The 144,179-nt window shown below is 42.5% G+C and overlaps 1 protein-coding gene across 3 annotated transcripts; it reads right to left on the bottom strand.

Annotated features, from left to right (window-relative positions):
* Window positions 1-47,589: 47,589 nt before the first annotated feature.
* MYSM1 (Myb like, SWIRM and MPN domains 1) lies at window positions 47,590-82,849 on the bottom strand. Of its 3 annotated transcripts, none has more exons than XM_047084527.1 (20): window positions 82,760-82,849; window positions 78,346-78,421; window positions 76,553-76,623; window positions 74,439-74,516; window positions 74,323-74,346; window positions 73,133-73,211; window positions 69,851-69,949; window positions 67,287-68,059; window positions 63,110-63,240; window positions 61,910-62,013; window positions 60,392-60,469; window positions 58,602-58,687; window positions 54,809-54,863; window positions 54,412-54,462; window positions 53,645-53,719; window positions 52,830-53,018; window positions 51,765-51,897; window positions 49,999-50,104; window positions 49,763-49,820; window positions 47,590-48,753 (listed from the first exon to the last, which is right to left on the bottom strand). In XM_047084527.1, the coding sequence occupies exons 1-20, from the start codon at window positions 82,840-82,842 to the stop codon at window positions 48,586-48,588; spliced, it is 2,517 nt and encodes an 838-aa protein (XP_046940483.1). In that variant the 5' UTR covers window positions 82,843-82,849; the 3' UTR covers window positions 47,590-48,585. The 3 variants fall into 3 exon arrangements, with proteins under 3 accessions (XP_046940483.1, XP_046940484.1, XP_046940485.1); XM_047084528.1 differs by having other exon boundaries at window positions 49,763-49,817; XM_047084529.1 differs by lacking the exon at window positions 60,392-60,469.
* Window positions 82,850-144,179: the final 61,330 nt, after the last annotated feature.

Genomic DNA, 144,179 nt, shown 5'->3' with positions numbered 1-144,179 from the left:
GGGCTGTTGTGTGGTGTGGGGAAGATAGCTCTTGTGGACATGCCAGCCCAGTGCCTGGTACATCGTAAGTGTTCAGTACATGCTCCCCACCCCCCACCCCCGCCCCTTCTCTCCCTCATCCCTGCTCCATCCCAAAGAAATTCATGACTTGCTGAGGACAGAAGTCCTTCAGCAGAAAAATAACCTCCACCTGTTTTTGAGCTCTCTCTGGTGTAGGCTTATGGCGTATCTGATTTAATCCTTACAAATATGCTATGAACTAGGCACTATTGTTAACTCCTCTTTACAGATGATCGAGTCAAGGCAGGGACTTGCTCAAGACCACACAGCTAATCAGCGATGGATTCGGGATCCAAAAATCTGGTCTGTTTGAGTCTGAAGTCCATGCTCTTAAATAGTGAAGGCTGCGTTGGTGTCTGAATTGGCACTCCTATGCCAAGTGCATGCCTGGCAGGCTGCCTGATGGAGCAGGACTGGGCAGGCCGCTTAATGAGGGGACTGACCTGCGGAAGGAATGAGGTCACATTCCAGGAGGCTGAGGCAAGGCAGTCCACACATCGCTTCAAAAGACTCACTCTCTTGGAAAAAAAAAAAAAAAAAACAACTAGCAGGGTTGGATACCTCCACCAAAGAAGAAAACTAGATACACAAAAGGGATATCAGGACTGAGCAAAGGACTCAAACTTCCAGGGCCAGAGCCCTAAAGGGGACCAGTCACTCAGACTCCTGTGAGGCTAGGCCCAAAAGTGGAAGCCATTGGCATCACCATCCAAGGACTCATTCATGTCCTGTCTCCTTTCCATTTCCACTCCTAAACTCCAAAGAATCAACAGGCCTTTCTTCCAGGTTTTTACCCCTCTGTGTATGTGCCTTAAACACTTAGCACATTATTAATTAATTCACTTGTTTTAGAAATGTTTTAGAGCACCTGATTTATTCCAGGCACTGTGCTAGGAGCAGTGGGTATGGTGCATTCACTACCCCCATGCACCTTACCATCCATGAGGAAGCCAGACATTAAACTAAAAGTGAGCATTATGTTAGGTGAAGTACAGGGGGCTACAGGAACTAACTTCCTGCTTTCCTTCCTTTCTTCCACTGCCTTTCTCTTCCTCCTTTCTTTTTTTATTTTTTTTTAATTTTTTTTTCAACGTTTATTTATTTTTGGGACAGAGAGAGACAGAGCATGAACAGGGGAGGGGCAGAGAGAGAGGGAGACAGAATCGGAAACAGGGTCCAGGCTCCGAGCCATCAGCCCAGAGCCTGATGTGGGGCTCGAACTCACGGACCGCGAGATCGTGACCTGGCTGAAGTCGGACGCTTAACCGACTGCGCCACCCAGGCGCCCCTCTCTTCCTCCTTTCTTATCTTCCTTCCATAAATACTTATGACGTGCCTGCTAGATGCCAGGCCTGGTCTTGGTCCTGGGGATAAAGCAACAGATAAGAGAGGTAAGATCCCTGCCCTCTTTCAGCTTACATTGCACTGATAGACTGGGGGATTTGACCCAGGAGAGGAAAAGCTTATGAGCCATACTGAAGAGTTTGAATTTTCTCTGGTTGTTGAAAGAAACCCAATATTGACTTTAGGCAAGGGAATGGTCTGAGCATATTTGTGTTTCAGAAACACCACAGTGGAAAACAACACATAGGATGAGTGGGCCTCTCAAGGATAAGACTGGTGGCAGGAGGTTCAGATCGGAGGCTCCTGGGACATCCTAGAGATATGGCGGAGCCCTAGACCAAGAAGGGCTGATGGGAAGGATAGAGAACCTCACAGCTTACCCAGGACAGGGCCAGCCAGTGACACTGGCACCCTGGTATGACAAAGCAGTACCTTTTCAAACCAATATTTTAAAAATAGACACCTCCATTTAGTGGGCATGAAGGGAGACAAAGTATTATTAAAAGTTACATGCCAGGGCACCTGGGTGGCCCAGTTGGTTAAGTGTCTGACTTCAGCTCAGGTCATGATCTCACAGTTTGTGAGTTTGAGCCTCGCGTCTGGCTGTGCTGACAGCTTAGAGCCTGGAGCCTGCTTCAGATTCTGTGTCTCTGACTCTCTCTGCCCCTCCTCCACTCTCTGCCCCCCCCCCTCAAAAATAAATAAACATTAAAAAAAGTTACATGCCTGTTCCTTTATGTTTTTTACATGTACTGAAGATAACATTTCAGATAATTTGGAATCATCTTTTCCTTCACAGTCTGTCTCTTACAGCTGGGTAGCAGACCAGCCCCTCTGCTAGAGAGACCACATGGAAAGGTCCTGAGACTACATAGTAAGGGAGAAGTGTCCAGTGCAGTCCAGCCCGCAGCTGTCCCCAGGGAGCCAATCATTCAAGTGATGACATCCTAGGACCCTCAGACCAGCCTGGCTTCCAGCTGATACCAATGAGTGACCGCCATCAAAATCACATGAAGCTCAAGTATCTCCCAGCTGAGCCCTGCCTGAAATCATGACCCATAAACTGTGAGATATAATAATTGTATCTGCAAACCACTAAGTTTGGGATCATTTGTTGTCCAGCAAAGGATAAATAGAACATCCCGATTTGTTGACACTTGATAAATATAAAAGTAGGTAAGTCTTGGCACCATTTGAAAGCCTCTTCATATGATCCCTACAAAGGTCACAGTGACTGAACTCCGACATCCATGCCACCCCATCTGATGTGTCTGCAGAAACCATGGCAACATCATTCTCCTTTCCAGGTAGATGTGGGGAGGTCCCCAAGTCATGAGGAGAGCCTCCTGGAAAGGCCAGAAAAGAATATTTCAGGGGCATCTAGCCTTTTTTTCTCCCTCCCGGGATGGCAAAGAAGACACATGTGTCCTGGATGCCATTGGCAGCCACCGTATGAACACAGGGGAGCCAGGCTTAGGAGGAGGCCAGTGCTACATAACACAGAGGGGAGGGATGAAAAGAACAAGACCTCGGACCAAAATGGCATCATCACATCTTTGAATCAACCAACTCCTGAAGCCTCCCCTACTGTTGGACATCTGCTATGTGAACTAATGTGCTTGCCTCTAGCTTAACCCAGTTTGTGCAGGATTTGTTGCTTGCTGCCCAAGACAACCCAATTAATGCCATAGTTCCTTTCTCTGAAATCTGAACATTTGCTCAGTAAGTTTGATTTCTTTAGTTCTAGCTCATCCAGAGATCGATCATCCTATGCTCACTGCTCTATTCAATGTCCCAGAATGGAGAATGGGAGAGAAACAAATTTGATCTGTCATTTAACCCATACCTTTGGCTTACTACATAAAATCCATGAAAGCTATGCCTCTAAACAGTAAAAGAGTGCTACACATGAATATTAAGAACAATAATTATAAGAAGGATAATGAATATCATTGAGGAGTTCCAATATGCCAAGCTTAATTTCAAATGCCATATAGATTACTCCATTCAATTCCGACAACAATTCCACATGGTGAGGATATTTTAATCTCCATTTTACAAAGTAGGATCTGGGACAGGGAAACATTAGGTTAATTTTCCTAGGTTACACAGCAGCAAGTAGTAGATCTGGAATTTAAACTGACAAAGTCTGACTCCATAGCTTCACCTCTTCATGACTATCCTAAACCAAGAAAGTAGTAACAAAGGTAACAGTAGCACTGAAAGAAAAAATTAAATGTTTCATAGATTTATAAGCAAGGCAGGAGGATTCATGGGTGGTGTGGATTGGGGGTGAATGGATCAATACTGATATCAAGTGAGAATGAGGCATAAGCGGGTCCTCAACATCTTACATGACCATGACCACTATCTATCAATGTCTTATAAATAGCTGTACTTCATACTTACATATATATGTATACATATGCATACACACATATTATAAAGTTCTAATTAATACCTCTTTTGTAGGTCACCTTGATCTTGCAAACTTTAGTTTTGTTGTCCATAGTTGTGTGTATCTTGGGGGAAGTGTGACCCTAGACAACAGGTATCAAAACTAAGACCCAAAGCAGTGGTTCTCCCTGGACCAGCCCTAGTTACTCCCCTGGGCTTTGCTGCCTTTGGGCTGTTACTAAACTCACTCTGCTAACAATTTCCATTGTAATCAGTTTTTTGGAACAAGAGGCAGAGGGGCTGGGAACCCCCAAAGTGGCTCTGCATTCATCTGGCACAAGACCTTGGTCCATCCAATGCAACTGGTTCCTCTATTTAGAGGAAAAGAGCTTCGGATAGACTGGATTTTGAGCCAGAGCCTAAGCATTACTGTGTCAAACAGGTAGTGCCATTCAGGCTCTTTCTTCAGAGAAGTAAACGTTTCAGTATTATGGCTAGGCTTCCACAAAGATCCAGGCCCCACAGGCGAACAAGGCGTCAGGTCAAATCCTAGAGAAGTGAATCTGTATTCAAAACATTCCTGTCCCAGAGCTATATGGGAAATGTTCCTTCTCTGAGATTCAGTCTGTTCTGAATACTAGGCTATGGGCAACCTCTGAACAAAGACTATACCTGCATCTTTTAGGCTTCTGAGCATCTCATTCATCTCTAGGCTCCTCAAAGTCAAATACTCTGGGGACTAATGTTTCTTATTGGAGACAGAGACCAGTGAAAGGGAAATGCCATTCTCTTAGAAGCATCTGGTTCTGTTCAAGGCTGCTTATGAACATTACTGAGAGTGTGATGGATTCTTCCAGATGATATCCACATCTGCCATACTTTATACTTATCAGTGTATCTACTTCTGCAAAGCAAATCACAGAGATGGAAACCCCCTCCTGTTCAGAAGAATTTTCCTCCAAATGATGTCTGTATTTGCCTCATGACCCACTGTTCCATAGCTCTTACCCCCATGCTCTCCTTTGTCAATCCAGTCATTAATTCATGCAATACATTCACTCATTTCATACAAGAGGTTGTAGTGTAGCATGCACTGGGCAAACTCCTGAGGACACAGGGGTGAGCAAGACAGATAGTCTCTGCTATCGTGGAGCTTCTCGGAGAAGACAGACAAGCTCTTAGAGTGGGAGGATGGTGAATGTATAATCTGTAATGGAAAAGTACAGAATGGCATGGGTATTTTCAGCAAGGAAGTGACATGGGGCATCTAACCGGGAAGACGATCAATACTGGGCCAGGGGGAGAAGGAGAACAACTTTGTCCCAGGCTGAGGCAGATGTCATCCATGGCATACAATTTCTACTCCACCCTCCTAGCATGTATTGGCTGGAAAGCTAAAGACCACGTTTCCCAGGTTCCTTTGTGGTACAAATTCTGGATATGAATGAGTTCTATCAGTCAGATGCGCTCAAGCAGGGTTTGAAAGATGGAATGACAAGGCGGCCTCGCCTGCCTGCTTCTGTGGCTCTGCTGGCAAGTGCACAGGAGGTCTGGCTCTCCTGAGACACTTCTTGATTGTGGTGGCTTCCTGGTCATGTTAGCTTCTAGACTGTGGCTTTTTCTCATTCGGGTGATTTCCTGATCCTGGCAGAGAGCAGCTGCAGAGGCAGCTTCCTCGTTTGGCTGCCAGTTCCCTGAGGCAGAGGAAGCAGAAGTTCTTCTGGTGGCCAGAGCCACCTATGGTTCTTGAGGTTGTGCTCAGAGTCTCGTTATCCAGGTTTGCCATTGCTTCTAAAACTGATGACCATCGTATTGGTTAAGACTTATATTAAATGCAAATAGAAAAATCTCAGGCAAGTTTTACAGGTAGGAATTATACACACATGCGCACACACACACACACACACACACACACAGAAGTCTAGAGTTGCTAATTCAGTGGCTTAAAAATGTCAGGACAAGGACTACACAATTGTGCAAGGTTGCAAGACGTCTAGTATTGTTCCAGTAACTCCATCTACATTCCAGATGAGAAAAAGAAGAAAGAAATCAAAGAGGAAGTGGCAATACCCATTTCAGGAATATGAACCAACCCCAGAAGTCACCATTAGTCTTTTGCTTACATCTCACTGGCTACACCTGTTACATGGCCACCTGGATCTGAATGAACAAGAGGCTAGGAAATGTATATAAGTTTGAGTTGTGCGCCTGGCTGCCCTAAACAAAACTGCAGTTCTGGGAGGGGACATTGACTTCGAGTTAGGGACCAACGGAGCTTGCCCTGTCCTCCTGTTTCCTCAGCCTGGGATGCCCTTCCCTCCTGTCCACCTCCTGAAGTCTTCCATCTTTTAAGATTCCAATGAAATGTCACCTCATCCAAGTTTTCTCAGATACCTCAGAAGAAATTTTCTTATAACTCTTTGGTCTGGTAAGCAATATCGTTGATGCCTAGTATATGCCAGGTCCTGCTAGAAGCTACAGATTGAGATGAGTCAGATAGAATCACTGTCCTGATGGAACTCAGCTTAGTTTTGGTGTCTAAAAATCAGACTCAGGTTATAGTTTAACAGGCACAGAGTTTCTGTTTGGAGTGGTGAAAAAGTTTTGAAATCAGAGCATGGTGATGGTCGCACAACAGTGTGAACATAATTAAAGCCACTGAATTGCACACATCAAAATGGTTAAAATGGCAAATTTTAGTTTATATATATTTTGATGCATGGGTGCACTCATTGAGCATGTGTGTGTGTGTGTGTGTGTGCGCGCACGCGCGTGCGCACGTGCATACACACACACACACCTGACTCGGAAACCAAAAAGATCAATGCAGTGTGGCAAATGCGAAGACAGAAAGAAAGACAGGATAATGGGGATGCACAAAGAGTCATCAACATTGCCCAGGCAATGGGTCTGTTGGGTGTACCAGGAAGTAGACGCTGAGATGCAGTTTGGACTCTACGGAGGAGTAACCTTGGGAGGGGAATGAGCAGGACCCGGCAGAGGAAGCTTCCAGAGCTATGAAACCATTTGATAAAGTCTCTGCTTGCCACAAGGCATGCACTGGAGGAGGGAGCCCCTTAGAGGAATCCCCCTGTGGATGGGGATGCTCCTTGTGCCATGACCTCTCCCAGATGTCCGGCTGGAGCTACACTGAGAGGAGCTGAGGGCACCAGGAAGAATGGGCAATTGGGGCTTATCATGTCCTTTCAAGGGACAGAAATACAGCCCATCTCTTCGTTCACCACAGGCACTATCTGCTGTGCGATCTTGTGGCATTTATAACTTCTGTGCATCAGTTTTCACATTGGCAAAATCAGTTGTATAATAATAATAGCAGCCTCACCTGCTTGTTGGGACAGTTATATGAGCTAATTAATGAATAGTGCTCAGAACAGGGTCCAGTTCATCATAGGTCTCATTACGTGCTGGCTATTCTTATCAACACTGCCACACTAACGTAGAATGTATATTATGAAATGAATACAAGAAAATAAGTTACAAAGGACATGCTACAATAAATATAAGTAGAAGTTCCGGTATTTTCTGGAGCTGAATTGTCTTCTGCATTGCTTTTTTGGACTCACGACTTGAGCCACAGATGACAGTGACTATGGCTAAGCAAGTGTGAACAGACTCAAAATGCATTTTAAAATGTTAGGAATCGCAGCGGAGTGCTCATGGGGAGGGAGTGAAGAGTCAAGGCCAACCCCTAGGTGCCTGTCTGGCTTGATCAGCTGTGTGGATGGCATTGTCACTAACGTGAGAAAGACTGGATGGGAGGGGCACATGGGGGCCAATCGAGGCTTTTGTTGGAACACACAGATTTCTGTGAGGCAACAGAGAAGCCAAGGAGGGAGCTGGGGATGAGAGCTCAGAGGTGAGATTTGGGCTGGGGATATAATTGAGGAAGTTACTATCCTGAGGATGGTGTTTCGGTCTGTGGGAATGGACAAGACGGCTCAGAGGGAGAAGAAAACCAGTCTCCTCCTTCTCCCTCACCTCCCAAATCCAGTCACACTTTGTTCTACTTCACTTAGTGCCCTGTTTCCTGGCACCTGCCTGGTCGCCAGCTCTCCCCTGGATGATGACACCAGTCTTCTTTTTTTTTAATGCTTATTTTATTTTTTTTTAATTTTTTTTTCAACGTTTATTTATTTTTTGGGACAGAGAGAGACAGAGCATGAACGGGGGAGGGGCAGAGAGAGAGGGAGACATAGAATCGGAAACAGGCTCCAGGCTCCGAGCCATCAGCCCAGAGCCTACGTGGGGCTCGAACTCACAGACCGCGAGATCGTGACCTGGCTGAAGTCGGACGCTTAACCGACTGCGCCACCCAGGCGCCCAATGCTTATTTTATTTTTGAGAGACAGATCCTGAACGGGACAGAGAGAAAAGGAGACAAAGGATCTGAAGCAGGCTGCACACAGTCAGCACAGAGCCAGATGTGGCGCTGGGTCTCACCAACTGCGAGATCATGACCTGAGCCAAAGTTCGACACTTGACCAACTAAGCCACCCAGGCGCCCCTACACCAGCCTTATTGTTCTGTTTTGTTTTTTTGTTTTTGTTTTTCCCCTTACTTTGCCCTCTCTTTCCTATACCACTCTCCCGTTCTACTAATCCATCCTCCAAAACGCCTACGACTCATTTTTCCAACACCCGATTCTGGTCATGTCAAGTCAACACTTGCATTGTGCTTCAGATAAATCCCAGCAGCTCTCCTGGCTGTTGGTGTCTGGCTGACCTCTCTGGTTCATTCCTTCATGATCTCTCATGTGAACCTGCCAGTCCAGTCATGTTGGACTTTTTGTAAGTTCCCTAGTGCTCACTACTATCTTATGCCTTGAAACCTCAATGGCTTTTCCTCACCCTTGGAACAGAATCCAGACTCCTAACCATGACCTGCACGGCTCTGTCTCAACCGGTGCTGGATACCTTTCCGGCTTAACTCCCTGCCTCTCTTCCTTTCCTTTTCTGCTCCAGCCTCTTTGATTTCCTGGCTGTTCCTGAAGTTGTCCAGGAAACTCCGGCCTCGGGGATTTTTGCACTCGCCGTTCCTTCTGCCTCACCTGCTGTGTCTCCAGAGGGTCACACGTTTAAGGCTCTCATTTCAAATACATCTCCGCTCGGGGCGCCTGGGTGGCGCAGTCGGTTAAGCGTCCGACTTCAGCCAGGTCACGATCTCGCGGTCCGTGAGTTCGAGCCCCGCGTCGGGCTCTGGGCTGATGGCTCGGAGCCTGGAGCCTGTTTCTGATTCTGTGTCTCCCTCTCTCTCTGCCCCTCCCCCGTTCATGCTCTGTCTCGCTCTGTCCCAAAAATAAATAAAAAACGTTAAAAAAACAAAAAACAAATACATCTCCGCTTGAATCTTACCTCATCAGAGTCCTCCCCTCTCATTCAACTCAAAATAACCTCTGGCCCCTCTCTCACCTTCCCCACTGCCTCCCTCTGACTCCTTACTGGACAAACTTTATTTGTTCTTCATTGCCATTTGTCACTACCTGATATTCTATTACGTATTTATTCTGTTGTGTTTATAATCGCATTCTTCCCACCAGAATATAAATTCCACCAGGGCAGGGATCTCAACGTATCATTTACTGCTGTATTCCCACTGCTTATATCAATTTTTGAATTTGGTAGGCACCCAGCAAATATTACTGGAAGGAAGGAAGGAAGGTAGGAAGGAAAGAGAAAGGGAAGAAATAAACACAGGAATAAATGCCACCATTTCTGTCTGTCCTTCTCTGCCTGGTCAGTTCCTACTGACCCCCAAAGTTGCAGGTTAGGCACCACCTCCTCCAGCAAGTCTTTCCTGACTGCCCAGGCTGGGGTGAGCACCCTTTGCTTTTCTTCTGTGCTGGCCTCTATTGCAGCACGTCTTAACCTCGTACTGGGATTGTGAGTAGTGCCCCCCATCCCAATCTCTACACTTCTCGAGGGCAGAAAAATCTTGCCCATCTTTCTTTAGTTCCTGATAGAATGTAAGCACTCAGTGAATGTTTGTGGGACGAATAAGTGAAAGGATTATAGCAGGAAATTAAAAAGTCACACACAACTCTGATGTGCAAAACAACATGATTTTCTTCGGCGGTGATTGAATTTATTTTGCTCTCACATCCCCATTCCCACTGAGGGTGGAAAATCGTCCTTAAAGTTGCCAACTGGAAGTAACTCAGTTTATGTGGGATTCAGGCAGTCTCTTCCTGCCAAAGCCAGTCGTGTTGGGTTGCTAGTTCATTTAAACTCAAGCCCCTTATCAATACTGCTTCTTTTCTCATTCAAAAAGCTTTCCTTCTCTCCCAAGATATGGTGTCTGGGTGCAGGTGTGAGTTTATGCATGCCCATGGTGATGGAGTGGCAGGAAAGAGAGGACAGATGAGAGAAGGGGTCCTGGTCCAAGAGCTCCTATAGGTCTCAGGGTACCTATTCCAGAGGGCTGGCAGGTTTAGCTTGGTCCTTTGGAGCACTGGGTAGATGTCTATTGAGGAGTTTATAATATCTGAGGTCTTCTGGGTATCATCCATCCATCCACGGCCCCTCATGCTGACAGCTTCATACCTGCTTTACCCTCTAGTTGTAAGGTCCCTGTTCTCTGTGGCTTCTAGCTCTTGACCCCAATTCTGGGGCTTCCAGGAATGCTCTGTTTCTCTATTACCCCCAAGTTAGTGCGCAGCCTCTGTGATATTGCCCTTAGACACCTTCTTAGCTTGACTGCTTATATAACCATGCTGTGTTGGACACAATGCCATGTTGAACCTGAGACTTGGTTTAGAGCTAGACACTGAGACTCAAGGAGCAAACTATTCTGCACTACTCTCCCCTCACCTCTCTCACAAAAGAGCTATTACTTCAGAGAGCTTAGCGTTCAGGTTGGGCTTTCTTCTCCCTCTGTCCATTGCCCCAAACCCTGATGCCAGAATAGCTTTCCATTACCCATTTCTATCTAGAAAGGTATCCCTATATTATTTCCCCCTCCCCCTCCCCCTCTCCCTTCTTCTTCTTCTTCTTCTTCTTCTTCTTCTTCTTCTTCTTCCTCTATACGCTTCTATTCTTCAGGTGGTTTCCTCTCTTATCTTACCTGGGCAAGAAGCAGCATAGCCTGGCCACCTGGTGGAAGGATGTGGGAGATTTAAGAGAAAGGAAATGACACTAGAGATCATCTATTCAGATGATGGCTGGATGCATGGATGGAAAGATTCATGGATGGATATTAGATGACTTATCTCATATCATAAGGACCTTATAGAGAGAGTCCAGGACTCCAAGCCTGATCTTCTGACCATTCTTTCCTTTGTCTTTTGGATTGAAAATCCAGTTCCCCAACTTCCCAACTTTCCCAAATGCCATTCACCCTAGAAAGCTTTCTCAGAGGGTAATTATGAGCTTTGGGAACTCTGAGCTGTTCAGATGGCCTTGGGAACTCTGAGCTGTTCAGATGTGAGGCTACACTTCCCAAGCTGCACACACAGAGCAGTGATTTGTCCCACAGGTTTCCCAGTGCCCAGTGGTCTACAGAGCTAGTTAGTTAAAAGCCATTTTACAATTATGGGAAATGATAAGGCAGTAGCTTGATCAGATATTCTCTGTGGAATTCTATTTTGTTCCCTACGTTTTTGCCCCAAAGGTCTGTTTTTATGCTTAAGGCAATTCTCTGTCCCCTGAAATTCCGATGCCTGAATCCAAATGCCCACCCATCACTTGGATATCTACCAGGCGTTTCAAAGTTGTCATGTCCCAAATGAACTCCTGACCTCCAACCCCATCCATGCTCTTTTCCTAATCTTCTCCATCTGGCAGCACATTATTTCAAATCTTGGAATCACCCGTGACTATTTTTCTTATGCCTCACATTCACCCCACCAACAAATCTCATCACCTGTATCTCTGCAATACCTCCCAAACCCATCTGAGCCTCTCATCATCTTCAAAGCTACTACCTTTTTCCAAATCGCCATCATCTCTGCCTGGACTATTTCAAACGTTTCTAGCTGATCTCTCTGTTCCCACTATTGTACTCTGCATTAATGAGTATGTGTGTTTATACATATACATATAAATTTGGTGTATGTGTACCTATGTATATGTATGTATATGTATATCCATGTTTGGTACTCCAACTGAGACCCAAACCAACAGTGGCTTGAACAAGACAAGAGTTTGTTGTTGCTCATGTATCAAGCTGGGTGAAAGCAGTCCAGGGCCGTGTGGCAGTCCCACAGTGTCAGGCTCCTTGTGTTTGTAGCCCTACCCTCTGTAAGGTATTTCCTTTGCTTACGTAACCCAACATTGCTCACCACCGTGTCTGCATTCTGCCCAGCTGGGAAGAAGAAAGGGAGAAGGGGAAGGCACACCCTCTTTTTTTTTCTAACTGCGTGGCCCACAGATTGCGCCCACTTCCATTTGTACACGTTGTTCAGAATATAGTCAAACAGCCACACCTAGCTACCTGGGTGACTGTGAACAGAGACTGTTCTGCATAGCCAGGTGTCCAGCTAGAAATCAGGCGCTGTTGCTATAGAAAGAAGGTTGAGTATGAGTGGATCTTGGGATATCTGTCATACACATACCCTTGTGGTCTGCTTTCCCTACAGCAGCCGAAGTGAACATTGTAAAGCAGCCAGCAGGGAATGTCACTCGGTAAATGACATGATGGCAATCGGTAAATATTTGTTTAATGCCCCCACTTAAAAAATCCCAATCAGGCCTGGAATCATAGTCTGGACTAGCTAAAAGGGATCTCAGATAATATTGAGCACAATGGTTTTCAAAATTATTTTAGAGCAAAATACATACATAAATACATACACACACACACATATATATATATATATATATATCTCCTGAGAAAGCTGGTATGTAAAAATGGATAAATGTCAGCAGCCCTGGTTGAAATCAGGGGCAGCCAGGGATCCCCTTCCTTTCTTTCTCTTATCTCTCAGTCCAGACCAGATACAGATCCAGACTGACATCCCCAAAGCGCTGTGCACCATAGTTTGAAAACTGATTCTAGTGGAACATCTTTATTCTCCAGATGGGGAAACTGAGGCTCAGGGAACAACAGGAACTGGCTCTTACTGAGTGTCTCCTTCTCATGTGGTGCCGTGATAAGTGCCTCACTCACAAGAGCCCAGCTGCCTTTCCCAAAGTCGCACCGCAAGTGAATGACAGCTGAGGCTGGAGGCCAGGGCTGCGGCCTTCCGGCCGGAATGATGAGATCCTGCCGCCAGCAGAGACTGGTCACTGTCCCTGCAGCACAGGGCAGTCGTGTAGGCCAGAGGGTATTCCTGAAGATTGATTCTTGCAGTCGCCAAGCGCCGTCATTTCAAACAATATGTACCATGCCCGTGTTTCAGTACCTCCAGACTCCTAGTGAGGTTTTCTCACCCCAAGTGAGCCCTTCAATTTGAACTAATGTAGCTCTGAAAACTTGGGCAAGTCTCTTAGTTTGATAATAGTATCTACTTTGGCTGGTGTAAAGATCAGAATGAGGTGAGGTCGGGACGCCTGGGTGGCTCAGTCGGTTCAGCGGCCGACTTCGGCTCAGGTCATGATCTCAGACTTCGGCTCAGGTCATGATCTCGCGGTCCGTGAGTTCGAGCCCCGCGTCGGGCTCTGTGCTGACAGCTCAGAGCCTGGAGCCTGCTTCAGATTCTGTGTCTCCCTCTCTCTGACCCTCACCTGTTCATGCTCTGTCTCTCCCTGTCTCAAAAATAAATAAACGTTAAAAAAAAAATTAAAAAAAAAAAGAATGAGGTGAGGTCTGCAGACGGCAGTGGTGATGTAAGGGCTGCTTTGGCTGTGTGGGCAGTCCTGCTATGCTGCCTCCTGTCTCCCGAGGGGCTCATCGGCTGCAGCAGAGACAGATGAGAAAGGGAGCCAAGAATCCCAGCTGCTGGCAGAGAGCAGTGCATACTGTGCGTGACAGGGATGTGCCTGCCAGCGATGGGACAGTGAGAACCCCGGGATGAGAAGGAACCTCGGACAAACCTGGGGTGGTGCAGGACAGGACTTCTCAAAAGTATGAATGGACATTGGAGTCACCTGGGGAAACTTGCTGAGAGGCAGATTCTGGCCAGGAGTCTTGGGACCCAGCCTGAGATTCCTTCTTTTTTTAAACAAAGTTCTAGGTGAGACTGAAGCTGCTGGTTGTGGCAACACTTTAACAAAGGTATGGTTAAAAGAGACCCCATTAGTGCAGGACTTGGACCAGCCTGAGCTCCAGGCTCTCCTCCACCATCTACCATCTGTGGATCTCAGGTAGGGCCTCAGGCTTTTTACCTCCTAAATGGGCACAATATTACCAACTTTGCACCCCGACTTCCAATGCCCAGAAGACACCTCTCCTCCCCAAGTGGGACAGGAGACTGGATGTGCTTGGTGTGGAATGGGCCACCTAAGAGTGGGGAAGTGATCACCTCCCCTCTTCTCTGCCTCTTCTCCCCCAGCCCCAGATGCCACCTAGTTCCTCCTACTGCCTGTTTTGTTCTGTTTCGTCTCCCTCAGTTCCCTTTTCTGAGAAATGGAGATTAATACTTGTCTCTCTGGTTTGTTGACAATCGGGATTGTTGGATTTAGTGAGTTATCCAGTCTTCTCGGAAGCAGTTAGACCCCGCCTCCTGCCACCCTGTTGCTCTGCCCCTCCCCCAGTCTAGGGTTTGTCCATTGCTCTCTATCACAAGACCCCAGTGTCATCCCCTAAGACAGGGACCCTCATTCCTTCCTGTCTTAGACATGGGCAAGTACTGGAGAGCAGCCTCACTGGGTCAAAACAAACACCGGGAGAGGAGCCAACCCTCTGGAGGAGTAAGATAAACCAGCAGCCTGCTTCCTGCCTGAGAAGTGAGTGCTCACGTGACTCAGCTCTTCATCCCTGTGCTGGGTTGGGAAGCACACTTGCCTCTCTCTCTCTCCCTACCCCCCACTCCCTCTCTCTCTCTCAGGTCTGTTCATCTCTCTCAGGTCACCTCTCTCTTTCTTCCTCTCCCCCCCACCTCAGGTCTGTCCATCTCTGTCCATCTCTGCAACTTCCAGTTGGCAGGACAGGAAGAGGCTGACAAGTGGCAAGATTTGAACCCAGACCCTGGAGATTTTATTTCTGATTTAGAAATGAACCTTTTGTCTTAGAGGATGCATGATGCTCTGTGATTTGGGGTGACTTGCTGATTTGCTTACATGTTTTACCTGAGGCAGGGATAATACATGAGTCTGGACACAAACCAAGACTTTGGAGGACAGATCATGCTTTGAATCTCAGTCCTGAACTGGTGACCTTGGTCTAAATTATGTCCTCTACAAAATAGAACAAACGCAATACCTACTTCACAGGATTGTTTTGAGGATTAAATGTGTTCATATGCAGATTCTACAGCCTAGCACATCATTAAGCACCTAAACAAATCTCAACCATTATTAATAATACAAGGGAATGCAGGTTCACTCTACCACTTCCTTGGTTTATAATCTCAGATGAGTGACTTAGCTATTATGTACCTTGGCTTCCTCTTCTATAAAATGGGACTGATACCTACCTCGGTCTGCTTTTGTGAGGACTGAACGATCTGACCTGGGCGACAGGATCCAGCGTGGTGTTTGACACAATATAGTTGATCATGGGCAAACTTTCTTGCTGGTGTCTGGTGCTTCCTTCCTGTAAAGAAGCCAAATGAGTACAGTCTCTACATTCTGGGTCTCTCTCCCTTTTTTCACTCTGTTTCTGGGAGGTGGGTGATTTCTCTCCGAGTATATTTGGGAGAATAGCTGGGCATGCTCAGCTCAGCTCTGCCGGTCTTCTTCTTGGGAGCAAGTCTGCCCACAGAGAGCACACACTCTGTCGTGATTCTCCTTCTCCACCCTTTACTGCCCCAGTGCCCTTGAACCTGAGTGGGCAACTACCTAAAGCCATGGTTCCCTGGCTGATTCATTTGGCACCCAAGCTAGGTTACATCTTCCAATGGAGCATCTGTCAGTAGTAAAGGTGATATTTAGTCTGTGTCTTTACTTTTGACATATTTCTCAAATTATTCAGAAGTGTTATTTATTGAGCCTCTCTTTAGAAGGGCCCGATTAAATGTTTGTTCTATTGGTCTTTTACTTAGCATTTATTGGGATCTACTATCCCCCAGGAATGGAGCTAGAGATTAGGAAGTAAATGAGACAACACCTGCCCTTCAAAAGCCCACCATTTACTGTAAGGGGGACAGGTGTGTCCACAGAGACAATGCAGTATGTGCTGTGCTATGGGAAAGAACCGGAGATAACTGGGGTGGGGGGTGTGATGTCCTCACCCTGTTCCGTGTCTCTGAGAGGAGTGGAAGATGAGCTCAGGGATAATATTGGCAGGGAGGGACTATGGTATTTTTGGGGCCAGGAAAGAGTGGAGGATTAAGAAAGTCAGAATTCATGGCATCATGAGCATGGGGAGGGAGCAGATGACATGGTCAAATCTCCAAAGACCTTCACAAGGCAGCTTAGGAATGAACGCAGTGACAGCAGGGCACCATGGGTCCCCCATCCAGCCTCCAGAGGAGGAGAGCATTGACCCTGATAGAAGACTGACGTTTAAAATGAATAGGACCTCTCTGGTTTTGTGTATGTTTGAAAATTTCCATTTAAATTTTTAAAAACAAAAGGTATGTTTTTTGGAAAAAAAATTTTATTAAAAAAAACAGAATCGAGTTTTTAAAAGCAGAATTAGACTAGGCTAGTAGTCAAAAGTTGTTGAACATTAAGTAATCTGGCCAAGATAGTATTAAGGGAGCCACTACCAGGTGGGAGAGGGAAGACAACATAGCGTGGCTTGGAACTAACACTTGGGAAAAAATGAAATCATTTCACATTTATACTCAACAATTTGAGACTCCCTATAAACCGGTTACAAATTGAATTTCTACCATAAGAGAAATAAATAAGGGAAGACAAAAAGCCTGGTAAATCGGAATACAAAACAAGATGTAAGAAAGGTGTCCAAATAGCTCAGGATTCAAAGAACAGTAGATTGATTTAAGGCCTCTATTAAAAGAAGCAGTTGACACAGTGGCCATATTTGCTATCGTTTTTTATGTTTATTTATTTAGGGAGAGAGCACATGTGCATGAGCAGAGGAGGGGCAGAGAGAGAAGGAGAAAGAATCCCAAGCAGACTCTGTGGTTAGTGCAGAGCTCAACATGGGGCTCAAACCCAGGAACTGTGAGATCATGACCTGAGCTGAGATCAGGAGTTGTACCCTTAACCTCCTGAGCCACCTAGGCGCCCCTTATATTGGCTTTCCTAAAATTCCTTCTTTTCTTGGCTCCCCTACTCTACCTTCTCCTGGTGTTCCTCCCACATCACTGACTGCTCCTTCTCAACCCCCTTTTCTGGATGCTTCTTCTCCTTCAGTTCTTGAATTATTGTAGTCCCCCGGTGGCCAATCCTCCCATCTCTTCTGTCTCACCTACACCCTCTCCAGCCCCTTGACCTTAAATAACATCACATCACTCCAGTCCACACCTCTCCCTTGAGTCAGACTTATTTACCCGACAGTATACTTGATATGAGCACTTGGTTATCGAATATGCCTACTGAAACCGGGGGAAACAGTACCCTGGAAGTTACCCATGCCTATTCTTCCCAAGACTTCCCCACTTGGCCCCCCCATTTTCTCGATAGCTCAGCCCAAAAGCCATGCAGTCATCCTTCATCTCTCTCTTTTTTCTCTCGAGATCCTGGCCTGTGGATACCCCTAAAACCCATTTTCTATGATCTCTCCCCTTACCCCATTATAGTAACACTGGTTTTCTTTTGTAAGTCCTAGGACACCCCAAGCTTGTTTATACCTGAGGACCTTTGCATGCATTTCCCCCTTCTTCTTAGAACAGTATTTCAACAGCCTGATCTTCACCTAACGTACTCTCTCACTTTTTCAGGTTCCTACAAATACACTCACTCCTCAGAGGGTTCTTGTCTGACTTCCCCCTAAATAAAATACGGCTCTTCCCCCATACTCTATTTCTTCATCCAATTTTATTTCTCTTAATAACAGTTTCCTCTATGCCAAATGATATTTCATATGCATTTGTTAAGTAGTCTTTCAGCCATTTGTCCTGACTCAGTGTAAACTTCATGAAGGCTGAGACTTTTTCTTGTTCACCACCATGTCCTGGTCACTGGAACAATACCTGGCACATAGAAGATAGTAAAGTCAATGTTTTTAGACCAGTGGATGCATGGATGGATGGATGGGTGGGTGGGTGGATGGATGGAAGGATGGATGGATAGATTAATGAATGCAAAGAGATAGATTAGGAGCTGGAGAAATGGTCTAGATGAGAATTAATGAGGGGCTCAATCAGGTCAGTGAAGTGAGGATGAGGAGAGGAGGGGAGGTAGGGGAAATTAAGGCAGCCTAGGAAGAGTCAGCAAATCAAGCTATTTGGCGTGGGTGACTGGGGTTTGTTGGTGCTTCATCCCAAGACAAAATACAGATATTCCCCAGCAGGTGTTTTGTAGGCAGCTGGATTCATTCATTCACTCATTTATGCATTCATCTGGTCCAACCACCTGTTTCACATATGAGGTAACTGAGAGCCAAGGAGATAAGAGAATTTTCCTGGATTCATACAGCAAATTGCTTAAATCTGAGAGTCTGCTTTTTTTTCATTATACATCTGATAGGGGACTCAGTTTTCTGGAGTTTGCCATTGCCCAAAAGAGCTAAGTTTTCAGAGGATTCAACATGTGAATGCCAGTTAAGAAACTGCCCAGAAGTGTCCCAATTCCTGGTTGTGGCCTTTCTTTGTTACTTTCTGAAGACTCAATCTTTGTCATCCCTGTGGAGGTCAGGCCAAGATTTCTTGCCCTGGCTTGGCTGCTGTTCCCTGAGCTCAGTTTCTTCCCAGCAGCAAACGAGCTAGTGAGGCTGTGGGTGTGTTACGATGTGTATCTAAATAATGATGGCCCAGAACTTTGGAAAAGCAAAAGGCTTGGTGAATTATTGTTATTAGTCCTTCTTCAGAAGTCCAAGGAAAGGGATGCTATCTCACTGGAGAAGTGTGGGATGCACCAGGAAGACGGTCAGAGATGATGAGAGAAGCCCTGAGGAAGAAGTCTGTAACAAGTGAAAAGTCTGACCTTTCTTTACTGAGCTGTTTGCAAAGTGATTTAAAATACACTGGGCACTGGAGCCCCACCGCTATACTTTGAAGCATATGTTTTTATTACTTCAATTTTACAGAGCAAGAAACTGAAAATCAGAGAGCTCAAATGACTTCCCCAAATGCCATACCTAATAATTTACAGAGCAGAATTTAAACCCATGTCTTCTGATTTTTCATCTTGTGCCCTTTCTCTGGGTCAGAAGTTTCCAAACAGCAGAGTAAGGCTGTTTAAATAGGGATCTCTTATGGAGTTTATTAAAAGTAGTGATTCCTGGGCTTCACCCCAAAAAAGTTCAGTGTCAATAGATCTTTGAAGTCTTTGAATCAAAAAATTTATCAAATATGTGTCTTAGATCAAGCCACTATAATAAAACACCATGAATGGGTGGCTTAAACAATAGACATTCATTTCTTATAGTTCTGGAGGCTGGAAAATACAAGATCAAGGTGCTGGCAGATTCAGTTCCTGGAGAGGCCTTTCCTCTTTGCATACATATGGAGAGAGAGAGAGAGATCATGTGGAGAGAGGGAGAGAGATCTCTGTTTTCCTCCTCCTAAAATGGCACTAATCCCATCTGAGGATCCCACCCTCATGACTTCATCTAAACCTTCCAAAGGCCCGACCTCTGTAGACCATCACATTGTGGGTTAGGGTTTCAGCATGAATGGGGGGGGGGCACAAATAATCAGCCTATACAGTAAGTACCCTATAAAATTTCCTGCGCAGGCAGGATGTTAAGGAAGCCCCCACTAGCATACATATGCATATATGCTATGTGGGATTTAAGAACTATAGCAAGGGACAAAATTAATTGGTGTGTGTGTGTGTGTGTGTGTGTGTGTGTGTCCATCTGTGCCCTCTCCAGGGAAGTTTTATTGATGCCATTTGTAAACAGCTTTTCCCATCAGCCCCCATGGTTTTGCCTGCCCTTGGTGAGAAGGCAGTTACATTCTGATTCTGGTCCCCCGGACAACAGCACATTTGGTCTGATGCTGCTGCATCACATGTGTGACCTCGCAGGTGGAGGTTCATGAGCAAGTCTGTGCCCAGCCCTGGGGACCAGGGGACGGAGGGTGAGGGGAGCAGGGGAGGGAGGGTGAGGAGAGCCAGGTCTGTATGTAGAAATTAAGCAGAACCTTGGCTGGCTGTGGAGATACGCGGGCACAGTGAGCAAGCTGGGTGTGCACCCCGGCTCCCGTGCCCACTGGTGTGGCTAAAGCTCAGGGCTGGGGATGGTATCATCAGAGATCCAGAGAGAGGAGCCCTTAGGCCAAAGAAGTGTGTGGAGCAGGCCAGGGCAGGAGCCCAGGGGTTATTCCAGACAGGGCCACGTAAATGTACATAGATAGTCCAGGGTCGAGGAAGCGAAGTGCAAGGAGACTTTGGTAAGTGTGTGTCTGTCTTCTTCCCTTTGGGGATCTGCTTGCCTGAGCCCCTGTTTTCCTGAAGCTGAGGGAACACAATTGAGGGTGGTGATTCATAGTGGGGGGAAGTTGGGAAGGAAACTCAACTGAAAGTGGTTTGAGTCTCAGGCCTCCTGTGGGAGAAGCTGTCAAGGGTCAGTCTATCTGTCACAGTCCTTAGGGCTGCTAGAGTGACAGTCCTGTAGGGGCAGAGATGGGTGGGGTGCTTCAGGAGAGAAGGTGGCCTGGAGGCTAGAAGGTGGGGTCAGTCCTCCCAGATACAGGATCAGGAGGCCCTCCTTGCGTAGCAGTAGGGAACAAAATTGGCAGTTTCTACATTTTTAGTCTCTAAGGTGAGATAAACATAAAATAATCATAACAATAAGCAAGATATTTTAAAAGTGATAAACATTAGGAAGAAATAAAAGGAGACGATTAGAAATTTAACTATCTGATTTAGATAAGGTCAACAGGAAAATTTTCTGAAATAAAACGACATTTAAGAAGAGACCCAGAAGAATGAAATGGATTAGCCAGGTAGAGAGGGAGGTAGGGATTGATCAAGGCAGAGAGAAGAGTACGTGTCCCTGGCCAGGCAGAAAGAATCTAATGTGCTATAGAAATGGAAAGAAGGCCAGTGACACTGAAGGCTGATGAGCAAAGGGAATGAGACAGAAGCAATCACCGTGGATGAAGGCCAGTTAATCCAGGACCTTGCAGACTATGGGAAGAGATTTAGAGTTTGAAGTACAATAGGAAGCCAATGGAGGATTTTAGGTAGGAAAACGCCAATAAAATTTGCATTTCCAAATGATTTGGATAAAGAATAAGGAAGAGAAGAAGGGTAAGAGGGGATTAGGGAGGTTTATTAGGTGAAATCCAGATGAGAGACAGTGATGGTTGAGACCAGTGTGGCTAAAGTAGAGGTAGAAGGAAGTGAAAGAAAATGATCAAGAATGGCCCTGAGTTCTTGTCATGAATACCTGGAGTACCTGAGAGGGTTGAGGGCCACTTGTTGAGCTGGGCCATTGCGGAGAAGTTTCTTTAGGGACATAGAAAGATTGAGAGTTTGGTTTCTGACATACTAAGTTTGCAATGTCCATTGAACAGGATGTCAGGTCTTGGCTGGAGATGCTATGCAATTGCCATCACAGAGATGGCATTCATGGCCGTAGAAGTAGATGAGATCACTTGGGAAGAGAGTGCATGGTAAGAACAGCAGAGCCACATAGAATCCTGAGGAATGGACTAACGGAGGAGGCCAACACGTAGCTCCTCCTGAGTGGGGTGATGTTTCTTCTTGATCTGAAGGGGCCAAAGTGAAGAGTGACAGCACATGTAACCATACAGTGAACAGTTTGTCTGTCTCGATTGCCCAAGAGACTTTAAGTCCTTCAAGGGTGAGGAATGGGACACACAGGGTTTTTATTCTGAAAACCCTAACACCTAGCACATGTGGCACCTAAAATGAACCATGCACTCTGCTAAGAGCTTTACATTCATAATACAATTTGATGCTCCAAAATGATCTTAACGTCATCATTTTACAGAAGATGAAGCTTGAATTAAGAGAAGTTGAATCCTTTGACCACATTACCATACCTAATAAATGGCGAGGCCACATTTAGAAGCAGTCTGTCAGACTGAAAAACATAACTTCAAAGTCCAGTGGAAGAGAATTTTTGACAGTATCCTGTGATAAGTGTCTTTTGCTGTGGAGAAAATTTGCACCTGATGGTGTCCGTTTTATCAATCTTCATGTGGTGGTTTATGCATTGTGTCCTATTTAATTAATCTTTTCCTACTCTGATGTCATAAAGATATTCTCTTGTATTGTCCCCCCCTCCAAATTTTAAAGATTTATGTCTTTAGTGCATCTGGAATTTGTTTTTGTAAGTAGAGTAAAGCAAGCAACTAATTTTATTATCTTCTTGTATATATAAATACTAAACTGTCCCAGGACCATTTGTTAAATGTTTTTATTTTTATTTTACTGTATTTTTTATTTTTTTAATGTTTATTTATTTTTCAGGGGGGGGGGAGGGGCAGAGTGAGAGGGAGACACAGGATCCAAAGCAGGCTCCAGGCTCTGAGTTGTCAGCACAGAGCCCGACGTGGGGCTCGAACTCATGAACCGCAAGATCATGACCTGAACTGAAGTCAGATGCTCAACCAACTGACCCACCCAGGGTCCCCTTAAATGTTCTTTTTAAAGGACTCACTTCCTCCAACAAATTACAATGCCACATCTGACACTCATTCATTCAACAACCATGTGTTGGGAGTTTACTATGTAGCAGGTACTGTTCAAGTCCCTGGGGAAAATGTTGAAATGCATAAAGCTAGGGAGATCTGACACAGTTGTGGAAACTGGAAGGATTTCAGTATACCAGAACAGTTATAAGCATTTTGCAAAATATCTACATCCAATTTTTAAATTGTGTAGTGTATAAATAAATAAACACGTATTCCCATTTTTTCAGCTCCACTTAGTCCAATTCCAGGAAGCCTTCTAAGAGCTCCCCACACTGGGTTAAATCCTCTTTCGGGGGCGGGGGGTGTTCTTTTAGTACTGTATGAAGTTTCAGCTATAACACTGATCACATTACGTCACTGCCTGTTTACTTATTTTCCCCAACAAAAATCATCTTGAGAACAGAGCCCCTGTTTTACTGAGTCAGATCCTTGGATGAGGCCTTGCTTCAGGTCTGTATTTGTTAGGTAAATGGATTCATCTCCAGGACTTTGGATATACCTGTTTAAAATACAGGAAGAAAGCCATCTTGCTATTGGCCAATCACAAAATATGGAATTCAGAGGATGTAAAGAGAAAACTTTCACCCTTCTCTGCCAAGTTCCTTTTGTAAAGATGTGCCTCAGAAAAACCAGGGGGAGAGAAAGACATAACATCCAGGCAATAGAGGACTCTCCCCAGAAGAGGAACAAAGAGGACTCCTGATAGCAGCTGTGTGACAGGCCCAGGGAGCAGCCCTTTTGTCTGGAGCCGAGGACAGGAGCTCCTGGGGAGAGGTCTCCATGTCGGAACCAAGACAGGAGGTAATGAGATCAATAAAGTGAAGAAATGGGCAGAAAACATGAATAGACACTTCTCTAAAGAAGACATCCAAATGGCCAACAGGTGCATGAAAAGATGCTCAACGTCGCTCCTCATCAGGGAAATACAAATCAAAACCACACTCAGATATCACCTTATGCCAGTCAGAGTGGCCAAAATGAACAAATCAGGAGACTATAGATGTTGGAGAGGATGTGGAGAAACGGGAACTCTCTTGCACTGTTGGTGGGAATGCAAATTGGTGCAGCCACTCTGGAAAACAGTGTGGGGATTCCTCAAAAAATTAAAAAGTAAAAATGACCCAGCAGTAGCACTGCTAGGAATTTACCCAAGGGATACAGGAGTGCTGATGCATAGGGGCACTTGTACCCCAATGTTTATAGCAGCACTTTCAACAATAACCAAATTATGGAAAGAGCTTAAATGTCCATCAACTGATAAACGGATAAAGAAATTGTGGCTTATATACACAATGGAATACTACTTGGCAATGAGAAAGAATGAAATATGGCCTTTTGTAGCAACATGGATGGAACTGGAGAGTGTGATGCTAAGTGAAATAAGTCATACAGAGGCGCGCCTGGGTGGCTCAGTTGGTTGGGCGTCCGACTTCAGCTCAGGTCACGATCTCGCGGTCCGTGAGTTCGAGCCCCGCGTCGGGCTCTGGGCTGATGGCTCGGAGCCTGGAGCCTGTTTCCGATTCTGTGTCTCCCTCTCTCTCTGCCCCTCCCCCGTTCATGCTCTGTCTCTCTCTGTCCCAAAAATAAATAAACGTTGAAAAAAAATTAAAAAAAAAAAGAAATAAGTCATACAGAGAAAGACAGATACCATATGTTTTCACTCTTTTTTTTTTTAATTTATTTATTTATTTTTTTTCTTTTTTTTTTTTTATGAAGTTTATTGACAAATTGGTTTCCATACAACACCCAGTGCTCATCCCAAAAGGTGCCCTCCTCAATACCCATCACCCACCCGCCCCTCCCTCCCACCCCCCATCAACCCTCAGTTTGTTCTCAGTTTTTAACAGTCTCTTATGCTTTGGCTCTCTCCCACTCTAACGTCCTTTTTTTTTTTTTTTTATGTGGTCCTGAGAACCTTAACAGAAGACCATGGGGAAGGGGAAGGAAAAATAAAAAAGTTAGAGAGGGAGGGAGCCAAACCGTAAGAGGCTCTTAAAAACTGAGAATAAACTGAGGGTTGATGGGGGGTGGGAGGGAGGGGAGCGTGGGTGATGGGCATTGAGGAGGGCACCTGTTGACATGAGCACTGGGTGTTGTATGGAAACCAATATGACAATAACATATTAAAAAAATAATAAAGTGCCCAATGTGAAAATGTTTGAAAACAATAATGTGAGAATGTTTGAAAACAATAATCCACAGGTAGGTAGATGGACATCTGACGAGTGTGAAAAAAAATTAACCAACTGTATTGAACAATCATTATAATGTAAACCCTGATAAAACTATGGGACAGAGTGGGGACGGGAGCATGGTATAAGGAATGCTAAATGTTTGGATCATAATAGAAAGACAATACAGGGGCGCCTGGGTGGCTCAGTCGGTTAAGCGTCCGACTTCGGCTCAGGTCATGATCTCGCGGTCCGTGAGTTCAAGCCCCACATCGGGCTCTGTGCTGACGGCTCAGAGCCTGGATCCTGCTTCGGATTCTGTGTCTCCCTCTCTCTCTGACCCTCCCCTGTTCATGCTCTGTCTCTCTGTCTCACAAATAACCAAACATTAAAAAAAAAATTAAAAAAAATGAAAGACAATACATAATGTCTACATTTGATAAACTAGGAGATAGTGAAATATGCGTATTATTTAGAAACACAGAGGTAACTGTCTGGTGAGAGAGCTGAGTGAGACGAATGAGGCTGCCTTTGGAACATGAAGCCAAATGGTGGTGTACCTTTTTGTTTTATTAAACTATGAGCCTCTATTAGTTTGATGAAATATTTTATTCTGTTATTAAATGTTTTAAGTTTATTTATTTTTGAGAGAGACAGGGACAGCGTGTGAGCAGGTGAGAGGCAGAGAGAGAGGGAGGGAGAGAGAATCCCAAGCAGGCTCTGTGCTGCCAGCGCAGAGCCCAACGTGGGGCTCGAACTCATGAACCTGTGAGATCATGACCTGAGCTGAAACCAAGAGTCGGACGCTTAACCGACCTAGTCACCCAGGTGGCCTAGTTTGATGAAGTATATTATTTTTTTTTAAATTTTTTTTAACGTTTATTTATTTTTGAGACAGAGAGAGACAGAGCATGAACAGGGGACGGGCAGAGAGAGAGGGAGACACAGAATCCGAAACAGGCTCCAGGCTCTGAGCTGTCAGCACAGAGCCCGACGCGGGGCTCGAACTCATGGACCGTGAGATCATGACCTGAGCCGAAGTCGGATGCTTAACCGACTGAGCTACCCAGGCGCCCCTGATGAAGTATTTTAAAACCTAAGTGAAACACTGGTTTACAAGAAGAGTTTTAGGTAAATCAACTTCCCGTGGAGCTACATGAAAGCAGACTGACAGAAGTCTTGCTCATTTGGAGAGCTGGCTTATCCTGGCCTGTTTATTCTGGCCCAGGGAAGTCATTCCTCTGACTCCTTGCTTCTTGTTTAGAAGTGGAGGGAATGTCGAGGGACCGCTTTTGGCTAATGACAGTGGCCCCCGTGAATGAGTGTCTGATTTGCTCGTGTCTAATCTTGACAACAGCTCTTTAAGGTGGGTATTATTATCCCCATTTCACAGATGAAGAAACTGAGATTCAGAGACACGGCCTTGCCCGAGGTCAATAGGCTAGTTACAGGTGGAGTAAGGACTTGAACTCCGGTTTGCTGACTCTAGAACACAAGTAAATCTGGACAGCAAGCTATCTCTAAAGTCCCATCTAGATTTGTCCTCTGCACTGACATGTGCCCTATCACATCTGCCTCAACCCCTTCTACGTCCATCTTCTCACACTGAAGCAAGGCCAATTCCAGCCCTAGTTCTGCTCCAGCATGGCCTGGTCCCCATCACCCCCACTGACTCCTGCCCTCACTGTCAGTGCTTGGATGTATATCCTTCCACTTAGCTTCTAGATAGATGCAAACAGGTATCTTTCAAAATAGATGGTTATCACATGATACATATTGCCATACCCTTTGTTGTTTTTCTTCGATGTCTTCTCTCTCCACATCAGTTCTGGTTGTGCCAGACCATTTATTTTGCACACACGATCTATACTATTCCACAGTACAGATGACCTTAATTCATGTAATCTCCCATTATATTTCTATAGGATCAGTTATCACCGTTCTGTCACTCTGATCCTTATAGCAACGCTTTGGGCAGAGATGTTATTATCCTGACTTATAAAGATGATGAACGCAGTCTTAGGCAGTCAGTTCTTTGGTGTCAGCCACTAGCTTGACAAGAGAGGCTTGACAGTAAATAATCACTGTCCAGAAACAAACCCAAGATTCCAAAAAGTGCCCCTCAGTGGGCATTGCCCCCGACCATAGGGAGACGCTTCACTCCTCCCGGCGGTGGCCAAGGGCCAATGTCTAGCTGGTGCAGGGACACGAAGGTCCCGTCCCCTCTGCCTCAATTTGGACAACCCTGCAGAGTTCCCTCCAGTGCAAGCTCACTGTAGTAGCCACTGAGGGCTGAGATGTAATCACACTATGGTTCAACCTCTCCTCTGCCCAATTTTGCTGTCCTCATTTTCTCACAGGTGTATTTCTTGAGAGCACTTCCCAATCAACCTTATGCAAGCAATCTCAAGCTCAGAGTGTTTCTCCAGGCAACCGAGACTAAGACACTACTGTTTTGGAATTTAGATGCCTCCCTTCTTTAAATAGTTCTCCCTACACACCCTCCTTACCCTTGTTCATAGCATTTACCAAGATCTGGTATATTCTGTATTTAGTCATTATTTGCCTTCCTCTGTCCCCAGAGTGCATGTTCCATGCAAGCAGAGACTTTGTTTTGTTCTCTATTGTATCTCTAGCACCTAGAACAGGACTGGCACTATTTAGCAATAAAGAATTTCTAAATTATCTGCATAAATGATTCCTTTGAGAGTCGTGGAGACAGCATGAAGACGTGGGTGAGATCATGTTCTTTGGTAGCAGATTGCACTTAGTTCAATCCTGTTACCAAGGGTCATTTTGGGCAACATTCGACCCATCTCAGGCTCAGTTTCCTCATCTATAAAATAAGGCAAATAGGACCTACATCACAGTGTTTTTTGGGTAACCAAACAAGATAATGTATACAAAGCCTAACTCAAAGTTAGCTCTGAAACCTGTTAAGTGATGGTTATAATTCTGAATAGACTTCTCAAAAAAAAAAAAAGGTAATTATAAAAATCACAATTCTAAATTATTTTTCTAGACGAGTGGGTTAAAATACTGGGGAAAAATACAATTAGGCAGTCATGATCTCCCCAACCTACTGCAGGAATATTTTCCCTAATTACAATGTAGATTTCATTAGCTGGTTCTGCAACATTCAGTCCAGGACACAAAAAGCCCATTGGACAAATTACCACCTTGTACTCACTGGGCACAGAGCCCTTCATCTGAGCAACTAGGGCTCTCCGGGCATATCATCATCATTTGTGGCAGGTGGCAAGGGTAGGTATAATTTGGGAAATCTGAGAGGTTGGAGAACTGGTTTGAAAGCTCGGTGATACAGAAGTAAGAATATGCAAAGAAGTTTTGGCTCCAAGTCCTTGTTACTTCATCCACTGGCCATGCCATCTTGAACAAGAGACCCATCCAACCATTCATCCATCCACCCTCCTACCCAACACTTACTAAGCACTTATAGCTGTGGCGGCCACACTGCCAGACCCTGGAGATAGGAATGAGCAAGTTCAGCTCTCAGGGAGCGCACCCTCTAGTGGAAAAGAGAGAAAACAACTTCATATCCAGGTAGTAAGCATTGGAGTTAAGTGGAAAGTGCCATGAGGGGGCCTAGTGTTTGTGCTGGGACCAGGGACATCAGGTGAAGTTTGCCGCAGAAATGGATGCAAGTCAGTCAAAATTCCAGGCGGAGAGAATGAGCAGGGATGGAGTCTCGAGAAATGAGGCACATTAGTGAACTCTGAATATTTGAGAAAGACCGGGTTACAGAATGCCAGCGAGGAAATGAGGCGTGATGGATCCAGAAAGAAGGGCAGAGATAAAAACAGAAGGGGATTTGAAATCTGTGCTAATGAGAGTGGGCTACTGCATTGTCTAGAGGAGAACAGGGCCCCCATGCAATCGGTGTTTATAAGGATCAAACTGTCGGCAATGAGATGGGTGGTCCGGAGGGGAGGGGAACGAAAGCCGGGCTTGGGTGGCAGCGAGGCTGGCAAGACAGGAGGTCAAAATAGCATCCAGGCCACACGTGAGCCAGGAGAGGTGATCAGGGCCTGAGCCAACGCCGGAAGGGTAGTTTGGAGAAGAGAGCCTGGAAGGTGAGGCAGTGGGAGGTCCACTCCACAGACCGGGGCACATGGGGAAGGAGGGCAGAGGCTGTCCTGCAAAGTTCTGGTGGGATGGCTAGGAGGGTGGTGGTGCTGGGACTTGGGATGGGCCATTCTGCAGAGTGAACGAAGCCTGGTTTGGGTCAGCAGGGATGGGAGCTTGCAGAGTCCCTTTTAGGACGCATGGTGTCTAGAGTGCTTGTGGGTCATCAGAGATGCTCTATGGTTGTGGGAAACACAGGATGGAGGAGAGAAGAGAAGCTGGAGGGGAAACGTGTCCTCACCTACGAAGAGGATAAACGGTACTTTTCTGGCAGGGTGGCCTCGAGAATTAAGTAGCACCGGGGATGTGAAGGCACGTTGTAACGTGAAAAGCACTTTGCCATGTTATAAGAATGAATGGGCAACTCAGTGTTAGGATCCCCAGGTTTCTATTTACTTTACAGACCATAAGTAGGATCTACAAATACCGAGAACCGACTGTGCTGTGTCCCCCACAAGGTGGACACCAAGTCGCTGTCCTGTTTCTTCTCCTGGGGGGAGAAATTACCATCTGTGGCAACATTTCCTCAGGTTCCCTGAAGGCCTGAGTGAGCCGGGGCACAGGCCATGTCCTGCTTTCTCTGTCTAGTGTTGGTCTTTACCTCCACGGGCCTCCCACCGAGTTGCCCCTGTCTGTTTCCTACCGGTCAAAGTTTACGGGGTTGCACATGGGTAGTAGGGCCCTCTGACATTGGGGGTTGGACCCCCAGGGACTGCCGTCTCCTACATCCCCACCCTCACTCCCTGTTCTGCTTCCCTCTGTGCTCCTGGTAAGCTGAGAACGAGGGGTTCTCAACTCACGCTTGGGGGGTATTCCGGCCCACGCTTTTGTTAGGCCCCGTGTGCATTCTGCTGTTTGGGGGTACTTTCACCTGCACGCTGTCCTCTGGGCATCAGGCTCCTCTTACGCATTGCCTCAGGTGCTTTTGCCCCGCTGCCTTGCAGAGGCATGACCGCCAGGGTGGTCTCCATCCTCCCTCACGTGAAATGTGTGCGGCTACTAAGCTCTTGCACGGTGGGCGCTTACCTGGGACCCCATTTATGCATTTCGCGTGGTGGCCCGTCGTTACCAGCCACACACAGTGCACACCAGCCTCACAGAAATCTTCCTCTCATCCGGTGCGGGCACTGTCTTTTCCTGTCCCTGCACTACTGCTCCCCTGGCACGCTTTGCCAGGAGTACCTCTCCTCCCTTCTCTGACTGACCGTCCAAATCCTGCTCTCCATCTTACAGGGAAAAGTTTACATCTTACATCTTACGTAGAAATGCAGGGTTACATCTTACATCTTGCATCTCCATCTTACATAGGAATGGGGGTTGCTACTGTGAAACCAAAATACCCTGCCAGCTGCACGGAGCCTTGCAAGGTGCACAGCGGGGCTCTGTGTCTGTCGGCCAGGGGGAAGAGCCGTTGCAGCCCAAACCATGCGGTGGGGTACGGTCCTCTTCTTCCCGGGCAGTCAGGAGAAAGCCCTCCAGTTCTGCAAAGGCCTGGTTTCGTTTGGCTGTTTTGTTATTCTGGTTTTTGTTGCTGCTGTTCTCTTTCCTAAGGAAGGGAGGAGAACTCCCTGTGGGTCCAGAGAGCCGGGTCTGCCCACAGCACTCGCATGCCCTCCGCTTGCCCCTGGGCAGAGGAGCCGGGCTGTGTCGGCTCCCTGGGTGAAAAGGTGGTGTTCGAGGGTATCTCTCAGGATGGAGAAGGGACTTGAAAGTGAGCTGGGGCTGCCTCTCCTGGTCTGCTCGGCCCGCTTTGAGGGTGCCACATTTCATGCTCCCCATTCGCCCACGTGCTCAAAGAATGCAGAGCCCATTTCACTGCCTGACCTCAGATGACCGAGGCAGCTTTGTCATCTTAAAATGCATGCTACCTCATTGCCTGCCTTTTAATTTCGAGTTGTTTTCTCTACCTGGAGGTGGCACAGGAAAGGACACAAGGGGATGGGTGCAAATGTTCGAGCACCGCCCCCCCCCCCCCCCCCCCAGTGCGCATGGATAAAAACACTCAGGACGCAGAGCGGTAAAACCGCAAAAGCCTTACGATGATCCAGCTCGCGTCGCGCTTTTGATTGGAACGCGCAGTTATGTTATAGTGTTACCCTCTCGCCTGCCTTTGTGTTTTTGAGGAAACTGCAGGAGCACACCCCTTCTGGAGCAGGCTGCCCTCGCTCACCAGCTGATTCATATTCAGAAGATCTCGCTGCACTTAGGCTAAGGAAGATCTGCTGCTTCTCAGAAACTCTCCTCTCTGGTCCTGACTCCGGGGCTTTCTTTACAGAACAGAGTCCGGCTTCGGTTCTCTCCTCCTTTTGGTAGGAAACAAGAAAATCTGGCCCTGAGTGTAATAGAACTGATTCCCCCCCCCAAAGGAACTGTTGTCTGTTCTTTTTGTTTTCTTTCTTTCGTTCAATTGTTTATTCATTCATCAAACCGGCATTAAATGCCTTCTTAATCTGTGCTAGGTATTATATTAGGCACTGGGGATATACCGTTTAAAAAGGCAGGATCCAAGCCATTGAGAAGCTCACAGTCCAGTGAAGGCAGCAGAAAAGGAGAGAGACCAGGAAAAGCCACTGTGACTGGGGCCGTGACAGAGGGCTCAGCTGGAGGGATCTCACCCAGTCTGGAGTGAAAAATCAAGGCAGGCTTCCAGGTGGAAGGGATGTTTGAATTTAGAAGGTCACACAGAAGTAAGACAAGGTTGGAACCTTGTTCCATGGGAAAGGGGAGACATGTATAGGCCTGCTGGGCGGGGCTACACATGTTGGGATTCACCAAATAGTTCAGTGTGATTAAGGCAAAAAGTGCATGCGTGTGTGTGTGTGTGTGTGTGTGTGTGTGTGTGTGTGTGTCTCGGAAGGGGAGAAAAAGAAGCCAAGATAAGAGAGTCTAGAAAGGGACAGGAGCACATCATAAGGGTCTTCTAAGCATCCATGCTGGACCTGGTGCAGAAAGCTTGGCGAGCCTTTGGAGAACTTTAAGCAGAGGACTTACATGCTAAGATTTGTGCTTCATAAAACAAATAAAACGAAACAAAACACACCCGTCTGGCTGCAGTATAGAGGATGGAGGGAGACCTACTAGAAGCAGAGAGACTACTTTTGAGAATATAAGGTGTTCTTTTAGAATTCACTTTTCCCAGGCTTGGCCATGATGGAGAAGGCAGAGAACCATCTTGAAGCAACACTTCTGTAAGGTCCATTTCTTCCGTCTGGATAACAAGATTAATAATCCCATAGCTTCATCTACGGGGTTGCGTTGGGGTACAGTGTGGTGCAGAATCTATGAGCACAGGATTTCTTGGTTGCCCGGAGAAGGCAAGGATTCCCGTGAGCTGTGGTCCAGGAGCACTGGCAATGGGAAGATTGTGATCTCTCAATCTGGCCTTGACTGGGTCTGCGATGTGGACGAATCACTTCTCACCTCTGGGTATCGGTTCTCCCGGCCAAAAATGAGGAAGTGGTATTACATGGCTCCTTAGGTTCTTTCCAGCTCTGAACCCCCTAACGTGGACAGCTTGGTGAGCTGATTTTAGAATCCTGTGGATCTCAGTCTGAATGCTGCGTCTGTCACTTCTGGCTGAATGACCCTGGATGAGCTACCTCAACACTCTAAGGCTAAGGTTAAAATGGGGATAATAAGACTTCTTGCAGGGTCGTTGTGGGGATTAAATGTGATACTAACATAAAATATTTAGCACTGTGTATATCCAGACATGGAGGGATGCCGTTATTAGAAAATACCTTCACACAGAAAAAAATGGCTAACCCGGAGAGGCCATGAAACAAGGAAACTCAGCCCTAGATCACATATTGTCAAGGAACTAGACAACTGAATGTTTCACAGTGTTTACAAATTCAGCGCTCTGAGATGTTTTCTGACCGCGATGCCGGCAACGTTACAGGTCTGAGATCATCGTGCTCATCCACTGTGACAGAGCGCCCTCTGGTGGTCTCAGAGTTAACATTTTCATTAAGATGATCGAAGAACAAATGTAGCTTTGTGGATTTATAAAGCAAACAGCAAGGGTTTGGGGGTTCGTTAATCTTAGATAAAGTTAATATAGCTAATCTTAGATAAAGCTAGTAAAGTACCATTAATTATATCACTTCTACTGGCAATTCTTTAGTCAACTTTTCCATAAAAGTCATGTTCCAGGCATTTATTAGATCTTGCAGTTCGAAAAGACAAAATTACATTTTAAATTAAAACATAAATTATATTGGACATTTGAATTGCACATAAAATCTTCCAAGTAGTTCTTTATACCATGAAATTGAAAATAATTTGGCATCACTCAAAAGGATGCCAACTCAAAACTGGGGTTTTCTAGGGGTGGCCTTGCTACAAAATTGGCTGGGAGACTTTGGGCAAGGTGCTTTATTTCTGTGGACCTGTTGCCTCGTATTAGAACATAAGACTCTGTACCCGAACATTTCCAGGTCCTTTCCAGCTTGCAGATTCTTTGATTTGCGGGGGATACATTTTCCGTTTTCTTTTAATATTAGGGCTCTGGCTTCAAAGAAACTTGATGTCAACTTTTCTTTACGAATCGGAGGCCTCAGACAGTAGTTTAAGGCCCATCTTAAGATGCGTTTGTAACATTTTGTAAAATCAGCTCTAACTATCTGTAGCAGAAATGGCTGGTCATTAATAAAGATTCATGTTCTCCTTCTGTAGGGTAGGATTTTGTGCAGAAGCCTATTTGGCAGTCCTTATTAAATTTTTTTTTTTTAATTTTAGAGAAAGAGGGAGCGTGAGTGAGAAAGAGGGGCAGAGGGAGAGAGAGAGAGAGAGAGAGAGAGGAAATCTTCAGCAGATGGCGTGGGGCTCGATCCCACAACCCTGGGGTCATGACCTGAGCTGAAATCAAGATCTGGATGTTTAACTGACTGAGGCACCCACGTGCCCCTAGCAGTCCCTCTTTGCATCCAGGTGGGACCGTATGACTAGTTTTTGATAAAGAAATCAGAGTGAAAAAGATGTGTGTCCTCCAAGCCAAGGTAGTTAAATACCAAGTGTGCGTTCCCCCATTCTTTCTCATTCCCCTTGTCCTCAAATAGATGACACTTGAGCCACGTGGAGTCATGAGAAACAGAGCCACCTGGGAAAGTACCCGGGTGCCTGAATTACCTGTTGGAGATGGGCTGCCCCGGAGAGCCACCCAATCAGAACACCTACAATGGACTTTGTGTGAGTGAGAAATAAACTTTTACTATGTTAAGACACTGAAAATTAGGGGTGGTTTGGTATAGCAGCTAGCGTTCATTATCTGAACTTACTCTCCAACTGCATGATGCTGAAATCTAATTGGGAGCATTGTATCAAAGCAAACTGATTTCATCAAAGCAAGTTCTCTCTCTCTCTCTCTCTCTCTCTCTCTCTCTCTGGGGTGGAGGAGGGGTTGGGAGAGGGAGAGAGAATTAGTTTACTCAATGTTTCTTTCCTGATTAGGAAAATGGTTCTATTCTCAAAAAGGTCTTATCAAGATTTCCTTCGAACTTTGTTACACAAAATGCGAAGTAGACGATCTCTGGTTGTACGGGTTGTGGATGGGTATAGACGCTACCATTACCTGCTGAGTCATACCTGTCAGGTGTTTTGGAACAAAACAAAGTTCACCAACTGCTGATCTGGATAAAATTAACTAAGCAGTTAAAGAGTCTTCTGAAACTTTCCAATTTGTCTGCATTTGGAAGTGACCTTGTTAACGGGGGAAGGTGAGAAAGGAATTATACCCAGTAACGGGTATCAGAGTTATTAATCATAAGTCTCGTTTTGATAGTGAGAAAAACAGGGACAAAAACAGGGTTTTTACTCAGCTGTATCTCTCTGCAAACACTGACAATATTTTATTTAAGCTAGCATCCTATGGGAAGATAATTGAGAATCAGTGATGTAGAAACACATCAGCAACAGTAGGAAAAACCATTACGGTACAAATAGGATTGTGGCACGACGCTGGTCCGGAACTATCCGCTGAGCGTGATGATGCTGGTCACAATCCGAAAATTACAGCAAATGTTTAATTAGCAAGCCTCCAGAACAGCTGTAGAGAGGAATGAACTTCCAATGAAATAAATGTCTTGTGGAATTAAAACTCTTAGGGTTTTATTGTACTTTGCCACCTAAATTATATCATTTAGGAGCCTGGAGTTTAAATTGGTTCTGTAAACAAGATGATAAATGTGGCTGTATTACTATGAGGAAAATTAGCTTATAGAAATTGAAGATTTTTCTTCAGATAGTAACAACATTGAAAGGGCACATAGATCTTGATCTAGCAGCTAAGCTTCTAGGAATCTAGTCAGAAATATTAAGTGTGCAAGAAAAATTATTTTTCGTAGAAAACTGGAAACCATCTAAAGTTCATCAATTAAAAACCTGATTGAATAAACTGCGGCAAATCTGTACCATAGAATGCTAGGTACCTCTTGCAAAGAATGAATAGGTATTTATATGCTGGTGGAGGATGGAGTCCTCAGTGCAAGGATAGAAATTGAGGCTATATTATACGATCCTGTTGGTCCTTGTTGTTTTTCAAACTGATAGTGTAACTGAAGCCAAGCGTGCAAGATCATCTGGTTCCGGGGACCCCAAACAGACCAGGCTCGGCCACTCCCTGCTGACAAAACCCAAAGGCAGAGAGAGAGTGATGGCCAAACAAGAAAGGAAGTTATTTCTCTGGGTCCAACACCGGGAAGACAGTGGACCGAAGTCACAGAGATCGTCTCCAAAGTGCTGAAAATACTTCCAGGTTTTTATTAGGAAAATGTGGGACAATGGTGGGTGGGTGGGTGCACACAGGTGGGCAGTAAAGATCAAGCCGGTCACTGTCCCCGGGTAAGTCGTGAGGGCTCTTGCTGGTGTCAGGACGGTATCTATTATTTGAGGTGGTAGGTTGCCTGCCGGGTCTTTTGCCTGAGTTAAGAGATAAGCTGCAAGAAGAACTTCATCAAGTAGAAAGCACAGACTGAGGTCAAAATGGAGAGAGTTGAAGTCCTCTTTTGAATCCCCACTGTCAAAACACTGTTTCATTTCTACGGAAGGGAAACGGACGATGGCCATGCCTTCTGTTAGCTACTTCCCGCTGCCCGGGATGATGTAGGGATTGTGGAACGGAAGACTTTGACCAGTAGGAGAACCTCATTTCTTGCGTCTCTCCTGAAAGAAACACTAGGGCATCTCCAAGCTTTCGTGAATAGCGCAGGCTGTCATTTGACAAATGCAAAGACCAAAACAACAACCGAAAAGAAAAAGAGTAAGAAATATAGCGGGGTATATTTCCATTTGGAAAAAAAATCTAATGTCGCCAACCGCTACAAGGATCTAGGGCTAGGACGTTTGTAGCAGTGATGTGTTTGTTTAAATCTTTCATGGCTCTATTACATTTTTGGAGTAATTTTGAATATATACTTAACATTGTTTTTTTTTTTTTAATTTTTTTTTTAACGTATATTTATTTTTGAGACGAGAGAGACAGAGCATGAACGGGGGAGGGTCAGAGAGAGGGAGACACAGAATCTGAAACAGGCTCCAGGCTCTGAGCTGTCAGCACAGAGCCCGACGCGGGGCTCGAACTCACAGACCGCGAGATCATGACCTGAGCCGAAATCGGACGCTTAACCGACTGAGCCACCCAGGCGCCCCGCAACATTCTGTTTTAACGAGGGCATAGGCCCCTCTTTGGGCTACAATCAAGACATCGAAGACCATTTGGTTTTGAAGGACTTGTTTTCAAATTTGTGCGGCTTCCTCATTTCGGAGGGTGAGTATGTGCTGGGCAGCCGCTGTGTGTGTGGCTAAAGCCTCTACTTGTAATTCTACATCAGTAGAGGGGGCTCCCCGGACAAATAGGGCTGAGGGAGAAGACCGTCAAGAAGGCTTCCTTGCCTGGTGTCTAGCTTTTAACAATATCGCAGTTATGAATCACTGGCAAGTGGGAGGTGACTCATCTCGGGAGATACGTGCCTCCCCAAGTACACCATCCAATCCAGTCATCCATCCACTATTTTCACGAGTCCGCGGGTAACCCCATAAAGTGGGGATATGCTCTGGCTTTTAAGGAGTGAATCTGCCGTCCCAGGCACATAGAATCTGTCAAGGTGACAGGTGAGTTACAAAGTTTTGGGGAGAGTCCATCCCATTGTCCAGCTGTTGAAATAATCCTAAACCCATGGAGGCCATTTATTATGCCCACAGAGTAACAGGCATGGAGACTATCTACACATGGGCTTTTGTGGCAATTTCTCTGAAGAAATTACCCCAAGTTGTCTACCTTAGGCAAACAACAAAGAGAATTAGAACTAGAATCTAATTCCACAAAGGTGTATGTTATTGAAACATAATTTTTCTCTCTAAAATCACCCCCATTTCCCTCAAAGATAGCCAAATTATGACTGATTTGTTTGTAAAAACAAGTCCAGTTTTAACAAATGTGGCCTAATTATTTACTTAAGCTCAGCAAGAATTGTGATTGACCATGTATGTTCTTTTAAAATCTGCTTTGCTGGAACTTTTCATAAGGAATTTCTGATCGGACTTTTTTTTTTTTTTAATTTTTTTTTTAACGTTAATTTATTTTTGAGACAGAGACAGAGTATGAGCAGGGGAGGGTCAGAGAGAGAGGGGGACACAGAATCTGAAACGGGCTCCAGGCTCCGAGCTGTCAGCACAGAGCCCGACGCAGGGCTCGAACCCACGGACCGTGAGATCATGACCTGAGCCGAAGTCGGCCGCCCAACCGACTGAGCCACCCAGGCGCCCCATGATCGGACTTTTAATAGGCTCTCAAGGCCAGAAGCTACGCCAAATACTTGCCATCAGATTTGCCTGCAATGCCTGTAGATTTGCGTGAATTCCTCTCCTCGAAATATGCTGAGGTCCCCCAAATATCCTGCGGTCCCTGCACCTGCTGGGAAGTGACATTTTTATTCACCTGGTAATGCTGCTGGGAACTCTGTAAGCAAGGTATTAGGCTGACATTTCCAGAGGCTCTGTTGGCTCCATAAATTCCACCTTAGTTCCTTAAAGCTGTCAGGTCATGGCTGTCTGTGCATGCCTCTCTCAAATATGCCTTTCCAGTCAAAGCCTTGGTAATATAACCAGTGTTTCCAGTGGTATCCTGTTACAAGATTCTTACTGAACTTATGGAAAGAATTATAACGGCCACGAAAGAAAGAATACTCACTAAGAGTTTCTGAATTCTAGAGGGCTCAGGTAGGGAGAAAAGTTAAGTATTTCATTTTGTTTACAAAGGGATCTTTTATCATATTGATGTAAATCATAGATATCTTAAAATAAAAATTTTCCCTAAAGCTGGACGCTGGGAGAGCAAAACTGGAGAACCAGCAATGTTTCAAACACAAGTCACAAAAACTACAGTCATCTTTCTCAATCTATTCAGTCCCACGTTACTAATTCCTGTTCTGTTTGAATGTGGCTTTCCCGTTGGTTCTGGAAATTCTTACTCAGCTGAGTTTTACCATCTTAAAGATATCAGCAGCCTGTATTTGTCAAAAGCCCTTTTCGTGAATCTCCCTGAAGATGAAACATGTTTTGCAAGAGCCTCAGAACAAGAACTAGAAATGACAAAAGACTTAAAAATGGGCCCGGTGAAAGATGTGATGACCAGTTCACTGTAATGCACTTGACAGGGAAATCCACTTATTTTTGTGACACACAACGTGTCAATAATTAGAGCGCCAAGTGACCTTAGATCTGGACATAGTGAAACCTTAGGGATTTCATATAATTTCTAGAACAGTTATAGCATTCACCCATACAATATAACCCAGCTGGGTTTATCATCATTTAACAATGCTTCCATGTAACTTAACATACAAAATAAAGAAGCCTGATTTGTCAAAAAGACTCCATTTACAATTTGAATCTTGGGAACTTTGTTAAAAACCTCAGAAGGCTTTAAGCACATGCTTAAATAGGATTACAGATCATTACAAAACTCAATATTTAACTAAAGTGGCAATAAGAGATTCTTTTTTTTTTTAACATTTATTTATTTTTGAGACAGAGAGACAGAGCATGAACAGGGGAGGGGCAGAGAGAGAGGGAGACACAGAATGGGAAGCAGGCTCCAGGCTCCGAGCCATCAGCCCAGACAGAGCCTGACGCGGGGCTCGAACTCACGGACTGCAAGATCGTGACCTGAGCTGAAGTTGGATGCTCAATGGACTGAGCCACCCAGGCGCCCCAATAAGAGATTCTAAAGACAAATACAGAACATTACACAGTTGTTAGCAGAACTTTGCTCTTTTAGTACGGAGAAGTTTTAACTTTTTAAAGTAATCAACAACATGATAAAGGCAACATAGAAACTTTGTTTTTTGAGGGGGGCGCCTGGGTGGCTTAGTTGGTTAAGCGTCTGACTCTTGATTTTGGCTCAGGTCATGATGTCACGGTTCATGGGTTTGAGCTCCACATTGGGCTTGCACTAACAGTGTGGACCCTGCTTGGGATTCTCTCTTTCCCTCCCTCTCTCTCTCTCTCTCTCTCCCTCTCTCTCTCTCTCTCTCTCTTTCTGCCCCTTCCCCACTCTTGCATACCCTCACATTCTCTCTCTCTCTCTCTCAAAATAAAATAAAATAAAAACTTAAAAAAAGAGAAAATTTGGTTTTCTGGGCAGGTAAAGAAAAAAACTTTGTTTACAATTTCTTATCAAGAGTAGACCAATAATCTTTTTAACAAAGCGAAAAAGCAAATCCCAATCTTCAGTGTATTTTTAAAAATCCATTCATATCAATCTTAGTCCTGACCATGTATAGAATTCTTTCCCAAAGATTCCCCTTACAGACCTTCTACAATTTCCTTTTTCATTCATATTTTCTCCTAAGCTTTCTCTCTTCAAATAAACCAGTCTCATTTTAGGACAAAATTACTTTCTTTTCCACAAAAATGTATTCCCATTCCTCACGCCTTTCTTATCAAAAACATGTCTTACTTTCCTTGCATACAAAGTTGCTCTATCATTTTCTAGCAGTCTTAATTACATTTATCAAAATTCCCACTCTTAGAAACCTTAGTTTCCAATGAAAACTAAGTAGTAGCCAACTGTGAACTGCCCACTACACCAGAATTCTTTAGATCAGAAGCTTACAAATACATTTCATAATTTCTAGAAACATGTGCTTTTCCATAATAGAATCTTTCAATTAAAGCATAAAGCAGACCCCAGTATCTTTGGCTTCTCTATAATAAGAGGCCAATAGTAGATAAGTCGATATTTAGTAATTAATGTTTCAGTATTTGATGTTATTTGGCAAAGATTTAGATATCCAATGAGTTCAAACCAATTTATTACTTAGCCTAGCAAAACTTCAAAGATTTAGGTTACCAAAGATGTCGAAAGCTATAAACCTTGTCATTCAACCTACTTGCTCTTAACAATTACCCATGAAAGCTTTATGAAACAGACAACATTAACTGTCCTTTTAAGTCCAACTGCAACAGATAACACATGAATTTAACTAATTCAGGTGGAAGTTGATCCTCTGAACTGTATTTGATGTTGCTAACTCCACAAGACATGCCCATCTTAATTAAACCACCAGACTTAAATTAGCTTTAATACCGATAGGTTACACCTGTGTCCAAAGTCAATCAACCTGTTTCCCTACTGTCAATTTCACCTGGGCCTCCTGTGGGGCAATCTGAAATAGACAGTCTGAGGCCCTGGGCCCCTTCACAATGACTTGGGAGGCACTCTAGTTTGAACCTCACAAGGAGGTGGCGACAGCTTGGGGTGCTCTCGCTCCTCAATAGCGAGGGCAGGAAGAGCAGGAGCGATGGCACGGGAGGCACGGAGGACGGTGAAGGAGCTGGCTGCGTGAGAGGCACAGGCAGTGGTGCAGACACAGGAGGAGGTGGATCCAAAGTGTGCACTAACACTCCTTGATCTCTGTCTCCTGTCTCTCCTCCTGCTTTTTCTCTGGTTGCTTTTCAGCCCTTTGCACCATTTATTCAACATACGTTCTGATCACCGTTTTGGGGGAGCAGAAGGCGTATTCCCCCATCTTCCTAGGTCAAAATTCAGAAAGGACACAAAATTCAGAAAAACACAGCTGTGACTGAATGAAGCCCAGAGTGCCTACATTTGCATTCGTTCTTCCCCAAAAGTCAGCTTCACCCACTGAACCAAATGGCTTCCCAGACAAACTAAGAGAGCCAAAAGGAACCCCGTATTTGGAGGCAACCGTATTTGGAGGAAGGAATCCCAGAGAGCTATTCAGTGGCCATCTTTCCTCTGAGCTTAACATATATGGGCCACGCAGAATTAGAATAAAAAAACCATCCTCTTAGGGGTGTCTGGGTGGCTCAGCTGGTTGAGTGTCGGACTCCCGATTTCAGCCCAGGTCATGATCTCACAGTTCCTGAGTTTGAGCCCTTCATCAGGCTCTTCACTGACATTGTAGCACCTGCTTGGGATTCTCTCTCTCCCCCTCTCTGCCCCTCTCCCGTCGTGCATGTGCCCTATCAAAACAAATAAACTTAAAACGAAACAAAAACAAGCATCTTCTTAGTTTTATAACTAATAGTAGACCAGTCAGCTAGTACTCTGCCTGGGGGTGGGGGAGGTGGGGTGGGGGTTGGGAGGGGATAGTTAGCATTCCCTATCTTGAACACACACAATTTCCAACAGAGATCTTCCCAAATGCACACCCTGGATTCCCGTTTACCTCACGATACCTTCACAAATTACAACACCCCCTGCCACAGCTCCAGCTACCTGAACAAATGGGTTATGAAAACCTGAAACAAATGGTTCAAAAGAACCCAACAGCAGGGTAACAAGGAAGGATGGTTTCCAGGGCGCGCACCTATGGGGGCGAACTTACCAGGAGCCAAATTTCTAGCACCTGCTTACTCTGCAACTTGCCGGTTTCTCTGCTTCCCCAAATGCAGTTAAGGCAGTGGACTGATGCAGTTCAGGGCAAGTCCTCAAAACATCATAAGGTGTCAGCAGCTGCACAGGACTTCCTGGTCCTCCCCATCCATCCGGGGCAGACTAACCACGAGTTGCTGACCCTGACCTATCATAGCCACGGGCTCAGTAAAGGAATGGTTGAGCCCAGGTGCACTGCCAGGCCCAAATGCAACCGTCAGGGGTCTCTAGAGTGGGGGCTGGACAAACTGAAAGTACAGCTTCTGGCTAGCTTGCCAAGAATTGCAACTGGGGCATGGGGTGCAAGGGCACCTGGTTCTGGGGGTCCCCAACAGACCAGGCTTGGCCCCTCGCCACTGACAAAATCCAAAGGCAGAGAGACGAATGGTGGTAAAACAAGAAAATGTATTTCAGTGAGGCAACACCAAGAACCCAGTGGACTGAAGTCACAAAGATGGTCTCCAAAGTGCTGAAAATACTTAAGGTTTATATTGGGAAAATGTGGGACAATGGTGGGTGGATACATTCAGGTGGGGAGTAAAGGTCAAGTCCATCATTTTTCTCCTGTTAAGTCACGTAGGGTTTTGCTGCTGTCAGGGGAGTCCCTTTTATCTGAGGGGGTAGTTTCAACTCCCATCAGGGAATGCTTTGCCTGCAGGGTCTTTTGCCTGAGTTAACAGTTAAGCTGGAGAGAACTTCATCAAGGAGAAAGTAAATAAATGGAGAGAACTTCATCAAGGAGAATGTAAATAAACATTAAAAAAAATCTTAAAAATGGAAGTCCTCTTTCAATAGAGTTTGTTCATGCTAGAAAAAAAGACTGGAAAGTTAAAGACCGTTAATGAATGAATTCTGGTTTTAAGATGAGATTTTTCTCACTTTATACCTTCTGTGTCCTTAGTTATCTCCATGTGAATTACCTAACATCTTCACTTACCCTACCTTCTGGCCAAAGACTCACCATTCTCTAAATATTTCCCACTCCTTGTCTCCATACCTTTGCTAAGGTCACTTCTCTCTGGAACATCCTTCCCCAAACATCATTTAACCAAATCCTGCCGGGATGTTTAAAGGTGATTTCTTCCAAGAAATCAATCTCACCACACTCTAGAGAACTATTTCTTATTGCCTAAACACCTATTACCCTTGAAGTCTTTTACAGGCATTTATAATCAATTCCAGTTTGTATCCTCGCTGTTCATGTTGGTTTTATGTGTTTCCCATGTACTAGGTAATAAATAGGCTTCTTATGGGGGAAAAAAAAATCAAAATTTACTCATCTTTGTGTCCCCTACAATGTTCAACATAACAGAAAATCAATGTTTGAATTAATGAGGCATAGTTTGCAATTCAATGTATATGATGTTAAAAATTGAGAAATACCAAATGATTCACCAGGTTTTTTTTTTCAAAATTTTATTTATACAGAATCTTCAGAAGGTTTCCCTTTAATTTTTACCACAAGCTAAAATTTCAAAGCTTAAAATCAGGTATTTTATAATATGTCATTGTTAAGTACAGGGAGAAGAGTTCAACCATTTCGAGGAAAAGCTTTCTTAACTGTATAAACGTTAATATTTACAATATTCTTTAATACAGATTTAGACAATGTGGCATATTTAAATATACAAAATAGTTTAAGTCATTATCTTTCATTACAGAACATTCCAAAATTCAAAGTAATAAAAGAAATCCATAAACACTAACAACATTTGGGGAAAACAACAGCAACAGGTTTATCAATAGAGTAAACTTATACATAATACACAATTTGCACATCAAATCCGCAAATTTAAAGATCTCTGATCAGTCTATTTAAATCATGCTGGAATCTAAATACTATTCTATAGTTCATAGCTGAAACAAATGTTCTGTGATAACCTATGAAACAGGAGTACAAACTATGAAATCACATTTAACATTCTTCTTAAATCCTCAAAGACTACTCTAGGAAACCTCAAAGACAGCACACAAGGCATTTTTCCCTGAAATTAAAGTTCTTATGACTATATTCATAAATATAGTCGAAGGAAGAAAATACAAACAACCCAGATATCCTAGGTTAATTTTACCTTCTCAGATTTAGTTTGGTATAGAGCAAGCATCTGGTATAATCATGGCTTCTCTGGGAAACTTTGACTTTCTCCTCATATTTAGGGAGCTAACATATTTATTCTCTGCCTTGTTCCAGAAGGAATTTAAGGTCGCTTAAAAGACTGAGCAAAGGCCAGAAAGCACAAATTACAGGGTAAATGGAAAAAACAAAACAAAACAGAGAAAATAGAGTTTGGGGGGAAAAGCACATATAAAACCATTTAAGAAAAGGTCAGGAATTAAAGTATATTATTCTCCACAGTGATTTTCTGGAAATATTGCAAAGTAGGGTATTAATCTGTAAGAAAACTAACTGCTGGTAAACTGGGGATATTGATCAAATTTATTAAATTTTGTATTAATCCCAATAGAGATGATGATAAAAATGTGCTTTTTCCTCTGTGCTTGGATAAAGTAAGTTTTCCTAAATGCCATCACGTAGGACTCTGGACTTAAGTATCTGGCTACTGGTAGAGGAGAATGTAGGTTAAAAGAGAAAAAAACAAAACAAAATTTAGTTGCCCTTCCTTAATTTCTACCGAGAAACCCAACAACTGGGGTGGAATGCGTGTTGATGACGTGGGGATAGGCAGCCATAGGTCAGGGGGTCAGGTGTCCATAGGTCTCTGTGTCCACAGGCAAAGCCTCAATCCTGGGGTGGCCTGCCCACATCACTTCCCGCAGGCCCAACAGCGCCCCTTGTCGGGACCCAGAGAGACCAACGGAAGCAGGCAAACTGCACGGCAGGAGGCCTGCTCAGGTGGGCTTGCTGAGCCTGCAGTCTCCCTGCTGCCCACACTGCTGCCGAAGCTCTGACCCGCTTCCAGTCTGCACATCGCAGACCTCACCCCACTCCCGTGGGGCAGCGAAGTTGTGGAGGGAAGGCGGGGGCAGCATGAGCTTCCACAAAACACGAACGGGTCTGTTTAGCTCTGCTCTTCAGGCCCGGTTCCAACAAATGCTAAACGAACCATCTTGTACCTCTGAGCTGAGAGGTAAGAAGTAGAGGGGGTGGGGATGAAGAGAAGGGCTTGAGGGAAATGAAGACATGAAAGGTGGTAGGATACGTGGCAGGAGGTTCAAAACTACAGATTAAGGATCAGAACAAAAATATCTACGTGACAGCTAAAACTAATCACCGCCTATCTTTTTTTTTTTGAAAGGATGATTGTTCCTAATCAACATTCCTAAGTTTTGGTCAGGTGAGTGAAGAATGAAGTGCAAATCTATAGATCTAAAGCCCCACCAGGAACTGCAGTGTTCCTGGCTGGGGTGAAGAAGCTGCCCCAGGGTCGGTGAGACAGGCTTTCCAGGGAGAGGCCAATGACTACCGTCTTCCCAAGGATACTCTTCAGAATACAGGCAGGGCCACCTTACTATCTATTAGGCACCATGCCTCCAGCCCACAATACCTTTAAGGCCCATAAAATGTTTTAATTTCTTTTCAATTCAGAAGGAAAAAAATCAATCCTTTAGATTGAGGACATGTTTATATACAATAGCAGATTCATTTTATACAAATGCAATTAAAATGAATTTATTTTTAATTTTTTCTGGAAGAAGATATCCAAAGGCGGCAAAAGTGTCTAAGTCCTAATGTGGCTTTGAACATAGTTCAAGGATAAAATAATGGAGGAGGAAGGAGAGTCTGATCTTGTCGATCTTATTCCACTGATTTTTCTTTTTTGAAAGCTACTTTGAGATTAGATTTTACAGAGAACTAAGTCTAATACTGGCAAAGTACTACTGTCAATTTCCGCTAGCCAAGCAGGAAAAAGAAAAAAAAAAAGTTCATTATTTTACTGTCATTGGGCAACTGTAAGAATCAAATCAGGATGAAGAGATCTGGATGTTTTCAGGTCCGGTCTCCACTCCTGTAAACATTACCAGAGGGAGGTTTTCCTTTGGGTCTCTACCTCCTGAATTTCCTATATTACACTGCCCTCAACAGACTTCCTCTGTGCTTCTCCAAGGCCCTGGCTCTGACTGCCCTCAGTAGCCCAAGTCGGCAGTGAATGTGGGCACCTGCAGTTGAAAAATGTTTTAAGAATATGATAAGAGCAAAAGGAAACAGGGAGAATGAACAAAGGAGGAGGGAGAGGAAAAAACTACAGGTTTTAATGTTCCAAAATTACATGGTCCAGGAAAAAAAAGGGGGGGAAGAATATATACTAAAATGTTACCTGTGGTTTTCTAGATAACGGGATTTATATATTTTTGTTTTATTCATTTTGTTTTTAAAAAATATTTTATGATAAAACATACTCTATCATCAGAAAAAAACACTCAGTAAATATTATTTAAAAAATTGTGTTCTCCAACTCTAAACTCTGAAGATTACCATCTTTGACTTCCTCACAGTATGGCTTAGGTTGGTAAATATGGTTAACTTGGCATGCAGAGGAACCGGATTTGAGAAAAGAATTGTTAACAATTTCAATTATTTTCCATCACCCGAATTCATCAATTTATACAGAAATATCAATCAAGAGCTAATTAATACCACTTTCTAGGATCTGTTCCCAATGTACAATGGGAAAAATATGTCAAAAGGAAGAGTACAAAGGAAGCAATTACTATGTTTTACAGAATCGCAGACTTTGTGTGCTTGGAAGGATAAACTAAGTCATAAAACTCAGACCCGTGGATTATAGGTGAAGGGCCTGAGGTCCAGACAGATTATGTGATTTTATCACTGTCACAGAGCAAAGCTGATAACAGAATTAGGATAAGTACTCAGGTTTCCTGCTTTTTGGTCTATAGCTCTTATAAACCTCAGTCCCAAAAGTAACTGCCTTATACATTGTTTCATTGTTTATCCTAACTACCTATAGAGGAATACATTTAGACCTGCAGGGCTGTGAGGAAGGTCATTTAGACCTCAGTTACACAAGAATTTAGGCCCAGAGAAGGTCAACTGTAACCATCTCTCCACCCCCCACCTCCAAGTCACAAGGTTGAGCCAAGACCCAGGCCATCTAAAACTGGCTCGCTGCTCTCTCAAATACTGCCATATTCTTCCGTAGCTAATGATTACAACCAAAAGAGATAAAAATACAGAATCACATCCAGGTAAGACGTAATAAAACTATTATTAATAAGGATGCTTGGAGAATGGGTGTAAATCAGTTCTATAGCTAATAGAAATGAACTCAAATCTATTTGAGTAAACAGGCAGCATGATTGCTAATTTTACTTGAAAATGTACTTAAATGTAAATCACAACTTTAAGTTTTGTTGAAGAACAAAGATGATGGAAGATGATGTAAATAAGGGCTTTCAGGTTCTCAGGTTCATGCATCTGAAAATAAATTATAAATGTTTTTAACTCTTTAGAGCAGGGGTTGGACGATAATGGCCAGCAACTCGTTTTCTGTGAGGCTCATGAGGTAATACGAATGGTTTTACATTTTTAAAGGATTGTAAAAAAATACAAAGAAGAATGTCTGATAGAGACAGTATGTGGCCTACAAACCTAAGTTATTGTTTAAATGCCCCTTTACATAAAAAGTTTGCTGACTTAAGGGGCACCTGGGTGGCTTGGTTGGTCGAGCGTCCAACTTCAGCTCGGGTCATGATCTCACGGTTTGTGGGTTCCAGCCCTGCATCAGGCTCTGTGCTGACAACTCAAGAGCCTGGAGCCTGCTTTGGATTGTGTGTCTCCTCTCTCTGCCCCTCCCCAACTTGTGCTCTGTCTCTGTCTTTCAAAAATAAAGAAATGTAAAAAAAAATAAAAAAATTAAAAAAAGAAAATTTGCTAACTTATGTTCTACATTTAGAAAGTATATGAAACTGGGTTAGATATGTAATATACCCTGGAAGGCTTTTTTGTTTTTAAAATTAAATCTCTGATTTAATATTTAAGCAGTATTATAATTTGCCTCTTCTGAGGACAGGTAGTAGAAAAAAATCTAGTTTGAGGGTGAAGATTACTCATCTTCCAATTAAATGAGGTTTTATCACACACACTAACAGAAGTGGACATACAGTTGAAGCTAATTATTTCATGTATCTGAAATCCATACAAAATGTTTCAGATAGCTGAGAAAATGCCATATCCTGTAGTATTACTGCTATAAAATAAAATGGAAACAAATATCTATAATGGGAAAACTGGCAAGCTGATTCTCTCCTTTGGGTCTCTTATGCCTGCCCTGGCCTCCTATAGCATGTTGCTAGATTCATTAGGCCACTAGTTCTCAACCATGTTATTAATTACCTCAGTGACCATCCATCCATGTCTCGTTTGCAACCATAACCAAATCTCACCAAAACACATGGAAAAAATGGAAGTGCTCCTAATGAGACACAGACATGAAGTACCAAAAATGGAAATGACTAGTTGGGGAAGAAATAAATATGACAGATACATGCCATTTATCGACCTGAATACAACAGTACAGCAGACAGCCCTTCAGAGTCTACTGCACTGCTTACTGGCCATGGTCGGACTGGAGCACCGCAGCAGACCCTGGTTCACACAACACTCTGATAATCACTGTAGGAAAACAAGTCCATATCTCTTTGTCACATGATTTACGTGACCAAGTTGGATTCTGTGAACTAGAGGCAAAATATTAAAGGTGTGCCACTATTAGCTAAATTACAATAATTTCAAGGTTATTACTTTGAGAGTAGGATCTATTGTGTCCAGATTAGAATGCCTTACTTTAAAATAATTACATTAACAATTCCTTTGGACCCACAGCACAGTTCTCTTCAGCCACTCCATTCTCTGGCTTGCTTTTGTAATTGGAAAGGAATAAATTTTCTATTTGAGTCAAGAACTCTTCGGCAATGAAGCAATTAGTCATGTTGCTCAGCGTTTTCCTCAGACACTCCAAGAGCTATTGGAGAGAAAAGTTTTATATTTAAAAAGGGTAAGAAGAGGGTTTGCACTACTATCGTTATTGTATCCCTTTCCAAATCTTTTTCTAATAAGCAAAAGAGAAACAGTCTCCTTAAATGTGGTTGAAGACAGTTTTGTGATCAATAATCACGCACCTAGAGTGTAGGAAGTCACTGCTGAGAAATGCTTGGGCTTATTCCTTTATGACTTTATATGAGGAGACACACTTGAGATTTTAAGTGTGATTTTTTTACTTTGGACAAATTTGTGACTTTGCTTCTTTTTTTAGTAGTTACATTTACAAAGCAAAGTAATCCTGTAGAACGAAAATCTATGTACATCCACAGACGCTACATCAGGATGGTAGAGCTGTTTCCTGAGAAACACGCACATCAATCTTCCAACAGAACAAAAAGAAAGTTTTAATTCAAGGGGGTAAAAATATTAAAAAGAAACTCAGTATGTTTTAGTTTTCTCTTCTTAAATTGCTACCAAAAAAAAAAAAAAAAAAAAGACAGATGTTACCAGTCTATGGGTCTTTAACTCTTTATACCCATAGAAGCAAAACAAGAAGTAAAATAAAAATATTCAGGACTCTTTATTTCCTACCAGAAAGTTAAATAAAATGACACTTAAACTTAGTTATTAGATTTATACTACCAATCTTAAAAACGAACAATTATTAAGGCTAAATGGAAACATGAGACTTTTGAATTTAATAAAATGAGAAAAATGTTCTCCATTGTATATAATAATAATCTGCTAGGAAATTTATCAGCCAACACTGACAAATTTATTCTAAACTAGTATTACTTCTATATGCAAGTGTGGGCAACAAAATACGTTACTAATTTTCTCCTAGAAATTAATTTTAGATAGGAAACGGCAATAACAAAAATACACAGAAAATGTATCCACAAAGCATTAGGCATCATGGGAAACCACATCGAGATGAATAGCTTTAGAATCTGTGAACAATAGAACCAATTAAAATCAAGGCAGCTTACTTTCTGCAAACAAGTCAGGTCAGAATCCCGGCGGAAGATTTTATCCATAGGGACACTGCTGTTGGAAGAAATATGAAGACAAACTGATGAAACAAATACCACAAACGAATCTGTTTTCTAATAAACTGTCACTGACGCCATACATCATAATTTTATATTTAACTTGGGTTTTCTCTAAAACATCATTTAATGAGACGCGCTGCAGATGTGCGGCCACCTCAAACCACAGCACATACCTATGGGACAGTCGGTATTTTTCTATTATCCATCTTGCCTTTTCAAACACTAATCCCCACTGAGGTTCTTCTAGCATCTGCTGTACTTCAAATTTGTAAGGTAAACCTAGAAAAGCATAATGAAGCAGACTGTCATCAGCTATCGCTTCAATCCCCAATCTCCTTTTAATTACCAAGAATCCTCACAACCACAACCTGGCAGACCAGCTGAACAGCACTTTAAACATAGTGGGCATTCATTAAATATTTACTGCCTGGCTGAACCTGGCCCATCGAGCATATTAATGCTCAGCAATTAATAACAATAAAGAAGAGTACATGTACCATTTGCATGACAATTCTATGTAAGGAACGGAGAAGCAGGATGATCACATAATTTATATCCAAATCAAGAGACTTTTTGAGTGAAAGGGGGCACAGTTAAAAACGGTGCCAGAACTATGGCTAAACAGACACCGAGGTAGGCAAACAAAGACAATTCCCTCCTAGTGATTTTTATTTTCACATGGGTCATTGAGCTTACAGCAATGCTATAAGGCAGGTGCATTATTCCTACGTTAAAGATAAGGAAACGAAGGCCGAGACACATGGAACGACCTGCTTAGACTGGTGAAGTGGAAGAGCCTGGATTTTAAGCCCCAGCAAGTCTGCCTGGCTTCTGGGCCCACACTCACTTGACCTGCCTACAGGTGCTAACCTAACCAGTCAGGGAATAGGATGAACTCTGGAAGGGCAGCAACTGCACTCCTGTCAAAATGGTCATGCTCAGTTCCAGAGACAGGAGCCCAAGGGGTGGATGCCATGTACATAGCCAGAAAGGCAAAAGACCAAAGGATGAGCCTACTTAGAAATTTTTCACATGGCCTTCAAGATCCCCCTGTAATTATATTTGCAGTGTATTAAAAGAAAAGCTGAGTTGATTTGTTAGCAGAGGGCAACACCGTAAAATTAACTGTAGAACTTATACAATGCTTACTACATGGAAGGCCACTTAAATGCACTAGCTGCCAGTACTGTCCTTTATTTATTTATTTTTGGATGAGGACACAGAGCCACAGAGAGGTTAAATAACCTGTTCATCAGCATACACGTAATTACTAAGTAGAGCCAGGATCTGAACCCAGGCAGTCTGGCTCCAGTTTATGTTATTAACTTTACATTATACTGCCTCTCAACTGCGTTTTTGCCAATATTAAGACTTTTCAGGTAAATAAAATGCGAGCAAATCGAAAGGCATGAAAAAAAATGAAGGAAAACATTATGATTGTCCTTCCTTACAATATTAAGCATACTCTGTCAATATGCTCTAAAATGGTCTTTTTTCCCCATTTTTTCCCAGGTGAATTTTTTTTTTCATTTCTTAGTTCTCCTCTATTTCATTTCTTCCCTCCAAAAACTTAAGAATAAAGCATTTGACTAGTTTTATTGCGATATTCGCTTTATTGTGGTGGTCTGGAACCAAACCTGCAGTATCTCCGTGGTACGCCTGCCTGTAACTAACATGCACGCTGCCTGGCTCTAACTTTTCTGCACAATATAACCCTTGTGCCCAGAGGCCATGGTAACACAGTGGGGACTTGAATCTAGAAGGATATCACTAAAGGAAAGAGGGAGGCCGCACTACATGGTATGTAGACAGCAATTCTCTAGTTGAGGCTGCAAAGCTTTCCATCACATAGTTTCACATAGTTGTAAATTCGTTGCTATGAAAGATTCAAAGAAACGTGGGCAGAAAGAGGATGAAGTTGTTTTTGTTGAAAACTTACGGTAAGAGCCATCTGAGCTAATTTCATCACTTATAACTAGGCAGGTAATCTGGGAATAAGGCAAAGGATTGTTCTGATTATAAGGACTAACAATCATTCCAATGAACTTGGCACCGCCTCTGGAGAAGTAACTCTACAATTCAAAGAAAAGCAAAATTAGTCTTGACTACATAAATTTAAAAATCAGTATTTACCCACAGCAACATCTTAAATAACGAATGGAGAAAAAAGGAGCACCAAAGTGTGTTAAAAACTTCACATCCAAACAGCAACTAAATGAAATATACTATATATCATTCCACACTCTAAATTTTTCAGGTCAAAATGTACTCAACCCAACCAGAAATGATCCTTAAAAATATGACCTGGCTTGAAAATCTGTATTTACCATGAATATGTCTACAAATTATTTTCACTACCCTTCAGCTATAATCTTTATCAATATGGTAATAATAGCTGCCTATAGCAAAAACATACACCTATCAAACATAAAATGTTGGAACAAAAGTTTGTTTTTTCCAGAGATGCAAAATAGACTGCTTCTGGTTATTTCACTTGTACCCAGTCCCTGTACTAGTTGTTCCCATCAATTTTTAGAGGCTCTGGGAGTAATTATCACTGTCACTTAGATGGCTTGTCTGTACTAAATAGCTGATTTTCCAAATGTTTAAATAAACATATATTACCCCTGTAATCAGAAAAAATGCAAAGTTATTTCAAAACTCCAGATGTAAATAATATTAGAAATTCAATACTTTGCTAGAAATGTTAGAAGTATATTTATAGAGGGCGCTTGGGTGGCGCAGTCAGTTAAGCGTCAGACTTCAGCTCAGGTCACGATCTCACAGTCTGTGAGTTCGAGCCCCGCGTCGGGCTCTGTGCTCACAGCTCAGAGCCTGGAGCCTGCCTCGGGTTCTGTATCTCCCTCTCTCTCTGCCCCTCCCCTGCTCATGCTCTGTCTCTCAAAAATGAATAAACGTTAAAAAAAAAAGTATATTTATATAATAGAATAGAAAGCAACGAGAGGAGAGAAAACGTGCATACACGCAAGACCTAGAGGCACACCTGGTATTTGGCTTGAGTGTCAATATCTCGTAAAGAAGGATTTGGATCAAAGGCAGGATGAGAATGATACCATCCAATTACACGATAGCCTCTCACAGCCAAGGTTTCTGAGGCCTGTGTTTGTGACACAGGATCCATCTCACACTGCAGTCCTGTACTCAGACTGTTACATGGTTCTGCTGCACAGACCTATAAAAGATTAATCCTTACATGGTTACACTGAATCCCGTTAATTCTATCACTTTAATGTTTTAGTTCTTTCATACATAGATACAGAGGCTTTTCTTAGGCCACGTCTTTTATCCGACAGTATCACAGGCAGCCTTTAGCCTGCAAATGAATTACACTTCAAAAGTGATTCGATGTAGGAACTCAGAATCCACTTTTCCACTCAGACAAGGCCATAATAATTGTTAGTTTTCCAGGCCAGCCCATATAATACCTGCACATACAAAGTCTTTCAATGAGTCCTATTATTTATGATAATAATTTCAACAAAGTGATGCATGCCAAGTTTCAACTATAAGGTTGCTGCATGGTTCCTGGCCTCTTAAGAGTAGTTGTAGCATTTTACTGGTGAAGGCAACGAGGAGGCGAGGCCTGGCCGTGCTCCCTCTTTCTTGATGGTAAAAGGAAACAGGTACTCAATATATGGAATGTTAATTTACTCCTGGGAATATCCAGCCCACACTGGCATATTCTCATTTATATCACAGGTAATTCTATTTTAATTATATCCACTGAAATCTATAAAAATATTTGGTATGGCAGCAGGACTAAATGATTTTAAAAAATATTTAAGAGCAAGAACTTACTTCAACTATCTTATCAACTTCTGAGTATCTTCCTCCTAATAGACCAATCACTTCTGCCATAGAAACATGAGCATGCTAAAAAGAAATACAAAATAGACTTAGCCCAAACATACAAATCCATCTGACAAAAAATCAGAATAAAGCTCACTTATACATAGGAGAATCATTTGTAAGTATGGTAACCGGACATAGCAGAGGAATCAGACACTAGGCTCACTACACAAAGACTTGGGATTTCAATCTATCTGCGCTGCCAGCTAAGAAGCTTTGAACCAAACACTCAAAGATGTCATTATTTGATTTACAAAATGAAGACACCATTTGCTTTCCTCACTCAGGACCCTAAAGATAAAAAGTAAAAGTCACTCCTGGTAGTCCTACAAAAAACATCCTCTAGAAAAACATCCAAAACCAACACAGCTACTGGAGGTCTCAGTAACTTAGTGCAAACAAGGAACCTCCAAGTGGTAGGAGTTGCGCTTTGCTGCAGTTATCTAGAAGGCAGCAGACAAAGGATGCCAGGAAATTAAAACAGGGTTAATGATGATAAACAGTCTGCAAAAACTCACATTAATTTATTTTCTCTAAAATATGGAAACATGCAATTGTTTGGCTTTTCTCCAAAAGAAAAGACTTATTTTTAGACTCCTTGTAAAAGAGGATAGTTAAGATCCAAAATACACGTCTTCCATACTCTCTCTTAAGCCTGCAATAAAAATACACAAGAATAGAAATCAGAGTAAGTAAACACAATAGATTATCCTTACCAAATCCATTATTAAAAGTGCTTCTGAAGCCACTTTCACCTGAAATGGCTCCTGAAATATAAAAAAAAAAAAAAAAAAATGGGGGAGCATAAAAATAGAGATTTTATTCCTCCTCACTGGAATGTCCACCCTTTTCTTCTTTACCTATCACACCAAGTTCTCATCACCAACCAAGGCTCAGCACAAATCAGAGATTTTTACAAATATTATCATTCAAAATCCTAGCATGGAGAAATTCTCTTTCATTTCCCATCTGCATCACTCATCTGACCCATAATGTACCTTGCCTCGTCCAATCTTTCACATACATATATGCCTTGCACACAAAGGAAACGAAATACTTCCTGTCTGACAGAAGGGCATGGTTTACGGCCATTTAGTGATGCATAAATAGTACCTGCTTTTCTTCACTGAAAGAATGACAAGGTATCAGTTGGAAGGGATCAAATGAGCTGAAAAAGAAAAAAAAATCATTTCTAATATAATCTCAATGACAAGATCAGGAAAATAACATTCACTTAAATTTGAAAATGTGTATCAATAATCTAAATCTAGATTCTCAGAAAAATACTAAGCGAGGGGAATTTCTTAGGACATCCCATATAACTCTGCTGAGTTTCGGACTTGATTTAAAAAATGGGAAATGACAGGGCCTTTGGGAGAAAGTAGTTGTTGCCTTAGTTTCTTTTAACACCCAAAGAGAAGAACGTTGTACCCACACATGTGTCCTAAACTGAAAGGTTTCAAAAAGTTTGAAGAAAATGTAAACAACTCCCTGACATGACATGGTAAAAAAAGTTTCAAGAAGAAAGTTCTCAAAAACACTTGTCAGTACGGTATCAGCACAGGGTAGGGACTCAAATATTTGTTGAATGAATGGCAATGGTTCTACTAAAGAAATTAATGTATATGAAAAGTTCAATGATAAACTTGTATTTTAAAATAAAAAAGTTAGGGGCAGGTGAGTGTCTCAGTAGGTTAAGCATCTGACTTCAGCTCAGGTCACGATCTGGCAGTTCTCTTGAGTTGGAGCCCCCACGTCAGGTTCTGTGCTGACAGCTCAGAGCCTGGAGCCTGCTTCAGATTCTGTGTCTCCCTCCCTCTCTGCACCTCCCTCATTTGCACTGTCTCTCTCTCTCAAAAAGAAACATTAAGGGGCGCCTGGGTGGCGCAGTCGGTCAAGCGTCCGACTTCAGCCAGGTCACGATCTCGCGGTCCGTGAGTTCGAGCCCCGCGTCGGGCTCTGGGCTGATGGCTCAGAGCCTGGAGCCTGTTTCCAGTTCTGTGTCTCCCTCTCTCTCTGCCCCTCCCCCATTCATGCTCTGTCTCTCTCTGTCCCAAAAATAAAATAAAACGTTGAAAAAAAAAAAATTAAAAAAAAAAAGAAACATTAAAAAAAAAAATGAAAAAAAAAATGAGAAAGTTAAAAAAAAAAAGACAAAAAAAAGAGGGGCACGTAAGCAAGGGTAGATAAAAAAGCATGTATTAATCTGAGAGCAATATTAGAAAGGCTTTGAGCAGTAAAGAACTGAAGTCTGAGGAAGATATCAAGAATAAGGTTTCTTTAGGCTATGGTCAGAGAAAGAAAAAAACAAGGAATATATATTCATGTTAACACAACCAGAAAAGAGCAGGACTATTTAGCTCCTATTCTACCAGAGACTGTTAGTGTCAGCAATTCAGACACTTTGTACTCCAAGTGCCTAGAACAGTGCCTGATACATAGTAAGCATTTTTTCAGAAATATAAGATGAATGAAGAGGAAAGATCTTCAAGTAAAAAAGTGCTTCATCAACACGAAAAAAAAGAACACAAAGACAGCATATGCATCCCAGAGCAATGAAGAACCATGATGTGAAACCCACTGACCTTTTTGGAGGAACTGTTCAGAAAGGAAAAATTATTGGAGGGCTACAAATAGGCAATTTTGGGCTTTATTTTCTTAAACAAAAAAAGCAGACTTTGGGAGCAGAGGAATTAAATGTGAATACTGAGAAAATTCTGGAAAAGATTATTCAACAGCTGATTTTGAGCCTTTAGCAAGTGAAGAGAGACTACTAAGGGTAATAAGGGATTCATGAAAATATATGTCATGATAAGTAAATCTAAATTTCATTTTTTTTTTTTTTTTAAATTTTTTTTTTTTTTCAACGTTTATTTATTTTTTTGGGACAGAGAGAGACAGAGCATGAACGGGGGAGGGGCAGAGAGAGAGGGAGACACAGAATCGGAAACAGGCTCCAGGCTCTGAGCCATCAGCCCAGAGCCTGACGCGGGGCTCGAACTCACGGACCGCAAGATCGTGACCTGGCTGAAGTCGGACGCTCAACCGACTGCGCCACCCAGGCGCCCCATAAATTTCATTTTTTTTTAAAATGTTTTTTTAATGTTTATTTTTGACAGAGATAGAGACAGAGCGCAAGCAAGGGTGGGCCACAGAGACAGACAGACAGACAGACAGACAGACAAAGAAATCTTAAGAGGCTCCACGCTCTGAGCTGTCAGCACACAGCCAGACACGGGGCTCGAACCCACGAACCATGAGATCATGACCTGAGCCGAAGTCAGATACTTAACCGACTGAGCCACCCAGGTGCCCCTAAATTTCATTTTTGATAGAACTGATCTGCTAGAAACTAGCAGACTCATAAAGATTCAAATATATTTTGTCTGAATGTAAGCAAGACATCTACTATGATTTTTCTTCTGCACAAGATGAAAAATCATGAGTCAACTGTGGCAATGTATAGTTGATGGAACAATGATGTCTGAGGCTTTCCCTTATTCCAGTTAAACATTTTAAGCAGTGATCAATGGCAGAAGAGGTAAGCTTACTGAAATGTTGACTCAAATCTATGAAGGCTAGTATAAGAAAAGTGGAGCTGGATTCAGATTGTGACAAACTGGAACAATGACTTGGAAATCACAATAAATATGTCTCATGCTGAGATTCAGAAAAGCAAATGTCTGGATACTAGATAAGGAGTCCTAGCTTATGGATGATGATATTTTTTTACATAGTTTATCTTATTTTACTCTCACAACAACTGTAGGTTTTAATTTTTCTTTTAGAGAGGGGATATATAATGTAATGTTAGCAGTATGGATTCTTAAGTCTGACTGCCTGGATTAAATCACAGCTCCATCACTAACAAGCATGAGCAAGTTTGTTTCCTCATGAATGATATTATTAACTACTGCACAGGGTGGTTATGGGGATTAAATGAGTTAATATATACAAAGTGCTTAAAGCATAGTCAACAGTCTTAGCTATTATAGTTATTATTTTATGAATGAGCACTGAAGGCTTAAGGCTTTACATAACTTACCTAGGGACTTACACTTGGTTAAACATCAGGGCTCTTTCACTGAAAATGACCTGGGGACATTCCTAGATATCTTATTTTAAAAGGGACACTGGTGAAACCATAATCTATTTCTGCATCTACAGAAAGTGAGGGTCCAGAAAACCAAGACATTTAACTTATTTGGTGACTCTTAACTGTTATGTTACAAATAACAGATTATTAAAAAAAAAAAAAAACAAAACAAAACCACACACACACACACACACACACACACACACACACACACACAGAAAAATCCCCAAAAACCTTGCTAACAATCAGCACCAACCAAAGAAAGCACTAGTCGTTTCATGAGGTTACCTATTTATAATGTCTAAGGAGTTGAATGACCACCTGTTATAATCAAGGCCCCTTTACAACATATGTTGGATCCTATAGTCACTAAACCTATAAATTCAAAACTTTTGCTCAAGCTCTTCCAAACTGGTAATCAGTGAAATAAAAAATTTCAAAAATTCTAGTAGCATTTAAAAAAAAAATTTTTTTTAATGTTTTTATTTATTTTTTTGAGACAGAGAGAGACAGAGAGAGACAGAGCATGAGCTGGGGAGGGGCAGAGAGAGAGGGAGACACAGCATCTGAAACAGGCTCCAGGCTCTGAGCTGTCAGCACAGAGTCCGACGTGGGGCTCGAACTCATGGAGTGTGAGATCATGACCTGAGCTGAAGTCAGACACTTAACAGACTGAGCCACCCAGGCGCCCCATCTAGTAGTATTTTTAAACTTAATATGAATAATATGTTGCTAATCAGGTATTTTTTTCCATACATTCCTAATCATTGGTGATAAGTTAAAAAAAATTACATGTGTAAAACACTATACCTTTTTGTTGGTCTTGGTACTTTTGAGGATTTAACAGATTTACATTTTTCCTCTTTTCTTCTCGCCAATTCCTCGGCAGAGAGATGCTAAAACAGAAAACAACCACTTGATCAACCAGTCCATCAGCCACTGACAGGCAGAATCAATAATAATAAAGAATACTCTTTAACACCATAATTAAAGGCAGGTGAGAACAGGATAGACTATGTTGATGGAGATGTACCTCCTTCTTTCTACTAACAAATTGCAATGCTAGATAATATATTAAAAAATTGTTCCAAAATCTACAGCCACACCAAACTTAAAAACCTCAGAATCACCTGAGTCCCTCCTTTTACTTATTTCCCATTTCTAGTCATCAAGTCCTATTGTGTTGTTTTCTTTCCCAACAGGGAGACAGCGCAGCATAATGATAAAGAGTACAGATTCTGGAGACAGAATGCCTCGCTCTGCTACTTACTGGATGACCCTGGCCAAATTACTGAAGCTTTCTGTGCTTTAGTTTCCTTATCTTTAAAATGGGAACAAAAATAGTAATAATAACAGTGTCATGATGTCATCGTAATGATGCATTAATGTTTATAAAACACTAGAATAGGGTTGGACACATACATAATAAGTCCTACATAAGTACAAAATTAATCTTTTCATTCCATTTCTACTATCATTCTTACACTTTAGCCCAAATAACTAGGCACCTTTTCCAGAATATGTCTGGTATTTTCCCACATCTCTACCTTTGTTTATGCTGCTCCCTTAGCCTGGAATGCCCTCACCTACTTTTCTACATTTTGAGACTGTCCTGCTAATCCCTCAAGTCACATCTTCTGTGAAACCTTCTCTCATCACACACACCCCTTGGGGAAGAACTGACATTTCTTAAGATCAACCTTATGGAACTTAACACAGGTTTCATCTTTCCTACTAGAAACTATAGAAGTTCTTTCTAGGCAGGAATCATGCGTTACTAATGTTGTGCCTAGATTAGAGATTAAGTGAGGCTAGGGACAGGGAATGGGGAAGAGAAAAAGAGGAGAACGTTTTCTTTTTGTTTTGTTTTTGTACTGAAACTCAAGAGGAAAACTAAAATTTACTGAGTAATTGGTATATGCAAGGCTTATTAAGTAACCTAGTACTAGAATCTTCATACATTTTATTCCATTTACTTCACTTAATTCTCATAACAATTCTTGGACAGAGGTATTATTCACACTCCATAGACAAAAACCTGAATTTCAGTGAGGTTAAGAAACTGCTCAAGGTAAGAAAGCCAGTAAGTACACATTCACACATTCTTTCCATTCTACTGCACTGGGTGTTCACAAATAAATTCTATAGATACAGAACTTATACACACACACACATTCGTCACCCATGTTTCTTTTCAGAACCACAGTTTTTATTGGTAGAAATGACACTTTAGTATTTGTAATTCAATTTATGTCTAATGCTTGGGACAATATTTTAATTGGTATATCAGAACATCATTCTATAAATAAATGTTTACTGAAATGAATTAGGCATACCAACTTCCTGGCACCTTGGCAGATATTCTTGAGCTAGAGACCAGAATACAGAGATTAGACAAAATTTGGAAAACGAATCCAACTCCTAGTTAATTGCACCAATGCCTTCTATTTTGTTGTTTATTGGTGACTTCTAGACAAATTAACATGGGACGGATACATACACGCACACACAACAAGTGTAATATATGTGACATTAAGACATACATATATAAATGACGGAACAACTTTTAGTGATGACCTATCTGCTAAGGTCAAAGTTACCTCAAAGGTTTGTCCTTCTAAGTCTTTTGCATCACACCAATTTCCCCATGGGTCTCGGACCCTACGTCTCCTTGTGCGCTGTGATAAGATTAAAATGAAGCAAAAGGTAACAAGATTAACCTGGGGAAATCACAGCACAATACACAAAGCCAAAATGATATTTAAAAAAAATCAGTTAATTTCTCCATTAAAATATTGTAATCCCTGATCAGCATTGCCTGACTAAATTTTATTTTATTAATTTATGTTTAATAGTTTGCACTCTGCTCAGAAATAGATCAGTAATGATTTTCTGAATTTTACCTGGATTTCTTATTGAATTTTCATTTCTTTTCGCCACTTAGAAACTAAAATACTAGGACAAAAAATATTTTTAAGATTAAAAAGAACCACCAAGAAAATGACTTCCCTTTCAACCACTTGTGGTAGAAAACTTGCAAGAACGCGTAGCAAGAGGTAGAATATTAAAACTAGAAGCAAAATTACATCTCAGCCTCAGAAAGGGAAAGACTGACTAGTGGATGCAATAAAAACAATAAAACATTATGAAATTAGTTGACAAGATTACTAATATCTAGTTTTATAAACCCCAATACTGAAGCCTTTAAAACAGACTGCTCAAGGGCGCCTGGGTGGCTCAGTCAGTTAAGTGTCCAACTCTTGATTTCGGCTCAGGTCATGATCTCATAGTTGTGAGACTGAGCCCCATGTCAGGCTCTGTGCTGGGCGTGGTGGAGGCTCCTTAAGATTCTCTCTCTCCCTCCCTCAGTTCTTCCCAGCTTGCACTCCCTCCCTCTCTTTCTCTCAAAACAAAAAAACAAACAAACAAACAAAAAAGACTGGCTCAGAGGCCAGTGTTTGAGTGGCACCTTTTCCAGCAACTGTATCTAAATACATCCTTTCTTATAAAAGTAAATCTAGGTAGGCAGAAATGGTTAACAGCCTGAATACGCTAAGAAAAATGTTCACTCTATTATCTATACGTTTCTTCATTTACCTCACCTATTACCAATCTACTTTATTAGTAAAACCAACGAGATCACACTATGACTCTGCCTTTTATGAGACTTGTAGATCACTCACCTTTAAAATAAGATTCACAAATTGTAAGATACTGTAAAACTCCCTAACTTCAAGAATGAAAAAAGAAAGGCTACAACAGTTTGGATAGCTATTCCAAGAAGCTGAATCTTAACCTAAGACTTTTTTGCTAAACAAAGTAACTGAAAGAAAAAGGAGCTTAGCTGTATGGCTGTAAAAGACCCACTAGACTTAGAAACCGGAACCAAGAATTCTAAGGCCACGCGAGCAAAGTACGACGCTTCCGTGTCAAGTCTGCCGGCAAATTACGAGGTGCTTTTGGTTTTTGCCTTATAAACTAACATGACACTGAATAGAAACCAGAAAAGTAAATGGCTAAGGTGACATACAAGAGAAAACACATTCTTCCACTCACTGTCCATGTGTTTAACAGGTGGCTAGAAGGGGGCACACCTTAGATGACAGGTGAACACTTACCATAGACTGCAGACGCTGTGCGAGCTGGTATGCTTCCGCCGCATCTTTTCGGTCCCTGGCTCGTGCTTTGTCAACTGGTTGTGGCCTGTTGTACACAGCCTGTTCTATTGGAATTCGGGAAAAATAAAACAGTCTATTATTTTCTGAAACTCATTCGTTCAATAGGAAGGCACACCTATACTGACTGGAAGTTGTAAGCCAATTTCTAAGTTTTGTTATACCTAAGCTTCTATCTTAATTCTGCAATTACTTGGCAGTCTCACGTAAAACTAACACTCTTAAGGAAATCTCAGTAAAATGGGATATTCAGGAAATGGGTAATTTAATTTCTAATTAAACGACTGCTAAGCTCACTTTGCTGAATTCAGAGGTCTAACACAGAAAACGTGATTTCATTTTTTTTTAGTGGCTGTGGAAGCTGCGACCCCTTAGTTTTCCTGAGCAGCCAGTCCCAAGATACAGTGCCTGGGGAAACAGACACCGAAATGAAAAACAGACCACAGGGCAGACTGTAAATTCTCTCTACAAGATAAATAAATAATCTCTGATAGGAGATTTTCTGGTTAGCTGTCTTCTCAAAGACAGAACATATTCTTCTGAGACCATGGGTTACAAAGTTCTAATTACCTATCTAATTACCTTATCACAACTATGGTTATTAACTTTCTTCAAAATGTTTGTGTCAAGTTAATTCAATAAAAGTGAAAAATACATTCAAAATCATGCATATTTGAGAAAAACTAGGGTGAAACTTTCTTCCGTGAAAAATATTTTGGCACTTTTATTACATTTAAGTGTAGAGGCTCATAAATTATTCCCTTTACTTAAACACTGCTAGACAGTATTTCTAGCATTAATACAGATTTTGCATATTGAATGGGCTACTATCAGACTTTTCTTAAAATGACGTTACTTGTACTTGACAAAGAGCTTCATTGTTAAATTATTTCTCCCACTTAGAGAATATTTTTCCTTTTCATACCACCAATTTTCACTGTAGGTTACAGGAAAATGTAGCTTAAGTAACAGAAATCTGTTTTATAAAAAAACTTAGTAATACAGTTATTCCATATTATAGCATCTTTCTGAATTCTGCATCTATACTAAATCTGCTTGAATTCTAACCATCAAGGAAGTTAACGGGTGCTCTAAGGATAAAAAAATGTTGAGTAAAAGATGTTGTTGGGTTTTTATTTTTACCACATCCAAAATTGATTGCTCCTATCAACTCGAGGTATGTATGAATCCGTCCAATACAATTAACATCCCCACAGTTCTTCAGGCCAGGACGTACTGAGGTCTTATTTAAGTATTTCGGTTTGCATATCTCCCTAATTAAGAGATGGAAGTACAGTTATTTTGGATAAATAAAAACATGAAAAAAGATTTCTGGGGAAAACTTTTAATATTTGAAATATCTTAAAAATTTACCCCCTCTCAATCTGTAAATGTGTAGTAAAAACAATGCTAATACATAATACCCAACTGTACTTTTTCCTGAAATTACCTTTAAATGATACAATAACTTACAAGTATAATGTGATTTTTATTAACTATTATTTTTTTCCCATATGAAATGCCATAGATTCGTTATCCCAGGATTTTAAAGTTAGAGGTTTTGTCAACAGATCCAAATTCAAGCTTCAAGAATAAAAAGGGCACTCTGACAACATATCTAAAGTATTTGGTATTAGACTTTTCTAATTTTTAATATATTACTAAGGTTCGTCCACTTTCACTTTGCTGGGCAGTATCTTTTAATTATAAACTACCTTATAAATGCTTGAAAGTTTTATACCAGTTTTTAATCATTAGGCCAATAAATAAGAGTAAGCATTCTCAGTGCAAAACAGAAATATTAATATTATAGAGGATTTCCAAGAAATCAAGAAATGCCCAAAGACTATGAAAAAAATACAAGGTTTACATAATACAGTTCATATTTACTGAATGTACTTATTGTACCATGGCAGATAGAGTTTAAGAGTAGTGGAGAACTTAATAATAGCAGCAAACAGTTCCCGAGTGCTTATGCCAGTACTAACAGTTACACAGCCTTAATCCTCACAACAGTTCTACAAAGTAGATTTTATTATTCTTATTTTAGAGATAAGGAAGCAAAAAGTCAAAGGAATTAAAGTACTTATTTGAGGAAGTTAAAGTCAAGATTTACATACAGACATTATAGACCAAGTATTCAGACATATCATGTAACAGGATTTCTTATTGAATCTTTATTTTATTCCACAAATATTTACTCTGCATCTTACATACCGGGCACTGTCTAGGCACTAAGGATACAGACATGAATATAAAGCTCCCGACTTTACATGCTAATGGGAGGATATATAGGGGCGCCTGGGTGGCTCAGTCAGTGAGGTATCTGACTTTGGCTCAGCTCATGACCTCATGGGTCATGAGGTCAAGCCCCATGTAGGGCTCTGTGCTGACAGCTCAGAGCCTGGAGCCTGCTTCAGATTCTGTGTCTTCCTCTCTCTCTCTCTGTCCCTCCTCTGCTCTGTCTCTTTCTCTATCTCAAAAATAAAATTTAAAAAAAATTTAATGGGAGAATATGACTAATATATATTACATATTAATATATTGCTTGTAATCTTATATTAATATATAATTAATTATATATATAGCAGTAAGTGCTAGGAAGAAACAGTAAGAAGGATAAAGGGATAGAGAGACAAACAGGCACAGACTACTTCAGAGAGGGTGTTTAGGGAAGGCCTGCCTAAGCAGAAACCAAATTTAAAATCATACATTCTACAGACATTCAGTGAGGGCAAGAAGTAATTTGTGATATGGCAGGGTATCAGAAATGCCATTGAAAAGATGAGATTTCAGTGTTTTCACTTCAGTTCAGTGTGAAAGAAAAGGAAACAAATTGCACAAATGAAGGCAAGAAAACAGGAATGAGCACGGTGTAACAAGCTACCAAAAATCTGTAGCAATCTAAAAACAGTATTGATTTAATTAAAGACTGCCCAAATCGAAAGACTTTAAACAAAGCTCAGCACTAGTTTGGTGCTGAACAAACGGTAAGGCCTCTAAAGATCCCTGTTCGTGATTCATCATGCCAACTTTTCCCCTTAACAAAGAGTGCCTTTTATATTTGCTTAGAACAAGCACTGCCCTAAGCACTAGAGGTGTAACAATGAACACAACAGACAAAAGTCTGTCCATATGAAGTCTGTATTATCATGGGGAGGGAGAGGGAAGGAAGAGAAGACAATACAGAAATAAAAACGTCGTATCTTCAGTAGTAGTAAGTTCTATGAAGATAAATAGAATACAAACTAAGAGAGTGAGGGGAAGATGTGAGCTATTTTAGATAGGGTGGTCAGTGAAGTCCTCTAATTTCCCTGGAGCAGACCTGAGGGGACAACGATGCATGGTTCACCAAGATCTAGAAGGCAGCATGGGGGAAGCATTCAGGGCAGAGTGAAAAAGTCTGAGTCAAGGACCTGAGATGAAGTGTGAAAATTACAAGTCAAGACTGCAGACCCTGAAGTCACCTTCACCTAATGTGACCTGGAACAAGTTCTTTTTCCTCTCTGAGACTCATTTTTCTCATCTGTAGAATGAGGACGAGTTTGTCAGAACTGGAGATGACTTAAATACATTTAAATGCATTCGGGAGGCATTCAATAACAGTGTTAACTATCTTAAAACATTCCCATAAACAGGGGGTCAGTTGCATGTGTTTTTATGGAAAGGATCCTTTAGCTACAAACAAATCAGGTCTTTTCTTTTAAAACTTTAACTCTTCTACTTTTTTTTTCAACACCACCTCCAGTCCCCTCTTCTATTTCCGAAGAGAATAGTTTGGAGTTCCTGTTCAAAACACTTCTTTCTCCTTTCACACTGTTCTGTTAAATCACATACTCAAACAACATTTAACTGGTGTTATGACTAAGGCAAATGTCATTAGGAAACTACTGCCATACAATTTATACTATCTACATAAGTTATTCTGCCTTATTGAGAATTCAAAATTCAAACAAATGAAATTTGATTAAAGTACCATTAAGTCACTCACTGATGATTCACACAGGTAAAAAAAATTTTTGAGTTATTATTTTGAAGTCCTTCCATTTTGGCCATTCATCCTCTTATTTCCAAAAACAAAATTAGATCTAATCTGACTGGTCTTTTTCAGTAGTGTCAATCAGGCAATGTGAAATAATGGAGGAAATGACAGAGTTAGGACCTGCTCACAGGTCCTCTTTCTGTCAGTGGCTGGTTATATAATCAAAGGCAGGCCCCTAGACCTCTCCTGACCTTAGAATCTCCCGAACACAGAAAATACCACCTGCCTATTTTACAGGACTGTTGTGAGGAATCAAACAACATAGAAAAGCTTTCTGTAAACCGTTAAGTACTATGCGAATAGCAGCTGTTCCTTATATTTATTCTTTCCTTTGAGACCACCTTGCCCAGAAATTTTACTTTTAGCCATCTCAACCATCAGCAAGACAACCACGAGTCAAGAACAAAAATCTTTCTTTTCTGACAAAGCTATTTTAAAAATTAGTCAAATTAATATTGTGTGAGTACTGAAGGTTACGGACAGAATACACATGATTATTTGTTTTCCTTTGGTAATCTTCCAAGGTTATGGCACAAGTCCTCTGTAAAGATGGCTCTATGCAATTCAGTGTCTCCAGAAGCAGTAACAACAATTATGAATGTCTGGTAATGTCTTAATTAAACTATCACGAAAAATTCAATTTGCAGAGCACTTAGGCTAATAAGGTGGGAAGTTTTTTGGTTTGCGCCCCACCCAACACTAAATAATTCAAATAAAAGGTATTGACAATTCAAAAGATGAACTTCATCTATCAGAAAATTCCTGTATCCTAATGAAGCTAGATGAAGGGATTACGTTCACATTATGTTACAAGTTCAAAGCTGAAAGCATTTATAGCAATTTAGGAAAAGGTTTCTGTAATCTAGCCACATTTAATGACACTATCCTTTTGTTACCAAAATTTTCTCTTTGTACTTACAAGTACATGATAAACTAGGAAAGACATTCTCCTTTTCAAGTTTTTTTCTTTCTGTATCTTCCTAACACTGTCCTAAGAAACAGCTTCTTAAAGCAAATTATCCCTTTCTTCCAGGACCAAATACCCTTAATGAACAGACAGATGGGATGAAATAGCTATAGATGACAATATGTACCAAAGCTTTCAAAGAAAACTTCCTTATTGAGAAATTTGAAGTCTTGCCTATTAAAATATATTCATATGTTCAAGCTCTCTGCATCACTTGCAATGTAAATGACTAAAACCTCAATAGGCCTCATTAAAATACCCTAGAGTATCAGAAGTTTTAAAATGGTATCTAAAATAGAATTCTTCCTTACCACTGATCCAAAATGTAATTCCTAATTTTCAAATAGCGTTCTGGTGTTTTAGCTTGGCGCCCCTCAAAAAACTCAGGAATTGCTTGTTTTTCTTCTTCTTGAATGGTATTTCTATCTATTTCCACTTCTTGTTCTGGTGGCTTAAGCTCTTCTTCCTCGTGGCTCTCCCCCTCCATTTGGCAGGAAGAACGAAAAAGCATTTCTTCATCACTCAGATCTTCCCGAACTTCACAAAGCTCTGGAGAAGGCAGCTGCCTGGCATCGTCTATTACTCCATTTCCATCATGTTTTTCACAGCTTTTCACCAGTTTATTACATTTCTGATCATTTAATTCAACTGATTTTTTGTCACTAGTGCTCTGTTTTTCAGTCCAAAATGTAATTCCTGAGCTTGAAAGTACTTCCATTTCACCCTGCTTTGTATTCTCAAAATATTCCTTGGAAGATTTAGATATGGAATCTTCCTGGTTGTAAGAAGCAATAAATTCTCCTTGACTGGTTTCATGACTATTACTATTAGGAATGTTTAATAAGACATCACTGCCAGGAATTTTGGGAGGAGCTTGAGAAGTCACCTCATCTGCCTCATCTGTAATGTCTACTTCTTCATCATCAGATAACTTTTCAATTTTTATAGCATTCAAGTTGGGATCAGCATGTCCCCTTAAACCTGATGGTGTCCAGGCCTTTGTGCCTTCATCTTCATTTTTAATCTGAAGACCACTGCTGCTCTTCTGATGTGGTGTTCCCTTCTCTGGACCATCTAATTTTACCTTATTAAAAATCAAGATAAAACCCCCATATTAACATTTAAAAATTTAACCACTGGTACATATATGATAAATACAATTATTAAACCGAGTACATGTCAATGGCATACCTTTATTGTGCTTTCCTTCTAAGGACTGATTCACAACTGCACTTTAAATGTAAAATATCATCATTTCAAATTTCCATAAATATATTTGACTCATTTATGGTCTGGTGATTTTATTAATCAAATAATCATGACCTATGTACAACTACACTTGTTTTTCCATTTTAAGTTTAAAACAGGAATCTGGTGTAGATCAACCAGAGAATGAACCAAAAAAAAAAAAAAAAAAAAAAAAACAAACTGTCATACAAAGGGATTCTTTAAGATATTAAAATATTTTTAATGGCTTAATTCTTAGAATGTCAGATACTTCCACTGATCATTTTTTATAAAGCTAAACAGATCATTATTTAAAGGAATCTATGTCACATATCTTTATTTAGTAAATTGAAGGTAAATACAGCGATAATAGAAACAACTATTTTTCAAAGGTTCATTTAATAGAGTTCCAGCATTATACAGCTTATAATTTAAAGCATGAAATTATCTTCCATATCTGCTATTATAGACATAAATATCTAGTCAAGGAAAAGAAAACAATTGTCAATGAATATAAAGGATTTAAAATAAAATCTTTACATAAATGGTTTTTGAAAAATCTTGTACATGACTGACATTCCCAAGGATGACAGCTCCTAAAAAAGAGCTTATTGTGATTCTGTATCACAATAGAACCCCAGGATCCAGTACTTGAGGTTAACTGGCTTACTGTGTAAAGAACAAAGGGGTAGGAGGAGAGAAAAACAGATGTGGACATATAGCCTGGAATAGCTTTTAACAATCTTGCTATTTACTCGAAGTCTCCTGTTTTTACCCTAAAAATTCAGATAAAATTTTATATTTCATAAGATATTAATGTCTCTTTCAACATCACAGTGTATCCTTTCACCCCAAATCTTTGAGAAAGATTAACACTACAAGATGTTGTGCATGTTTGAATCTGAGAAGCATGGAAGTGCGAATAACCAAGTTAATCTTTATTCTCTTCCATAATACCTTGGCCATGGTGGGCTGCCCTGTAAATGCTTTTGTTTGGTTAAAGACGGAGCACATGATTGATGTATAATGAATCCATTCCATTACCTACTTCCTATGCTCAAATGACACTAAGAGAAATCTTGTATACAGGGTAAAACCTATTATTTGCATTAAAAGAAAACAGCAAGTATCACTTAAGACCCTTTCAAATTCTGTATAATTGTGTTCCCAGAACTCAAGCAGAAAACATATTACAAATTTCTAAACATCAAAACTACATGGTTAAATATAGCATAGATTACTTGAAAGGATAAAGCACTAGACCATAACACTGCAACTTACTGAAGTTCTCAGATAATTTTACATAAAAATTATAAAAGTTTCACTGCTATTAAACAGATTTTAGAATCATGTTAACATTTATGGCCCCTAAGCTCTAATCATTCTTAAAAGCTACAATGCAGCCAATCTTTAAGAAGAAAAGGTATTTTCCAGGAAACAATGACTTCCAATAGCAATACTCAAAAAACTAAAGATATGCTTTCAGATTTTTGAAGATAAACATGTGTTAAGTACTTTATGAATAAAAAATACTTTTATTACGAAAACTTCAGACATTGACTTTAATGCCTCAATTAAAAAGCTACTTTTGCTTACTAATTTTTATTGCAATTATTATTACTGACTAGGATATTTATATCCTGCTTACCTTATTTTTAAAGTACTGCCTGGCATAACTCTTAACTTGTAAAACAGTGCGACTTCCAATTAGCTTTGCAATTTTGGTCCACCTTCGGCCAAATTTAGCCTATATTATCAAAATGGAAAAGAAATTGATTTTGATTAACTTAATATTCCAAGCAACTGTCACATTAAGAAAAACCTAAAAGAACAACCCATCTTTATTTTCTAAAGCACTCAATGAAGTCTCATATATAGCTAAGATTCTTAAACTCATTAGAACCTAGACTTCTGAAAACTGACCAAAATGATTTAGAAATTAGTTTTTACAGCTTTCAAGATGAAGATGCACCACTTATATATTCCTAACACTATGTATTCATATTGCACATTATGAGGTTCCCAACCTAAAAAACAAATGCCTCAAAAAAGGGAGGTTATATTTCCCATTTATAGAATCAACTGATTATATTCTGACACTGATTTCAAAATATCTTTTTTTTTGTTTTAAACCCAGATCCATGGGTTACAATACCCATTACCTATCCCATAGTACTTTTACTCTACACGGTATGGCAGTACACTGACTTACAAGAATGAATCACAAATGATAGGACCTGCAACCAACAGCTTCCTGTAGCCCTGTACTGTTTAAGGCTGTGTGCCTGGGAACAATGAAGCTGTGACAGGAAAAAAAATGAGACCCAGGGGGGGAGATCTGGAGGTTTCTGAAGTACAGAAAGAATGCAATAAATTTTTTTTAAACTATATTTGGTGTTCTAACTTTTAAGTTTATTTTGAGAGAGGCAGAGACAGTGCAAGTGGGGGTAGGGGCAGAGAGAGAGGGAGAATCCCAAGCAGGCTCTGTGCTAATAGCATGTGGGGCTTCAACTCATGAACTGTGTGAGATCATGACCTGAGTCGAAACCAAAAGTCAGATGCTTAACTGACTGAGCCACCCAGATGCCCATGGGAATGCAGTATAATTTTAAAGCTAAAAGGAATTTTTAAGTGTCAACTCTATTACTTGACATATAAATCTTCACAGTAGTTCTACAACTCAGGTAAGCTGATCTCAGGGCCAGATTTATAGGTCACGTTACGACATTTACAGGTCATGACTTACAGTGGCAAATCATCTTCAAGACCTGACCCAAATAATAAATTAGTTATATACTTATTTCTGATATTCATGAGAAAATCTGACACATGAACATTTCTTAAAACTGAAAGTACTTTGGGGTGCCTGGTGGCCTGGTCAGTTACGATTCTGACTCTTGATTTCAGTTCAGGTCATGATCTCAGGTTCATGAATTCGAGTCCCACATCGGGCTCCGTGCTGACAGTGCAAAGCCTGCTTAGGATTCTCTCTCCCTCTCTCTGCCCCGCCCTCCCTAAAATAAATAAATAAACTTAAGAAAAAAAACAAACTCAACGTACTTCTAGGATAATTCTTAGTAAGTATAAATTAAATAATTAACAACTATCTTAAATAATTTTTCTCCTAACTAACACCTAGCTGAGGGCAACTTACTGCAAAATTAGTTATATTTATTGTGGGATGAAGGCAAATGAATAACTTCGTAGCATGGAACACTTCTGGACGCAGCAAAGATCTGGACAATTGGGGCTGTAGGAGCTTAGGCATTATGAAAACTGGAGATGGTACACTAACAAGGGGAACAAAGAAAAAACTCACCAATTTCAAAACAGAGAAAAAAGAGAGCTCTATGCCCAAAAAAGGGGAAAGAAAACTCTTCCTTCATCATTCAGTACCACACAATTCCCTTCCCTAAAGCCTGAGAGAATTCAGTGTATAAACAAACTATATCAACAGGTTAAAAAGGCTGGGAATACAACCAATAGTTCCATGTAGTTTTGTGGGAAAACATTCTAAGTTTAAAATATCTGTTTATGTATACAAGTAGATATCTATCTATCTATCTATCTATCTATAAATATATATTTGCTTATATAGGGACAAAATATCTCTGGAAGCATACACAAAGAACAGATGACAATGGTTGCCTCCGGCAATGAGAACTAAAGGCAGAGACAGGAGTGATAGGGGGACTTAACACCCTGTAACTTTAGATACCCTTTGAATTTTGAGCCATGCAGATGAAGTCCCTATCATTACCACCAGTGTCAACAATAATCTAAAAATTTACAACCCATTATTGGGTGTGTATATGTGTGTGTGTGCGCGCACGCGCACACACGCGCGCGCGCACACACACACACACACACACACACACAGAGTCTTCAGTAAGGGGCAAAACACCAAAGCAATCAGCAATCTTAAGTAAGTGACTAGTTAATTAAAGTTCAGTTATAAAAATGATAATCATGCAACAGAATGAAATACCAATATAAAAAACATCAACAATACAGGATAAAAACCTCAGGAGGAGATAAAACCTTCAAGATAGTTTATTTATTTATACAAAGACATCACAGAATATATAGATGTCATGGTGATAACTGTAAAAATACAAATACATTTTATTTCCCTCATCTGCAGAAATGTTAACAATGACATTTCAATTTGCATTCATAAATCCCACATAAATATTACATAAATATCCTATATATAAGTATATATCATTTCAAAATTAGCATAATACTGGGTAACATGTACCTTAAAGAAAAAGATACAACCTACACTTAATAGAAAAAAATTTCCAAATATTTTCTTAAAAGTTTCTTCATGTTAGTAGGAGAATTTTCAGAATTAGAAACTGGCGTACTTTTTTTTTTCTATTATGTAACCTGTGGACATTTAAATAGATCTCAGTGAAACATTCATGCGAAAGAAGTATTTCTGGTCTTCCACTACATCCACTAAAAAAATATTCGGACTGTGTGCACGATGCCAAATATCTGAATAAAAAAGAACTCAGCTCATTATGCAGACCGTTCCAAATATACAAGTTTTTTTGTTTTTCTGGGTTTTTTTCCCCCCCGAAGAGAAAACATCAGATAAGTATTTTCTTCCTTTTAATCTAGGTAGTTGGTGTTATGTATACAGACAGAGCTCAGTTTCCTGGGTTTTACCAATACCAAAAAAGAGTGGGGGGAGGATGAAAACTATCTAAAATATTGATCCAAATCTATTTTAATATTTTAGTAATCTAGACACGAGTTAAAAGGAATTCTCTCATGCTATACTATCAACATCGCCACTACAGAAAGACTAAAGATGTGATCATTAAAAAGAAATCTCTGGTCTCTACAAATTAACCTTATAATTCTATTAATATTGGCTTCTAGAATTATTTTACTATAAATTAAAAATTGCACTATTTACCAGCCCTTGTTCAAACAGCTCTTTTTCTTCTATCGTCCACTTTACTGAGTAACTGGCTGGTTTTGTAGGAGAGTGTGCCCTGAAGGGAAAAAAAGGAATTGCAAAAAAAAAGTCTGAAATGGAACATTCCATATTTATGCAGCTAAAGGTTACACAGATAGCCATAGGCTAAATTCAATACTGTGTCTAAGAGTTAAAAAGAAGAAGAAAAAGAAGGCTGCAGCCTCTACCTGGGGGCAGATTTACCCTGTCTTGTATACTTCTCTAGCCCAGGATGATAGGAGCCTCAAAAGACATAATCCTTGGGTCTGAGTGAAGATAACACTAAAAGACATCAAAGGAAGTCAATGTGGTAGCCAGCAGGCTTCCTTACACTGGACACAAAGCAGCAGACATTAATAAATTTCCAAATCCTAAAAGGTATATGAGTGTTTAAATTGGCTCCAGAAATATTACCTCTCTGATTCTTTCATGTAAATCTATGTAAATATCAAGCAAGAAAAGAAGAAACTGTGGCATTATGTTTATTACTTCTGAAACGCAGTCCCTTAAGAAATTAAAAATAAAATAGTGATGAAGCTCATTAATTTAATTCAAGCAAACCATTAATCTTTATTAACTTCTTTTTCTTTGTTTGTTGTTATTCAGCGAAATACAAAAGCCAAAGTCTGCTCAGTGCTCAAACCCTTGGCAATTGTAAATCTACCCTTTGTAAGTCTACCCTTTGAGGGACCACAAACGTGAAAGGTTATAAACAATAAATAACATCAAATTTCCTTCAATTACAGGGAAAGAATATTTATAAAATATTAATACTTAATTTCTCTAGATAATTTTTGAAGGCCACAAATTCAAATTAAATTTTTGTTTGAAATGAGTGAAAATTAACTGACAGGACAATAGAAATCAAGCCAATTCCTAACACATTAGCAGCTTTAAAATATTTCCCCACATATCCCTAGGAAAACATCTTTTCCATAACCTAATGGAATGGCTTATGCAGGACCATAATAGAAATTCTGACATATAAATAATATCATAAAATTATCTTGTGGCATTCCAACATCTGTATAAGAAATTTTGATTTTATATTTTTGTACAACCCAAGGTTAAGAGTTTTTCCACAGGCCAACTATAATTTTTATTTAATTCTCCTATAATTTTAGAATATAAAACATATAAGTACATACATGATTTTTGCTGTTTTCTGTAGACTGCACCACATGAAAAAGAAAATAAGGGAGCTTAGGAACACATTTTTAAAAATACAGTTCATACTGTTAAGAGTATTAAAAATTAATTTTACCTCTTCATGTATTTTTTATCACCTTCCTTTTGATCAAGCCAGAAATTTTCTGGAAGTGATTTTTTAGATAAGTAATACCTGTGTAATTATTAAAGAAACTTTTTAAACAATAATAAAATCATGTAATTTTTAGGTGACTTATATTAAGTAGGCACTCATTATCATGAAAATCACACTTGAACCTTAGCTAAACTAGTTCTTCTTAAAACCGTTCCAGGTCTGCAAAAATTATGATGAAAATATACCTCACAAGGCTGTTATATGGATTAAATATTACATGTGAAATCACACAAACATAGCACCTGCACAAAATGTGTGCTACAAAAATATTAGCTTCTCCTATATTCCCTATTAGATAGAAGTGGCTAAGAGAAGAATGTAGCCTTAAATGTTTCATTTAATTTTTTCTTAAAACATATGGGAAATGTAATAGATGAATTTGATTGGTTGTCCAGGATTAACTGGGGACTATGATTTCATAGTTCTAAAGGGAACAGAAATCAGGGTTGTTCTCTACCTTAATTAAAATAACTTAGGTCAAATCTGCTATGGACCCTCCCTCTCAAACTTCTTAAAACTGGCCCATTGTAATACTCTTAGATTAGTCTGAGATGTTCTTCCCTTAACAAATATGGACTATATATCTTGTATGTCAGGAACTACGCTAGGTACTAGGAGCTGAGGACCAAGATACAAGAAAACAAACATCCCTGTCCTCTGAAAGTTCACACAGCTTTCACTCTCATTATTTGTTTCCGTATCTGGAAGTGAGTCAATGACCACTTAAATATTCATTGAGAATTGCAAGGTTCAATGCATTAGCCGATAGCCACATATAAACAAAGATTGTAAAATATCTCAGTAATGTTTTTCTATTGATTAAATGTTGAAATGTTATCTTAGATATAGTGGGTTAAATCAAATATCTTAATAAAATTAATTTTACCTGATTTAAATGTGGCTACTAGAAAATTTAAAATGATATATGGGCCTTGCACTATTTTTCTATTGAAAAGCAATGATCTGGGGCGCCTGGGTGGCGCAGTCGGTTAAGCGTCCGACTTCAGCCAGGTCACGATCTCGCGGTCTGTGAGTTCGAGCCCCGCGTCAGGCTCTGGGCTGATGGTTCGGAGCCTGGAGCCTGTTTCCGATTCTGTGTCTCCCTCTCTCTCTGCCCCTCCCCCGTTCATGCTCTGTCTCTCTCTGTCCCAAAAATAAATAAAAAACGTTGAAAAGCAATGATCTAGGCTGTAGCTATGATGTTGGGGAAAGTAAGAGAATAAGAAAGCCTAAAAGGAGTTAACCTAGGATAATTAAAGGTACACAGACACTCTGAAATCAACATAGCAATAACTGAATAAAGGGAACAGAGAAATTCTGGCTTAACAAGGAGGTAGATATCCATAAAATACAGATGAGAGAGTTAAAAATAACCCCCTGTTTATCAGACTATTAATAATCTTTAAAAATCATAAAACCAGAAATCATTTTGTTCAATCCTTTCATTTTACATATAAGAAAACAGAGTCCCAAAGAAGTTAAATTGCCATCATCAAATTTAAACACGGACAAGAAGCTAGTGGCTAAACTGTGGATAAACATCTACGACTTCTGAGGGAAAAAAAATCTTCAACCTGCAGTTATTTGTTTTGTGCTTTTTACTTAGATTCCTACCATGTAACATCTGTAAATTGGTGGAGTAAGAAGGGAGAACTTTTACATATTCTAATTCTGTGTCCCTGGGTAAGTTAACATCTCTGCGTTTCAGCTTCTATAACTGAAGATAAAGGCCTGGACTCAATGATCTTGGACATGGACTAAAGGTTCCAGCTGACGTAAAACATCCTATAATTTCTATTCAACATTCAGATAGTATAAAGAGTTGGTTGACAAAAGAAACTCAAACATACTGAGTCAGATCTCAAACTCTGCAGTAAAACAGAACCAAAGGAATAAAATGAGACTATTTGCATAGGTAGATAACACATTATGTAACTGCAGTCTGGGGCCAAACAAGATCCATCTAGTAATAACAGTGGTCTCTTTTGTAAGTCTTGCATTTACAGGTTTTTAACCCTGAGAGTTTTACTTTCCTCATGATCATTAAAGGATACTCTTCTTCCAACAACATCTTCTGAATGACAGCTCTGTTCTCTTCACTGATGGTGCTATCCAGAGTCCAAGGCTATTAAAAAATAAATATTTTTCTTTTTATTTACGCTTTTTGAAATTATCTTCTGTCTTATTAAATGAAATACATGATACAAGGATTACAAAAAATAAAAGCTACCATTTACTAAGCACAGACATATCTCTGATTCCCACGATAACACTGTGAGATAGGTGTTATTACTTCACTGATGCATCCACGGCCCCGCTAATGTTTCAAGTGGAAGAGTAGAGAGTTGGTACACAAGACTGCTGGATTCCAAGGCTCAGGCTCCTTGCCCATGATAAAGTCATAATGGCTATCATGTACGAAAAGTTATCAGGTAGCAAGCATGTTGCTAGATATTTCACCTATTTTCAAAACTCACCACACTTTTTTCCCTTACGCCACAATCTCTCCTTAAAGGATCATACTCATTTTCAACTCTCAAAACTTAAATAATTTCAGCTCAGGTCTCTTCTCCAGGCTCCATCTAGACTGTTATATCCAACTGTCTACTCAAAATGTCCACGTGGATATCTAGCAGGCTTCTCAAAATTAACATATTCAAAACTCACTAACATATACCTTCACCTGCTTCTCCCGTGTTCCCAACTTTGTACCCAGCATTATTAGTCACCTACTTATTCAACCTAGGAATCATCCTGGATTCCTCCCTTTTTTCTCAATCCCATATCCGATCTACCAAGCAGTTCTATGTCCAAAACATAATTAAAATCTGACACCTCTGCCACAACCTCAGGCCATACCACCATCTACTCTTGCTTAGGTTGCCACAAATGTTTCCCAACTGGTCTCTTTGGTGCTACTCTTGCTGCATACAAACATGACAGAGCTCTGGTCTGCCTCTCCAACCCTGCCACTCCCCACTTTCCCACGACATTCTAGATACTGGCTTTCAAACAGAGCCTCTGTGCTGCTATTCCTTCTGCCTAGAATGTTTTTCCTCAACTCTTCATGTATCTACTCCTCTTTGTTACTTGTCAACTTAACTGTCACCTTCTCAGTTTCCTTCAAAGACACCTTCATCCAAAATAGGCTCACCCCATTACTCTCAGCCATCATCTTATGTTCTTCACAGTCTATAATTAATTAGCCTACTTATTTATCACCTGACTCCCTTTTAGAATACAAGCTTCTTGTGAGCAAGACTATGTCTCAATTATGTTTCCCCTGAACCTGTCCTAGTGTGTGGCACACAGTAAGTACTCAATAAATAATTGCTAAGTGAAAAAAATGAACCCTGCAACGATCCCCATCTTTTAGAAGAAACTGAGGTTCAAAAATCTGGTAAGTGGTAGGGCAAGGATATATACCTAAATCTAGCTGGCTCCAAAGTTGTTTCTCAACAGGCCATTTTTCAAAGTCAAAAGAAGTTAAGACTAAGTTTCTTTTCTCTTTTTTAATGTTTATTTATTTTTTGAGAGAGAGAGAGAGAGTGCAAGCGGGGGAGGAGCAGAGACAGGGAGACACAGAATCCAAAGCAGGCTCCTGGCTTTGAGCTGTCAGCACAGAGCCCGAGCGGGGCTTGAACCCCTCAGCCGTGAGATCATGACCTGAGCCAAAGTTGGACACTTAACCGACTGAGCCACCCAGGTGCCCCTCTTTTATTTTTAAAGCAAGAAAAATGTTTCAGTATATTACCTCTGCAACTGCTGAGAACCACCAAGCAAGAAAAGAGGTACCCGGGCAATAAGTAGTAGCTTAATGCACCTGATATTTTCATAAAATACTTACAATAAGACCATTCTCAGCTCTCCATGATGAATCAAGATAGTGATCTTGTAAAACAGACGCTGTATTTTCATTGCTTCTGTAATAATTAAGAAAATGGGTAAAAAAAAAAAGGGGGGATATTATGCCAGTTAATGAAAATAATTTACACAGCAGTGACTGGCAGGGTATAGATGTTACGCAAATATTGTGTTCCCTTCTTCCATTAACAGACTTACCAGTGCAGAAATGCCTGCTCTATTTCTTTAACCTGTGATATATACAGTGGCGTTAAGCCACCCTATTTCAACCGCTAACCAGCTAGTCTGTTCACTTCTGTTTGCCAAGAGTAAACAATTTCAAGAGAAAACAAATACCCTGCAGCAGCAACCACAACATGCTCTATGGCTATGAACTAACACTTCAGAGTTCTTTTGATGTGCATGCATATGAATACAGGAATTCAACTTTACAATTAATTCTTTTAGTTATATCTAAAGCATAAAGGCCATCAACAGCAGCACCACCCTCAAAATGAAACAACAAAACAGTGGATCAAAGAACCAAAATAGAAAATACTCACAGTAAAGAGAACAGAAAACTTGATGTTTTAATAACAACTTATATAATAAAAAAAAAATTAACTTGGGTTATCTGGGGGTTTTTCTACATCCATGGGGACTAAACTGTTAATTCTCACTCCTTTCACCAAACTATTAAAAACTCTCTGAAGTCACATTGTTCACTTCTTATGCAAAAAAGCCAAACAGTTAAATTTTAGAAGGCCCAATCTAGGATATAATTAAATTTAATATTTGCTTTTTTATGTCTTGAAGTTATAGTTTCCTAGAAAATTACTGACTTTTCCCAGACCTACTCTAGTGGTAAGAATTTTGTACCTCAGGCTGCAAAAACCTATTTACAGGTTTATACTTTTGAATCCTCAATTAGTTCTACAGTAGTTCTAATAAATTGTGGGACTAATGGATTACGTACAATGAACTAAAAGCAGTTAATTTCTCTCTGCTGTTGATGGCAAAAAGGTTTTAACTCAGGTGTTAACTGTGATTTGGTAGCATTCCAAAGGATTCTGAGACTTGTATCAGCAGAAGGAAAACTCTGCGTAAGGAAGTCTGCCAAGGGTGCAGGAGGTGGGACTAGTATCACTTCAGGTTCAATGCAGGTATCTTTTTACAGTGTTCCTCCATAAGGATTAGCAACTTCCACACCTCTGGTGTATACATCTGGACACCTACCTGAATCTCCACAGGTAGGCATAAATTAACATGTTTAAATCTTAGTTGAAAAATTCCACCCAAATCTGCTACTCTTCCATTGTTTCCTATTTCAAAACATATTAATTCCCCTAGTTGCCCAAGCCAGAAATCTGAACCTGCCCTTATTTCCTCACAATGGACATTCAATTCGTTGCCAACCCTGTGGCTTCCTCCCTTTTCAAATCCAGTCCTTCCACTATATCCACGCTGACCTCTAAGGTCCTGTAGTTTCAGACCCACTTTTCCTGGGTAAGTGCCTAAGATAAAGCTGACACGTCACCCACTTCCCCTTATCTTTTTCCATGTATCCCCATCTGGCCCATATGTAAGTTTTACTGTCTCTCACCCAATAAGAATGTTAGTTCTAGGAGAGCAAGTAGTTACTTTGATAACTGCTATATATGTAGGCCTTGCCATATAAAAGGTGCTCAATCAACATTTGTTGAATGAATGAACAAGATAGGTGGAACATGGGTCACCCAGGTCTATAGAATTACGGAATGAGAATTTTATCATAAAACAAATTAGGGACTGAAGGGAACAGCATGATCAGATTTGGATGTAAGAAAGACTGATCTAACTTCAGTAAGGAATAGAAGAGGGACAAAGAGACAAGTTGAGAGTGAGTGATTATGTAAATATTAAGAGAGGTGACAGTAATTTAGGCCTAGGGAACAAGCAGTATGAACAGGAAGAAGTAAATAAACTTGAGAGGATACTTAGAATCAACAGACCTTTAGCAACCAACAGGACAGAAGGAGTGAAAGAAGAGAGGTAAGGAAAAGGGATAAAGTCTAGGTCTGTGCCTTGAATTACTGAGTGGATGGTGCCATTTATTGAACTAGGGAACTTGGAGAGGCAGATGGCAGGTGTGCTGGGAAAAGTTTGTAAGCTGAGATTGAGGTGCTTATGAAACATCCAAAAACAGATTCAGAGAAGTAGATAAATGGATCTAAAGCTCAGGAGAGATGTGAGTTGGTGATGGATTTGGGAAACATCAGCATGTTTTAAGGTGTAACTTGAAATAACTGTCATTTTTTTTTATGGTAAAAAATGGTTGAACATTGGCAATATTTTACACGTTCCAATCCACCAGAGAGCAATTTTAAATCTTGAGAGATGGCATAACTAGGGGCTGCATGGCTAGTGTTAGTTTTTGTTAGTTTTGTCTGATGACAAAACCCCACGGAACACTTTAAGGACAAGCAGAAGAAAAGGAAGATGAAAACGAAAGGTAGAAGTAAAAGGGAAACCAAAGTTTCAATGCCACCTTCTAACTTTGGTAGCTAGAGTTTAGCAAGTACTTAGAAGTGTGTTTTCAATTAATCCTCAACGGTTCCACAGACGTTGTCATTAGCTGTAACTACATACTTCAAGGGGCACCATTCACACTACATTCCATGCGCCTGGAGCTCCAACATCAGGGAACACCACTCAGCAGAATATAATGTTAATGATGCTCCTTGGAGTTGGGTAAGGCGATGGCTCTGACCATCAGGAACCAGTAACTTTTGTATTCCTGCTTGCATGAATCTAAGATGATCATAGATGTCACTAGCAGACCCAAGGCTCAAGCACATTAGCAAGAGAAAGGAAAGAAAAAGGCAGAAAAATTAAACACGATCAGAAAAATAAAGAACCTATGGTAAAGGGGTAGAGCCAATGCTCTCAGACATTTTGAGTTTCCGAGGCCAACTCACTTCTCTCTGGACTGCAGATAAGTATCCCTTGCTTATCACATGGACTTATTGTGACAAGTAAATTAAGTCATCCATGCAAGAGCACTTGGTCAAGATTAACTTGATCTACACAAATACGAACAATGATTGTTATTAAAGGCTCCTTACTCATCTGTACAGTTTTGCCTAATAGTTTGGGAGAGAATGACTATATGAATTTAATTACTCCTCACATTTTTATACTGCTTTAGTGTTCAGTAGAATTTTAGACCCACTATCTTAATCCCTCACTGGCAAGGTTGGTACTGTTCTCCAAAATTTACAGAGGCCCTAATATTACGTTGGACCATATGAAATTGCCATTTTTTAAGTCAAGAAATGGTCTAAGACTAGCAAATCCACATGGTTCACTCAACCTAACAGACTTCTAATGAGGCTGTTGGCATTTATAAGCAACATAACTGGCTGAGTTTAGAACTGAGGTCTTCCTATTCCTGACCTGATTCCCGACCCGTCTATGCCTCTTCCACTTCTAAAAGGTGACTGGGGAAGCACATTTTAAAAATAGTACGTATCAATTTCTTACTTGGAAAGCAAGCAGCCAAAAGGCTAGATCTCTCAAGCTGGAGATTGTTGCTTAAAACCACATCGGCCTGTTCTCCAAGAATCTGCAAGTATTAAATAGTGACCCCTCACTAGGTCCACATAGTACCTTCCACGGGGATAAGGAGACAGTGAAGAATAAAACATTTACATAGCTTGTACTGTATGCTACAGCACATCCCATGATTACTTCATCTGATGTTCATAACAACCACATGAGGCACACACCATGACTGTCAGTTTACACATGAGCTGTCTGAAGCTCAGGCAAGTTAGATGTCTGGCCCAAGGTCACACTGCTAGCAACTGGCAAGTCCGGCCGATGCAGGAGAACCCAGAGCTGTCCTAAAGTCCTATCCCTTCAAGTCAAGCTGCCTTTCAGGAAGTTTTTCACAACTAACCCCAAGTGAAACCTATGGTCAGTAGGGATGAAACGACACGCCCAAGGTCACACGGCTTAACAAGCGACAGAATTATGGATTCTAGAGCTCAGGTCCCACCCAGAGTTCGCCCTTGTTTTAGTTATTGTCCGGAGGGGGCAAGTGGGCGGATTCTGGCGAGATTCTGCGGTGGAGCTAAAGGAGGAAGGAATCTAATTGTTGCAGAGAGTGCAATGTGCTAGGCGAAGTCGGCGCCCTCGTAACATCCCGGTAAAAGGTTAAACAGCCGTCCGACACTGGCCTCAGGTCCCCGCCCGCGGAGCTCAGGTGTATCTTACAGGCGGGATGGGCGCGGCGCCTCCCTGGCCACCAGGAGACCCTGGCCCAGCGGATGGTCTTCCGCTTCCCTGTTCCTTGCCGGACCCGCAGCCTTTCCAGGTTACTCTCCTCGCACCCGCGCTCCTCCCCATCCCAGCGACACTCGGTCTCCACGCCTCACCCTGGCTGTGCCGTGGATGGCACCACGTCCCCTTCAACATCCACATCCGCCTCTTCAGCCGCCATGATGGGACCTAAACCCATCCGTCCTCCCGAGAGATCCCGCGAGAGGTGGAAGGATTGGGGTGGGGTCTCAGGCGTCACGGGGCGGAGTTGAAGCCTCGTCCAGCCCCTTCCGTGCAGTGGAGGCGGGCCTCCAGAGAAAAAAAGGACCACAGTAATGTGCACCTTGGTTCGTTGGACCCAGTGTGTAAAGTCCTTTGGAAGCTGTTTTCTTTGAAGAGATTGTGCTCTCGGACAAGTTCTTGGCTCCTCACTTGTCTCATTGGTAAAATGGGAATAATGGTAAGTATCTGGAGTGCTGAAAAGTTCAAACCAGACCTGCTTTGAACAATGAAAGGTGACAACAATGAAAGACCCTTACCTGCTGCTGGTTTTCTTTTTTTCCTTTCCTTTCCTTTTCTTTTTTCTTTAAGGAAAAGGATCATTCAGCGATTATATGAAGTACTAAACAGTTTCTATTTTAAAATTCAAAAAATATTTAAGAATGTAACTGATTTTATAGAGATCTTTACAATTAATTAAAAATTCACATTCATAACCATTGATCTTTACAATAACCCAGTAAGGACTGGTATCATCAGTCACATTTTACAGATGAAGGAACGGGCTCAGAAAATTGAAATGACTGGGGCGCCTGGGTGGCTCAGTCGGTTAAGTGTCTGACTTCAGCTCAGGTCATGATCTCACGGTCCGTGAGTTCGAGCCCTGCGTTGGGCTCTGTGCTGACAGCTCAGAGCCTGGAGCCTGATTTGGATTCTGCATCTCCCTCTCTCTCTCTGCCCCTCCCCCACTCAGGCTCTGTCTCTCTCTCTCAAAAATGAATAAACATTAAAAAAAATTAAAAAAAAAAAAGAAGATTGAAATGACTATCAAAGGATATATAGCTAGTCAAAGACAGAGCTAGGACCAGAATCTGGGTCTTTTGACCCTTTACTGAGTGCTCACCCTCTACAAATCATGTTAGGAACTGTGAAAGATAAACACCATTTCTCTCAAATTTTGACTTCTCAAGAAATTAGATATTGGCCTTAAGTATTCATCTACCTTAGGGGCACCTGGGTGGCCCAGTGGGTTAAGTGCTGACTCTTGATTTTGGCTCAGGTCATGATCTCACCATGGTTGGTGGGTTCCAGCTCTGCATCAGGCTGCACGCTGAGTGTGGGGCCTGCTTGGACTCTCTCTCTCTCCCTCTGCCCCTCCCCCTGCTCATGCTCTCTCTCTCTCAAAATAAATTAAAAAAAATTTTTTCTTAAGTATTCATGTACCTTAGCATTTATCAACTCACATTACTATAACTGTTTATTCACTTGTCTGCCTCTAGCTCTGAACTATGAATTCTTTAAGGACAAAGGCTATATCTGCTAGTCTGCATACTAGCCCTTATGCTACCAACATTCAGCATGGTGTCTGACACGTCATAGATGCTCAATAAATATTGAAGTGATGAATGAATGAATGAATGAATGAATGAAACAATTTAAGTGTGCTCAAGACAGCCTTCTAACTGACCCAGGCAGCCTCTCCACTGTCATACCTCCTCATGTCACTTTTTGCTAAGTTTGTACAAAGAACAGAGGACAAAATAACAAAATTTAACTGCCATATCTCTACAATTTCATAGTATGTTAACAGAAAGTTTTTGAATTATCCTATGTTTAGATTTTTCGCATCAAAATGAACTTTTGTAATTATTCCAATCCCTGTAAATTTAGTTATTTGTAATAGCTAACACAAACATGAGAAGAACATTTTAGTTCATTATGATGCTCTGCTTTCCATAAACTGAAATCGAATGAATGTCAGAATAACTTTAGAGTAGAAAGGGAAGAGGATGACTTACAAACAGAGAGGATGGGTCATGGCTAGTATGATCACCTCCCATATCCCAGATATTGTGTAGGATAGAATCGCTTTTGGGCTTCCCAGGAAATCTGCAAAGTAAATATTATCACCCCTTATCCCCCGCCCCCACCTCATTTTAGAGGCAAGGAAACCAAAATTCATAGAGTTACAGTTATACAGCTGAGTACTCGAGGTGAGATTTCAATCCAAGTCTTTATCCCTCTATACCTCACTCTATTATATTCTAATTCACAACAAAAAGAATAGGGTCTTTTGGAATACTATGTGAACTGGTATTTTCTCATTTGGTTTAAGAATAAATTATAACCAGATACTTTTTCTGATCTCTTTGAGGTGCTTAAGTCTAGAAGTGAGTAGAAAGTATATTTTGAAGGTTGGAAACTTATCTTGGGTTAACAAATTCTTTTTCTGTCCCCCATTAATACACTCTATTTCCTTCGTTGGTCCTAAAACAGAATTAGTAAGAGGTGCCATATCTGCAAATCCTCACAAATGTTGTTAGAGGAACGTTCAGTCAATAAAGTGTCTGTCTCACATTTTAACTACATTGTGTTTGAATCCATTGGAGAGGCAGTTTATGGCTTCGTTTCTCCCCATTTCTGGTGAAAAAAGATCACTGCATTTTTATTGAAGAAGCAAAGTATAATTGCAATATTAATCCGTAAAAAGCTAGCATGTTAGCATTCATGCTAATTAGCTCAGATTTGTAAAGTGCTTTAAAAGCAGTCACACAACTGCTCACTAATGTTATTGTTATGTTATGATCCGAGCTGTCAGCTAAATGACTGCCAGGGATTCAAAAGAGTTCCCATTTGAAAAATAAAATGGCCAGTGATCAGATAGGAAAACCACTTTATCTATACAGAGGTGAGATAATAGATGAATGCAGACGTAGACTTACTTATGGGCTACACTTGGCAGGCAGTGGATATGGCTTGAATTGTTCCAGGAAAACAAGCTGCATTTTATTTTATTTTCCCTCCCCAGTTCCCTGAAATCACATAAGGTAGCTACTGAAAAAGCTGTTCTCAATATGTTGTAAGGAACGTCTGCCAATGCACTTCTTACATTTTAATTACAGTAATGTTACATCCATCTGACATTATTTGGAAGGGAAAGAAAAGATGCCAATATTAATGAGCTCCTACTGTGTGCCAGCCATTTTACATACATTATTTCCTTATAGCTCTTGGAGGTAGGGAATTATTATTTCCACTTACAGATGTAGTAACTGAGGTTCAGAATAGTTGAGCAATTTACCCGAGGAACGGTAGCTTATCGTTTTTTCCTGACATCGTGCTATCTTAGGTTAGGTTCTAATAGCATCATTTAGAATTGCATTTTTTTCTTCTCAGCAACCCCCACTGAAAGGATTATGCCTCTTTCTTAACAGCTCCGGGAGGATGGGTATAGCTGGCCAGGCTTGGGTCACGTGCCATCCAAGAAGCCAGGTGGACTCAATTCCACCAGCATCACGTGGAATAAGGAGGCGCGGTGGCTCCCCGAGCAAAATAAGGGTACTGTTTCCAGAGAGAGGAAGAATGGAGGCTGGGTAAGTAAAACAACAGATGCCCACTATACTGCGCTGTGTTTCAAGTCCCCTCTGTTTCCTCAGGCCCTTAGTACAATCTGTTAACAGCTACAGGCTCATGTCAGCCCTACATTGGGCAAATTACTCAACCTCTCTAGACTGTTGCTTCTTCATTTATAAAACGACCTATGAAATAATCTCCTCCAAAGGTAAAATTCTTTCATCACATTCTTATTCATTTCATGGACATTTAGGAACATTGTTGTGGACAAAACGGGGATGGAATTGTGGAAGTTTGCATGGGGTTGTGTACGGTTGGCTGCTTAGTTAAGGACGGGCCATAAACAAAATATTCCCTCTGCCTGGAATCGGCAACCCTTCCCCCACTCCCAGCCCATCCACATTCTGGGGTGCTCTGCCGCTCTCTCACCCCCTCTCTCTCTCTCCCTCTGAAAGAGCTGGTTCTGACTCAGCTTTAGTCAACTGTTGCCATTTTGGAACTCTGGCTCAGAGTTACCAGATCTTCTGATTTTTCTTTTAAGACAAGCCAGAAATCAAGATTAATTTGTGAAAAACAATTCAAATTAAAAAAAAAACACTATTGAACAAAACAAACACTTATGTGGGCTGCATCTGACCTGCAGTTTGTGACTGTTGCCCTAAATCTTTCTTTTGCACTACATGTAACACTTCAGTGTTCTTATGTTTTCACAGGTCTGAGTATGGCACTAGACTAAAGTCTTCTTAAGGGCAGGGAACATGTTTCTTTTTTTCTTTTTTAAAGAGAGAGCGTGTGCACATGCAAGTGGGAGAAGGGCAGAGAGAGAAAGAGAGAGAGAGAATCCTGAGCAGGCTCCGAGCTCAGCAGGGAGCCTGATGCAGGGCTCAATCCCATGACCCTGGAATCATGACCTGAGCTGAAATCATGAATCAGATGCTCAACCAGCTGAGCCACCCAGGTGCCCCATGTTTCTGTTCCTCTTTGCATCCCTCGCTTGTAGCACAATGCCTGGCACATAATAATCACTTAACGATTTTTTGTTGAATGAGTAAACCAACTACAAAGAATAAAGTCAGAGATTTTTCTTTTAATTGAATACAGAAAACTTACTTTATAAACATGTAATCAATGGATATTTTAAAGGAGAACTATATGAATAAATATACATATATATATACACACACACACATATATATAACAGTTGCATTATGATCCTGACAAAAATTACACATCCTAACAGAGATAGGAAAAATTATAAACTTAAATAGATTCCCAAAGTCCTTTCTCATTAGTGAAAGAGATATATGAAGATGTATGAAGTTCTATTGCCTGCCTATTTATTTTGTGCACTGCCTATACTTTTGGAGGGAATTGAGGGTAGGAAGAAGGCAAATAACCAAGTTGAAAGGAAAAGTTCATTCTGTGTTTATTCTGAAGGGCTGTTTAAGATGAAGTGTAAACCTCTCAGTTCTATAGCTCACACATGATTGAGTGTGTGTACATAAAATCCAGTCCAATGTCCTTATTGTCTAGGTAGCTCACTTTCTTTCTTTTTTTTTTAAGAGAGGGAAACAAATCATAAGAGAATCTTTAAGGTTTATTTATTATTCACACACATACACACACACCCACACACACACAGAGTGCAAGTGGGGAAGGGGCAGAGAGAGAGACACACACAGAATCTGAAGCAGGCTCCAGGCTCTGAGCTGTCAGCACAGAGTCTGATGCAGTGCTTGAACTCACCAGCCATGAGATCATGACCTGAGCCGAAGTTGGACACTTATCTGACTGAGCCACCCAGGCACCCCTAGGTAGCTCCCTTTCTATATGAAAAGCCAGCTTCAGTGTTGTGTCCTTTCTTATATCTTCCTGACCATCCACATAAACCCCCTCCTCTGTGACCCTATAGCCACAAGTGTATGCTTGTGTCAGAGTGCCCATAACTCTGGCCAGTAATTGTCTGTGGGCCTGCCTATGTCCACACTAGCCTGAGACCTCCTTGAGGACAGGGATCATGTCCGTGGTATCCACACCTATCACATAGTAAGTGCCCTATCAATGTTTGGATGAACGACATGTCCTCTATATTATGAAGCATCTTGTTATCTCAAAGCTTCAAGATATTTCGTTCAATTCAGTAAATGTTTATTGAACACCTACTATGTGCCAAGCACTATTCTGCATGCTTGGGATACGCCAATAAATAAAAAAGCCTAAGTTCCTACCCTGATAGAACTTATATATTAGCAGAGGGGGAAAGAAAATACACAATAGACATAATAAATTAATTATATATTTGTTAGAGGTGATTTTTTTTTTAAAGGCACAAATTTTTTTTAAATTTTTTTTTCAATGTTTATTTATTTTTGGGACAGAGAGAGACAGAGCATGAACGGGGGAGGGGCAGAGAGAGAGGGAGACACAGAATCGGAAACAGGCTCCAGGCTCTGAGCCATCAGCCCAGAGCCTGACGCAGGGCTTGAACTCACGGACCGCGAGATCATGACCTGGCTGAAGTCGGACGCTTAACCGACTGCGCCACCCAGGCGCCCCTGTTAGAGGTGATTGAGTGCTATGGAACAAGAAAAAAAAAGTAGAGCAGGATATGGATCCCAAGTGCTCAGAGTGGTGGAGTGGTGCAGGTTTTAAATAGGAGCTTCAGTGTAGAGCTGTTGGGAAGGTAGCATTTGAGCAGAGTCTTGCCAAGCTGAGGGAGGTGCCAAACTGATGTCAGGAGAAAGTGTTCAGGTGGAAGCAATGGCCAGCACAAAGATTCTGGGCAGGAATGTGCCTGGTGGAGGCCAGCCGGGTGGAGAAAATGAACGAAGGGAGAGTAGGAGGAGAGGAGGCCAGACAGGTAACAGGACCACATGCTATAGAGCTTTAGGTGTCATTATAAGGACGTTACTTTTCATTCCGAGCAAATCAAAAAGTCATTGTAGCAACCAGTGAGCTTGAAGATCTATATTAGCCATGGCAACCAGTGTCATACAGATATAACCTGAGAGCACTGTGCGTCTCTCACTCTCTGCACCAGAAAGTGCACACATGCACAGTCTAGGAAAGCAAGGGTGTTAACACCCCATGAGACAAGGAGACAACAGATCACCAATGGGGAGCAAATCCCTGTGGGATGGAGCCCCAGTTGGCCACAGAGTGGAACAGAGCAATAACTTACCCTTGCCATGACTTTCCCTCCTTTACTATTACGCTCTTTCCAGTCCTTCTTCATAATCCTTGGGACTACTTCCCAAATACACGAGTGTCTGAAGCCCTGATCTCAGGGCTTTTTTCCTCAGGAAGCCCAAGATAAGACACTGTTGTTAGACCTGGGCTTTGAAAGTTGAGCAAGAGCTTTCCAAGTATAGAGAGAGTGAAAGTGCACTCCAGGCAAAAGAAAACAAAATGCAGAAGAGAAGACAAGGAGGCATGGATGGTACAAGAAGACAGGGTGAGGGAGTTGCAGCAAGCTGCTGTGGCCAAAGCATGGGGTGTATAGAGGACATGAGCAGGAGAAAGCCAGTGGCAAGATTTGTTCGTTGAGAGATACCTGTCGGATACACTAGACTGAAAATATTGAAAAAATGGTACCCCAACATTGTGTTTGTTGTTTGTCCCATAAGCATTCACATGGTTCTAGGGGTGACTGGCTGGTTCAGTCAGTAGAGTGTGCAACTCTTGATCAGGGTCGTGAGTTTGAGCCCCACATTGGGCATGGAGCCTACTTAAAAAATAAAATAAAATGCTATTAAAAAAAAAAAGCATTAATAGTATTCTTCATCTCTAGGAAATCAGTGGCCCATGGACTGAGTAATAACTGTGAGCCATGCACTCAAGACAAAATTGAATATTTGGGTGAAAGACCAAATTCTGGAAACTAACACTGCTCTCAATGTGCATATTATCAGCAGGTACATAAAACAAATTTACAGCCATTTTATTGTGACCAAAGGAGAGGGGATCCTGAAAAATTTCAAGGAAGTGAAGTAAATAGAAATGAATTATGTAATACCCATTATTATTAATTAAAGTTACATAAAATAGCAGTGCATTTTCATTGTTTTGTTATTATGAACAAAACAATTTATAAGTGCGTCTATCTTATTTACCCTTAATTACCCACTTGGACATAAGTTCTTCAACCACAACTACTCTTCCAGGAACGGATGGTACATTTCGGCTTGAAAGGAAATTTTGGACCTCTTTGTTTCAGCACTATGTTCTGTCTTGTGCAATAATTATCATATTTCATCGAATCTAAATTTCATTACCATGGATAGTAGCTATTCCCTTATTTTATGTGCCATTAAGAAAGAATAAGTGGTGTCAATTATATTTTGACATATTGTGGATTGTAATTGCATCCTGATTCCAGAGATTTGAGAAAACGTATCACTTAAAATTGATGCCTGCAATTTCATTCCACCCCCACCCCCCGATTGTGAATCCCAGGGTGGTGAACAGTGATTTGACTTGTTCAACCTTGATTCTTTCTAATACTTGATACAGTTCCTGATATGTGTATGGTTGATATGTGTTCAGCAAATGTTTGTTGGATGAAACAGAACAGATTTCTATGTATCCTTACCTTCCTTGGCATAGGAGAGTTCATGGGATTAAAATTTCATCATCCAGGGCGCTTGTCTGGCTCAGTCAGTGGAACGCGTGACTCTTGATCTTGGGGTTGTGAGTTCAATCTCTGTGTTGGGGGTAGAGATTACTTAAAAACAAAATCTTTAAAAAGAAATTCCATCATCCACCTCAGAAACCTGCAAAGTATCATGAAATAGACCCACTACGATTCAGCATCAACAAAAATATCATATTACCATCTTTTTGTTCATACTGACTCAAGATTTAACATGTGTGATTATCCACAATGTGTTTTATGTATGTTTGTTTCAATGCCATGGATTATGTTCTATCACATTCATAAGAAAACCAAGGACTTCTTTTAAAAAAATGGTTTAGGTAAATGTGGTAGTAAAAATAATTTTGAAAGTAGAGATATTATGTTAATTATTTACATGTGAGGGTGTATTTGCGCGGCCACATGCTATCCCTAACTCTTCCAACCCTTTGAAAGGATTTACTTGGATAGAAAAAAACTGGACATCAAGGAACTATTCACATACATTTTCTGTGGTTTTCATTTAAGACAGGAAGGGGTTTTTCAAGGTTTTCCACGCTTTTATTTGATTTAATTTCATGCTCACTGGAGCCCATTTCCATCACAGTCACCGACACCTTGAACTTGCTGTGATTTTCCTCTGTTAAGCAGCCCAGATGATATTCAGTAAGATTCTTGGACTCTAAGCCCCATGTCTTGGAAACAGACCTCACGGAATTAGTGAAGATTCTAGGGCATTCTTCTTACTGAGCTGGCTAAGCCTTTGAAAATATACTATGGCCACTCGGATTTGCAGCTTTAGTGGACCTGCCGTGAGGTTCCAGAGACCTTGGAGGGCTCGGTGCCTGGGGTGCAGTGGTTACACCTCATTAGCCGCAGAGCAGGGGCTGCCTTCCTCCCTTTCCCCTGTGGTCTACATCTTCCCATTCTGGCTGCGGGGTCTTGGGAAGGCAGCACAGAGTCACTGAACTGCTTCCCAGGGGAGTCCAGACAGACACACACCCACACTATGCTTCCCAGGCTGCAGAGATTTCATCTTTATTTCTCCTTTGTCTGCTCCCATAGGAGTTTAGGTGGATCCTCAGAATGGCAAAGGTGATGCTTGCTGGGGTAGACAACGAACGGTGGAGTGCAAAGTGAACAGGAGGGAATTCTGGCTTTGCATTTATTAGCAGGGTACATTTGAAAGGTACTTGTTCCTGAGACCCAGTTTCACCATCTGTAATGGTGGGTCAGCATCCCTACCTCAGAGGGCTGTTGGAAGGATGAAATGATATGAAACAAAATGACCTAAAGATAATGGAAATGGAACAGTCCAGCCCAGGGTCTGGTGCGTGGTAGGTACTTAACAAACATGGCTGCCTCGGGCTACAGTCCGTCTAGGTTATTGCTGCGCTCCATACACACAGGGCTGGTTTTGACCCTAACGCCTGCTATAGGTCTGTGCTCAAAATAGCTCCTCCAAATGGGCACTAGCCTGCCTGCAAGGTGTGGCTAAGACCACCAGCTACCGGCCTTTGCCACCTGCCCAGGGAGGAGAGCTCTGTGATTTCTGGTCATCATGGCTCTGTGCTGTCAGTTGTGGCCCGAGATGAATATCATGGCCTTGTTGCTTAGTTTATATCATGCAACCCTGCCCACATTCTCCCCACTAAGTGAATAAGGCAGCCAAACTTTAAAGCTGCAGAATGATTAAAAAAAAAAAAATCTGGGTCTCATAATTCCCTTTCAGGTTGTGCAAGCAGGAAGGTTTAAAGTCACACGAGAACGATTTAAAGGAAAAGACACACTTGTTTCTGTTCCCGGCAAACACAAGCAGCTTGTGCTTTACTGGTCTGGTTTTCTTAAATGATCTTTCTTACGGAAGGATCCATTACCCAGAGAGAGTATCTGTGTCGGGAATCTGCCAGCGGGAAAGTGACTCAGAGCAGCTCTGGAGTTCAGACAGCTGAGAGCGCCAAGCGGGCTCTGAGGCGTGCTTCCCTCCCGAGAGAGGCCGGCTTTTGATGTGCCTTTACCATGTCGTCATGTTCTACCCCGGGACTCCAAGTGAGGAAATCCCTACTGCATTTGTTTTCTTCCCTTCAGGCAATATGACCCAGTCAACGGGTAAGGTCCCTGCTTATTCCCCGTCTTCTCTCTTCCTTTATCTTCCCTCAGCTCTTGCTCCCCCTTTCCCCATATTTCTCCTGCCTGCTCTCTTCTTTGGGTAAAATCCAAAGCAACGTGTCAACTCAGAGAGCCTAGCTTTCCGACTTGATCTCTTACAAACTGTGTGACCCGGAGCAAGTCACTTACCATCTTGGTATTTTTTTGAATATCTTGAAAATGGGGGAACCATATTTTTCACGCATCCAAGCATTTGCAAATCCACTTACTAATCAGGTATCTACTAAACACATTTGGATGCTAGACCCTGGACTGAAGATATAGGGGATGTGGTTATAAAGATGATTAAAATACAGTCCCTATCTACCGGGTGATCACAATAGAGTGGAGAATAACACTCTGCTCACAGTGTTCTTTCAAGAATTAAAGGAAATAATGTAGTTAAAAGTATTTTGTGAATGTATAGAATTGTCAAACCACTATGTTGTGAACCTAAAATTAATATATATCATTATGTCAACTATAATTCAATTAAAAAATATTTTGTGAATGAAATAGTTCATTATGGGAAGTAAAGCTTCCTTTTAGTAACTTCTAAAACTTCTAAAATTTCTGCCATCAAAATATTTCCCTTTCACATTCAATATAAAGTCCTGTTGGCACATGTGAGATGAAGCTTACATGGCCATTGTCTTACATATGATAGGCATTTTCCCTCTTGTGCAGAGATTTAAAGTAAAAGGGCTCATATACTTGGAGATATCTTCCTTTCTCATCACCATGCATTGACAGATCAGGGCTGCTGTGACAGCTCCTCCCTGGGTCACTCTGTGGCTCCCCTGGAGGGATCCAAGATGGCGACATATAAGACAGCTATCCATGTTACAGCTGAAAGTCAGCCAGCAAGGCAGAGGTAAGAGGCAAAGTGGAGGGCATGCCTCTTCCCTTTGAGAAATTGCCCACCTCCTTCTGCTTATGTCCCATGAGCCAAAACTTAGAATTTGGTGACTCCACCTACCTTCAGAGAGGCTGGAAAATGAAGCCTTTATCCTGGGTTTCTGGCACACCCCACATCCAATCTGTCAAATGTGTCCAGTGTCCAGCCCCTTCTCACCATTTCACTGCTTTCACTATGGTCCAAAGTCCCTGTTACTCTCCTTTGGAAGACTGTGATAGGGGCCTAACTGGTACCCCTGCTTCTACTCTTGCCTTTCCCTGAAATCTTCACTCAACACAGAATGATTCATTCAGAAGTCAGATTTTTAACTCTTCTACTCAAAAACCTTCCAATGGCTCATGAGGCTCTCTCGGATGGGACTCCTGCTACCTATGACCTCCTGCTCTCTTCCCTCACCTATTCCTTTTTTTGTCACTTTTGCTCCCTTGCTGGTCCTGAGGATGGCAGACACACTCTTGTGTGGGGCATTTTCACTGGCCATTCCCTCAGCCTGGAAAGCCTACCAGCTCAGATACTTACACGACTTGCTTCCTCACCTCCAAATCTTTGCTCGAATGTCGCCTTATCATAGAAGTCTACTATGACTACCCTATTTAAAATTGCAAGCCCCGTTCCCTCTCTCTGCACTACCAATCTACTTTATCTTGTTCTACATTTTCTAATATGCAGTATACTCTCCTCGTTTACTATCTTTACTATTCTTTGTGCATCTTTTTTTGTTAGCATAACAGCTCCATGAAGGTAATTTTCTTAACTGATACATCCTAACACCTAGAACTGTGCCTGGTATCTACTAGATACTCAATAAATATTCTTTTTAAATTTTTTTTTCAACGTTTATTTATTTTTGGGACAGAGAGAGACACAGCATGAACGGGGGAGGGGCAGAGAGAGAGGGAGACACAGCATCGGAAACAGGCTCCAGGCTCTGAGCCATCAGCCCAGAGCCCGACGCGGGGCTCGAACCCACGGACCGCGAGATCGTGACCTGGCTGAAGTCGGACGCTTAACCGACTGCGCCACCCATGCGCCCCAATAAATATTCTTTAAATATAAGATTGAATGAAAAGATGGAGTCAAACACAGTTCTGATGACATCATTTGAATGTTGGATCTACTGTGTCTGAAGCAAGATCATTTCTAGACTTCTCAGCTCCATGGGTCAAATGTTAATTTATCCAAGAAAAACTGTTTATTTAATTAAATCAGTTAGAGTTAAGTTTTTGTTATTTGCAAGGCAAGAGCCCTGACCTCCACAGGGAGCTAATATAGATTGGGAAATCATGGAAGACCTCTCTGAGGACGTGACATTTAAGCTGACATTTGAAGAATGAATAGGAACCAGCCAAACAAAGGTCAGGGAAGGAGATGGACAGTGCAGGGGAAACATTCCAGGATGGTGGGAGGTGAGAGCCCTGAGGCAGGCAGGAATTGAAAGCTGTCTGTTGAGATGAAGCCAAGAGGTGGCTGAGGCCATTATAGGGGCTTTGGAAGTATCAGGAAGTGTTTTTAATGGTATTATGAGGGCAATGGAAAGCCATTTTTGGATTTTAAGGAGAAAAGTGACATGACCTAGCATATTTTTCTAAAAGATCACTTTGGGTATTGGACAGTTAATGGATTATGGTGTGTGTGTGTGTGTGTGTGTGTGTGTGTGTGTGTGTGTGTGTGTATGTGTTTTGGTGGGGGGGGGGGAGTATTGCCAAAGTGGGGGAGCCCAGGGGTCCAGATGGGAAATGGTAGTTGTTTGGACATGAGTCGATGAGAGAAGTAGATGAAATTGAGTTATATTTTAGAGGTATAATCAACAGGATTTGGTGACAGATTGTCTGTGGGGGTGAGGAAGAAGGAGGCAACAAGAATAACTCCTAGGTTTTTGGCTTGAGCGATGCTAGGATGTAGGTGTCGTTTACTGAGATGTGGAAGACTGGAGCAGGAGCAGCCTGAAGAAGAAGCCTTGTCAGAGGCAGCCTGGCCTGATGCAAGATGCCTCTTGGCTGAGTATAGACAACGATTTCTTCCATAGTCAGGCACTAGTGTCTTGAATATGCTGGACAAGCAATTTACTGCAGCACATTAAAATTCCTTTTCCATGAGGGAAAAGCAAGGACAGCACTGTGTTTGCTTCGTTTGTCTCTGCAGATAATGTGGTTGTTATAAATTCCCTGAAAGCCAGAACATGGTCCCAGTTAAGAGCTGGGTGATGCTGGGATCATGGTGTTAAGGGCGGCAATTGCCCTGGAGGTGTCTTCAAGATATATTCAAGATGGACTCATACAGACCTGTATTCAAGGTATAGTTAGAGGACCCCTTGCTGGGAAGGTTAAAGAAGGCCTCCAGCATCACCTGGGGAATCTGAGTAGATGGTCTCTGTGGTCCTTCCAGCCTTAGGGTTCTGTGATTCAATAGGTCAGCCAATGAGAAGGGTAACAGAAAGGAAAAGCTGGAAAGGATGAAGGAGGCCCCCTGAGATTAAGCAAATTACTAAGTGGTCTTTAAGAATTAATTCATGTCCTCACACTAAGGAATTTACTCCCTCAGGGTAGTCTGCACTTTTGAGCCACCTCTGCAGGCTTATTGTCTTCCCAGTATCAAAATATAAATATACAAATGAAGGTTAAAATTTTGTAGTAACATAACAGTTTTGGAGTCTAAATTTAGGATGAAGCCAAGGAAGAGCATAGAGTTTATTGTTTTTGGGATAAGCAGGTTAGTTGTAGAGCCATACAGAGTGAAGTTTGAATACCTACTCTGTCATTTCCCAGATGTGTGATCTTTAAAATGACTTAACTTCTCTTGGCCTCACTTTTTCCTCATGTAAAATAGAGGAATCTGTAGTTCTTGCCCCATATGATTATTGTGAGGACCAACTGAAATTATGAATCCGGGCATGGAGTTAAATGCTCAATAAACATTAGCCTTTGAGCAGTTGGAGCTCATATGAGCTGTTTTATAAACATTTTAGAAAATATAGAAGAGTTTGAAAAAGTATTTTTTATCACTTAGAACAGAGTTAACATTTTAAGGCTTTTTTTCTATTTTGTTTTGTTTTGCTCTGTTTTGTACAATTTGTGTTACATTGTTATGCTTGTATTGAATTTTGTATTCTGCTGTCATGGTCTTCTTGGGCTGTTATAACAAAATACCATAGATTGAGTGGCCTGAACAACAGACATTTATTTCTCACAGTTTTAGAAGCTGGGAAGTCCAAGATCAAGGTGCTGGCAGATTTGGTGACTGGGAGAGACACTTCCTGGCTTGCAGAAGGCCACCTTATCCATGTGTCCTCATATGGCTTTTCCTTGGTTCATATTCCTGGAGATAGAGAGATGGATCATCTCTCTCTCTTCCTCTTTTCATAAAGGCACTAATCCCATCATACGGGTCCCACCCTCCTGACTTCATATAAAACTAACCACCCTCTAAAGGCTCCACCTCAAATACCATCCATCATATTGGGGACTAGGACTTCAATCTGAGACTTTTGAGGGGGGGGACACAAACATTAAGCCCATAACATTTGCATTTTTTTTTTGTATCTTAACATTATTAGACCATTAGCATTCTTCCTATTTGTCTTTTATTGTTGTTTCCCCAATAAGGGTTTTATTATTTTTAAATTATTTTATTATTTTTAAATGTTCGGGGTGGAGTTGCTCTTTCTGTAGATATTTTCCTGTTGTGCAGTACGATAGAGAGAGGATGGAATTGGACTCATACAGACCTGTTTTCATACCTTGTTTCTGCCATTCCCTGGCTGTGTGATCTTAGGCAAGTAACTTAACCTATAGAGGCTTCTATATAGTAGGCTGCTTCACAGGGCTGTGGTGCGGCTTAACTAAGCTAATGTATGTTGCAATCGCCATGTTAATGCATTTTATTAGAGACTGATTTTCCACCTCCAGCAATTGTGTTGCTTAGTATTTTGTAAATCTTAAGGTGCATGAAGGATGCAAAATGCAATGGTGAAATTTGCCCATGAGCTGAGTCACAAAAATGTTCAAATTTTGTGCTTAAACTCGAATACTCAGAGGAGATGGCTATCAGAGGATGGTGTCCTCAGTGCCTCTGCTTTCCTCCCTCAGAAGAATGTGCATGTGTATATGCATTTCCTTGTTGGAACACGCATTACACAGCATTGCCACTCTCTGCTCAGGTGCTCCATCACTAGATGTACTCCCTTTGAGGAAAGGGCTTACAAGGATCTCACTTACAGTTATATGTCCAGGGCTCAGCACCTGACTCAGTTCAGAGAAGCCTCCCAATAAAGACATGCTGAATGAATGACTGGATGGATGGATGGACGAATATGACTTACCATTGTCGTGGAGAGAAGGCAGAAAACCACCACATTTGCCACCTTAACAGAATTTCCATTTTCCTTCCGTGTCATGAGCAACAAGAATGATTGGAAGCAATACAACAATCACTAAAAATAAATAAATAAATATTGAAGGCCCAACAGAATTTAATAAAGTGGATGCACACTGTCATCTTCCCAGGGGCTGAGGAAATTAGAAGTCATATTTGAGTCATGTACAGGATGTGATGGCAGTCTCCAGGGCTCTGTTTATCAGCTTGGCTTTGGTAGAAAGTTTTTGTCATGATCTTTGTGGGAACTAATATAAGCAAACCATCAAAAGTGTCAAGAGAAAACCAGAAACTTACTAACCACGATTATAATTGCTTTAGCTTGTTTGGAAGTTTGAGGAAATTAAACACATTATTAGCAATGTAGACAAGAGTTCCATATCAGCAAGGGTACAGGGAAAGTAGGAAGCTGCTCCATACCTAACTCTTTGCCCTACAGAATGTCAGAGCTATAAGGGACATTGGGGGTCTCTCTGAAGTGCCAGTCCCAATGCTCCCCACTAGTGGTTCTAACCCAGTTGAGTCAAAGAGAAGGAGGTCAAAATATCAGATCTAGACTGGAGAAAGTAACTTCAGCCTGAAGCCAAATTGGCTTCCACTCACTTACCTACCCAGTCATAGACAGGCAAGATCAGTGAGGCAAGCAGCCTCCTCCCCACCCACCCCAGAACGGGCACTCAAATCAAAGAGGAGACGGAAGAGAATGCTCATAGATCACAGAATGGGAAACAAGGGCAGCCCATGTGGGAAGAGCAACCTTAAACACTTTACTCCTGGCCAGTACAAGATTGTGGACTAATGCAGTTTAAATTATTGGCAAACCAGCAACCACTCATAAGTTAGGAATAGGCGGAAAGACCAGGAGTTGTACTCCAGCAGAATGTTTTTGGCTATCTACTGCTGCTTAGCAAACCATCCCATAATGCAGTGGCTAAAACAACAATACAGTATTTTTTCTTATAGTTCTGCCTGTTGACAGCCTTAACTGGGTGGTTCTTGCTTAGAGTCTTTCACGTGGCTATTGTCAGAGATAATGGCTGGCATTGGACTCATCAGAAGACTTCATTCATGTCTGGCACGTGGGCCAGCTGGGAACTAGCTGGGCATCTCTCCTCCACTGCCTTCTCTAGCTTGGGCTCCTCGAAGCATGGAGAACAGAGGAATCAGAAACTTACATGGCAGATGGCTTCCTCCACTGCAAGATTTCCAAGAAGCCCAGGTGAAAACTGCAAGGTTCCCTATGACCTAGCTTTGTAGGTCCTAGAACATGACTTCTGCTACATGCTGTGGTCAAGCAAGTAACTAAGCCCAGCTCAGATTCAAGGGGAGGGGATCTAGATTCCACCTCTCAGTGAGGAGGATAGCAAAACATTTGTGACCATCTTTAATTTTTACTTCTCAGAAGTTCCTTCCTGGCAACAGGAGGGCAGGGAGATGGAAGCTAACAATTATTGAAATACTCTATGTCAAGGGCACACTGCAAGTATCACTGCTCATTCTCACAAAGACCCAACAAAGTTCAGTGTTACTATCCCCGTTTTACTAGTGAGGAAGCTGAGGCCCAGAAAATGACTCTCAAGCAGTAGGCAGTGGAGTGAAAGACCAAACACAGTTACGCCTATTTCCAAAATTTCTGTTCCTTCTGCTACACTACACTATCATACATACATTTGTTTTGAATCTCTCACTTTATGGAAGAGAAAACTGAGGGTACCTTAAATGCCTGTCTCCCTCTCTCTCTGTCCCTCCCCTGCTCGTGCTCTGTCTCTCTCTCTCAAAAATAAATAAACATAAAAAAATTAAAAAGTAGATACTGCGACACATCTACATTTTTTTTTCAACGTTTATTTATTTTGGGGACAGAGAGAGAAAGAGCATGAACGGGGGAGGGGCAGAGAGAGAGGGAGACACAGAATCGGAAACAGGCTCCAGGCTCCGAGCCATCAGCCCAGAGCCTGACGTGGGGCTCGAACTCACGGACCGCGAGATCGTGACCTGGCTGAAGTCGGACGCTTAACCGACTGCGCCACCCAGGCGCCCCAGACACATCTACATTTTAAGATGAACTCCATTAGTTGTTCTCAAACTGTGATGAAGGGCCAGGTTTTTTTTATTTATTTTTTTTTAATTTTTTTTTCAACGTTTTTTATTTATTTTTGGGACAGAGAGAGACAGAGCATGAACGGGGGAGGGGCAGAGAGAGAGGGAGACACAGAATCGGAAACAGGCTCCAGGCTCTGAGCCATCAGCCCAGAGCCCGACGCGGGGCTCGAACTCACGGACCGCGAAATCGTGACCTGGCTGAAGTCGGACGCTCAACCGACTGTGCCACCCAGGCGCCCCATGGGCCAGTTTAAAAAAAAAAAAAAAAAAAATTTATCTACTTCAAACTGATACTTTTGTAAAATATAATAAAACGGTTGTTGTAATGGGCAGTTGGGATAAAGGTTCCCAAAAGGTTACTCTTACTTTTTTTTTTTAATGTTTTTTTTTTGTTTTTTTTTTTTAATGTGGAGAGAGAGAGGGAGACACAGAATCTGAAGCAGGCTCCAGGCTCCGAGCTGTCAGCACAGAGCCCCACGTGGGACTCGAACCCACAGACCATGAGATCATGACCCGAGCCAAAGTTGGACGCTTAACTGACTGAGCCACCCAGGCGACCCAACTCTTACTTTTTTTAATGTTTATTTTGAAAGAGAGGGAGAGAGAGAGAGAGAGAGAGAGAGAGAGAGAGAGAGAGAGAGCACACACAGGGGAGGGGCAGAGAGAGAGGGAGACAGAGAATCCCAAGTGCAGAGCCTGATGTGGGTATCGATCCCATGAACTGTGAAATCATGCCCTGAGCAGAAAACAAGTCAGACACTTAACGGACTGAGCCATCCAGGCACCCCAGTTACTATTACTTTTTGTACGTAACTGACAGAGGACAAGAAAGTTTGTAGATGAGCTCTGGTGGGTGGATCCCATTTTGAGTAGCACTGTATTAGATCAATTAATGTTCACAACCCTGTCAGGTAGGTATTATTCAGAGTACCCATATTATAGGTCAGGAAGCTGAGGCACTGAGAGATTTAGGAATTTCCCAGTGCTGTGCTTCAGATCCAAGCATTTTGGCACTGTCCATGCAACCCTCTTGGCTGTAATGGATACAGAATAAGATTTATAGTACCTCTAGAACATGAGCAGTCGTTGGAAGAAATGGATAAATAATAGGTTAATTACTTTTTTATCTTGATAAAATTTTTATCATTGAGTAAAAATTTAGGGACAAGACTGTCACCCCGTTGAAATTGCCCTCAGCTCCAGCTTTTCAGGAATTCTCTCATTTTATCTCCACACAAACAGCACACGTCTTGAAACCATGCAAGCCTCCAGTTCCTCATTCTGTCTGACTCTTAACTGGCCCTCATTTTGAAGAGGCCTGGGGGATGGGGGGCAATGACACTTCTTATCTCCAAGTTCAGCATCTTTTCGAGGACCATTTGCACCCCTCCTGAAGGAGTGCGGAGGGACATGACAAGTACTTAATTAGCGCATCTGTTCCCATGTCTGCTCGGTGAGCAGCCTGCGATCACAAACAACTCATTTAGGGGCACGTCAGTCTCTCCCCAAGAGGTACCACCCCCACACCATTTGTGGACCACACACTCTGGTGTGTGAATCACCTCCTAGGATGAGTGTCTGTTGACTCACTACTTGAGAGAGCTTCCTATTGAAGCAGCAGTTGCCCTAAAGCCTTGGAAAGAGAGCAAAACAACTTTTGAAGGAAATGAACAGTGTCCCTTTGTCAGCTGTGAAGCCATTAGAGCTGGAGATGGGCCTCACTTCCCATTGGCAACAGCATCCACGTTTCTGCAGGCTCCTGAGGCCCGGGCCTGCCACAGCTCAAGGGGCAGCTTCCTGAGTGCCCCCAGTGGTGCCATTCAGAGGCTCTGAGACTGAATATTTAAGGGAGACATTTATTGAGCACTTACTGTATGCCAGGCACTGTATGAAATAATCAACATACACTATTATATTTTGTTCTTAAAACAAACAATAATGTGAGGTAGATGCAATTATGATTTCTACTTTGCAATTGATTTAAACTGAGGCATGGAGTGGTTAAGAACCTATCAAAAGTCAGACAGCTGGAAAAGTGGAAGAAACAAGGCATTTTGGCTCTAGAGTGCTTGCTCTCAAGTGCTGAGCCTTAGTGAGCATTCAGCATTGGCACAGGTGCCTCATCACCCGGAGAATTCTTCCACATTTATTGAATGCCTGCTTTTGCCTCACTTAAGCTACAGAGTGATGCAGAGAACATGGCATCACACTGGTCTGAGGACTTTGACCTTCATAGCATCAGTACACCCACCTTGTGTTGAGATCCAACATCCTCCTTACAGAGGCTAGGGGAAGAACCAACAAGACAGTGGATCAAAAACACCCTTTGCGGGCCTGGCTCATGGTAAATTCTCAACACATATCACTCAACCGTCCTTTTTCAAGACACACACGAGAAACTCAAAGAATGTGTAGCTGTATGAACAATATAGACACATGATAAACACTTTGGGAGCGATTAGAAGCCTAGTGGAAGCATGTTGCATTTTAGGATAATGCAAATGGGAATTGTGATGAGCTTATAATTTTATGTGTCCTATCTAAGTTAGCCCTAAGAATCCTGTGAATTTGGTTTGATTTTGCCCACTCAATAGGTGAGGACACTCTGTGTACATGGTACCAAAGAAGAAAGTATATTCCGTGAAAGGTAGAACTTTGAGATGCATAATTGTAGACTTTGTTTACTGGGTATCTACTATATGCTAGGTATGTTAATACACTCCACTGAGATCTCGCGATGGAAATTATCACTCACAATTTATAGTGAGGAAACCGAAGCTAAGGGATATTAGGAGGCTTGCCTAAGGACTGAAATCTAGCATGTGTCAAAACTTATTTTGAGTCAATGGTATCTAAGCAGGTTTAGTATCATTTTGAAGTTTGTTTCAAGGTGTCCATATTATCTGCCCTTTGAGCACATTTTATGTTGTTTAGTCCTCCAGATATGTCATGATGAAAATAAAATTCAAGTATTTCTGGGTTTCTTCTGGAAAACAGGCTTGAGAGTAAAGGTGGTGGCTGAACACATCTGTGAATGCCAAGGCCAAGAGATTGACAATGGGTGAAATGCTTCACAAGCCACATTTGGTGCATCAGCCAAGGCTGACTCAGGCACAGGGAGAAGGTGTAGGACTGGTGGAATGATGAGAGTTCCATCTTTTCAGTTGGTTCAGTTGGTTGCAAGTTTTCTGAACCTCACTGCCCAGCTTTGGTCAACCCTAAGTATGGATCCCTCCAGCACAGTGATACACAAGCTTGGCGAACATGTTTGACCCAGACAAAATCCAGAAATTGGATGGAGTTAAAGTGCTGGCTCATCCATTATAGCTGAGATTTTGTGTCATCAGATATATTTGCTATCCAACCTATGACATGTTGCCACATGGGCAGCAGTTTGAGACGTTCAGCGAAGTTGAACATGAAGCTTGGTGCTGTTACCAGGTTGAATTGCCTGCAGAGATATGCTTCCCCCCCATGCAAAATGACACCTGGGTTTGGCGAAATAATTTTTCTTTCTTGTTTTACTTACCATCTAATAGATCAAAAGTTTACAAGAAGGCTCTTGGGACACCCTTCCACTATATGTGTGAGAGTCTGGATTTGAACCCAGGTCTGTGTGACTCTAAATGCCTGTGTTTGTCTTACATAGCTTTGCTCTTCTCTGACAATGTGGTGTTTAAGCTGAGTTGTGACGCATGAAAAGGCACTTTTCCAGATGGATTAAGAGGCAAAGGGCCTTGTAAACCGAGGGCACAGAACATATATGAACAAGACCCTGGAGTTATGGGCTGAAGTGCCAAGACGATGTAAGTTTACACAGATAATGTAAGGGAGGACTTGCTCTCTGAAGTGTTTGAGAAGCACCTGGGTGGCTCAGTCAGTTAAGTGACTTCTGTTCAGGTCATAATCTCGTGGTTTGTGAGTTTGAGCCCCGCATTGGGCTCTGTGCTGTCAGATCCTCTGTCCGCCTCTCTCGCTCTGCCCTCCCCCTTTCTCTCTCTCAAAAACAAATAAAAACATAAAAAAAAATAAGGGTTTGAATCCATTGAAATATGTTACTTTCCATTAATTCATTCATTTGGTAATTCAAAACATGTGTATTGAGTGTCTCCTATATGCCAGGTAACATTAGAATTAGAATTCAATTAGAATTGGAAATAACTAGAAACCTTTGTCAGAATATCACTGCTCCTTATATATAGAATTTCTTCTCCTTTTAAACAAACAAGTCTATAAAATGTTATCTCATAGGCAAACTAGCAGCAAAAGTCTTCTTTGAATGAAGCTGGTCTTTGAGTGAAATAAACCATGAATATTTATAATAGATTAAAGGCAAGCACATAAAATAAATATAAGCAGAAAGAAATCACAATACCTTTGGGCTGGGAAGGATCTTGGTTCTTGGGTGGTTCAACTTGTTTATTCTGCTGAAGCCCAGAGATGAAAGTAACCACTCAAGGTCTCTTAATCACCTGTACTGGCTCCATTCTCACTGCCAGGGTCTTACTTCAAAGTCTCATCAATTTATTTTTTAAGTTTATTGATTTACTTTGAGAGAGTGAGCAAGAGAGGGGCAGAGAGAGAGAGAGAGAGAGAGAGAGAGAGAGAGAGAGAGAAAGGGAGAGAGAATCCCTAGCAGGCTCTGCGCTGACAGTGTGGATGTGGAGCTCGAACTCATGAAGAACTGTGAGATCATGACCTGAGCTGAAATCAAGAGTTGGATGTTTAACCAACTGAGCCACCCAGGAACCCCTATGTCTCATCAATTTTTACCTGGATTATTTCAATAGCCTTCTTCTTCTTCTTCTTCTTCTTCTTCTTCTTCTTCTTCTTCTTCTTCTTCTAATGTTTATTTATTTATTTTGAAAGAGAGACAGAGAGATGAGTGGGAGGGGCAGAGAGAGAGAGAGAGAGAGAAAGAATCCCCAGCAGGCTCTGTGTTCTCAGCATGAAGCCCAACACAAGGCTTGATCACATGAACTGTGAGATCACGACCTGAGCCGAAATCAAGAGTTGGGCGCCTGGGGCGCCTGGGTGGCTCAGTTGGTTGAGCATCTGACTTCAGCTCAGGTCTGATCTCACTGTTTCTGAGTTCAAGCACCGCATCGGGTTCTGTGCTGACAACTCAGAGACTGGAGCCCACTTCAGATTCTGTGTCTCCCTCTGTCTTTGACCATCCCCCACTCACAATCTGTCTCTCTCTCTCTCTCTCAAAAATAAACATTAAAAAAAAAAAAAAGAGTTGGGCACTTAATCGACTGAGCCACCCAGGGACTCCGTATTCCAATAGCCTTCTAACAGATTGCCCTGCCTACATGCTTGTCTCCTTCCATCCTCCACACAGCAGCACAGAGATCATTCAGAAAAGCAATTGCCTTATTTTACTTTGTTCCTCAAAACCATTCAGTGTTTCCATATTGCCTCGAGCTCTGCTTCTCGAATTGTGGTTTGTGACTGGGTCCAGACAGTGCTCAAAACCATAGGATAAACAGCATTACTCTAGATTGTTCATTTTACTTTATGGCCAATAATTACAAATAGTATTTTACATGAAAACACTATAGCTTAATATAGATCAAGATGAAAACTTTGGGTGAGTTTAAAACATTCAAAGAATTTTTCTTGTAGGAGCTGCTGTCAGAACCCATGGGAGTCCAAGTTTATCCTTTTCTGCCATTAGGGATGTTTTAGTGGAAAAGTCTATAATGTCCTAGACCCTAGGATAAATTCCAAGTATCCTATCCTTGATTTCTCCAGGATCTATTCATTTGTGTCTTGCTACCCTGTTCTGTTTAATGGGTCCCTTGAAACTCTACTCACCAACCATCCCTCACCATTTAAAACAACAGCAATGGTAGCCTTCAGGGTGCAGTCAGAATACAAAATCACTGTAGATATCTCAAACAGGAATTAATTTTACATAGGAAATTAGATGCCTGCAAAGCCGTTAGAAGATTCCAGGGAAAAAGGTTAGGAAAACCACTGCCAGTGTTCAGGGAAGCAGGATGTATAGGAATTGCAGCAAAGTGGGTGATTTTCAAGAGGATTCCTGGCTAGACAATGGCTTTTGCTTCTCTTCTGCCTTTTAAATTTTGCAAGTATGCCTCTAATCCAGACTCTGTTATGGACTAAACTGTGACACCCCCTCCCATTCCCATGCAGAGGTATTAATACCCAGTATCTCAGAATGTGTGTATATTTGGAAATAGGGCCTTTAAAGAGGTAGTGAATGTAAAAAAGATCTCATGAGTGTAACAATCCAGTATGACTGTCCTTTTATAAGAAGAGATCAGGACACAGACACACAAAGGGAAGACCATGTGAAGACCCAGCGAGAAGGTGGCCATCCCACAAGCCAAGGAGAGAGGCCTCAGAAGATGCCAACTCTGCTGCTACCTTGATTTCAGACTTCCAGCTTCCAGGACTGTGAGAAAATACATTTCTGCTGTTTAAGCCACCCAGCCTGTGGTACTCTGTTATGGCAGCCTGAGCAAACTAACACAATCTGAGAGTAGGAATTTTATAAGACAGAGTTGCTAAGCTTCCAACCCCCATGTTATAAGGAGAACTTAGAAGGGCAAAAATGGTCCTGAGTTGCCAAGAGACAATCTGGCACAGCTGGCCTCTGTTGGGCACATGCTGAGAATCAGGCATGGCATGAAGCACTTTGCACATGTTATCTCAATTTAGTCCTCAGATCTACCAATTTAAAGTAATTCCTTCAGCCACGCTGTGATGTAAAGGTAGGAAAAATGAGGCCCAGAGAAGTTACTTCTCTACGGTCACCCAGCCGGTCTCTGGTAGTGAGACTCTGGGGCTGACCCCTGCAGACTCAGTCATTGCATGGCCTGGCTGCAAATGTGTTTTCCTCACTCGTCTACCCAGGGAACATCTGTGGGTCCTTAAGTTTATGTCACTTCCTCTGTTCCCCTTTTTTATCAGCATCCCTATTCCCCACCCAATGCCACCCTCCTTCCTCCCCACAGAGCACACCATTTCCTCATTTATTCCCCCACAGTAGTATCACATATGGACTTCTATATTCCACCAAATAGTATCAAAGACCGGAAATGGCCAATGATGGGAGAATGAATAAGTAAACTATGGTGTATTTACTTGACATAATATTATGAAATAATAATATTATAAAAGTATATAATTATAGAAGTCAGTATATGATTGTAATGAAGCTTATAATAATTTTAACGACAGATTTGTTTTGAATAATCCTAAGAGAAAAGGCAAGATTTAGTGGGATCATATGTACTTAAAAAAATAAAATAAAATCCTAAACAGAAGGGAAAAAAAATGGAAGGAAATACTCTTAGCCATGGTTATCTTTGGGTGATTTTTTCCCACTTACTCTTGTTACTTATATTTTGCTTCAGAATTAGCTACAATGGAAATGAATTTTATATATATATAAATATTATATAATATATATAATTTATATATATATAAAATGGGCTTTTGAAAAATCTGCATCTTCTACTAAAGAATGTTGCTGCCTATCCCCTTATTTTCTGCCAAGGGACACCGTTCAGAAGAATTCTCTGTGATGGAGGAAAGAAAGGTCCACGGTATCATTGAAGCATTAAGAACATGGAGGCTCAAGACAGGAAGCCAAAGACCAAGGAACTTTGGGTCCTTGTTTTTCTCCCCCACAAGGTAAGTGGCAGCTCCTGAGGGCCTTCCCAGAGCAGCCTGGGCAATGTTGCTATATCTGTGGTGCCTGGGGTTGTAGGGAACTAAAGCCACTAGACCCTGCCCGAAACTGGCCCCATCTTGAATCTCCTCTAAAACCTCCCCAATAGTCTTCTAGACTTAAAATACACCTAGCAGTAATGAGGTCACACATTTGAGCCAGCCATCCCTGCTCCCTTGCCTGCAGCCAATTAAAGAGTTCGGCCAAAATGTATTCTTCTTCTGGCCATAGTCCTGGTTCACCCAAAATAAGGCTTATTCTTCATATGATACCCTCTATTACTCCATGCAAATCCTCTGTAGATTTGGGTTCATGAGACCAGAAATTATGTCTGTTTGGCTGCTGGCCGTGTCTGCATGCAGCATGTGACACAGAGCAAGCACTCAGTAAGCATAGAATGAATGAACAAGTGAATGAGTGAATGAACGAATATGGTCCGGGAATCTTGTCTTCTCCAGGCCAAATATCCCCAGTTCCTTCAACAGGTCTCCTGTGAGGTGGTTCCTGGACCCGACTCCACTTTCTTTTGGATACCGTCCAACATGGCAATGCTCTATTCAAATGTAGAATCAGCAATCCACACAATAGTTCTAGGATGGTTTGAGTGGTGCATAAGTCACAGGAACTGTAACTTTCCTCATTTGGAAAAACCTATCTTTATGATGCAGCTCAAGATCTTAATAGCTGTTGACAAGCCACTTATTTTTTTAAAAAATCTGGGCTATGTTTTTCAGGTTTAAGGCCATGGTTGTAAATCCCAGCAGCACTGTGTCCCTACTTTGAACGTTCAAGATACTCTGCAATGTAGCGTAAAAGACCTGGACTCTAACCATTAGAGTGATTCTAACTAATGTTGGGTACCAGGCTCACTGTGGGCAAAGCATTGTGTTAAGTGCCTCACACACATATTTGCAATTCATGCAGTAGGGGGATTGAGGCTTAGGAAGGCTAAGCAACTTGCTTAACCTTGTCTCTACCATTTAATTGCCAAGAAACCTCAAGTGGTCACTCAGAGTCTGTGCTTCATTTGCCTTATCTGTCAAATGAAAATAATAATACCTACCTTTGAGTGTTATTGGAAGGATTTATTAAAAGGATGCAGTGAAAGTAACTATTAAAACCTAAAGATTTGCAACACATTATTATAGGGCTCTGATTTTCCAGCACACAGTCTTGAGACCTAGACTCCAATTTCCTTTCCTTGCCTGAGCATTCCAGATTGCTGTCAGTTGATGTAACAAATGTTTTCTTCCTTTCTCGAATCCTGGCCTTTTTGTAGATTAAGAGTAATTACTCCCAAATGGATACATGAAAGTCAAATTTATGCCTAACATACATCAAGCCATCCATAAATATGCATTTATATTTTATTTATTATTCTTCATTACATCTATTTCAAGTGAAAACAAACAAATCCACTCTTCCCAAGTGTTAAATGAGCTCAGACCCAAAGGCATCTTTCTGCATTACTCTTCCAGCAGAGGGCACTGTTTCTCTATAAAGCCAGTGGTCTTCTTTCAAACAAGATCATCGGATTTTGCAGAGGGATACAATTTCCCTGAGACCCCAGAAATAAATGCACAGCAAAGTACTAGGAATGAAAAATAGGAAAGATGCCATTTGAATCTACTTCCCAAAGAGAATTTTTAGTTAGTGCATGAGTGCCAATGTTTGTGTTTCATATTGGGTCAGTTTCCCTCATTTAGAAACCACAGAATGTGATTAATCCTTAGAGACCATTTAGCTCACAGATCACAAAGAAATAGCACGTGGGCTAAATTCAGTCCACATTCATGTTTTTTCCCCTACATTATATTATCATCATTATTAGTATTATTATCAGACTAACATTAGTTTAAGCAGGAGATTGAATATAAAATAAAGACTTCTTAGCATTTCTTTGAAAATGAATCAGAAGCTCTCATAACCCTGAGCCCACAGGCCACCACAGTGACAATTGGCTGGAATTCAACAAATTCCACCCTTTTGGACAGGGCATATTTTTGCTCCTTCCCTATAGTCCCTACCAGCCTGTCCCGTGGGTGTACATCATCTACCTAGACCGAAAAGTACTTGAGTTTGCAACCTTCAGATTCTGGTCCAACTTCTTCATGCTACCAATGGGAAAAACAAAGCCCAGAAACACGAAGGCCCTTGCTCAAGGTCATACCACAAGGAGGTGCCAAGACCAGGCTAGATACCAGGCCTCCCAATAGGGCTTCTCAAAAATGAAGATTGGTCTTGACACTTGCCCATGCAAGCTTCAACCCTTTCCTCCTCTCTCAGAAGGCTGGTGCTCCCCAGTAGGTAGGTGGGACCACAAGAAGGTTCCAGGCAGTGTAAGATGCAAGGTGAGGCTTTGGAGGGCAAAAAGAGAGAGGGGACACTCAGTTTTGCTTCTCAGACTCCTGAAGAAATCAGGAGTGGAGGGGACAGGACTTGGAGAGCACAGAACCAAAAAGACTTAGCTCCTCAAAATGTCTGGTCTTTGTTTCCTCATCTTAAAATGGAAGCACTATTACCTTGTGTAGTTTGCATGAAAATTATTCATTCTGTGAGTAGAGCATCTGTGATCCCTTCAATTATTGACTGCCTACTAGACAGAAGTGTTAAGGGCATAGCCCTGCCTGGAATGTGGGGAGTCGTCAGTAAATGGCAACAGTTATTGAGGAGGAACAGGGGAGACAGGATCTCTGTTACTCCGTGCAGACTCTATGCCTTTGACCTCAAGCCCTCCACATTCCATTAGCTTTCTTCCTAAACCAGTGGTTCTCATCTTGGCTGCACATTAAAATTTCTCGGGGTGCTTTTGAGGCCCAGGCTGCCTCCCAGACCAAGTGAGTCAGAATCCCTAGAGGTGGGATCCAGTCATCAGTGCTATGTAAAGTGGCTCGTGTCACTGCAATGTGCAGCACAGGTGAGGACCACAGTCCTAGATCCTCTCCATACCTTGCCACAGCTCCAACCCTCTTCCTTACCTAAGAACCACCCTCGGTATGCACTTCCCTACCTCCAGTCCTGCCCCTGCCCTTGGACTCTGGGTAGATTAATTACACCCCTCCGAGTCTTCTTTTCCTCATCAGAATAACAAGAGTGTAGAGGAGACAGTTGGTAGCTTACCGGCATCCATGACCTCCTTTTCCTCTCCAAGAAGAAGGCTGATTTTGGAAGCCAACCAGCTCCAGGGGTAGGCCTGGTTGGCCTAAGGGTTATTCAATCATCCTCCTTTAACAATGATTGGTTTCAGGATGAGACTGTGGACCCACACCTGTTAGATAAGATGTGACAAGAGGCTTCTAGGAAGTGTTTTTCTTGCTCTTGAAAAAGAACAAGAAAGGCACCTTGTGTTATCTTGATTTGACACTTGAAGCTGCTGCCTTCATCTTGTGACCAGCCAGAGTGCTAAGGCAGCACAGGGGCACAACATTTAAAGATGAATTTTAGCTCGAGGGGCACCTGGGTGGCTCAGTCAATTAAGCGTCCGACTTTGGCTCAGGTCATGATCTCATGGTTCATGAGTTCGAGCCTCACATCAGGCTCTGTGCTGACAGCTCAGAGCCTGGAGCCTGCTTCGGATTCGGTGTCTCCCTCTCTCTCTGCCCCTCCCCCACCCCCTCAAAAATAAATAAACATTAAAAATTTTTAAGAAAAAGATTAATTTTAGCTGGAGTTTTTAGAAGATTAAGTTACAAGGATGGTGAGTTGAAAACTAGTATTTACTGAGTCCCTATCATGTTCCAGATCGTCTATTACATCCAGTATGATATGTGCTTGCTCATGTAATTCTTACAACTGTGGTCTGGCATGATAAAGTACTCAGCCTATGGAGTTAGATCAATTGACTTTAATTTTAGCTCCATCTTTTAGGAAAATGGCTTAAACCCCCTAAACCTCAGTTTTCTTATCAGTGAAATGGGAATTATGGAATCTATACAGCATGGGATCATTGGAAGGATTAAATAAATGAATTAGGTAAACAAAATAATGCATGTAAATAATCTAGCACACCATTAAGACTCTACAAAATCCAGGTGTTACGTTAAAAAAAAAACTCTGTAAAGAAGGTTATTACTATTATTACTGTTCCCTCCATCCACTCCTTACATATGAATAAAATGAGAACCACAAAGCCCATTGACTTGCCTAAGAATCCACAGTATGTAAGTGGCAAAGCTGAGGTTTAAACCTAAGAATTCTTACTCCTCATCTGTTGCTTGTGCCCTTCCTCTCTTCTCTGCCTGCCAAGCTGGTTGAAGAAATTCCAACATTCTCCAGCAGAGAGTGGTGCCTGGGGAATTCTTCCACAAACACAGGTTTGCAAGCAAACCAGGTGAAATGGAGAAGCTGAGCCTGAGGCATGGATATGACTGAATAGCTGTGAAAGGCAAGGAGCCCTTCAGCAGGACACTTACTCGGTTTGCAAATAACAAAGGATCATAGGACCATAGACTATCAGGGTTCAAAGAATCCTTTAGAGATCAAATAACCCAACCCCATTCCATGTTAGAATTCCTAGTTGATCACCCCTTGAAATGGGGGCTTCCTACTTTCCAGAGCAGGGCAGTTTTAATTCTTAAAAAGTTCTACCATTTGTTGAGACAACATTTGCCTCCCTTGAACTTCTATCCATTGTTTTAAAATTCTCATTCTTTTGCTACATGGTAAATAGCCCTTTGGAAACATGGTGATGACAGCTCATTCACCTGAGTCTTCTCCTTCTAACCTCCAAGCTCCCCCCTCCCCCAGCTTTCTCAACTGATCCTCTAACAGTTCCAGTTGTTTCCAGTCCCACCACCATCCGGACCCCTCTTTTGATATAAGGAAACAGAAGTGGAATCAATACTCAGGGAATAATTTTCAAACACTCAGAGCTGTTCAGCAATGGATCAGAGGTTGATTTGCAATATTAATGCTTGTATGTAAATTACACCTAGAAAAACATTGGGTGAGGGGGAAACAATTACCTCATGTGGTGGACATCTATTTTTTGTTTGTTCAACGTCCATACTATCTCCTATGGGACTAGGATTAAAATTCACTTGGGTGAAGGGGCACATAGGTGGCTCAGTTGGTTGAGCATGGGACCCTTGATTTCGGCTCAGAGCATGATCTCATGGGTTACGGGATAGAGCTCTGCATTGGTCTCCCCACCAAGCATGGAGCCCGCTTGGGATTCTCCGTCTCCCTCTCTGCCTCTCCTTCCCCAAAATAAATAAATAAACATTAAAAAAATAAAATTCAGTTGAGTGAATGGTGAAAGTCCTTTGGATACAGTCTGGCTATTGGACAGTTGGCAAGGCGCCCTACTCCTCTCTAGCCATAGCGGAAACATGGCCCTTATTGGGTTGACCAGAACTTCCCTTCCTGATTGAGCATGTGAGTGGTATGAGCCACTGGTTGCCACAGGGGCTCTTGGACAAGCTGCTGTGTAGTTCCTGCAAAACCCCTGGAGCAGCTTACTTCCTCTTCCTGTCTTTCTAACCCTGTTTCCCCACTTTGCTTTTGAAATTTTGAATTCCCTTGTATTTGCCAAAAAAACTCCTCTCTGGCATGTGTTAACCAGATGCAGTTTCTGTTGCTTACAAGTAAAGACTCCTGCTTTACATGGTAATGAAATAAGGGGACAAATAATCTTATGGAATATTAGTTAAAAAGTCTCAAAATATAGATAAAAATAAAAATAGTATTTACTCTATATTATTATATTTTTTGTATATGCTATATTTATTGTGTATAAATAAATATTTTTTCTTTTAATTTTTTAAATCTTTTTTGTTTATTTATTTTGAGAGAGAGAAAGAGAGCACAAGTGGGGGGGGGTGCAGAGACAGAGGGAGAGAGAGAAAGAATCCCAAGCAGGTTCCACGCTGCCAACACAGAGCCCAATGTGGGGCTTGAACTCATGAACAGTGAGATCATGACCTGAGCCGAAATCAAGAGTTGGATGCTTAACTGACAGAGTCACCCAGGCATCTCTTTTAATTTTTTTAAAATTAAGTTTTTATTGTAAGGTAACATGTGCCCATTGTAGAAAATTGGGAAAATACAGAAAATCACATATTACATATTACCTATATAAAATTATTACTTGGCTGCCGAAAGTGTGAGTCTATGCCTGAGGGCAGAATTTATGCCATTCTACATTAGCCTGGCTTCTTGGTTACCTTTTGGTCTGTTTTTATTTCACTGGGAATGTGGGCCAGTGCTTATTTTCACAGCCAAATTAATTAATGAGAAAATCCTCAGACTTTCCATTTATCACTTCCAAACACCCACTTTTGATGAGTCAGTTGCCATTTGAACAATATAGGATAATTTTCAAATTAATTAAAATGAGACAACAATACGGCCCATTTCTTACTCAAGTATCTCCAAGGGATTCTGACTTCATTAATCTTTGGACCACCACTCTCCAAGAGAGAAAGGACATTAATCACGTCTCTCCCATGGGGGGTGGGGGAGGGACGGGACCCAGAGAGTGAGCAGTTTGTCAGTTTTGGAGAAGTGCTAGGGTAATTGGGACTATCTCCAGCTACGAGTCCTTCTCATTTTTTCCCTCCCCCAGACAATCAATCAGTCATATTTATATATTTAGTGGATACCTATTATGCCCTAACTGTCTTACGAGTACATAGGGGAATGGGAAGCACAAACAACTGTGGGCTGTAGTTCCCATCTCCTTTCAGCCCAAGTAGCAAGAAACAGATGTGTAAGGAAACAGCCGCAGAGATAATACCGCGGTGTTCATTAAGTGGAAAGCAGCTGCTGTTTTCTTTTCTGAATGCAGTGTAAAGTCAACTTTCTTAGCATTTGTGCCTTTTCTCTGCTTCTGCAAGTATTTTTAGTATCTGCTATGTACCAGGCACTTTCACATAGATCTCTTCTCTTAACACTCACAACACCCCAGGGAAGGAGGCCCCCACATCTCCGGCCTGCAGATGAGGGCGTGCAGGTCCCCCAGCCGGGAAGCCCTCTCCCTCTGTCCACGCTCTTCCTGTGCGCTAGCATGGCCTAAGCTCGGGCGTGCTCAGGTGTCCTGTGCCCCTCTCTCCGGCCGGCTCTGTCTCCCCCTCCTGAGCTTGAGAGTCGTACCCGGGTCGCAGCGGGCATCTCCACCTAGATGTCTTGCATGCACGTCGAACTCAGTATGCCTCAGAGCAGACCCTTCTTGTTTCATCCCCCAAGCCCATTTTGCCTCTTTCCCTTCTAAGTCCCAGCAGATGGTGCGGTCCACTGACACCCTAGTGGGAATGCTGAGAATCAGCCTTGATGCCTCTCTCTCCTGCACGCCCTTCCCCCGTTCCATCAGCCATCATTTCGACTTCTTTTAACTATTTCAAAACTGTCTCTTCTCTCCATCTCCACGACTACTGTCCAGGCTTCCCCCCTTTATCTGCTACTTACTGTGCCGGCTCATCTCTTCTTCCCCAAGCCACACCCCTCTCTGACCCATCTCGTATGCTTCACAATGGGATTTTCATCAGTGCACATATAGTCATGCTACTCGCTTGCCTAAAAATTATTCAGTGGCTCCCCAATGCCCGGGCTACAAAAGCCAAACTTCTATCTATATCATAAAGGTCCCCCAGGATCTGTTTTCAGTCCACCTCCCACCTTCTTTCTAATGCTCTATTTTTTCTGCCTGAAGACTTTCCCCCTCCCTTCACCACCTAACTCCCATTCATCTGTCAAGATCTAGCTAGGATACTATCTCCACTACAGGAAGCCTTCCCTGACCCCCAAGATGGAAAAAGTCTTGGGGCGGAGGGGAGTGAGATTAGGCATTTATTTCTCTGACACTTTCCCTGTATGGTCACCCTGGCTATGAACTTCAGCTGTCCGCCACTACACCTTTCAAAGTGATCTTCCCCATGTAACTCTTCTCTTCCAGGTTTCTTTAGCCTGGAAAGATACTCTCCCCTATTCTTTTGGACCTGGGGTGGTCACAGGACCACTGCTGCTAGTTCTTGGTCCCTGCATTGCCCCTGTGAGTTCCCTACATCCTGCCCACATGCTTGTACACAAAGGATTCCTTTGTAAGTAAACTCTCCTTGAATTATCCTAATTTGGGCATCCCACCTGTTTCCTACGGGACCCTGTCTGATCCATCAGTATTTTGCAAATTTCAGAATCACATTTCCCTCTGTTTTCATTTCAAACTACATTATCTTCATTTGTGATTGATCTTTCATTGACCTTTGTTTGTAACTCTTTTGGCTTAAAGCTGGGGGCAAAACAGCTTTTCTATACTATTTGTTGAGAGAGCAAAAAAGCTCTAAAAATTCACTTTTATTTCCAGTATACAGATCTTATCACAGAAATTGCACCAAACCATGTCTCTCTCTCTCTCTCTCTCTCTCTGTTAGACTATGAGCTCCTTCCTCAAGGCACAGCTCTGTGTCAGAATAGAGTAGAAACTCAGTAAATAGTCCATTAATGAATAAACCACTAGTAAGCACTTAATAAATATTCGTAGAGGACATGAATTGGGAAAGAATTTGAGCCCCAAATTTGAAAGCCTCAGGGACTGCAGTTGTTAATAAGTGAGACCCCTTTTCTCTTTTGTCCCCACGCCAGGATACTGGAATGTTATTTTGCCAGACTTGGGAATTTCCTGAAAGGAGTTAAAAATATCTCTCCTACCCAGAGCACCTTAGGAACGCATCCTCTGAGAAAGCACGCTGCTGGAGTAGAACCACTAACCAGGCTCTCACCCCCATCTTCTCTCCCACCCCCCGTCCCTGCACCCCTTCGGATTTGACAACTCTGTAGGAAACCAATTTGCTGTTAATCACAAGGGAGTTTTATTTACTCTGTTGAAAGAATTGAAAAGCAGTCATTTTTATTAGTGCCACAGCTGGTTCTTCCATCATGGAAGAAATACAATTATGCGTCTTCCTATGGCTGAATGCAGACGGCTACAACCTCATTATTCATTCTGGTAGGAAGCAGGCCTTTATAATGAGCAGGGGAAAAAATGCACTGACCCCTCATTTATAAAGGGAACAAATCTTAGTTTCTGGAATGACATCGCCACTGCCACCATAGAAAGAAAGGCTTTTTATTTTTTTCGTTACATAATAAGGAGCGATAGCTTTAGAGGCCCGGCTGAGGCAGTCATTATGGCAGAGTGGAAAGAGTGTAGACTTTGGCCTTGGGCCAGCCTGGGTTCAAACCTCAGATCTGCTTCTTATCAGCTCCGGATAGAGGGCGTGTTAATTCTTCCGAGTCTCCATTTTCTTATCTGTAAATTGGAAATACGGGTATCCCCTGCTTTCCCAAAGTTCGTGTTGTGCCACTTTGCTTTCGTGAAAGACCTTACATGAGTACTTGTTTTTGCTAACCGAAAGAAACCGGAAGGGGAGTTTGTCGCTTCTGGGAATAAAAGCAAAAAAGCAAAAAAAAGCAATCAGCGTTTGTTTTGCAGCGTGCACCTGGCACGGCCGTGGCACCGCCAGGCACCTTCGCCGGCACCTCAGCGTCAAGCCGCCCAAGCTGTGAACGGTGCCTGTGAGCACTGTGAACTGGGGAAACTGCAGTAACTGGGCATCCTCCCAGGGTGGTAGTGAGGGTTGGAGGTTAAATTCATGCACACGGAGCACAGCTCCCATCACGACACGATCTGGCCCCTGCTTACCTCTCCAGCTGTGTCTCCCGCCCCCCAAAGCTGCCATCTTTGCTGCAGCCATACTGAACTATTAACAGGTCCCCAGAACCTGCCGTGTTTGTCCATGCTTTCTCGGACTTTGCACATGTGTCCTGCCTGCCTGGGTCACACGCCCTCACTTTGCTTGTTCATCCGGCAAAGTTCTTTCCTTAAAAGTGACGGTTCCTCAGTTCCTCCCCAAGACGGACACAGCACCCCACTCTGTTCCCATCACCCTTTGTAGGCACCCCGCTGTCGCCCACGGCGACGGACTCGTCTGCTTACGTGTTTGTTGCAAGTACCAGTCTGTGAGCTCCTTAAAGAGCAAGACCCACGGGCTTTCCCTCCGGGATGCCCGTGCTGGCACAGCGCCCACCAGAACTGGTGGTCCTTAAGTGATTTACTGAACACATGAAGGCGTCAGTACAGCACTTACCGCCTTGCATGGATGTGGCCGACTCTGTTGAGTGGTTATGTTTATACCATGTTTAACCTCCCCCACTTGCCTGCTTCCACCATAGAAACACCCCAGCCGTTAGGGAATTTAGGAGAGCCCTGTCGCCCAGTTTCAGCCAAAGAGAAAATGGAAGAAGTCTTTGGGGGGATACTTGTTTTTGTTCTTAGATGCCCTACCTAGATATTGGTATAGCTTATTCAACTCTAAAAGCTGATTTGCCTTTCCGTGGCCTCATCCCTTGACATGATGAGCAAAGCATGGCCTTTGGAATCAGACAAATGAGTTGGATCTCCATTACTCTGTTTCCCACAAGCAACCTGACATGATGGGTCTGCATACTCGCCTGGGAGGGAGGCAGACAGCCTGGGTTCCAGTGCTTTTCAAAAAAAAATTTTTTTTTAATGTTTGTTTATTTTTGAGACAGAGAGAGACAGAGCATGAACAGGGGAGGGTCAGAGAGAGAGAAAGACACAGAATCTGAAGAGGCTCCAGGCTCTGAGCCGTCAGCACAGAGCCCGACACGGGGCTCGAACTCATGGACCGTGAGATCATGACCTGAGCCGAAGTCGGACGCTTAACTGACTGAGCCATCCAGGCGCCCCTCCAGTGCTTTTCAAAGGTGTTTGTCCTTGGGCAAATAATCTAATTATCCAGTTTCTTCATCTGTGAGGTCAGGAGAGTAAGAGCACCTACCTCATGGAGTTCAATAGGTTAATGAATAGAAAGTACTTAGAATAAAGACTGACACAGACTTAGGACTGTATTGGTGTCAGCACTATTTCTTTTTATTAATAATACTGGTTGTGCAGCCTTAGGCAATTTCACACGCTTTCTGAGATTTGGTGTGCTCATCTATAAAATGGGGGTTTGGGAAGTGTCTGCCTTGCAGGTTGTGGTGAGGATGGCAGTTCAGGTGTGTGGAGCACGGGGGGCAGCCCCTGGCACGAGGCCACAGCTGTGCCAGGAGGGAAAAAAGACAGCCCTGAGCTCTGGGAGCCGGCCTGTCTGCGAGTGTCTGGGCACACTGGCATTCTTACCTTTGCTCCTCATCACCCTCCTCCCTTCTTACCACAAAAGACAGAGAGGTCCCTCCTCCCGAGTGAGGCCAACTGCTGTCCCTGAACTCCGGGCCCCCTCCCCTCTCACCTTCTCAGAGACCTTCTGCTATTTCGCTATTGATCTGGCCCCTGTTCCTTTTTTTTTTTTTTAGTTTATGTATTTATTTTGAAAGAGACAGAGACAGTGTGAGGGGGGCAGGGGTAGAGAGGGAGGGAGAGAGAAGGAATCTCAAGCAGGCTCCACAGCTGGCAGTGCGGCTCAAACTCATGAACCTTGAGATCATGACCTGAGCCAAAAGCAAGAGTTGGTTGCTTAACCAACTGAGCCACCCAGGTGCCACCAGCCCCTCTCCTTTTAGCCTTTTCTTTCCACTGGCTTCTCCCCAGAAGCATTTAAATGGGCTTCAGTCACTTCCTTAGAGCAAGCTTGACTACACACACACACACACACACACACACACACACACACAGCTTAAATCCCAGCTCTCCCCCCAGTGCTTTTCTTCTCTTTCCATCTTCCCCTAGGCAAACTCCTTGCAGTATTTGTCTGCACAACCTGTCTCTACTTCCTCAACCCCCACTCACTCCCCCCGTTGGTGCAGCCTTTAACAAGCAGGGTGACAAGCTGGAGTCTAGAGGAAGCAAGGTCAAGACACAAGGGAGTTGTTTCCATCCTGAAAAGGGGACCTAGAGAGAGGGTAGAGAGGGAAGAGGATGAGATAGAAGCTCTGGTCAACCAAGAATGGAATTGCCCTGGCCCCTGCTGGCCCTCACCACCTCGCGTGCAATCCAGGCTCATGCATGTTGGGGGAGCCCACGGCAATCCAGGCTCATGACACGTACGGTTCAGCTGCCTCACACGTTATGTGCCCTCTACCTGGTGGGCCTGACTTCTAATCAAGCCTGGCCCACCCAGGACTAGTTTCTCTGTCACCTTCCAGCTGACAGCCTTCCTTACCCATGGCTCAGTGAAGTCTAAGCAGTGCCGAGAAGAGAAGGAGGCTGAGAAAGTAAAAAAGTGTAAGTGGAAGCAAGTTCTAATATTTTTCCTGTGTGTTTTCTTGCTGCTGTTTCGTAATCATCCATAATCATAAGAGGCCAGGGGCAGGCGCCACCGACCTTATTCTAATGTGCCCCCCCCGCTCCCCCCCGCCCAGGGAAATCATACAAGAACATGCGGAATCGTCCGGCTAGTGTTTGTGAAGCAGACACAAGGCTCTCCCACATGCCAAAGCTCAGTGGAATTTCTTAGCAAAGATAGGAGTTCAAGGCCCTTGCCAGCCCGATTTACAGACAGGGAGACTGAGGTTCACAGAGGATCAGAGTGAGTGGCAGCAGCTACCATTTGCAGGGCCCGGCCTGGCTGAGCATTTTGAGGATATTATCTCATTTAGTCGTCAGAGACACAGCCTCTTACACAGGTGTTATGCCGCCGCTCACAGAGGAAAAGCATAGAATTTGGGAGAGATAAGGCTGGCTCATGCTACTTCTAAGACGGGTGAACTTGGGTGACCCTCTTAAACTCTCTGGGCTTCAGTTTATTATCTATAAAATGTCAGGGCTAGATTGAACGGGCTGGAAGGAGCGTTCCAAATTGAACTTTCTTTGGCCTCATAATTGCCAGGCATCTCCTCAGCAGGCCCAACCTTTAGTCAGCTCTCTATAAGAGAGCAACAGAAAACAAGTTATAATCAGATAGCAGACCCAGATCCAGCGTCGGCAGCAGCATTTATGAGCTGTGTGGCCCTGAGAAGTTCACTGACCTTTCTGAGCCTCAGTTCCCTCATCCGTAAAAGTGGGTGCTCCCCGGATTGTCAGGAAGGTAAAGCAGGGTAGAGCATATGAAGTTACTTGACACATAGCAGGTGTTCAATAAATGGCAGTGATTATTATTTGCTGATTTTTTTTTTCCCAATCTGTTGCACAATAAAGTGACAAACGGAAGACCCTAGAAATGTTTACGGGCTTTAGATTTGGGATTTGCGAGAACTGCAAAGTATTTACCTTAGCTCACTGCGCTCTTGTGCTCCTGTTAAAATACGCCACTCGGTCCAGTTTTCTAGTGTCCTGAACAATTGCACACATAAGCTTGGCGAAGGTAGGCGGAATCAGGGTGTGTTTTCAGCAACAAGTGAGGCAAGGCGCTGAGCGGGCGGTTTTGAGCAGGAGGCCCGGGGAGTGACAGCAGAGGGGGAGCAGTGCCGAAACGATAATATTAGAGTACACAGAATAATTCACAGCTGCCAGGTCACGCAACTTGAGAAGTGCTTCAGAACAGTCAACCCTTCCATGTTGTTGCTAAGAGACGGGGAGGTGGGGAGGTAATCAGGCCTCCTAATGAGAGAGAGGGGAAAAAATGAACAGAGACGAACTTCAGATTTTGGAAATGATTGTATGGACTCCTAGTCACTGATTGCTGGTGACTTTGAAGATATTTAGCTTGTAAAAGAAGCATGTGTTGAGTTCCTACGGTGTACCATATGTAGCTGCAGGCCCCAGAGAGACCACAGGAGACAAAGTCTCAGATCTCGTGGAATTTCTAGCGGGGTCAGCCATCTTTACAGCTGAGGGGACGCTGGAGGTCCTGAGAGGGCAGTGATCTGTCTGAGGCCCCAAGGCAACCAACTGGCAAAGCTGATCTTAGAATCTGGGCCTCCTAAGTCCCATACCAGGACGTTTTCCAACCACCATGTTTCACAAAAGAGATTCATCTGTAGCAGATTTTAAGCTGAGACTTGGTGCTTCGGCGAGATAAATAAAGGTCCTCAACCAGAGAAATTTATGGAAAGCAGTGCAAAAAAAAAAAAAATGATTTCTCTAACTTCAAACGTTTCACTGAGACATTTTATATTTACTGAGTCCCTGTCCTGTAGTATTATACCTAGCTGAATGAGACTACAGAGTGACTGCAGGTGGCAGGATAAAACGAGGGGGATGATTTGGGTATCTCATCACTGCCGAAAATTAGCAAGACACAGAAGTCCAGAGGTCTGGGTCCAGAACCAGTTTCTGTCCCTTCTGACCCAGGCCTTTCACTTCTCTGGGCCTCAGTTTTCCCACCTGTAAAATGATCTTGAAATTCCACTTCAGCTCTAACTTTTATGATCAATCACCCAATAGTGCCGTGTAGGCCTGGGGGACCCTAAATGTAACTTCAGAAAGAAGCCATGGTTTAAGGATGGAGCCTTGAGTGTTAAACATCCCTGGGCTGCCATAGTCCTGCAGGAGGGTACCATCATGGTGTGTGTTCCCCTATGCTCAACAGATGGTCATCAGCGTCCATACCTCCCAAAATGTTTGTGCTTCTGGGGAGCAAGGATTGTGTCCCTCTCACCTCTGCATCTCCCGCCAGTACCTAGCAACTACCTGGCAGTGGTAGGCATTTCACATATCTACAGAAGGGCCTTTAACTGAGAAAAGGCAGGTTCAGCAAGGTATGTTAAAGAAAGCTGCCAAAAAGGAGCAGTTCAAAAAGTTGCCATGATAGAGACTCGAACTTACAGCATAGCTAGGATGTGGCAGAGCTCCAGTTAAAGCCCAGGACTGCCTGGATCCCAAGCCTGTGTTGTTAGCCCCCTCGTCGGCCTTCCACCCATTTGCCCATTTATTCAAGATGGCGGCATCAGCATTTCTTGAGGTTAAGGCAAAGACTGTGCCTAGACAAGAGAGGGCATGAAGCACACTCATCTTAGTCAACCCTTCTTCAGAGTCTGGCTCAGCTGTCACCTTCCCTATAATTTTCCCCAGCCGTCTGGGCAGAATTAGTTGTTCTTGTTTCTGTATTCCTACCGCTGTACCTTTTTCTCCCTGTGACGCCCATCAATCTCACTACAGTGTGACTACCTTTGGAGGCCTTCCTTCTCCACCAGATCATGACTACTTTGATGGCAGGGACTGGGTCTTACTTATCCCTCTGCCCCCATGCTTGTTACTGAGTAGTCAATACATGTTTACAGAGTGAAGGTATAAATAAGTAACAAATGAATGAACGAGGAAACTATATTTCTTAGGGTCAATAAGGGAAATGGGCACCAAAGAGCCTCCCCTGAACAACTTCTTAGAACAATCACAGAGTTGAACATTATGGGGATGGAGGTTATCGGGGACTTGCTCAAGGTCACAGAGTTAGAAAGCAACACATCTAGGACTCCTTCCCTCTTTCTCTTTTGTTCTTCCATTCAACACCTCATAAGGGTCTCTGGCTCTAAGCCATGTGGTTTTCAATAAAAATCTGTCAGAAAGAAATGAATTTAAAAAATAAAAAAAAAATTAACGTTTATTATTTTGAGAGAGAGTGAGAGAGAGCGTGTGTGTGCGGGAGGGGCAGAGAGAGAGGGAGGCACAGAACCCGAAGCAGGCTCCAGGCTCTGAGCTGTCAGCACAGAGCTCGAAGCAGGGCTCGAACTCACGAACTGTGAGATCATGACCTGAGCCGAAGTCGGACGCTTAACCAGCTAAGCCAGCCAGGTGCCCCAAGGAAGTGAATCGTTAAGTAGCTAAGAGTGTGGAAGTCTGACAGATGTGGGTTAAAATGCCGCTGGACCACTGACTACTGCCGTGATCTGTGGCAACTTAACCCCTCTGAAGTTCAGTCTGTGTAAAGGGCAACACCTCCCACGTCCCCCTTGCTGGCTATTTCTGTGGGGATCCCTGGAAGGCATCATGATTAACCCCAACTGGAGGTGGGATGGGAGTTTCTGACACACCGAGTCTCTCACTGTCCTGCTTGATCTGCTTTCGGAGCAATGGGTTCCTTTCCTTGCTTCCTTTCCCCTTTTGAAGTGCCACTTTGGCCTAGCTAACACGTAGCATGGCTTGTGTTCTCATTCTCCGCCATAGCCATGGCATGTGCTTTCCAGCCCACCAAATAGACAAGCCCCGGTGACCAGAGCGGGCAGTTTGTGCTGGCTAGTGATTCTGCTCTTCGCGCTGCCGCAGCCCGAGGGAAGGCTGGGTCCTTACTGCTTTCCAGGGCACGATTGCTGCCTTCCAGCGCCACGGACCTTTCTCGGGGCTGGCAAGGATCTCAGCCAACAGAGCCGGCACGGGGAAGTGGCTTCCGGTGTGAGCCTGCTGTGAGTCACAGACATCACGGATACGCTGGAGAGAGAGCGAGCCGGCGGATGCCGTCAGCAGATGCCCCTCCGAGCCTCCGGCTGTTTGGCGGCCTGGAGAAAAGCCAGGGGCGATGGGGCCTGAGAGGCAGCACCTCTGTTTTCCGAAGAGGAAGCTGTGTAGCGCTGTGCGCTCCGCCACGTGCACGCTGGCTGCGTCCAGGCCTGAATGCCCCTCTCATTACTCACCGGAAGCGAGTTCGAACACTTCACACAGGAAGATGATTCGCTCCTCCGACGAGAGGCGGAAAGCCTTTCTGAGGAAATGGTTTGAAGTGTTTAAACAGTCTAGTTCTTAGTCTGCTTTTCCTCGACTGAAGCCCTCGGTTTGAATGGGAGCCTTTATGTGCAAACTGCCCCAGTTGTGGCGGCCTTTGAACACCTTGGAGGGAATTTCAGTTTGTGCTTCCCGCCCGTTCCTATACTTCACCTGCAACTCCGGCCCCCGGCAATGCTTCTCCGGCATTGCTGTGGGGAGGGCAGGCTTGTCAGAGCAGTGGGGGATACCACAATGAGCGTGTTGCTCTTACACTTGGAAATGAACAAACGTCGTAAAAAAAAATAATAATAATAACAGTGCACAGTTGTCATGGCTCAGGTTTGAGCACAAGGCATGGTGCGTCCCTCACATACCCGCCTGAGCGGTAGGACAAGAGTGGGAGAAGGCGGGATGGAGGACTGACCTCTTGACCCCCTCCAAGTCAGCTTCGGAGCAGGTCGACTCCAGAGACCCAGGGCAGCAACCGAGAGGCTGGGTTAGTTTGCTTCTCATTCTCAAAGGTAGATGTGCCTGGAGTGGGAACTTCTGTTTGTATTCTCTGGAACCAAGCTGGGATTTGTCCTCTTTGGGGGAGATCTGTCCCACCGGCGGGAACAGACTCCAGAACCAGCCACCAGGGGAGGGAGCTCAGAAAAGTCAGGCATGCTTCCAGGCTATCAACCAATAGGCTGGGACAACAGGAGGCTCTAGACTCGGGGAAGGGACACTTAGAAACTAGGCTTATGTGCCTGGGGAACACAGCATGGCATCATGGGGAGTGCCTGACTTCGGACTTGGAGAGCTGTAGATTTGAATCCCAGTTTGGGTACCTACTAGCTGTGTGATCTTGGGTAGGTCACTTCACTTCTTGAGGGCGTCTGCGAAATAATTCTTAGAGAAGGGGCATAATGACCAAGATCATAGTCAGGCAGACTTGGGTGCAAGGCTCTGGCCTATAACCGTAAGTTACTTAACTTCTGTACTTGAATCGTCCCTAAACCTCTATTTCCCCATCTGTATGTAAGATGTGAGAGTACTGACCTCATAGATCTGCAAGGATTCGTTGAGATAATGCAGGTCAAAGAAATACTTAGCATTAGGCTCAAACACAGACAGCCCTCCATAAATGTCAGCTATTATGGATGTCGGGTCCCGGTCTGGCTGGCAGTGAAGGTGTAGGTTATGTGGCATGTGTCTGGGCAATGATGGCAGTTTAGGGGGCACTCTACGGTTTCCCATAGTTTTCCAGTCAACTGGATCTTGGTGTCCTGCACTAGGCTGGGAGCTGCTGGGTCCTGGCTAAGTTAGCAGATTCCTCATCCGGCAACATCTTCTAAGCCCTGCTGGATGGGCTGACGAGGTAAATGAGGTGACTTGGAGGTAAACTTTGCCGGCTAAGCTTGTTTAAAGTACTGAGATCTGTGAACTGGGGAGGGCAGGGCTGAGGCTCACAGCTTTACAGCTCAGAGAGTGTTTCCCCAAACAACTTCTCCTTTAGTTTGATCCCTACTGCATGCATCCTGCAGGAGGAATCAGAGGTCCTGAGAGGTTCCCCGCATGGGAGTCAGTGCTGGTGCAGATAATGTCACGCTGTATCCATGCAGCCACAATGCCGTGCTGCCCTCCCCAACCCACTAATCACAGGCTTCTGCTCTATAGGCTCAGTGCTGGGCTGAAGAGAGGGGAGGCACAGCACCCGGCCCTGTTCCTGCCCTTACATGGGTGGTAATAATAATTCTGGGAGGTAATAATAGCTACTATTTATTGAGCACCCGCTAAGGGTGCGAAGTGCTTTACATAGGCGATCTTCTTTTTCCCACAGAGAAACGCTGTGAATAGGATTTCTTGAGTCTATTTTACAGATGAGGAAAGGAAGGTTTAGTGAGGTGTCCAAGGACACGCACAGCCAGAGGAAGAGCTGGGATTGAAGCCCCTTTAGCTACATCTTTTCATTCTTTATGCCATGTCACTTCCCTTTCTTCCTTGCTTTATTCTGCAGTGAGCTTAAGCCTAATTACGTGCAAAAAAAAAAAAAATTACGTGCACAACAACAACTGTGAATTGTGCACAATAGGATACTGGTATTAATTTCTGATCCCTCTCTCACTAAGCTACTGATGAACCTCTCAGTGGTCAGGTGTGACTCATGAAATTGTTCCTGTTCTAGTTTGATTGGAATGTCTACCTCTATAGTTACATAAAGACTCTAATGACCAGTGTGGACCATGGTAAAAAAAAAAAAAACAGTTCCCCCTTTCTAAAAGCTACTGTAGCCAGGATCCATTCTCTTGCTCATCACACCCTCGCCTTTTTTGAATAGCTGTTTATGTTCTTTGCCAGTTTTTCTACTGAGTTATAAGAACCCTTTATATTTTAAGAAAACTAGTCCTGTTTATTTGTATACATATTGGAAATATTTCCCCCCCACTTAGTCAATGGTCCACTGGCTGCATATATAGTATTTGGGGAGCCAGGCAATAGTTTTATATTATTTTTCGAAAAGCTTTCTCACGTAAAGAGAAAAAGTAAATTATTTATGTATCCAAATCTTATGAGCAGTTTACTTTATTCTCTTCCACTGGTTTGTCAGTCTATTATCTCTCAATTTTAAATTGTTATAATATTTACAGATTTATAATGTGTTTTAATATCTGGTAATTCATGTCTACCTTCATTGCCCCTTTTCAAAAAGCTTTTCCCAGCTTCTCTTGCATATTTATTTTTTCTTTGAAAAGTTGTACAAATGACTCACCCCTGTTATAGGAAAATGAGAAGTGCAGATAAATATAAAAAGAAAAGAAAAGAAAAAATGAATAATAATACCAGCCAAAGGTTACTTATATTAATTGCTTGGAATACCTCATTCCAATCTCTTCGTACGTGTGAACACACACACACAGGTCTTTTCTAACACAATTCAGGTCATGCTATTCTAGGAGATTGATTACTAAAATAAGTATGCCCATCGCTTAATTAGTATGCCTGTTGCCTAATATACCATGTTTTATTTAACCTTTCCTCAGGTGGAGCATGCAAATTATTTCTAATTTTTCACTCAAGTGATTTATGCTTATTTCTGTCTTGGTGTGAATGCATCCTTTGCACGTTCCTCTGGCAAGTTGACCAACATCTGGTCTAAGATCTTCACTAGCATTTTGCTGTTAAGTTCGGGATGTGCTTATCAGCTAATCAATATCTGCCCAGAGACTTCTTCCCCCTTGAAAGCGCCATTCCGAATCACTGAGCGCAAAGGAGACAGACACTCATTGTGGAGGAAGTTGGCATTGTGGTTAAGAGCATGAGTTTTGGAATCAGACAGAACCATGTGAATTTGGAGAAGTTGCCTAAATTCTGAGTCTGTTTCCTCATCCGTAGAATGTGAACACTGAGAGCTACGAGGAGCGTTATAGTGGGGATTAAATGTGATTGTCCAATATAGTGCTTAGTGTTATGCCAGCACATAATAAGACGTTCAATGAATGCTATCTACACAGCCTTCTACCTCCTCCAACTACTCACCCACGGCTACCCTCCGTCATCCTTATGAATTGTGCTGCGTGACAGCTGGATGGAGCTGCTGAAGACTGAGTTATCTTCAGCAGCCTTGCTACGCAGAGTGTGGTCCAAAACTAGGAGTATTTGCATCACCTGAGAATCTGCAGAATTTCAGGCCCTCCCAAGACCTATTCAATCAGAATCTGCACTTTTAAAAGATTTCCAGGTGATCTTATGCACAGTAAATACCTTTGCAGAGGTATTGGTCTCTTATTCAGGATGCTAGCGGGGGTTGTATGGGAGGCCTGGGGGCACAGGAACACGTGACATCTCTGCTCTGGAATTCTCTAGTCTGGAATTTGCACTCTCTTGGCCTCAGACCCATCGCTCGGTAGCAGTGTGCTCTTCACAAATCTCCAGTGACCTTTACCACTCTGGTGTGGTGGGAGAATCTCCATCTTCAGATTCAGACAGACAGGGGTTTCAACCCCGGCTTTGTTATCTGGAAGATCTAGCAGACAGTAGACACTGAAACAAATTATTTCAGCTTTCTGAGCTCAGTTTCCTCACCTATGAAATGTGGGCAATGCATCTTTCCTGAGGTGTTATTGAGATAACCGGTGATAAAGTATTTAAAAAGCCTTTCACATCCCAGGAGATCCAATAAGTATTTCAACTCTGAAGACCTCCAAAGCTGAGTGTGCATTTCAACTCCATGACCCACCTGGCTGCTCCCTTCCTCTCCTAGGACTTAAGTTTTGCCATTTGTAAAATGGGCATTTAGGTCAAATAACCTCTAAGGTCTCTCTCTGCCCTAAAACTCAGCAACTCTTAGGGATAGTTCAGTACACATATTTGAATCCTAAGGGGAGCTCATGGTTAGAGAAGAGTTGAGACTCCCACCGTCCTGATACATTACCTAAATTGTCTTTCAATCAGAGACCTAATGAGAGGGGTAGATTTTGTATGTATTAACGCATGTTTTCAATTGATACAAACAAGAAACTCAAGGAAAGTGTTGGTAGTTATTAAATAGCATATACCTAGATGGCATAGATTATGGCATAGTTATTAAATAGCATATACCTAGAGGGCATATACCTAGATGATTTTAAGGTGGGTACTGAGATCTCCCAAGCTGGATTTTGAACCTCTGGCATGCGTGGGGCACGTATCTGGTACTGGAAGTTCTCTGATTTGAACTAGAAAGCTGTCTATATCATCCAGACTGAAAATGCTTAACTGGGCAGAGGGATACAGAAACCTGGCTCCCCACAATGGAGCCTTAATAAATGATAAACAATTAATTAATTTACAGTACTTGAAAGAATCCTAAGTAATCATCTCCCTCAGCTTTTTTTGAAGAGAATATAGTATCAGGAAAGTCAGAAATACACTCAAACTAACAGTCTGTATCCCTAAGAGAGAGAGAGAGAGAGAGAGAGAGAGAGAGCAAGCTAAGCAGGCATGATTTATCATCCATTTCTGCATTTGCTCCTTTGCCAAACCTTATTTGAACACGATAGACACAGTGCTAGGTGTTGAGGAATGGAAGATCAGAGTAGGATTCAACTGGGCAATTATAAAGTGCTCTATGAGATGAGACATATACCCAAATAACTCTTTTTTTTTGGAGGGGGCACCCAGATCCCCACATAACTCAACGCAAGATCAAAACTATCACCAAAGAAGGAATGACGAAATGCTTTGAATCTGTACAGGACAGAGAGATTACTTCCGAGTCTTTCTAGCAGGTGTAGCATCTAATCTGTGCCTTGAATGATGGGATTTTATTCACTGGTTCAACAAACATTTGCCAGGAACCCGTTAAGCACAATGCCTCATAGAAGATGCCTTCAGAGTTGGCCAGTTACGGAGGAGTGGTTTGCCAATTGTTATTTTCTATGATTTGCTCTTCTTTCTTTTATGCCCCCAGTTTGGAGATGTTAAACTAGTAGGTCACTTGGGGGACTTTCAAAAGTGATCATTGCTAAATGGTGGCTTCCCCAAGTCAGACAAACCTGCGTTCATTGGACACATATTTATCCGGTAGGTACTCTGTGCCTAACACCATGCTGAGGGGCTAGGAATATGGCAATGAGCTCAGGGACCATGTGATGCCTGGTGCTTCTCCAACGTGGGTGGGCACAGCCCTGAATCAGGATATATGGCTTGACAAGCAGAGCACAGATTGACTTTTAGCTCCTGCCTTCCCCACTTAGCCGGATGGAGGGAGAGAAACAGTGTCACACGATCTCACAGATATGTACAGAACGGTAACTCTGATGAGTGCCACACAGGAAAGAAGGCCCTTCCTTGTCTTGAGGGACTTATACGGGCAGCTGGCCACTCAGGGGGATCGGGGAAGGCCTTGCTGAGGTGCAGTGCTTGACCTTGGACGCACTTGAAGTGTGACTAGGAGTTAATAGGCAAAGAGGGAGGGACCAGTGCTCCAGGTAGAGAGAAGAGTGTGTGCCTGTGCTACTTTTCCTGAGGAGCTGGGGTGGGGGAAAGAGCTGAAAGGAAGACAGTGTGAGATGAATCTGGAAGCACAGGGAGGGGACTAAATCAGTAGTATGGTGAGTAGAACATGGGAGGGGAAGGTGAGAAAATGGTGAAGATACTGCCTAGGTTCCTCTCTGCCATGTGTAATTGGATGAATGGAGTACTATATTTGGCCTCATCCCAGGGCTGCCACATACAGTTGTGTGAGTTGTGCACTGCACAGGGCATCTGGCTGAGTGGGGAAGGCAGGAGCTAAAAGGCAATCTGTGCTCTGCTTGTCAAGTCATACATCCTGATTCAGGGCTATGCCCACCCGAGTTGGAGAAGCACCTTCTGATAATTTGCAAAAAGGAACCATCCAGTTGGCTAGATAAAAAAGGAATTAGGCCTTTTAACTCAGGACCACAGGAATCCAGGCAAGCCCACATGGGGTGCCAGAAGTGGGGGCGGGCTGGAGGTGGTAAGGCCAGGAGCAGAGTACCCGGATGGTGGAGGCAGGGGCTGGAAAGGTTGATGAAAAACTGGGAGAGTGCAAAGAACACCAAGTTCAGTTTATTTATCCTGCAGTGTCTGTCTCTGGCCTTTCCTGGACTCCTGACCCACAGGGAGGGATCCTGCCTGTGGCTCACCCTTCCTGTTATTTTTATGCTTTTGTTAGATGCCTTTGATGGGAGTAGATATGGAAACCTAGATTGTCAGGGAGGAGAAGCGGCCGAAGACCATCCAGTTCTACTTTCTTGTCCTAGAAGTGAGAACACGGCGGCCCAGAGGGAAAGGAATGCTCTTTCCCATGTCCCCAGGCTGGGACTAGATCCTCGGTTTCCTGACTTAACCACACCTTGCTGATCTTCCCTCTAATAAGAAATAGATTGAGCTGTTGCAGGCAGCAAAGCGCACCTGAAAGAGCAGAGGTATTGAGTCGGGTCAACCTGGATTTGGATCCCCACTTGCTATATCTTTGCTGTGTGATCTTGGGCAAGTTATTTAAGCTCTCTGAACTTTGTGTTTTCTACCTGTAAGATGGAGATGAAAACGCTTTCCTTGAAGGGGGGGCTGTGAGAATTAATGTGAAGACTCTAGGGCAGTGTCTCTTCGCAAGCCATGATCCAGATTCCATTCTCCGCTTCTGTGACCTTCTCCAGCCCCTGTTTCTTCACCTACAGTGTCTCTGTTCCTGAGGGTTTGGCAGGGATCTACAGAAAACGTATTTCTTTGGAAGGTCTTTGTGCACCACTACCTAAATTCCGCATATCACACTATTGAGAAATGACTCTATGTTTCCCCCTAACCTAAGCCCAGCTGAGCCCTAAGATGCAAACGGCAATTGACCTCTGGCCCCTAAAGCAGCCCTCTCCTTTCCCCCCATGATGACTCTGCATGGATTTCAGGAAGCGTCATGTGAAAATAACACCTTCAAACCAGAAGCAAAAGGAACTGGAAGGCTTTTGCAGGAAGCATAATATAAAGAAGGTGGAGGCTGGGAGCTCAAAAAAAAAAAAAAAAGAAGCAATCACAGGGAGGTTTTGTTTTTTCTTTCGAAATGATTTTTGATGGCACATAGTTACTTTTATTTGTTCCCTGACTTTGAGAGGCTGAGAAGTAGCAGTCTTATTTTGAATACCTATTGTTACTCCTGAGATTTTATGCAGAATAGAAAGGATTGTTTTGAACAGTTTCTCATGGACAAGTGGAAGCTGTACCCTCGCTGCAGATGATTCATCCAGGAGAAACGATATATAAACAAGACTGCCTGCCTGGAAAGCGGATGGGAGGGCGGGAGGGTGAGGTATTTCAGAAGGGGCTTTTTACTCCCATGCCAGCGAATGATAAAAGCTAGCTCTTGAAATAGCAGGGGTGCTGTGGAATGGAGGTGTCAGAAAGTTTCACAACCTTGCATCTCATAGTTAATATCAGAAAAAGCACTTCTTAAATCTCAGACTAAGACCAGGTGCTTTCTCACAGTCATGGTGTATTGCTAGGTTGATTCAATCTTCAGCCCTGTCCTGTGAGTGTGATGTGAAAAAGCATGGGCTCTGAAAGCTGATGAAGCAGAGCAGGGTGAGGCTGAGAAGCACCCAGGCTGCAAAATGTTAGGAGGCACCTATTCTCAGCATCATACAAGTGTACGGTCAGCATTTGCATGACTCTCAGAGTGAGAGCCTCCTTCAATTTGCACCGAGGGTGCTTCTCTGGCCTCATCGAGTCCAGGCTCTGGAACTGAGTTAGAATCAGGGCTCCATCACTTATTGGAGGTATAACCTCAGAGAAGCAATTGTAATTAGGCTTGGCTATAACAGAAAAACCCAAAACAGGGGGTGGCTTTAACGGGTAAAAGCTTATTTCTCTATTACATAAAAATATAGAGCAATACAGGGGCACCTGGGTGGCTCAGTCAGATGAGCGTCTGACTCTTGATTTCGGCTAAGGTCATATCCCAGGGTCCTGGTATTGGGCCCTGCATGTATGGAGACTGCTTGGGATTCTGTCTCTCTCTCTCTCTCTCTCTGCCCCTTTCCCCTGCTCATACTCTCTCTTTCTCTCTCTCAAATAAAAAAAAAAGTAGAGAGAGAACAATACAGAGAAGGGCTAACATAATGTCTCTGTTACATAAGGTCACCAGAACCTACCTTCCTTCTAGCACATTGTCCTGCCATTCCTGTGTTTTAGTCCTCATGATCCAAAAGGGCAGGCCTGAAGGTTCAAGATGGAGACATCCGTGTTCCAGGAGGCAGGATGGAGGAAGGTGCATGAACCATGTGGACACAATACTCACTTGAAAAAAATCAGTAATATGACAATGACAAAAACATAGATCAGACTTTTAAAAACCCAAATAATACAAAAAATAAAATCTTTTATTTTTTGGATTATTAAATCATCTGTAATTGTTACTTCTATCGATGTCACTCCAAATTCCCAACATCAGCATCCAGTTTATTATAACTGGGCCACAGTCTCGCTCCCTGCAACTGAAAATGTTTCCGGGTGGACCCCTTCTTATGCATCTTCATGAAATGTCCCTAAAGCCCTAGCTTCGGGAATAGGAGAATTACCCAGAGTGTGAAGGTAGACATCCTTGTATTTGCCTACAGAGAGTTCATTCCCCATTCTGGTAGTCACACCCCAGTTTCGCTTTGGGATACTGCTGGTTCCTATTCCTTGTAGATTTGGTAGAAACTATTAATTGGGCTTCAGGTGGGAAGGGGTAGAAATGTAACGCAAGCCAGAACAATAGCCTCCCTCTTTCTCAGGAATTTGTCTCTTGAGTAGAGACAGAAAAAGCACAGTAATATGATCAGGGACCATTCTTTCTAGCAGAGGCATGGATATCAGACAAAGTCCTTGAGCTGCCCTGGACGCTGTCTCTTCTGAAGTCTGACTGTTCAGTTAGTCCTTCAAATCTTGTTCATGATGCCCCATATCCTTCCAGTAAATCTTTATTTTCCATTAATTAGATTATGTTTTTGTTGCTTGCAACCCAAGAACCTTAAATGACACAAGTAGTTATTCATTTGTTCTACCTAAAGATTTGGAATTGTATAGGCTGGTCTGACTATTGTCACTCTGGCTTTTTCTTTTCCAGAATCTCCTGATGAGGCCACAAATGCCTCCGGCCACACACTTAGCCCTGCCCTGCTTCTGAGCCAAATGAAGTGGGATATGAAGGTAGGATGTAGATTTAAACTGTCCCTCTTATATCTGGGTTTTAGTGATTAATAGGGCTGTTAAGACTAAGACCAATAAGGTGGTAAGCAGGATACCAGAGAGGAAGTCCCAGGGGCCAGGCTGAGGAATTACCTAGAAGGCACCAGTCCAAGGAAGGAAAAGGCCAACATGCTATGTAGACTTCACAAAACAAGGAGTGTTGCCTGTCTTATTCCCCACTCTATCCCTCGTACTAAAAGCCAAGTTTGGCCATGATAAGCACTCAGGAAATAGGTGCTGAGAAAAAGCAGTAGCATTAAGAAGGGCTGAGATTTGCGGTGGCAGAAACCAAGTGAAAGGGTGAGGTCATCTCACAGAGGTGGAGCGAGGTCAGCAAGCAAGGGAGTACATACGTAGAGTTGAGGGTACGGAGGCGTTGGATTCTAAAGGTGCCAACCAAGGCAGTCACTGTGATGTTTGCTGTTTTTCCACAATAGTTCCTGTGTTCCTCTCTCTGCTATTTACCTCTCGTAACCAGAGTCAGCCCCAGAAAAAACCTATTGCTACCACCTTCGGCTTCTTCCCTCCTGTACCTGCAGCTCCCCCATGGTTTGGCCCAGCCCATCAGAATGACATTCCACCTTGGTCCCTTCTCTTGAGTGCTAATGCTTTCCCCTGTCCTAATCCCTAACGCGGGGTCTGGGGCTCTCATGCCCTGCCTTGCTCTTCCAAGTCCTCCTGACTAAGACCAAAGACTCGCTCCATTTTTTTTTTTTTTTGACAGGTCCTTAAGGTGTGGCCACCGAGATCATGCTTCCTAAATGATGATGTGGTTACTAAAATCAGTAATGACAATATCTAACGTTTATTGGACACATATAATGGTCAGCTCCCATTCAAAGCTTTTTCACTTTTATGAAGTGCTCACCGTAACCCCATGAACTGAGTGTTATTGTTATGGCACAGGCTGTTTGTTGCCTTCCCAGCCTTTATGCTCCCAGTCACAAGTGTTAAAGACTACACATCACACACTGCCTTGTGACTAGGAGTGGCCAACGAAGTCTACATGGAAGTTGCTGGGTGAGCTTCAGAGAAAACTTTTTAAAGCAGGTAGGGTGTCTTTATAAAGCTCTGATCTTTTTCTCCTTCCTCTAGGCTGGAATGTAGCCATGGCACCTGGAGGGCACCTCGTAACCATGAAGTGACTTTAGGACAGAAGCCACACACAATGGTGGAGCAGAAAGGTAGAAGGGGCCTATGCTCCTGATGACTGGAGAGCTGCCCCACCTCTTTAGGCTTCTTTTATAGCAAAGGAAATAAATCTCTAACTTTTTATTTGGTTGTTCTATTGTATGTGACACAGTCTACTCCTGATTGATGAACTTATTTCAATTAAATATTTAATATATATAGTGGGGCAGACATATATAGTGGTCCCCAAATATCTCCATGCCCCTCCACATTTCTCAGTTTCCCCTGCAGTTTGGTTGGGACGATGTCTAATTTTGAACAATGGGCTCAGAGCAGAAATGACATGTCACTTCTGTACTAATGCATTTTGGAGCCAGTGTGCCTTCTCCAATTCTCTCTTCCATGCTGTAGTAACCCCGGATGCCACATGATAAGATGGAGGTATCACAGGATACAAAGAAATGGGATCCTTGAGTCACTGGATGTAGAAGAGTTCCCATGAACCCGCCTTTGGGTGAGACTGTGGGTGAGTGAGCAATTAACTTCTGTTTTGCTAAGTCACTGAGAGTTCAGAGTTTATTTGTTACTGCAGCATAGGTTAACTGATCCTGACTAAATATGCCTCATTTTATAAACCAAGAGATTGAGTCTTTCAGCAGTTAAGTAACTTGCCCCAATCAAAGGGGCTACTTAGGAACCAAGTCTATCTGACCGCAAGAGCCAACCTCTGTGGTCTCCCATTCCCTCCTTGGCCAGTATTGGCCACGCTGGCATTCCTGATTCTGTTGGCTTCCTGTCATTTGCTTCCATTCAGGTCGGTTTTTTTCCTTTAGCATCCGTTCCTCTGACCTGCATAGACTAGAATGCCACATGCCCAAAGCTTAACCTGTGACACTCAGTTTATGGAATTACATCTCATATTGTAATTCTTCTTGGAATTTATTTTGAATCTTGGCTGGTTGAGTTGGCCAATACTAAAAATGGTTGCTTAGCATCTGGCTTCTATTTGGTCCTTGGCTAAAACAAAACATTCACAATTGATTTTCATCACCAGGTTTGTAGTATTTTCTGTTTTCTTTCCCGAACACAGTGAAGAAAAAGAAAGTGAGATGTGGCCATTATTCTGTATCTGAATTATTTAGCTTGGTGGATTGGAACAAGTTGCTCACAAGAAAAGCTCATGTATTCAACAGATGTTATGTTCCAGGGGCGTGATAGATTCTGGGAATGCTGGGAGAATTTTACCACACAGTCCTTACTTTAAAGGAGCGCCCAGTCTAAGGACCTGTGTAAATAAATAGAATGCAAAATAGTGTGATAAGCCCAAAGAGAATCAGTGTGTATCAGATGCAGTGGTGACACTAATGGGAAGGTTGTCCTTTCTGACTGTTCCAATTCCCATAGGAAGAGGTTTTATGCCACAGCTGGAAGAGTTTTTCAGAGACTGCTGAGTACCGAGTGTTGTGCTAAGCATTTTCCATAAATCAAATTTCGTCTCCCATTTACAAGTATTGCATCTTTTCCAAGGATGAGTCAACTGTTGCTCAGAAGGAAAGAGAATTGGTCAAGGTCACACATGCAGCATCTTAACCCAGTTCTGGCCAATTCTAGCATTTCATATTTCCCCCAGAGTACCAAGCTCGTCCCTCTGTGGAGGCAGGTGGGTTTATTCTGACAACATAAGCCTCCATCGTCTTATCCAGGGAGTTTCCTGAGACGGGCTCTCCACAGTTCCGTCGCAGCGTGGGCTTCTTGGAAATTCGGTTCTCCTTCTCAAGGCCTCCCTACCTGCTGAGCCTCATTCTTCATTCTGAAATAGGAGCTGCCCTGTAAACAGCATCTGGTGCTCACTTCCAGGCCTCCGGCTGGTGGAGCAAGAACATTTCCAGTGCATATGCTTCCTTATTCTGTAAAAAAAAAAAAAAAAAAAAAAAAAAAAAAAAAATGTGTTTATACTTGGTCCCCTCTGAAGCCGGACGACGCCCATGATTTCGTCCCAGGTCCCAGCCAAATTTGTTGGCTGGGCTTTTTCCAGTCCTTTACACCCCCGAAAGGGAGAGCGCTGTGTCTGCCCTCTGGCGCCATCTACCGGCACTGCTCGAGTCTCCGAATGAGCCCCAATTAATTGGATGAATCTTGTCGCTTCATTAGCCCATTGGTTTTTTTCTTCACAGACTAGAGGGCGACCAATTAGTAAAGAGAGTAGACAGCAAATATAGCTCACCTTAAAGAGGCCAGAGTCTCCTTTCTCTCGCGTTTCCTACCTCACCCGTTGTGACATTCCTTCATCTTCAATTCTTTCTTCCTTTTGAAAATATTTATTTTGTTCTTATATAGAGATCAGGGCATGGGGCACACAGCTGCACACCTGAGCAAACACAGGGGCTGACTGATTTGCTGGTGTAATGAAAAACATTAGTTTTGAGCTCATTACTCTGATTCCACAATGGGCACCAAATCCCACTTAAGACCCACGGAGGAAGTCTTCAAAGGGACACTGCTCCAGGTCTGTGCCTGGGGAGCCAGCCACCCCTCTGAGCATTTGCAAAGGAATAACCCACGTTTGGAGACCCAGGCCTGTCAGATCAAAACCAGGCCTGGCCTCCAGACCTTGAAACAAGTCGCAACAGTGAACCTTACTCATCCATTTTCAAAATACGGCCTGTTCTCTACAAAATGGAGCAAAGCCTCTCAGATTGGCGCTGGCTGCTCTATTTGATATATTAAGGAGAATCTTGACTCTTTCCAGGTTTCTGCCAGTCTGTTTTAAATCCAAATGGCTTGGCGGAGAATGGTTTTTAGTTATTTTTTTGTTTGAAATGGAATTCAAAACAGCAGGGGCATAAAGCCTAGCTATGGGTGGAAGAGAAAATTAAAAGGTCCCTGGAGTCCCCCACTCACCTTTCACATTGAAGGAAAAGGAATTAGGGTTTCTGGTAAACCGACTGTCTGTTGAAGCACCACTCAGGGAGGGAGGGTGATATTGCTGAGCCGTTGAAGTTGTCAAGATATCTAAAGATTTTGATTTCTTCAGAGGCAGAATGATCAAGAGCTCAATTCTAGAGCAAAACCCTGCTCCTGATTCTTACAGTCATGAGGACGTAGCCATTTTTTGGGACCTGTCTGAGTCCGACTTCCTGGGAGCAAGCCTGTGATAGCTAGCTGGTAGGACTGTTGTTAAGGTTGAAAGAACGTAGCACAGGAGGCATTTACCACTCCTCCTGGCACATCTTTCTTTTTTTTTTTCTTTGAAAAATATGTAACTCTTTTTTTTTTTTAAGTGCATTTATTTTTGGGAGTGGGGGGAGGGGCAGAGAGAGAGGGAGACAAAGAATCTGAAACAGGCTCCAGGCTCCATGCTGACAGCACAGAGCCCAACACGGGGCTTGAACCCTCGAACCGTGAGATTATGACGTGAGACAAAGTCAGACACTTAACCGACTCAGCCACCCAGGTGCCCCTGGGCGCATTTTAAGAGCTTCAGAAACAGCTTAAGGTCAAGATCAGTCTCTTATAGTGACTTTTAGAAAACGCCTGGGTTCTCTGCTCACTGTCATCCAACCTCTCTGGTTGTTTGAGACCTGAGGGTTAAGATACTGTATTTGGACGTTCTAACCACACTGGTCTTCTGGCTACTTCTAACACATGCTTTTGCCCAAGAGAGGAATGCTCTCCCCACCCACTCCCATATGCCTGACTAATTTCCTTCAGGTCTCAGTCTAAAGGTCACTTCCTTGGGGATGCCTTCCCTAATGACCAGACTGAGTCAGGCATCTCCCCACCCTTCCACTGAATGCTCTGGAAGTGCCTTCATAGTATCTGCAGTAATATTGCTTGCACATCTTTCAGCACTTTGCAAAGTGCTGGGCTTCAAAAGCAATTGTGATCATCTTTTTAATGATCTGTTATATGTCTTCTCCTTACCTGACAATAAGTAGGCAGGAACTCTGTCCATTTTGTCCGTGAACAGCTGATGCGTGGCTAATGGGCCCTGGAGTCCTGCTTGCCTTAGTCCTTGATGTCCCCTCTCTCTGAAACACTATCCCCCATTTTTCTGTCAACCCCCCACTCATCTCTTTTAAGATACAATTCCAAGTCAGCTTCTCAGTGAAGCCATTGCTCAACTCCCTTAGGTGGGGTACTTGTTCCCAAGGTACATTGTTTTTATGTCTGTCACAGCAATTAATATATTGAATGCCATTAGCTTTTGATAGTAGGATTGATGCCTTACATAGCTTCTCACTTCCAGTGCTTAGTGGGTGCCTGGCACCGAGGAGGCATTCGATAAACATTGAGTGAGGATGAATACAGTAACATTACCTTCTGAGAGAGTGATGATCATTCAGTGCCATGTTAGTATCTTAAGGCAGAAAGATTTTGGCCATATACACCAAGAATTGGTCAGAATATTACCTCCTAGAAATGTCTTAAGCCACACAGTAGACTCATCAACCTTTCTTGGTATCTCACACTTGCAACACTGGATATATCATTCACTTCTTATGCTTATAACCAGTTCTAGAAATTTTCAGAGATCTTTCATGTAAAGATCTTTGATTTGTTGTGAGGAGAGAAAAAATATTTCATGGCGCGTTGGATTCTTCTCAGAATTCAGTCATGGAGACAGTCTATTGATTTTTTTTTCTTACTTTTACTACTTCAACAATTGAATTGTGGAAATACTATTGTAGATACTGATACAGTTCAATGAGTAGGAGAGTAGAGAAAAACACAGACCTGAATAGATGGGCTTCCCGACATTTCATAGTCTTGCCCCGAGTATCTTTGACTCTATTCTAATTGGCCTAGATGAGTTAATATTACAACAGCAACTAATATTAATAAGTAGCTATTTTTTACAGAGTATTTTTACATATTATATTGTTTAATAAAGTCCTCCTGAACATTTTTCATCCAGAGAAGTATGCTTTGATAACTTGTACCTGGAGCCCCCAACTTGTTGTAAGAGATTCAAGAATGGATCATGAATCTTGACCCAGCTTTTGAAGGGGACTAGATGCCCCTCTACCCTGGCCTGTAAAATGTGTTGAGCGTAACAAGAGTAATCACAAAATAGATGGACCAGAGTCCATCTGGACTCTGTTTGACCTCTAGCATCTACTGTTTTGTAAGTCCTGACATTGCTTTGATGATCTCTTCCTCCCTCTCTTTCTTCTCCGACTCTGTGGTTTGATGGGACTCCAAAACCCTAGTATTGAAGGTTGACCTACACCTAAGCCACTCAGTATGTCCCTTCCCATCCCTCAGCCATGGTGATTGGTTCAGGGAGGGATATGAGACCCAATCAGACCAATGAGACACCATCCGGGGAGGAGGCAAGTAAGTGCCATCTCCATCTTACTTTTTCTTATGGACAGAGAGTGGGGTCTGCTGGGCACTATCACATGGAGCCTGAACATGAAGCTAACACTTCCCATAGCAAGCTGAGTGAGGGAGGGGAATCAAAGCCTGCTGATACCATGTGAGCCCTGTATATAGCCAGGTTTAGAGCTACTTCTGCTGATGGCTTTTCATTGATTTATTCCAATAAAATTGCTTTTTACTTAAACTGAATTTTTTTGTTACTTGCAACCATAAAATTCTAACTGATGCACGTCTGATTTGCCAGCACTAAGCTAAGCCCTTTTACATATATCAGCTTCTTTAATCATTGCAACAACCCAATGTGGGTAGATATTACCATCTCTACTTCGTAGGTAATGAAATTGAGGCTTAGGGAAATTAACTATCTTCCCGTTCACAGCTAGAAATGTTCAAGTTGGGATTAGGGTTCAGGTCTTAGTCGCTGTACTGTTTCCTGGACACAGCTGGAGAATGGTAGCATGCTCCTTCTCAAGGTCCCACATGCTGTCAGGCATCATCCATTTCTCTCCCTCCCCTCCCCAGCACTTCTAACCTAGTCCCTCCTTTTGCTATTCCCCCCCTCTCCTTTTTTTCCCTCCTGAAACTTGAGTTCAAGTCTCCAGGGAGATAAACATTAGCCCCTCCAACCAGCAAGCGCTGGGAGCCTGGGCTTAGTCATTCCCCTGCCCAAGACATGGGGATTGCTGAGATGACCCCTGTGTAGGCTTTCTGGCTTCTTTGCTATGGAAGTCACAGCCCTCCCCTGGGTGCCAGAGATTGCTCCTTCCTTTTCTGGCCCAGAGCCATTCTCAGAGGCTTCTTTGACAGCACCCAGGGCAACCTGGGCTGATAGGCACCCTGCCTAGATAAGGCATTTCACTGCCTGGGCATTTGTGTGCAGCTGGCTCTGTTTGAAATCCTGCCTCTCTCTGACTTCACTTCCTGAATGTGCTGACAGGCCTCTGAGCCAAGCCAAACAGGTTCCCAATACCGTGCCTGCAGAGCATTCCCCTGTGAGTGCAGCTGGGGAAACAAAACTTTTCTCTAGCCCGTAGAGAGGACCTGCCAGCCCTTATATGACCAAGAAGCAAGCCCTCTGAGACCTTGTTGAATCTTAGTGGGAAATATTTGCATTTCAGTTAGGGTGGCGTGTGTGTGTGTGTGTGTGTGTGTGTGTGTGCATGCACACTGGCTTGGGGTACGGGGTGGGGGGTTCCTGATTATTTCTCCTTAAATGAACAAGTCTACAGTGAAAAATGACTAATTCTTGCTTGCCTACTCCATACAAGGGCTCTACATTAAATGATCCTCCTGGTAACCTTCTGAGGTAGCCACAGCCGGCCTCATTTTCACAAACGAAGTGATTGAAGCTTGGCACTGTTAAGGCACTTGCTCCATGCTCCTCCAGGTATAACTGCAGAGCCCGGATTTAACCCCTAGACACTTGACTCCAAAATTCATGGTCCCCTCTAACTCGTAAAATACTTTGATTCTTCACATAGTTGGAAGGATAGTGAGGAAGAGCAGAAACGGAGAGACTCTAGTGTCTTCCCAGCCCTGTGAAGTGTAGAATAACAGTGTCTGTGGCAGGAAGGTTGTAAGGCTCAATTGGGATATAAATTCATGTGGCATTACTACTCAGGAGTAGGGACACGTGTGTACGGTATAAGCTCTTTAGGGTCAGGAAGACCTGAACTCAGCTTGGGCGTCCACCAGTCACTTATTCCACGAACACGAACAAGGCCTGAAGCTTCATTTTCTCATCTACAAAATCCAGCCCTTTCATTTGCCTTGTGAGACCCAGCACAGTGCCTACTACATAGTAGAAATGTGGTAAATGGTATCTACTATGAATATTATACAGGTGTTTTTATTATACTTGTGGAAGATACTGTTGGTTCCTATTGGAGTTGGGAAAAGCTAAACGATGCTACAGAAACAAGCAACTCTCAAATCCCTGTGTCCTAAAACAACAAAGGCTTCGTTCTTGCTCATGTTAAATGTCTATTGTAGATGTGCTGGGCAGGGGGAGGGACGCTGATCTACATTATCATTATTTAAAGACCCAGGTTAATGGACACTCCGTCTCTGTGCTTCCATAGTTGGCAAGGCTGGGAAAAGGAAGCATGTTGAATCTCTCACTTGCCCTTAAGGCTTCTGCCTGGATATGACAGATGGCACCCCTGCTCACATTTCATTGGCTGACACAAGTTGCATGGCCTCTCACCCACCTTCAAGGAGGTAGGAGATGGGGAAGTACTACCCTACATTGTACCCAAGAAGAGAGCTGGAAATGTTTTGTGTAGGGCATTAATGACCATCCACCAACCCAAAAGCCATCCTCCTTCTCACTTCTTTCTTGCTATCAGAGCCTTGATTTTTTATTTATTTTAAAAATAACTTTCTGTGTTCACTCTCCCATGTGCTTAGAAAAAGGTGATCCCAAGGGGTGAATCATGACTGTAGGCCAATTATTGTAGTCACATTCCCTTGCAGGATATATGCATGTGACCTGCTCTTGACCAACGGGATGTGAGGGGAAGTCTACTGGGGTGGAGGTGGGCAGCTTCTAGGAAAGGCTTCTCTTGCTAATAAAAAGAAAGATTAAAAAGAAATTTTTAAAAATATTTACTCATTTTTGAGACACAGAGAAAGAAAGATTTTGAGCTGCGGAGGGGCAGAGGGAGAGGGAGACACAGAATCTGAAGCAGATTCCAGGTTCTGAGCTGTCAGCACGGAACCTGATGCGGGGCTTGAACCCACAAACCATGAGATCATGACCTGAGCCGAAGTTGGACGCTTAACCAACTGAGCCACCCAGGTGCCCCAAGAGAAAGATTAAAGTAAACATCCTTGCACTGCTAGTGATTATTGTGTTTACCTATGATGCCAGGAACTGCCAGAGCTATTCTGAGGCCACACAAGGAACTTCTTTGACACACCACGAATGGTGACATGAAAAGATAGCCCCCAGGCCCATGATGATGTCAGTGAACGAGGTCATTGAGTCCTGGATTGGTTCATGTCTGGACCTCTTGTTTAAATTGTGTCTCCTGTTACTGGCCCCTGTAAACATCCTAACTGTTAGTGTAGTCAATTATATAACAGCCCAGGTTCCTGCCCACCTTTTTCCAGGACTTACAAAAAGGTCAGGGAAAATCCCTCCCTCTGAGCATGAACCTGGATGAATCAACTCTCTGGAAGAGATTAGGCATCAGCTTCTGCTGATGGACTGACAGTCCTGAGATCTAGGAAATACACACATTCTGTCCAGGTAGCCAGTGAGTAGCAATGACCTAAGAAGGCTGTAAATTAATGATCTGGTAATCCAATAACGAGGCAACCATCAG

Source organism: Lynx rufus, unplaced genomic scaffold (genome assembly GCF_022079265.1).
Source record: "Lynx rufus isolate CCGP_SWC_20201006 ecotype Redwood Valley unplaced genomic scaffold, mLynRuf1.p SCAF_2, whole genome shotgun sequence".
NCBI classification, from domain to species: domain Eukaryota; kingdom Metazoa; phylum Chordata; class Mammalia; order Carnivora; family Felidae; genus Lynx; species Lynx rufus.
Note: the sequence above shows the minus strand (reverse complement) of the source record. Positions and strands in the feature narration are given on the sequence as shown.

Excerpts from the sequence above, each read along its gene's own strand:
- MYSM1 (XM_047084527.1), bottom strand. The coding sequence starts at position 82,842 with ATGGGTTTAGGTCCCATCATGGCGGCTGAAGAGGCGGATGTGGATGTT. Across the intron at positions 63,241-67,286 it reads AATTACATTTTGGATCAGTG|GGAGATATGCAAACCGAAAT; the intron begins GTAAGGAAGAAT and ends TCTCTTAATTAG. Across the intron at positions 53,019-53,644 it reads AAGTTGATAAGATAGTTGAA|GTCTGTGCAGCAGAACCATG; the intron begins GTAAGTTCTTGC and ends AATCTTTTATAG.